The 144,179-nt window shown below is 45.3% G+C and overlaps 2 protein-coding genes across 2 annotated transcripts; one reads left to right on the top strand and one right to left on the bottom strand.

Moving 5' to 3' along the window:
* Window positions 1–57,390: 57,390 nt before the first annotated feature.
* On the top strand, window positions 57,391–127,419 carry LOC147019851 (meprin A subunit beta-like). Its single transcript, XM_085894624.1, has 14 exons — window positions 57,391–57,767; window positions 61,416–61,437; window positions 62,332–62,385; window positions 62,890–62,933; window positions 82,627–82,708; window positions 85,709–85,826; window positions 98,645–98,820; window positions 100,819–101,040; window positions 106,401–106,538; window positions 107,265–107,842; window positions 108,008–108,107; window positions 111,717–111,893; window positions 122,414–122,567; window positions 126,094–127,419. Exons 1-14 carry the CDS (start codon window positions 57,630–57,632, stop codon window positions 126,203–126,205), a joined length of 2,115 nt encoding a protein of 704 aa, XP_085750750.1. The 5' UTR covers window positions 57,391–57,629; the 3' UTR covers window positions 126,206–127,419.
* On the bottom strand, window positions 79,842–82,033 carry LOC147019852 (uncharacterized). Its single transcript, XM_085896705.1, has 4 exons — window positions 80,967–82,033; window positions 80,676–80,870; window positions 80,385–80,579; window positions 79,842–80,288 (listed from the first exon to the last, which is right to left on the bottom strand). The coding sequence occupies exons 1-4, from the start codon at window positions 81,057–81,059 to the stop codon at window positions 79,998–80,000; spliced, it is 774 nt and encodes a 257-aa protein (XP_085752831.1). The 5' UTR covers window positions 81,060–82,033; the 3' UTR covers window positions 79,842–79,997.
* Window positions 127,420–144,179: the final 16,760 nt, after the last annotated feature.

The raw sequence follows: 144,179 nt of genomic DNA, 5'->3' as shown, positions 1-144,179 counted from the left end.
GTGTTGAATCTGAGCTGATGAAGCAAATCGATTTCTCCGAAGTGAGCGCGTCGTTTTCCAACCAAAAGGCACGAAAGAAGGTGTTTCAGCAGGGTGGAAACTGAATATACATACATTCCTCCGAATTTGTTTTCTGTATCGTTTGTTTCTCAATTTCGAAGCCGAATTGGATTTTACAGGCACCTTGTATATTTGAAAGTCGGACAAATCGCCATTTACCGCAGTCTGTTCCGATTAAATTTCATGTTCAAAATCGTCGTTTTGGTCACTCTTGAATTTGGCCTACGAAATCTCAAGGGCCTTGGCCTACGAAGACCTTAATCCGGCCCTGCCAGGATGGAGAGGGTATTAGAAGACTACACCATTTGCAGAACAGTATTTCCGTTCCCACGTTTTCCAGTGGTGTGGTGTTTTGAATTATAAGCAGTAGGTATGTTTTTGCTTCATGCACGTAACCCGGGTTATTTTTTGTTTATTACCTTCACAAACTTTGTTGCGAAGGTTATGTTTTGATCGCTGTGTATTTATTTATTTATTTATTTATTTATTTGTGAATATGTGTGTTTCTTTGTTTGTTATTCGCATAACTCCAAAAGTATTGAACTGAATCGCAGCAAATTTGGTGGGATGATTGGTTATTATCCGAGAACCATCTATCTATAATTCCAGAAATCTGTGTGTGTGTGTGTGTGTGTGTGTGTGTGTGTGTGTGTGTGTGTGTGTGTCTGTGTCTGTGTCTGTGTGTGTGTGTGTGTGTGTGTGTGTGTGTGTGTGTGTGTGTGTGTGTGTGTGTGTGTGTGTGTGTGTGTGTGTGTGTGTCTGTGACCGCTGTTTCTCGACAACCACTGGTCCGATCTAATTGAAACTTGCCAGGTATATTGCATGGGACCTGAGGATGTGCCTTTTAAAGGTTTGATATTAATAGGACAAGTGCTTCCCAAGTTATGGCCATTTATTTACCAACCAATGACAGGAACCGTTGCTGCGGCTATTTTTTATCAATCAATGACAGGAAGCATTGCTGCGTATCCGTGGTCGATGGGGAAGAGAAACGCAGCCGCGTTCGCCATTACGGGTTATTTATCTTCTCTTCTCTTCTCTTCTCTTCTCTTCTCTTCTCTTCTCTTCTCTTCTCTTCTCTTCTCTTCTCTTCTCTTCTCTTCTCTTCTCTTCTCTTCGTGTTTTTCCTTGCGAAAAGGCAAAATACGTTGGCGCTAATTGAATAATTGGCCATTAAAAGCCTCCGTATTCTTGCCCTGGACGAGGAAACAAAGAAGCGCCGTTTCCTCAGCGATGTTGTTTATGAAGAGGTGCTAACGAGATAAAGGTGTGTACAATGTACATGGAGACGATTTTTATTATTATTTATTTATTGAAGAAAAATTGTTCCAAAAATAATTTATTAAAAAAAGTGCACAACTTTTTTTTGTTTTCAATTGTCAAAACGCTGTGGCCTTTGGAAGTGTTAAGGAATTCAGCTCGACTCAACATGCTTGCCAACGAAATACATCTCAATTTGGTGGTAAAAACGATTCACAACGACGGGTTTCCTTACTCATTGCTCTGCAGTCTGCATTCAACCCCTTCATTTGTCATCTCATTGACCTCATTTCATCTATCTATAATTCCAGCAATGTGTGTGTGTGTGTGTGTGTGTGTGTGTGTGTGTGTGTGTGTGTGTGTGTGTGTGTGTGTGTGTGTGTGTGTGTGTGTGTGTGTGTGTGTGTGTGTGTGTGTGTGTGTGTCTGTGGCCTGTGTGTCTGTGGCCTGTGTTTCTGTGTCTGTGACCGCTGTTTCCCGACAACCACTGGTCCGATCTAATTGAAACTTGCCAGGTATATTGCTGGGGACCTGAGTATGTGCCTTTTCAAGATTTGATATTAATCGGACAAGTGATTCCCAAGTTATGGCCATTTATTTACCAACCAATGACAGGACACGTGCTGCATAGGCGTGGCCGATGCGTCATTTAGTTACCAATCACAGGACACGTTGCTGCATGGGCGTAGTTGCGTAGGCCGGTGCACGGCTGGCCGATGATGACGTCACGTGCCGTGCTGGTTACGATGGGGATCGATCGGTGCCTCAGTTACCGTAGGGTAGGACTGCCAATGGTAAATGGCAGCAAATGTCTTGGCAAACAAAGACAGGGAGGTAAACTTGATTTTAATTAACTCTGTGTGTAAGTATCACAGCAGTTGTTACTTCAATGCAAGCGATAATTCGTGGAATGATGTGAATATTCCGTACGGGCACGAACTACTTTTGGATAGTGATGACTAACTGTATTCCAATAATTTCTCGATTTCTTATCCGCATTTATAGATAAACACAATGCCCCAATCCATTCGTCGTTTATGAGAGCGAAGGAATGGCCTGTGTGTTTGTTTGAAAGTTTTTTTTTTTTTGCATGTACGGCCACGCAATATGGGCACGCGAGAGCGAAGGAACGGCCTGTGTAGTTGTTGTTTCTGGCACGCGGTTTGAAAGTTTTTTTATTTTTTTGTTGTATGTATGGCCACGCACGTATGGGCACGCACGTACGGTCATGTACGTACGGCCATGCACGTACGGCCATGCACGTACGGCCATGCATGTACGGACACGCACGTACGGCCACGCGAGAGCGAAGGAACGGCCTGTGTGGTTGTTTCTGGCAAGCAGTTTTAAAGTATATATATATATTTTTTTATTTTTTTTTGCACGTACAGTCACGCACATACGGGCACGTGAAAGCGAAGGAACGGCTTGTGTGGTTGTTGTTTCTGGCACGCGGTTTGAGTTTTTTTGCGGGGGGGGGGGGGGAAGGGTTTGCACGTACGGCCACGCATCTACGGGCATGCACTAGGTTGATTAGATTTTGGGAGCGATCGGGTCAAAGGTCAAGGTCATGAAAAGGTCAAAATCGTCTTTTTACCATAGCGCGGTCAATTTGTATCCAATTTGCATGCAACTAATGCCAAAATGTTCAGAATTCAATGCCCCATCTTGTGATATGTGAAATGACACAATGACGTAATAATCCTTATTAGCGGTTGGGAGTCAAAGGTCAGGGGGGGTCACGACGTTGCAAAATGTGCGGTTTTAGTCATAACATGGTCAATTCTTATCCGATTTGCATTAAACCAACACCAAAATGTTGACTGTTCTGTTCCCCACACTCTAATACCAATTACAAAATTAAGAGTACAAAGGTCAAGGTCGAGGTCATGAAAAGGTCAAAATCGTCATTTTGCCATAGTTCGGTCGATTTTTATCCAATTTGCATGCAACCAATGCCAAAATGTTGTGAAGTCAATGCCCAATCTTGTGATATACGATATGACACAGGAAATTTAATGTTTTAAGCCATCATAACACATATGAGATGGCAGATGTGGTATGGGATTAAATACCCTCACAATCATCAGTTTCTGGTGGGGGGGGGGCAAAATGTAGCGTTGGCGAAGGTATGCGCTCTACTGAGTGCCCGTTCTAGTTGCCTATACAGTACATAGCTGTCAGTTACCTATATACCGCCCAAATAAAGGCATGTGTCAGAAGAATGTGTTGCTTGCTTGGAATAAGATCGCCCGTGGGGCGAATACCCTGCCAGTTTACTAGAATTAGTCCATGAGAGTAGATCATGTGTCCAAGGCAAGGCATTTTTAGGAGGCCAAATCAAATTGGCAGTGAAGATCCCTGTGAAGTGAAGTTGGGCTGACTAAGGAAAGCCTTGCATGAAGGTAAGCTGTTAATTATCTTCAAAAGAGGTGTTTAAATTAACCCAAATACCCAGTTTTCATTCATGCACTCCCTTCGAGTTCCCTTAATATTGTTGCGAATCCGCACCCGCCGGCGTGCGGATGGCCGCGTCACTCGAATCGCGGCACGTCGCCCACCGGACGGACAATTCTGTCGTGACCCTCTCGGAACAACGCCGGGAGCTAGTCACGGGTGGGGGTTTAACCCCACCACGACTGTGCCAATTGCCCACCCACGCAGGATAGAGTTGCTCGCCAAATTCGATCTACCTAAGTACCTGCGCGGATGGTCAACCGGGCGATCGTACCACGCCACAGGCCGACTCCGGACACGAACCGCTTAAGCGGTCCGTTCCGTGCTACAGTGATAACCGAGCGGTGTTATCGTCGGCCTTGACGGTTCAGATTAATTACTGGGATGTTGCACCCACTACGAACCCCTTTCCGTGATGCAAGATGGAGGGTCAATAGAGAAAAGACAAAGCGAAACGGGCACAGTTCAACAAGCAAGCATTTTATTCACACGCACACACAGACAAGCACGTAAGGCACGTATTTACAGCAATACACAATCAAAATGCACATAAAGCAATTAAAACAATAAAAAACGATGCAGAGCTACAACCGAATACGCGTACACACGGCAACACTTAAACAGTTCTACTTTACGAGACACGGCGCCGCAAGATCCATACAAAACCCCAAAGAAAAGAAAGAAAGAAGTCGCAACTTCCCTTTGGTTGGTGAGTCCCTCTCCCGCGACCGTCAGCGTGGTCACGCCCGGCGCGACCTCTCTCGCGGCTGGCGAACCCTCTCCGGCACTCCCCGTCCGGACGCACAGGTCCACCTCGCAACGGGCGCCGCCGTGTCTCCCGTCCGTGCATTCGTGCTAGGGCCGCTCGCCAAGGCGCGGGCACAGGACCTCTTCCTGAAGACCAACTCTCCACAAAAACCAACCGAACCACCAGCCAAGATGAAGAGGAAGAAAAAGCCCTCTTTGCGCCCGCCCGTGTCCGTCTTTTATCGCCCGGGGCTCCGCCCTTCACCCCGCCCCGTTCTCGGCTCCACCTTCCTTCGAGAGGATTCCCGAAAAAGGGCGTTCCCTCACGCTTTCCCTCCACCCCGCTCCGTCCGGGGGCCGAGGGAGTCAGTTTTTGGCTCAGAGCCAGAGAATTATTCCCCCAAAAAGAGGCCCCACCTTTACATGACCTCTGACCTTTGACCTACATTGCTCTTCCTCCACTCCAAAGCGCGGGGAAGTCAGACGGGAAAAACAGGCGGGAAAAGCCCACCGAGCATCCTTGTTGGTTTTTGTTTGTTCCTCCGCGGAGATCGTAACCGCACGGAGCCTGTTGAATGGCGAGTGGCGAAGATGTGGTAGCGTAGATGGCGGAGGTGGCATGGTTGCAGTGTGGTTGGCGCTGTATTGGGGATGGCGTGGTTGCTGAAATGTTGTGTGTTTGAAATAAAAGATAGAAAAAGAAAAACGCCTAACTCAAAGGATCGCAGCCCAAATGGATCACGTAAATTCCCTCTATACAACGGGTTTGGGCTAACTACACATGTACTTAGAGATATCTCACCTACCGGCCCTTTATGGTGTAATGCGAATTTCCACAGCCGTAACAATATGCATGAAAAGTTTCAGGCTGCTAGGTTTCATGGTTTTGGAGTTGTAGAGGAGATACGCACACTGACTGACTGATTGACTGACTCACATACTGACATTTATTATTATAGACTAGCAAACACCACCCATCGCTTCGCTGACGGTAATAATAAAGGGGGGAGAGAGAGGGGGAGAGTGAAGAGGTAGAGGGGAAAGGAGTTAGGAGGGAGGGGGAGCGAGGAGGGGTGTGGGAGTGAGGAGGGGTGGGGGAAGGGAAGACAGTGTGAGGTGAGAGGAAGGGAAGGCAGACTTGTGGTGGAGTGTTAATTACGATTCATACTGTCTCATCAAAATGATCCTGCATTTCTACCGGTCATACTATAAATACGGCCTGGAGATAAACACCATCTGGACATGTCCGGAGACAAACTCCCATTCGGAGACAAATTCCCATCCGGATATGTCCAGAGACAAACTCCTGTCCAGACGCATTTGGAGCCAAGCTGTCCGGAGATAAACATCGCCCAGACGCAGACGGAGACAAACACCGCCCAGACACGTCCAGAGACAAACTCCCATCTGGACATAAATATCACCTGGACACGTTTGAAGACAAATACCGCCTCGATGCGTCTGGATCCAAGCCGTCCAGGGCCAAAAACGACATAGTATTGCATTGCATGATATTTCAAAAATGTACTGGGCCCAATATGTTCTCGTGGATCAGGCATTACGTGACAGAGGAATGCGCTCTATCGAGTGCCTTTCTAGTTTATAATATACTGGGGGTTGCTGTACAAAATTGCTTGAGATAAGTTGCCACATCAAGAATCATGAGTAAATTTATAGCTGCATTGTTGACTGTGACGTGTGCACTTACTTAATTTGGGGATTCTTAGGAAAGTCATTAAGTGTTTTATTTGGAGTGTATTTTTCATTGGTGCCAACTTGTTAGTACTTTTCTGTCATGAATGTTGTTCCATTTACTTGTCCAACCAATGGCAATTGCTGTTAATGCCAGCAACATGCATGGTTTTCATCTGGTTTCTAACCAATCATTTTGCCCGACACTACAACCAGGGTTTGAGGACCTCCCTCGCAAGGGATGAGGGGAGAGGAAGGCTTTCAGGGGAGTGTGAGGACGCTTACCTGCTCTGCGGTTCGCTATTTACATCATCATCGTGGAAATGACTCCCAGACTTGAGTTTTACTGGAGTTATGCTCAAGTTCACTGGAGTTAAATCGCATTCACAGCCTTATCTTCAGCGATGCATTTCCTCTCTTCACTCACGGAGTTTCATACCACATGTTTGTTTGTGACCCTTTCCTCAGCAGCATTTTGCTCTCTACACCCACAGAGCTTCGTACCAGGTGTGGTGTTCGCGCCATTTCCTCAACAGTGCTTTCTCTCTACACTATGCAGAGCTTGGTATCAGGTGTCTTGTTTGTGGCCCTTTCCTGAGCAGCACTTTGATCTCTGCACCCGCAGAGCTTCGAACTATGTGTGGTGTTCACAGCCCTATCTTCAGTGGGTCTTTTTTTCCTTTCATCCGAGCGACTACTTTCCCAATACACAATCATCAAACCCCTTTTAGTGAGCAGCTTATTCTCATGGCACTGGTCATTTATGATACCCGAGTCACCGAGTGGATTGTATTCATATTATTTTGTGGACACGATGCCAAATTAACCACTGGTGATACACCATTTCTTACTTTTTAGGTCATCTCTTCGAGCATGACCTAATAATATTGGTGTTGAGAGGAGAGGTGACGATCCGTCCGTCCGTCCGTTCACAATGAAGTTTAAGCGGGAGATCTGGTCATTAGTGATCCTGATAGAGGTCGATGAGACGTACGCGATGGTCTGACTTTCAAGGTCACCAAAGGTCAAGGTCACGAGGCCTGTGAAGTTGCGAAAATGACGATTTTCAAATTCTATCTCCTCCGCCATTTCTCAAGCGATCTTGAATTTGATTGTGACATATGAATCTATGGGACAATATCTAAATTTTGATCGGGCCAGATTTTCGATATTCACTTTCGTTTTCGTGTCACGTGACTTCAAAGTTGGCAAAAAATGCGAAATTGACGATTTTCAAAATCTATCTCCTCCTACATTTCTCAAGCGATCTTGAATTTGATTGTGGCATATGAATCTATGGGACAATATCTAAATTTTGATCAGGCCGGATTTTCGATATTCGCTTTCGTTTTCGTGTTACGTGACTTCAAAGTTGGCAAAAAATGCGAAAATGACGATTTTCAAAATCTATCTCCTCCTACATTTCTCAAGCGATCTTGAATTTGATTGTGGCATATGAATCTATGAGACAATATTTAAATTTGGTCGGGCCAGATTTTCGATATTCGCTTTCGTTTTCGTGTCACGTGACTTCAAAGTTGGCCAAAAATGCGAAATGACGATTTTCATGCGAAAATGACGATTTTTCAAAATCTATCTCCTCCTACATTTCTCAAGCGATCTTGAATTTGATTGTGGCATATAAATCTATGGGACAATGTCTAAATTTTCTCAGGCCGGATTTTCGATATTCCCTTTCGTTTTCGCGTCACGTGACTTCAAAGTTTGCAAAAACTGCCCTACCTTCAGGAGGCTATATATTTTCTCGCAGAGATGACCGTCACTCCCGCACGGGGGTAATTTTTTATTATTATGTTTTTATCATATATATATATGTATATATATATATATATATATATATATATATATTGTTGCTGTTGGTAAGCCTGGTGTTGGCGTAGTGGTTAGGATAGTGGCTTGGGATCCAAAAGGTCCTGAGTTCAAGCCCCGTTGGCCGCTTGAATTAATACACACCAGGAGGTTGACTCAGCCTGTCATCCTTCCGAGGTCGACAAAATGAGTACCAGTGTACTGGGCCTGGTGTATGCCCCGGTTAGAATAGGTGTACCATATCCCTGTGTCGTAAGAAGCGACCAGGGTTGCGTCAGGAAGGGCATCTGGCGTAAAAACTAAGCCAAATCACTATGCGGATCATACGAATGATCCGCTGTGGCGACCCCTAACGGGAGCAGCCGAAAGAAGAAGAAGAAGATATATATTGTTGCTGTTCTCGGAACCGCATGCATACAACAGATAGATGTCCCGAGTCAGTTATTCCATTAATATACGTGTAGTTAGGTCCCTACCTTTTGTCTACTGGGAAGACAAGGGAGTGTGTTGCGATGGGCTATTAGTTAGGTTATTAAATCATTTTTCCCTTTTATTTTATTCCCTCCTTTTATTTTCTGAGGTAAATTTGCCTCGCTTGCTACCCTCGTCCCGCTTACCACAGCGTGATGATCCATGGTGCCTTGCCTCGATTGCTACCCTCGTCCCGCTTCCCACAGCGTACCACCGTCTACCCGGAGTCTCGTTTTCTGAGGCAAAATCCCGACGCGCACGTTCGGCTGCACAAACGCTTTAAGCTGCACCACCATCCATCTGCCCAAGGCCAGACATGCGCGACGTGTCACGTACGTTTTGCACCCAGGTGGGCGGGCTATACCGGCGTCTGGTCAAAACCCAGCCCAGGAAGGCGGACCACGTGAAGGGTCGGAGCCAGTCGGAATGCCCGGCTAAGACGATGACGTCGGTTTCGGCATGGCTCCTCCCCGAGCTCCGGGCTCTATAAAGATGGAGGGGTCCTCCGTGAATTGAGAATGGAGGAGAATTGAGGAAAATTATGGAAAATTGTGGAATTGCAGAAGAAGTTAGTGTTCCTCCTACTTGACTCCGCCCACACGACGTCGACCAAGCGTCCTGCCTATTGCTCCACCCTCGCCCTCTGGACTCCGCCCTTCTCCACTCAAGCTCCTCCGACAAACACGATCTCGACACGTGCGGCTGTGGCCCGAACTACGCAACTATTGTCAGGTACCGCACCACAGAGCATCCCTTCCCCCGAAATGCTCAGGTACCGAAAAACTATAACGCTCAGGTATGCTCAGGTACCGTACCGAAAAATGCTCAGGTACCGAAAAAAAAAAAAAAAAAAAAAAAAACAGATATAACTAGAAACCTCAACCCCCTCCCTCCCTGGCTGCAAGAGTCCTTTGCATTGGGGTTTCTTTCTCTGTGTGTGTCTGAGTGTGCTGGTGCCTGTCTGATAAATAAGCCTGTAGAAGATCTTTTATTGTTGTTACTGTGAATAATCTCATGTCAAGTCTGCACTGTCTGCTTTGGTAAGTTGCTTGTATAATTGTCACACCCCCCACACCCCTCTCATCTTTCCCTGCGTTATATACCCAATAAACCTTTGTTGTGCCACATGCTTTTCCTGGCTTGCTGTAAATAAATAATTGTTGTAGAAATGTTCCCAGCTCGCCTTTGTCTTTTCCCTCATTGGTCCAGCATGGTTCGGATCCAGGTTTAGCCGGGTCTTTATTCCCAACAGTCCATTCCTTCTAGCCGGTACGTCCTTGGCAGTGTCACTCGGCTGCATCTGATCCGGAAAGGTGATCCGATCCGGTAGAGTGATCCGGTTTGGAAAAGGCGTACCGAGGGCGTGATTCCCCGGTGGTTAAACCACGTGGTTAATTAGGTAACCCGACTCCATAGGCGGGAGGACCCTAGGTCGCGCGGTTGAGTTATTGGCGTCCACGGTCGGTGAAGCGACCCGCCGCGTCACGGAATTATCCATGAGCAACGGCTTACAATTCTAGGGAGTCTGGTGGGAATCGACTTAGCTTCCCCCACCTAGTGGTCTTCTCACCCGACTCTGCCGGCCCGCAACTATATATATATATATATATATATATATATATATATATATATATATATATATATATATATATATATATATATATATATATATATATATATATATATATATATATATATATATATACTGTAATGTCGAGGCTCGTATAAGAGCAAATAAAACACAGAATGTATAATAAGGGGAGCAGAAGACAAAGAGGGGCAGGAGAATGTTTTTTTATGCTTCGAGAATGTTTTGCAGAATGAAGGGTTTCACGGTGGCCAGAGTGCAAATCCTGCCACCAACCTCCTAATAAGAAGTAACCCAACTGCAGGAGGACGTCCGCAGACACAGTTGGGCACCAGATATGGATGGCAGTTGGCTCACAAGGAGCTCCTCCACCCTTTGACAGGTTTTGTTTTTAATCCTGCTGGGTGTCCATATCCAAACACCTTACTCACCAAAAAAACCTGGTGGGGGAGACGGTTTAGTCGCCGCCAACCCAACCATGGAACAGGTTAGTACATGTTTACATGATACCTGCAGCAAGTCACAGATCTGATCTGGCCTGGCCTGACAATAACATAGGCCAAATTTGATCTGAATAACCTAGGCCAAATTTCCAAAACCCTCAATTTTAATCCAATTAACTTGAAATTTGAAGAGCATTTGCACATCAGGTCGTTGAATTCAAACCACCGATTAATTTTGAGGTCAACATAGACTAAAAGGTCAACAAAGGCCAGATTTATAAAATCCTCAATTTTAATCTGATTAACTTGAAATTTGAAGAGCATTTGCATCTCAGGTCACTGAATTCAACCGCCAATTCTTTTTGAGGTCAAATTTGTTTTATGGATTTTGCAAATATTGTGCTCTGTATGACGTTGTCTTCTTGCTTATCTGTTTGTTTGTTTGTGTGCGGTATATCTATTTGCTGCTTATTCCATTTGGCTGCTCAAGGGTGACGTCAGACATGTAAGGACATCGGGTGACGTCAGTATACACATTTCCATGAATTACAAGAGCATTTGGAGATGACGATGGACAAATTATGATCTAGTTTAATCATTGGGTTTGAACGTTTCAGTTCACAGTTCCTCTGCAGGCTGTGTACAGATGACAACGTCAAGCAGGTAAACCCTGCAGCACAGTAGTGAGGGATCCTTGGGTGACGCCAGTATATATAGTTTCGGAGAAGAGAGCAAATACTTATTTTGGGGGATCAAAAAACACCCCTTAGACCACCTTAATAAGTGCAGATTTTTCTGCCGTCGATAAAATTTGATACAACAAGCGTGGTGGAGGTTGTGGTCAAGATTCGTCGAAGTTATGTGTGTAGTTTCAGAGAAGAGAGCAAATAACTATTTTTAGGGGTCAAAACTCCCCCCCCCCCCTTAGACCCCTTAAATGAGCGCAGATTTTGATGTGGTGGATATGCCTTCGTACATCACTGGTGATGAAGGTTGTGGTCAAGTTTCATCAAAATTGTTTGTGTAGTTTCGGAGAAGAGAGCAAATACATATTTTGGGAGTTAAACCACCTGTTCCACCCCCCCCCCCGTAGACCCCTTAATGGGTGCAGATTTTGATGCAGTCGATTCACTTTGGTGCATCACTGATGATGAAGTTTGTGGTAAAGTTTCATCAAAATTGTGTGTAGTTTTGGAGGAGCGAGCAAATACCTATTTTTTTTGGGTGGGGGGGAGGGTGTCAAAAAAAACCTCCCATAGACCCCCCCCCCCTTAATGAGCACAGATTTTGATGCGGACAATGCACCTTCGTTCGGCATGAGGTATGAAGCTTGTGGCCAAGTTACATCAGAATCGTGTATTTGGTTCAAGCAATAATGACTGAAGTGTTGACGAACTGACTGACTGACTGACTCACCTACGGACAATGCCTATGCTCACCTGACTAAATTCCCGGTGAGCTAAAAATAGAAATAACAATATATTGTTACGGATCCGGGGTTTGAGTTTTTCCATGAGGGGATGTGCTCGAGTTCCTCCCGAACATTTGGTCCTGAGGCCACTGAGCAAGGATAACTTTGCACGTCGCAGATTGGCACTGCCAATCTGGCAGGGTTACATTACTTTATGTGATACCTTACATGTGTACAGCTGCACCAAGGGGGGTCTCGTGCCATCGATGCATGCTCTAATTAACTCACCGGATCAGGTGCAGCCGAGTGGAGCTGCAAGTATCCACAAACTAATCAGAGCAAATGATGTGGGGCAGAACTTCCCGCTGAAACTGCGTGTGGACATTTCTGGCCCAATAGGGAAAAGACGCTATGAGCTGGGTACATTTATAACACAAACAATTTATTATAATAAATAAAGCAAAAGGACATGCAAATATTTACAAAGAACAATAAAGGACACAGTGCAGAACTATACCAATATATAGAATTTCTACAATCTTAACTTATACTAAGAGAGGCACCATGAGTAACATACCCTCAGGAAAGTTAGAGAACAAAGAAAGATGAGAACAAATGAGGTGGCTGCGAACCCTATTGTATCTGGCGCGGCTGACGGATCAACACTTCCTATATGCTTATGAGGGGGGAAGAGGAGGACAACTGTGGAAGTCTAGGTGCGTGGTCGGAGGATGTGCACATTGAGAGGTGCATTGAAGTGCAGCAAAATGCAGATGAGGTGCAGAGAAGGAAAAATGGAAAGAGGTGCATTTCTGTGGGGTCGCTCTGCAAAGAACGTTTGTTGGGACTTGCACTCGCCGATTGCACGGAAAACAAAGAATAAGAACGTAGGAGAAGATAGCCTAATAAGGAAGTCTGTAAGTGTAACTGCTAACGATCTGATAACTCTGATCGGTCTGGCGCTTGGTTCGCTCGCTTACCCAGCGCTCTGCTCCGCATGCTCTGTTCCCAGAGCTCCGTCCACCTGTTCAGCTTCACCTTCCACCCCGTACCACTGACCAAGCCAAAAGTGTGTCTCTTCCCTCCTCCTTGCATGGTGTTTTATACTTGTTTGGCGAGGGAAGAGCCTAAAGATGGATGAGCTGTGGCGTAGCCAGGCTGAGGCACACGAGGCAGTTGCCTCGTTGCTCATTTCCTGAAATATGATCTGGCCTGAGCCCTCTGGCCATCTGAGCTCCCTGGGGAGTAAACTAACAAAGCTACCCAGCAGTGCTCTGAATACTCTTATCTCCACTCCTATCACAATACCTAAATAGGACAATACCCCCCCCCCCTAATATTACACAGGAAAATAAAATTATCCCTATGTTTACTTTCTTATTGTGTTTGCAGGATATCGATCATGAACATCCTTTAACAGATTTGGCCTACCAGATATATACTGTCACAAAACTAAAATCACACTATCAGCGACCCCCCCCCCATCCCTATCACAACGTGCACCGTGACATCAACCAAGTTCACCTCTTTTCGCCTCGTCGCTTTTGGACCTCTGGCTACGCCCTTGATGAGTATGGATGGTAGGCATTTCCGAGCATCCCCATTGGTACATGGATGCTTCCCCTTGGTTTTGGGCCTACCCACGCGAGGACTCTGCTTTGGAAATGGTCTTCCTCACCTTGCCACGTGACTCATCTCTGACTTTAACATGGGGGCGAGAGTATCTGATGGTGCTTTCCGGCCACGAACATGTGCTGGACACCAAATGGGGGCCAGAATTGAGTGGAGACCTAGGGCTATCCATGCGATGTTAAACGGATTCTAGCGCTAACTTGCGCTTCAGACTACATGCCAGAACGTCCCAAGCAGAAGCATCTGCAGTGGTATGTGGAGTCCATTGTTCCCAGACATCGACACAGGGCAGTGGTGGGCATCCCTGGTGGTGACTGTGGTTGCTGCGTTTGTCGCGGTGTTATGAAGTGGCGGTTTTGGCATCATAACAGTGAGTTTATGATGGAGGTGGTCGTGGTTGTCGTGGCGGTTAATGGCAAAGGTAAGCGAGCTTGGGTTGATGTAGAGATTTTTATAAAGGCGTTGTAGTGATTATAGGAATGTTGTAGCATTGTGGTCCGAGTCTGGAGAAGGTTTGAGGTGAGTGTCTGTTTGGTAATGGTGCGAGGTTGGAACACGGAATGGCACGCGTGTGCAAATGAGCCACCTGTTTCTGTGTCCTGCATGTTTGCGTGATAGAGAAGGTCGTATGTGAAGTATAGCAAAATAAGTAAAGGACAAAGAGTAAAGAATGCTAAATAAGTCCTGCCTAAAAGCGCTCTCAACACATTTTGTCCCATAAACCCACGAGACATGAGGGAAGGGCTATCTAAACAAATACTAATGAAATAACTGTCTGGAAACCACAATATGTTGTGTGCCATACCCGAGGGGGATCGTTGGCTTTGCAGAACCGCAACAATATTTTGCAAGTAAACTTTGTTTTAGTTCCTGGGTTCATTGGACCCGTGTTATGCAAAGTTGTTTAGATTTTTGACAATGCACCCTCGGGATAAGGTAGACAGGAGGGATTCATAAATAATCCTTATGAAGTTACATTTCTGTCCCCCGTTATACTGTTACGAATCTGCGCCCGTCGGCGTGCGGACAGCCGCTTTAGCCAATGGCGGCCGTCTCGCCCACCAAACGGACAATTTAGCCGCGACTTTCCGGAACAACGCCGAAAACCAGTCACGGGTGTGCTCCAAGCACACACCACGGCCTAGTCAATATTCTAACCGCGCGCGACAGGGTCAATCGCCGAATTGTCGATATACCTAATTATTCGCGCGGGCAGCCTACCGAGAGACCGTACCTCAGCGAGGTCTGCTTGCACACGAACCGCTTAAGCGGTTCGTTCCGTTCTGGAATAACCGAGCGGGGTATTATCGCGAGACCTCGCTGGACCCGATTCTTTTATCGGTTATCAAAAAGCTCGCTATTATTCCGAAGGCAAGATAGCAGTTCAATTGGGGAAAGAAGACACAACGAACGGGTGACATTTAAACAAGAACATTTATTTTTTACACGTATACAATCAAGCAATGAATTGGTGGGAGGGGACAAGACGTGAGCAAGACAAAGCACTACAACCGTCTAATATTTATTATTCACAAGCACTTAACAACAGTTCTACTTAACGGGACACGGCACCACAACTTTCACACAAATAAACAAGGAAAGACCCCCTCAAAGACAAGGGGGTCAGACTGGACCCGTAGGCCTTTATAATGTGGAGCTTGGCAGACCGAAGGAGTTCCACAAGACCGTTGTAGGTTACCTCCACCCTCGTGGTGCTTTGATGGGGCGACCCGCGACGTCCCGTCCCCACGGCAGCAAGCGTAGCCGCGGTTGAGCCCAGGCCTTGCCAAGCGGCTGGGTGATTCGGGCCTCAGCCGGTGACGCGTTGAGAGGAACGAACGGGTCTTGATGCTCTTCCAAAGTTGATGCTCTTTGTAAGAACCTGTCCGTCCCTCAGCGATGCTCGAACTGTGCCGAAGCCCGATCACCTCAGACCGTTTGGCACTGGCTGGCGAGCTCTCTCCAGCTCTCTCCACACGAACGCGCAGGTCTGCACGGCACAGCAGGTTTGGCCACGCCCCCAGCTCACGTGTTCTCCGCTCTCCTGGACTTCTCCCCCGACTGTGTTCTCCAGGCTTCAGGCTTCCACTCCGCTCCCCGACCTCTCCAGACTGACTCTCCACCGACTCCAGACTGCGAATTGGCGCTCCGCTCGGCCTTTTATAGGGCCCGAGAGACGAGATCTAACCTCCGCTCTGCGACCTTCGACCCCCACTGGCCCCGCCCCTTTCTCTCTTTTGATCCGAATTCCGAGGCGAAGCTTCCACAGAGCGGACGTGCACGAGATCACCAAACTTGCGCGGAGAGCGGACGTGCGCGAGATCACCAAACTTGCGCCGAGAGCGGACATGCGCGAGATCACCAAACTTGCGCGGAGAGCGGATGTGCGCGAGATCACCAAACTTGCGCGGCCAGCAAACCCCCGCGTGTGCCTGCAGCGATGCCGTTCGATGCGGACTCGCCGCGGCTGGTGCAAAGATGGCGTCTCTTCGGGGATGAAGGTGAGGCGATGTTATTCGGGTTGGTGTATTGGGGGAGATGCGGTTTAGGAGATGGTGGGGAGATTCTCTGAATATTCTCTCTGTTATTATTCTCTGAATTCGCCTTCATTGCATCCATCAAGAATTGTGTTAAATCGCATCTCTGACCTAAAACTTTTAAAAACCACAGTTTGCCATGGATGTTCGCTTTCCATCAACCATTCTTTTTTTCCAACTTCAGTGCCAACTCACCCCCCTCACCCCTCACTCTCACTATCAAAGCAACCATCCCACTCTTCTCCCTCCAAGCCTCCCTCTCACCTCTCTCAAAAATTCCCCCCTCACCTTTCTCCCACCTTTCATCCCCCTCACTCATTCTTCTCAAAGTTGCCCCCCTCTCATCCACCAACCTGCCTCCCTCCACTGCCCTCTCACCTCCATCTCTTCACTCCACCTCCTCAAATCCTCAACTGCCTTCTTCCTTGTTTCTTGTCCCCCCTCTCCCCCAGCACCACAGAGCCTTTTCTTCTCCTCATTCGGCCCCTCCCCTCGCTATTCTGCAATACCCCACACTCTTTCAACAACCCTCCTTACCTCCCCCCTCATCCCTTGTCCTACCCTCCCCCTCCCCCTCCACCTCCCGCACCCTAAGCCTTCTCCCCTACCTCTTCATTAAAAGTGTGGACCTCAAATATCCGGGACCTTCGCTCAAACCTTTCAGATCTTTCCATACAGGTTGCCACTGACAAACCAGACATTATCTGCCTAACAGAAACTTTCCTCTCCCAAGACGTGTCTGACTCCCAAGTATCTCTCCCCGGTTACTCCCTCTTACGGTATGACAGACCTGAGCCTCGTCCTGGTGGAGGTGTTGCTCTCTTCATCAAAGACTCTATTCGTCACTCTCCATGCACTGCTCTCACTCCCCCACACCCCCAGGAATACCTCTGGCTTCGGCTTCCCCTCCACTCCCACCTCATGTTTATATGTGTACTGTACCGTCCACCGAACAGTGATGACTCCATCGACACCTCACTATCCGAAAACATGGACCATCTTCTATCTTCTCATCCAAACTCTCTCTTCCTCTTATGTGGTGACTTCAATTGTCATCACGCCAGTTGGCTAGGTGTGGGTACCTCTCTCACCTGCCATGGCACCTCAGCAAAAGCTTTCTGCGACTCATTAGGACTGACTCAATTGGTCAACTTCCCGACCCGGATCTCAACCAATGGTACTCCATCTCTTCTGGATCTGATTTTGACAAATTTCCCTGACAATATCTGCTGCTCTTCCTTTGCTCCAATCGGTTCTTCTGACCACGTCCTTGTCAAAGTGGACATCTCTCTGGCTGTTATCAGAGAACCACCTCACCGCCGTCGAGTCTGGCATTTCACTCAAGCCGACTGGCAGGGTCTCCGAGCAGCCATCAAACTTACAGACTGGTCTCCTATCACTACTTTCTCAAACATCAACTCATCCTGGGAATTCTTTCAAATAAACTTGCTCTCCCTCATTCACAGATTTATCCCCTCTCGTGTTCAGTTGTCTTACCCTTCTTCCCGCCCTTGGTTTACTGAAGCTTGTGGCGAGGCAGTTGTCCTGAAACAACTTGCCTTTGCCTCATGGAAAGCAAACCCAACTGAGGGCAATCTCAGTTCCTTCCACAAAGCTCGGAACAAGTGTGTATCTACCCTCAGGAAAGCCAGAAAACAACATCTTTCTCATCTCAAGTCTGAACTCTCAAACCTCTCTCCCTCCTCAAAATCATGGTGACGTTTAATCAAATCTGTTTCTGGTGTATGTTCCCCCTCCATCCCCTCCCTTACCTCAAATGGCCGCACTGCTGATTCCACACGTGATAAAGCTGAATGTCTAAACTCGGTGTTTGCAGCTAAATCTTGTGTCCTAAACCCATCACTATCTCTACCCACTTTACCCAGTCGCACCCAACTGTCCCTGGACTCTGTATCCTTTTCTCCTGACAAGGTGGAGAGCTTGCTTTCAAACCTCGAGTCAGATTCTGCAACCGGTCCAGACGGCATCAGCCCACGTGTCCTCAAAGCCTGCTCTTCTGCTCTTGCTCACCCTCTCTCTGTTCTATTCACCCTCTCATTTGCCCAAGGTCATCTGCCATCTGCTTGGAAATCTGCTAACATCACTGCCCTGCAAAAACAGATCCCTGTAACTACAGACCAATCAGCCTTCTCCCAATCATTATCAAGGTTATGGAATCCATCATCGCTTCAGACATGAAATCTTTCCTCTTCTCCAATGGCTTGATTTCCAATCATCAATTTGGTTTCAGACAAGGTCACTCTACCCTGGATATGCTGCTTCTGCTCTCCCATCAATGGATGGAGGTCCTCAATGTCAGACAGGAAATCCGAGCCGTATCCCTGGACATATCACGTGCTTTTGACACAGTCTGGCACCCTGCCCTACTCACCAAACTCTCTTCCCATGGTATTCAAGGCCTTCTCCACTCATGGCTAGCAGACTTCCTCTCCTGTCGCAGTCAACGTGTGGCCCTAAATGGAGTTCTTTCATCCCCTCTTCCTGTGCAGGCTGGAGTTCCTCAAGGTAGCATTCTGGGCCCTGTTCTTTTTCTGGTTTTCATCAATGACCTCTCGGACTCTCTGGAAAATCCTCTATTTCTCTTTGCCGATGACTCCACCCTCTGCCGTACCATCTGTCATCCCTCAGACCGGCAAACAGCAGCTTCTTCGCTCACTGCAGATCTGGATAAAATCACAAACTGGTCCAACACGTGGAACATGTCTTTCAATCCAGACAAATCTCACACTCTCACTATGTCTCTTCGAAAGGACCGTTTAGAAAACCCCCCCATCCACTTTCTCAACAATCCTCTGGAAGAAGTCTTTTCTTTCAAGCTTCTGGGTCTCACTATCTGCCATGACCTTTCCTGGGAAAGTCACATTTCCAACCTCACCTCAAAAGCCAGTCGCCGACTGGGAATCCTCCGTCGTGCAAAGTCCTTCCTCGGCCCTCTTGAGCTCCTGACCACTTACAAAGCTTTTGTCCGTAGCCTGATGGAGTACTGCTCTCCCCTCTGGGCTGGTGCTCCTGCCTCCCACCTTTCTCAGCTTCACACTGTCGAAACCAGGGCATTTAAGATCATCGGCATCTCCCGCAATGAAGCTGAGTCTTTGGGCCTCTCACTCAATCACCGCAGGTTGGTCGGTGGTCTTTCTGTCTTCTACCGACTCCTCTCCAGCCTTGCCCCCCTGCTCTCTCTGCGATTTGTCCCCACCACATTTCCACAGGGCGCTCAAGGTCCGCCAACAACCCCCTTCTAGTAAAACTACCAAAATCACGAATCACTGCTCATCTTCACTCTTTCATTCCTCTTTTTCCTGCCTTTGGAATAAACTTCCTCACTCTATTCTTTCCCATTCTTCCCTCCAGGCTTTCAAAACAGCTGTTCACCACCACCTCTTATCTTCCCCATCCAAATCCTCGATCTTTTCTACCCCCGATAATCCACCCAAGCCCACTTCCTTCAATTCCCCTGCTTTCCTTCCTGAAAGTCCCTGTAATGTCCATCTTCTCTTCGCCATGTTCCCCGTCCCATCCCCATCCCTCTCCCTTCCACAGTTCACCTAATGTGTCTGTTCCCCAATGTTTTGTCCCTCCCACTCCCGCCCCTCTTGTCTCATGCCCCCTTGCCGTGAGTTGTGTGTTTGCTCTCATACGAGCCTCGACCAAGGTATACAAAAAAAAAAGATGTCGTTGTTATGAAGGCGGTGTGGAGAGGATGGTTGGTGTTGGTTGGTGGGTGGCGTAGTGGAGAAGGTGGTTGGTGGTTGGCGTTGTGGTTGGTCCAAAATAACGATAGTAAAGAAAAACTGCTAACTCAAAGATCACAGCCCTGTCCACACGGATAAGTCCCATTAAACAACGGTGGGGAAATCTAACTGAACACGGACTTATCGGCATAACTGATCTTAGGACCTATATGGTGCTCTGCAAATTTCCACAGCCGTAACAATACGTTGGTTTCACCCTGAAAGCAACACCAAGGGCACATCAGTGTCATTATTTCTTTTCTGCCGTGAAACCTGAGTTACTGCTGCATTCACTGTGGTGTCCCGAGGTTGACATGTAATAGTTTCCTTCAACCTGTATTGATATAATATCGTTCCGGCCCTTGACAACGTGTCAAATGTATTGACATATCCAAGCTTTGACCCCAATTATTGCACAATGAAAGCAAACAAAGCACAATAACTCAACCAGATTTGTTTGTTTGTTATAAACTTCCGCGTAGGTAACTAAGCTCTGCCTCAGATGGATTCAAGTACCAGAGTGGTGCTCCTGTGTGCTCCAACACCACCACACCCCTGATTATATTGTTGCGGACCTGGCGGTTGTTATCCCCCCGACCCAAATTGTGTTGGATAGGTGGTTAACACCGGATGGCCAAGCGGTTTTCCTTAGGAGGTGGACATGTGATCCTCAGATATTATGGCACGTGTGGGAGGTGCATTCGGCACTGGTGGAGCAATGGAACAGATGGATGCACGAGGGGGTTTATACTCGAACCCCACAAAAATTACACGGACACAGCAACTTAAAATAAACGTGGGATTTAATGAAAATAAAAATATTTACAAGGGTAATAATTAAAAATGCAGTAATAATACGTCAAGTAAATTAAAGACGAAGTCGAGGGGCCTTCACATACAGACTTAGCTACAGACAAGGGGAAAACAAATGGAAAGAAAATCCTCCCTTTATTCTGGCACTAAGCTTGGTCCAGAGATGGTCTGTATGGAACTTTGGAATTGAGGCGCTTCATCCTGCACAGGTAGACGTGCCCAAAAATGGCATCAAGTCACTCTCTCGCATCGGAAAAAAACGTACGTGAGGTCATTTGTGAGCGGTACTCAACGCCAAGGCTCAGAGACTGTCGATCGTCGGCTTCTTCCATCGATCGTCCTCAATGACGCCGTGGCTTTGCAGAATGGTGCCGTCTCTTTGGTCATGTACACGAGGCTTTGAGGTCTGTCTTATACGACCAACCAAGAGTCAATGGCCAGCGTCTTGTTCACCACACGAGCTAATTCACAGCACGACACGAGAATCACGCAGCCATTTCGTCGTGCCAAGAGGAGAGCAAAGAGAGATCCTCCGTCCCAGCCACGTTTCTCACTCTCAAGTACAACTGCAAACCTCCCCCTTCTCCCACCTCTGAGTGTGGCTTGCTCACACAAAACCAGGGAAGATGAGGATTCTGCCTGCTCAGCACATTTTGCTTGCTTGTTGTTATCATTGTGGTTGTTATAAAAACGCAACTCCTTCATGGTTGGCTTGTAAATGCAAAAACGTAGGAGAAAGTCACAGAAGGCATTCACATACCGGGGGATATTAGTCCTTAATCCCTGTCTAACACCACACCATCCCGCGTGTTATCGAACACCATACCACAGTTTCCTGACTTAATTTACATTGAGATGTCTCCTACACGTCCACGGACCAAACAACTCCATTCAATCCTAACTTTCCAATGAAATTCCTCCATCTTCCCCCACAACTGTAACAATATCTTCATTACATACTGTTTGAACGTCAGTTGCACCGTGACTGTGTATATATTAATGACGTACCATTGGAACGTACCTTTTTAACCTTTGTACCCTTATATTATGAATGTTTTGGATGGACCCGTTCGACACTTTAGACAACATAGACCCTTTAGACCTGGAGACCATTTAGCCCCTGTAGAGATTCCTGAGACACTTGGAACCTTTTCGACCGTAACTCCTATTGGACCATAACCTGAGGACCCTTATAGACCCTTTGTACGTTTACACCCTTTAGACCTGGAGACCTTTCGACCACTTCAACGACACCACGCAAACATCGAAAGGAGTCTTCTTGAAAAACACAGATCACACTTTTTTCAGCAAGTTATGCGAGCAAACTCGACACACCTCTGGATGGGTTCATTCTGTGCTAGTATTATTGAAACGTACATTTCATACTTTCATTGTTCCTTCTACTTTTCATTATCATTCTTCAAGGTAAATACTCCCTCTCCTCCTGCCCCAGAATTCAAAATGCATGGCAGTAGGTCTTCAGGAAAGCAGGGCAGGCAGCTCGTCCTTCTGACCCCCCATGTATTTGTCTTTCTTTCCCTCTTCCTCGTTCTTTGTAGTCGTTGCTGACACGATAAATTCGTTTGGGGACAGTTGTCACAAGAGTACCGAGTAAAACTGAAAACGACGACCACGACAGCATTGTTTTCCATGGAGACCGCCATGTTGTTAAGCGGTGGTGAGCACTCCGTTCCGTTAGAGTGCTTGCTTAAGCACTTTCAATCTGGTTTCTTATCAGTCATGAGAGATGACCCCCAAGTTCTGATGTTCAAGAACGGGGGATTATCTCCAATGGCAGATCGCTCGCTTTGCATCCGAGAGGGAGCGGGATCGATGCCTGTATCCTCCAACCGTTTTGTCCCTCATTAAAATTATAAAATCCACTTAATCAGGAAGCAGAGGACAAGCTGTGCTTCATGGTCTGACGTCATCCGTATCCAGTCACGTCATTTATGACGTGTTTGTTCCCTCGTTTTTGACGATTTGGTGAAACAACGTTCCTCTTCTTCTTCGTCCTCACGAACACGCTTTCACCTCTCCCAACAGTCCCGACTCCGTCACGTTCATTCATGTCAGCGATTTACTTCATGTTGTAGATTTAAATTTTCAAACTACTCCATATGCGGCTCACGGTGTGATTCATCATGTTTGGAATAAGTTAACATCGAAAATTGTATTAATTTTTCAAAATACTTCTTTTTCTTCTTCTCGTTGTTGTTGATGATGATAATGAAGGTTTTTTTTTTTCAGATTTTGCCTCCAAATAAAAAAACGTGAAAATAAACTGCGATTGGTAGTTGTAGTTAAAATTATAAACAACGACGAATCACACAATATATTTACCTTTCTACCAATCACATTTAAAATAAAAACTACATTTTGCATTTTCTTGTTTTCATCTCGTGTTGATAAATTGACGCGCTGTTCATGGGCCGGAGGGCCCGATGGCCTCAATGGCTTCACCTGTGTCCAATTTCCTTGTGATCCTGATAAATCCACGGCAAAATAAAAAGTAAACAAACAACAATCATATGAACTCCTTCGTGGATAAAATAAAACAACAGATAAAGAAAAAAAAATACTTTATAAAATCCTGTCAGATAACCGGATTCGAACAACTCGTCACCATCACAGATTTTGGACAACGATGTCAGACTCTTTGGATCCGTGGATCTCAATTTGTCTCTCGGGCGGACACAACTTAGGGTGGCTTGGGCTTTGTGACAGCGCCGCCGTTTTCTCATGGAGAAATCCACAACCGAGCAACGAGTTGAACGCCATTTCTGGCTGTGGTACTGCTCATGATTTGCCTTCACATCCGGGAACTTCGTGACCCAAGGTCAGGGCGACGTGAAAGTAGAAGCTTCGTCACGTTTCGTTCGTCACGGAACTACTGATAGCGGTGTCACGTTCTGTGAAGCTCCCGCCACGCGCATGCGCACTGTGCACCTCCCCGGGGAATGAACGTGGAGCTTCGACAAGATGGCGGCGGCAGAAGATGCTGATCGTCGCTGGGCCGTTCTGCTCACAGTGTGTGGAAAAACAACATATTCCCTGATGAAGGATCTGGTTACTCCCGATAAAACCTTCGATGAACTGATCGACATTGTGGCCAGACACGACAAGCCGAAACCCGGAAAACTCGTGTCCCGGTACAAGTTCTCCACTCGTGGGAGAAGGAAGGTCAGTCGGTGTCCGAGTTTGTTCCTGACCTTCGCAGATTGGTTGAACATTGTGAATTCGGTGCCGTGTTGGATGAGATGTTGAGAGTTGTTTTCGTTGTCGGCATCAATAACTAAACGATCCTCCGGAAATTGTTGGTTGTTCCTGATCTCGATCTGACTGAAGCTGTGTCAATCACAACTGCCTGTGTCACTACGGATGAGGGGCTGCGTGTTATCGGCGGCAGAGATCGAGACTCCCAGCCGAGTTCATGCAATAATGTGAATAAACTGAGATCATCATCAGCTGTGAAACCCACCTCTCCTCAATTTCACAGAACATGACAGTATGCATCCCCAATAAATGTAAATATTTTTGTCTATTATATATTTCTGTCCCCCCTCCACGCTTCCGGCAAGGACGGAGACGGGGGACATTAAAATGAGCTCCGTACAACCGACCGATCATCAGTACACGTACTTGTGTACACGACATGAAAAAAAAACGTTGAACATTTAGCTTTCATATTCCACATATCTATTCCTCATGACATCTCAACCTGATTAGATCATGGCAGTGATTGGCTGAATTATGTTGCCATGGCAATCATCTTGGTCACTTGGTTTGTGTGTGCTGTATTTCAAAAAACGTTCAAGATTTAGCTTTCATATCACATTATCATATTACCTTTCTACCTGGTGTTATAGCCTGGTGTTTGGCGCAGTGGTTAGGGCAGCGGCTTGGGATCCAAGAGGTCCTGAGTTCAAGCCCCGTTGGGCCACTGAATTAATACACCAGGGGGTTGACTCAGCCTGTCATCCTTCCGAGGTCGGCGAAATGAGTACCGGTGTATACCCCGGTTAAAATAGGTGTACCATATCCCTGTGTCGTAAGAGGCGACCAGGGTTGCGTCAGGAAGGGCATCCGGCGTAAAACATGTGCCAAATCACTATGCGGATCATACGCATGATCCGCTGTGGCGACCCCTAACGGGAGCAGCCGAAAGAAGAAGAAGAAGAAGAAGAAGAAGAAGAAGATCACATTATGATATTACACTTTTCATCTATTCCTGTTACCATCCAAAAGGCAGGGGACCCAGAGTTACCGCTCCTTGCTTATTTTTCATGAACAAATATCACCGAGCAGCTGGGAATACCAAGGGGAGGGAGAGGGAGAGAGGGAAGAGAGGGAGAGAGAAAAAGGGTGAAGTAGGAGAGGGGATGGGGTGGGGGAGAAAGATGAAGGGGGATTGAAGAGGGAGTGCCAGAGGGGGAGCAAGGGGGAGAGAGAGAAAAGAAGATAAGAGAGAATGAAAGAGAGGGGGAGAGTGAGGATGGGGAGTGAAGAGCGGTGGAGGGTGGGGGAGAAAGATGAAGGGGGATTGAAGAGGGAGTGCCAGAGGGGGCTGCAACGGGGAGAGAGAGAAAAGAAGAGAAGAGAGAAGGAAAGGGAGGGGGGAGAGTGAGGATGGGGAGTGAAGAGCGGTGGAGGATGGAGGGAGAGTGAGGAGGGGGTGAAGAAAGGGAAGGCAGTATGAAGGGAAGGGAAGGCAGCGTGATGGGAGGGGAAGGCAAGGCGGTGTGAGGGGAGGGGAGGGGAAGGGAAGGTGGCGTGAGGGGCACGGAAGGCAGCATGACGGGAAGGAAAGGCAGCGTGAGGGGAGGCGAAGGGAAGACAGCGTGAGGGGAGGAGAAGGGATGGCAGCATGAGGGGAGGGCAAAGTTAAGGCAGGATGAGGGGAATGGAAGGTAGCATGAGGGTCCGGGAAGGGAAGGCAGCATGAGGGGAGCGGAAGGGAAAGCAACACGAAGGGACCGGAAGGGAGAGCAACACGAAGGGAGCGGAAGGGAAGGCAACACTAAGGGAGCGGAAGGGAAAGCAACACTAAGGGAGCGGAAGGGAAAGCAACACTAAGGGAGCGGAAGGGAAAGCAACACTAAGGGAGCGGAAGGGAAAGCAACACTAAGGGAGCGGAAGGGAAAGCAACACTAAGGGAGCGGAAGGGAAAGCAACACTAAGGGAGCGGAAGGGAAAGCAACACTAAGGGAGCGGAAGGGAAAGCAACACTAAGGGAGCGGAAGGGAAAGCAACACTAAGGGAGCGGAAGGGAAAGCAACACTAAGGGAGCGGAAGGGAAAGCAACACTAAGGGAGCGGAAGGGAAAGCAACACTAAGGGAGCGGAAGGGAAAGCAACACGAAGGGAGCGGAAGGGAAAGCAACACTAAGGGAGCGGAAGGGAAAGCAACATGAAGGGAGGGGAAGGAAAGGCAACACGGGAGGGGTAGGAATGGCAGTGTGAGGGGAATGGAAGACAGCGTACCGGGGTGAAAGTGCTTAAATCGACGATCGCGAAAGGTCACGTGGTGTGGCAGCTAAGTTTGAAAAAAGGAAAAACGTTGGATCTGTATCTCTGAAACCGCTTCATGGAAAAAAATCGAAACTTTGCACAAAATCGTGAAGTGCTCCTTGTGGGAAGCAAGTGTGTTTTTTTTGAAGATGTCAAAGATGGCTTCATTATGGCATCATAATTGCATATGTTGAATGCTTTATCCGATCAGTATAAAAATTTTGAGGGTCATCTGGAGCTAAATTATGCAGGGGTGGGGGGGGGGGAATTGATGATATCATTGGTTGCGTGGTTCTGCAGCTATATTGTTTTTCACATAAAAACCTTCAAAAAAATCTTCTCCAAATAAATTAAAAATCCTTCAAAATCTAAAATGCAAAATCCAAAAAGAAAAGCTGCACAGATCGAGGTCAAACATTACAGGTATGATTGCCTATCCATGAGGAAGAAAAAGTTCTTCACCTATGATATCGAAGGTCACATGGCTTTACAGCTATACAGTGGGGAGAACAAGTATTTGATATACTGCCGATTTTGCACGTTTTCCCACTTACAAAGCACGTAGAGGTCTGTAATTTTTATCATAGGTACACTTCAACTGTGAAAGACGGAATCTAAAACAAAAATTCTGAAAATCACATTGTATGATTTTAAAATAATTAATTTGCATTTTATTGCATGAAATAAGTATTTGATCACCTACCAACCAGTAAGAATTCCGGCTCTCACAGACCTGTTAGTTTTGTCTTTAAGAAGCCCTCCCATTCTCCACTCATTACCTGTATTAACTGCACCTGTTTGAACTCGTTATCTGCATAAAAGACAGCTGTCCACACTCAATCAATCAGACTCCAACCTCTCCACAATGGGCAAGACCAGAGAGCTGTCTAAGGACATCAGGGACAAAATTGTAGACTTGCACAAGGCTGGGATGGGCTACAGGACGATAGGCAAGCAGCTTGGTGAGAAGGCAACAACTGTTGGCGCAATTATTAGAAAATGGAAGAAGTTCAAGATAACAGTCAATCTCCCTCGGTCTGGGGCTCCATGCAAGACCTCACCTCGTGGAGCCTCAATGATCATGAGAAAGGTGAGGGATCAGCCCAGAACTACAAGGCAGGACCTGCCCAATGACCTGAAGAGAGCTGGGACCACAGTATCAAAGAAAACCATAAGTAACACACTATGCCGTCATGGATTAAAATCCTGCAGCGCACGCAAGGTCCCTCTGCTCAACCAGTGCATGTCCAGGCCCGTCTGAAGTTTGCCAATGACTATCTGGATGATCCAGAGGAGGAATGGGAGAAGGTCATGTGGTCTGATGAGACCAAAATAGAGCTTTTTGGTTTAAACTCCACTCGCCGTGTTTGGAGGAAGAAGAAGGATGAGTACAACCCCAAGAACACCATCCCAACCGTGAAGCATGGAGGTGGAAACATCATTCCTTGGGGATGCTTTTCTGCAAAGGGGACAGGTCTATTGCACCGTATTGAGGGGAGGATGGATGGGGCCATGTATCGCGAGATCTTTGCCAACAACCTCCTTCCCTCAACAAGAGCATTGAAGATGGGGCGTGGCTGGGTCTTCCAGCATGACAACGACCCGAAACACACAGCCAGGGCAACTAAGGAGTGGCTCCGTAAGAAGCATCTCAAGGTCCTAGAGTGGCCTAGCCAGTCTCCAGACGTGAACCCAATAGAAAATCTTTGGAGGGAGCTGAAAGTCTGTGTTACCCAGCGACAGCCCCGAAACCTGAAGGATCTGGAGAAGATCTGCATGGAGGAGTGGGCCAAAATCCCTGCTGCAGTCTGTGCAAACCTGGTTAAGAACTATCAGAAACGTCTGATCTTTGTAATTGCAAACAAAGGTTTCTGTACCAAATATTAAGTTCTGTTTTTCTGATGTATCAAATACTTATTTCATGCAATAAAATGTAAATTAATTATTTAAAAATCGTACAATGTGATTTTTTAGGATTTTTGTTTTGGATTCCGTCTTTCACAGTTGAAGTGTACCTATGATAAAAATTACAGACCTCTACGTGCTTTGTAAGTGGGAAAACGTGCAAAATCGGCAGTGTATCAAATACTTGTTCTCCCCACTGTATTTGATTTACCCTAACATTTAAAAAAAATCATCTACTCCAGAACGGCGAGACAGAGCGAGTTGAAACTTCACACACATTTTCCTCAAGTCGAGGGAATACCATGGTGTTCACGAAAAATTAATTGGTCACATGGTCTGGCAGCCATATTGCATGGAACAAAAATCTTTAAAAATATTTATCTTGAACCGCTTCATCAATCGATGTGAAACGTCACAGTTATGATCTCGTAGACATTGGGAATATATGTTTTAATTTTCAACCTAATCAAACACATTGTCTGGCAACCAAAATTATTTAATATTTTGAATCTGGGTTCAGAGATTTTATTCAAACTTGGTAAAAGATGTGGGCAGACATGTATAATGATGTAATGATGTGGGCAGAGGCTTATCTGGCGATGTCGTGATGTCGAAGTGTACCCTTCCAGTTTAAGTAATTCTTCACCATTGAGATATCGGGTCAAAACGGTGTGTGTGTGTGTGTGTGTGTGTGTGTGTGTGTGTGTGTGTGTGTGTGTGTGTGTGTGTGTGTGTGTGTGTGTGTGTGTGTGTGTGTGTGTCCTCCATAACTCTAAAACCCTAAAACCTAGCAGCCTGAAACTTTGCATGCATACGAAGGGAACTCCAAGGAAGTGCAAGAGTGAAAATGGGGTGTTCGGGTTAATTAAAACACGGCTTTTGAAGATAGTTAGTGGCCTTATTTATTTATATCCTTTATCAGGCGCATTCTCGGCCACTTCGCTCTTTGGGGTCTGAAGCCGCCATGTTTTTTGGCCTGCTCAGCCATGCTTTGACTTGGAACAGGCCACAATTATTTTTTCATGATAAAGTTTTTTTTTTTCACTTTCCTCACTCATATCGAATGCCTGTTTATCATCCCTACGAATCGCTGGGTACATCACTTTTGTAAGTGCTATAGTGTTCAAATTCAGAGTTTGGAGCGATTTCATGCATTTAATATTGTTACGGCTGTGGAAATTCGCAATACACCAGAAAGGGTCCTCAGGTGAGATATATCGATAAGTTCATGTGTGGTTAGCCCACACCTGTTGTTTAGAGGGAATATGTGTGATTCATCCGGGCTGCGACGCTTTGAGTTAGCCATTTTTCTTTATCGTTATTTTGGACCATTAAGCCGCCAACAAGTCAAACACCACCACCTTTGCCTCTTTACCTCCACAACTCCATCCCGCAAACATCGCTTCACCGCCATTCCCAAACGACGCCCGCCAACCACCAAACCACCACAGCAAACCCCCCACCACCTTCGCCTTTCTCCTTCCACAACCATCGACCCCACCACCATTCAACACCAAACGTTGTACTATCCGAAGCCGTTCGGTGATTGCTGCCGAACGCAGCAAGCCGCGAGTGCTATGGATGCCTTTACGGGAGAGAAATTCGGATCAGGGGAGGTTCACGCCCCTTTTCCTCCGACCAATAGGCGAGTGTCGGGCGGTGTGGCCCCGCCTCCAAGCGCGATGGATGTGAATTCCTCTCAGGAAGGAATTCGGATCAAAAGAGGCTCACGCCCCTTTTTGCCACACCAATGGCTGAACAGAGGGTGGCGTGGCCCCGCATCCAATCGCGTTTTGATCCTAAAATCTGCATACAGGCTCCTCCCCCGGTCTATAAAAGACGCGAGTCTGTGTGAAACTCGCTGTTGTGGTGTGGGGGTCGCTCGTCTCGTCGTTGGTGTCGTCTCGTCGCTGGGCTCGTCTCGTCGTTGGGCTCGTCTCGTCGTTGGTGCCGTCTCGTCGTTGGTGCCGTCTCGTCGCTGGAATTGAGCCACCTTCGCTTTCACAAGCGACCAAGCCAGCCAGCCATTCCCCTCGCTCGACCCTGAGCATCAACAATTCCCCCCCCCCATCCGTGCTGAGATAGTGCCGGTGGCCCCGTTCATTCCTCACCCTAACCGTGTTGCCGACCAAAACATGCTTGCGCGGAGCACGCCGGAGAGAGCTCACCGACCACGCCAGGGGCACGGAGTCGGGGCGCAGCTGCGCGGATATTGCGGCTTGCCAGCGATCGTGTCACGAGGACGCGGGTAAGACCTTTTCGGTCTCGTGGACCTGGCCGCTCCTCCAGGTTCCGCACACATTTGGTCCACGGACCCCGTCTACCTCCCTGCCTATGGGGAGGTCTTTCCTGTTTATTTTGAATGAATGATTTGGCACTGAGTCCCGACATGTATAATTGTTTAAGTGTTGTAAATAATTATAGTTGGTAGTAGTGCTTTTGCTTTTGTTGCATTTTGGATTTTGTTGCACATTGCATTACTGCCTTACGTGCGTGCGTGTGAAATAAAGGTGCTTGCTTGTTGAACTGTTTCCCGTTTCGCTTCGTCCTTTCCTTTGTTGAAAGTTCCATCTTGCATCACGTAAGGGATTGATAGTGGGTTTAAAACACCCGGTAAATAATTTGAACCGTCGAGGTCGACGATAACTCCGCTCGGTTATCCCTGCAGCACGGAACGAGCCGCTTAAGCGGTTCGTGTCTGAAGTCGACCTGCGGTGAGGTACGATTGCCCGGTCGACCACTCGCGCAAGTACTTAGGTAGGTCGACTTTGGCGAGCAACCCTATCCTGCGCAGGTGGGCAATTGGCACGATCGTGGTGAGGTTAAACCCCCACCTGTGACTGGCTCCTGGCGGTAGTTCCAGGAGCGTCACGACTGAATTGTCCGTTCCGGTGGGCGACGCGTTGCGATTCGAGTTACGTGGCCGATCGCACGCCGGACGGGCCAAAATTCGTAACAATATATATGATACAATTTTCCATGATCTACTCTCACGGACTAATTCAAGTATATCATCGAAATATTATTTCAGTTTTGATGATCGGTTTGTCGTCCGAACTAAGTAAGTGTCGAAATCTGGAGTGAAATCTGATTTTTAAAAAAATTGGTATACATTGTCAAGGCTCGCATGAAAGCGAACACACAACGCACAGCAAGGTGAGCAGTAATTCGTGATTTTGGTAGTTTTACCAGATGGGGATTGTTGGCGGACCTTGAGCGCCCTGCGGAAATATGGTGTGGACAAATCGCAGACAGGGCGGGGGTGGGGGGGGTGGGGTGAGACCGGAGAGGAGACGGTCGAAGACAGAAAGACCACTGACCTGCCTGCAGTGAGAGAGTGAGAGGCCAAAAGACTCCGCCTCTTCGCGGGAGATACCAATGATCCGAAATGCCTTGGTTTTCAGAGCGTGAAGCTGAGAAAATTGAGAGGCAGGAGCACCAGCCCGGAAGGGAGAGCAGTCATCCAACAGGCTGCAGACGAAAGCTTTGTGGTCAGGAGCTCAGGTGGGCTGAGGATAGTCTTTGCATAACGCAGGATTCCCAGTTGGCGACTCGCTTTAGAGGTCAGGTCAGGTATGGGAGCATGTGCCAGAGCAGTGTGTCGCATCCACTTTCTGCCAGTACTCCTTGGGCATCCATCTGGTCATCCCCCAGGCAGATGCCTGGCCCATCCCCATCTCCTTCAGATGCTGATAAACCTGCTGCAACCACGAGGCACGTGGTTAGCCCATTGGCCTCCTCCACTCATGAGACTTCCTCGCCGAGAGAATCTGGTGAGCAGGATCAGTGTCAGGAAAACGAGCCACATGTCCATACAACCGGTGACCGCAGCTGACACTCACGGTCTATGCAGGTAACAAATCTCATTTGCGTCTCTCTCAGCAACCACTCATTGGACACAAAGTCCGACGAGCGATAGCCAAGGATTCTCTGAAGAGACCTGGTATCAAAGGAATTAAGTCTCCGTCTCAGATCCCTGGTCAGAGTCTAAGTCCCACATCCAAAGAGCAAGACTTGAAGCTCCAAGGACCTGAAGACTCGGACTTTCATCCTCCCGCGCAGGTACCGGCAGCGCCACACCCCATGATCCAGTGAATCCATGACTCCCCAGGCTCGACCCAGACGTCTGTTGACCTCTGGCTCACAGCCAGCAGAGACATGCATATCACTACCAAGGTAAGTGAATCTCTCCACAACCTTAACATCCTCACCACAAACAGGCACAGACAGGACAGCAGCATCGAAGATGTCATTGAAAACCTGGATCTTACTTTTGACCCAGGGAACCTGTAATCCCAGCGGCTCCGACTCCTCATTCAGCTCCTCGATGGCCTCCAAAAGGATATCGAGAGTCTCCACAAAGATGACTGCATCATCTGCGAAATCAATGCCAGAGATCTTGACATTCCTAAACAATGCACCACAGCTTCATCTCTCTGATATCCTCCCCAGAATCCAGTCCATGCAAGTGCTGAAAAGTGTGGCGCCAGTACACACCCCTGATGAATTCCAGTAAAAACTGGAAATAAGTCAGAGATGCTACCACCACATCTCACAGCACTCTCAGTTCCAGAGTATAGTTCAGACATCAGATCGATCAGTTTTGGTGGCACCGCATGAAGACCAAGAATCCTTCAGAGGGCATCCCGATTCACCGAATCAAACGCTTTACAGAGATCAACATATGCTGCAAGCAGCCCCTTCCGAAACTCTCATCTGCGTTCGGTGAGGATCCGAAGAGCAAGGATACGGTCAATCATTGACCTCTTTGGTGTAAAGCCTGACTGCTCTGGATGCTGGTGCTCAAGCGGATGGTGGCGAAACCTCTCAAGAATTATCCGAGCAAAGACCTTGCCCGGCACTGAGAGCAGCGTCACCCCTCGGTAGTTGTTGCAGTCTTGGCAATCACCCTTCCCTTTCCACAGAGGGACAACAAGGCCCCTTTTCTAGTCAGTTGGGATGATGCCTGTTTTCCAGGCAGAGCACAGAACTGCATGCACCGACATGCGTGCAGCATTTCCACCAGCCTTGAGTAGTTCAGCATGGATGCCAAAGATCCCTGGAGCTTTACCCCATTTCAAACGGTTCACCGTGCCTCTGTTTCCACAAATGAAGGTGGACCACAGTTGATTGGAGGGTCAGCAACAGGGATTGTAACACCCCTGACATCCAACTCGACAGATGATGGATCAGCCTTGTACAATTGCTCAAAGTAACCGGCCCAGCGGGCCTTCACTTCGGATTCCTTTGTCAAGTGTCCATCCTTTCTGCTCTTACTGCAGAACACCAAGGGACGGGCTTGGTCAAACGCAATGTGCAAATCCCCTGGTAAGTAGGATGAGAATCACTTGACCACAGGTGATGCTCTACCCCCTCACAGATTCCTCGCACATAGGCCTCCTTGTCCACCCTTGGTGCACGTACAGTTTTACGCCTCAGCTCCCTGAGCAGCTCAGCTCTGCCATTCAGCCTGGCCCTGCGACTCTGCTCAATGCTATCCAGTGTCCCTTGAGAGACAAAAATCTTCTTCGCCCTTTGGTGAGTTCCAAGACATCTGGAAACATCAAGGATGGTGGTCTTGAAGGCACTCCACAACTCTTCAGAATCTCCCAAAGCACCCAGACCCCCCAAATCTCCACTCAGCCTGTTTGCAAACTCCTCAGCTCCCCTCTCATCCTTGAGCTCTCCAACATCCAGCCGAGGCTGGGATGGTACCATTCTCCCGGATTTAAGGTGCAACTTAAGAGTTGCGACAACAAGCCGGTGGTCAGTATTGAGGAACTAAGCACTCCAGTAGACCCTGCAGTTCTGGATCATTCTCCAGTGACCATCAACAAGCACATTGTGCAGCTGCTTTGCCACACTGCCAGCGTTGGAATACCAACGATGAATACCAACGATCCAGCGATGAACCTGTGTGCACTGAAACCATGAACCAGCCACCCGAATTCCATGACTTCTTGCAAAGTCAAGGAACTTAGTGCTATTCAGGTTGACAGTTGGAATACCAACGATGAATACCAACGATCCAGCGATGAACCTGTGTGCACTGAAACCATGAACCATCCACCCGAATTCCATGACTTCTTGCAAAGTCAAGGAACTTAATGCTATTCAGGTTGACAGTTCCAGACCCATGGGGACCAACACACATCTCATAACCATCCCTATCAGTTCCAGTCGATGCATTGAAATCCCCGAAGACTAGAAGTGTATCTCGCCTCGGGCACTGATCAACCACAGACTCGGGCGTGGCATGGAATGCACCCGTCACGTTGAGGTCACTCGCCTCAGTCAGAGCATATACAGAGACCAGGGAAATGACACCCAAGGACTGACAAATCTGTATTCTCATAATACGCTCGTTGACAAGTGTTCCCTCAATTATCATTTGAGTCAGCTTATTGGGCACAGCTACAGACACTTTGGAGGCCAGGTTGGAAATGTGGCTTTCCCAGGAAAGATCGTGGTAGATAGTGAGACCCAAAAGCTTGAGAAAAGATTGTTGAGAAAGCGGAGGTCCTTTCGGTGAGACATAGTGAGAGTGTGAGATTTGTTAGGATTGAAAGACATGTTCCACTTGTTGGACCAGTTTGTGATTTTACCCAGATCCGCTGAGAGCGAAGAAGCTGCTGCTTGCCGGTCTGAGGAATGACAGATGGTACGGCAGAGGGTGGATTCATCTGCAAAGAGATAAAGAGGATTTTCCAGTGAGTCGGAGAGATCATTGATGAAAATGATCATTGAGTTTGGTGAGCAAGGCAGGGTGCCAGACCATATCAAAAGTATGCGATATGTCTGGGGATACAGCTCTGATTTCATGTCTGGCATTGAGTACCTCCATCTATTGTTGGGAGAGTAGAAGCACCATATCCAGGGTAGAGTGACCTGGTCTGAAAGCAAAAAATATAAAGAAACAAGAAGTCTTACAACTCAGCCGATATACCTATTTACTTTACGCAAACAAGGCTATGTCCCTCCTTCTCCATATATACACAAGAAAATGTGAAATTTCCAAAGCATTAAACTTATCTTTTTCAAATGGAGAATTATATTGAGTAAACAAAATATTTTGGAATATGCCAAAATTAACCAGCTTCATTGAGCTCTCTGATTTAATACATCACTGCTTGACCTCAAGCCCTGTCCCCCAGAGGGACCACATACACATCGCGTCTGCCATATCTTTATCTATATTTTCGGAGGTTTCGCAAGGTGCTCTACAGGGAATCAAACCAAATCTGGTGAAAACAGACATTTTATAATTAAGTTATAACGTTTGTGTGGACTACGAACGATGTACCACGTGATGCGTACACAGATAAGCAGGCAACATTGCGGATTTTCTGCAATGTTTATTTCACAGGCAATTAAACTTTGTGATGTCTCCAGGGTTGTTCTGCATTAAACAGCAACTCTTCGTTCCTCCCCTCTCTTCTCCCCTCCACCTCGTCACTCTCCCCCCTCTTTTTCACTCCCTGCCCCCTCCCTTTAGTATTCCCATCAGCAAAGCGATGGGTGGTATTTGCTGGTGACACAATATCTCAAAAAGTTGTGGACGGATTCGGATGAAACTTGGTGGACAGGTTGTGTTCGAAGGAAGAATTCATTCGATTTTGTTGAAGAAGAATCCGGATCCGGCCTGGATACTTTTGAGAAATAATGTTCTATCCCCAGACTCTGTCCTTGCCAGATCTTACATTTCTTCTGATCCTCCATGTTGAATTGAATTGTTGCTGGTGTTGTTGTCGAATTGTCGGTGTTGATTTCCCATTCATTTTTACGGTTGGAAATCTATAAATATTAAAGTATGACGATTGCAGAAGTTTTACTTTAACATCTGAAAATACTGTGGGGTAACTCTCAAAAAGGCACGGTACCGAAAGTTTCACAACACTGAATTCATGAAGTGCTTAGCCTTTCAGAAGTAAAACCTTACATCCATTTTACACTTATTCTGCAGTTGGCATTTACTCTGATTTGAAATCTGGATTTGCTCGCAGCTAAATAAATGTGATCACGCCGTACTTCACTTGTATTGAGCAGTGTCACAACCAGCCCGGTTGCATCCTCCACCCCATCAGCAAAGTATTGTTGCGGATTTCGCGCCAGCCGGCGTGCGACGGCCACGTAACTCGAATCGCGGCACGTCGCCCACCGGACGGACAATCCAGTCGTGACCCTCTCGGACTAACGCCGGGAACCAGTCACGGGTGGACCTTTCGGTCTCACCGCGATCGAGCCAATCAGCCCCCGCGTGGGATAGGGTTGCTCGCCGACCCGACCTACCTAAGTACCCACGCGGAGGGTAGACCGGGCGATCGCACCTCGCCGCAGGTCGACTTTGGACACGGGCCACTTAAGCGACCCGTTCCGTACTATCAGAATAACCGAGCGGTGTTATCGTCGACCTCGACGGTTCGATTAATTATCGGGCGTACTCAGCCCACTACCAACCCTTTACGTGAAGCAAGATGAGGATTCAATGGGGGAAAAGACGAAGCGAAGCGGGAGAACAGTTCAACAATAAAGCACATTTATTCGCGGCACACGGGAAGCACACAAATACAATTCCACCAAAAGCACACAAAAAAAAGAAAACACAATTCCATTTACACAAAAAGCAAATGTAAAAGCGAAAACAATGCAGAGCTAATACCGACTACCGAGCACACGGCAACACTTATACAATTCTACTTCACAGACGGCGCCGACAACACATACCCAAAACCAAGGAAAAGAAATACCCTCAAGAATGAGGCGGGCCTGAGGCCGAGACCGGGTCGCGCCTACCCGTCTGGTGATGAGACGCGGAGCGGCGATGGCGCCCCAACCCGCGGGCCTCGTGGACGGTGCCTGGCAGGGGATGGGAAAAGGGGCCCCCTTGGTCGCACTATCTCAGCGCGGGGGGAAACAGGAGGGGGTTGTTGATGCTCGGGGTATAGAGGATCTTTATTACCCCTGGTGTGCGTCTCCACCTCGGCCAGGACGCGCTGCCGGCCTCCCTCGGGCGTGCAGCTCCTGGCACCGACGCGAGCACCCCCTCGTCCGACTCTCTTCAGCTTCTCCAGCCTCTGGACTCTCCACCCTGGACTCTTCTTTGGGCTCTCCTCGTTCGACTCTCTTCAGCTTCTCCAGCTACTGCAGGCTTCGGGCTCCAGACTTCCACACTCTTCTCTTCCGTTCCGACTCCTTCTCGTTCTGCTGACTGACGAACACCGTCCTTTTATTCCCCCCGTAGCTTCGCCTTTGACCCCCTCCCTTCGACCTTTCACCTCGCTCCCCATTGGCCCGAGAAAAAGTGGGCGTGAAGGCTTTTTGATCCACAAATTTGCATATATCGATCGTTCTGGAGGCGGGGCCAAATCGCCCCTCGCTCACCGATTGGACGGCAAAAAGTGGGCGTGTGTCGTTTTTGATCCGTTTTTGAAGCACAAAATCCGTGATTTTGTACACGCTGTTCGACGCGCGCTCTGCACGAATCCAACACCGGTACCCACAGCGGGGCAAGAACGGTGGCGATGCTACGGTTGCGAGGTGTGACGGGAAGGTCGTGGCGGTTGTGGTGAAGCGGCGTTGTGGTTGGTGGTTGATGTGGTTGTGATCATGGCGGTTGGTCCAAAATAAAGATAGTAAAAGAAAAACGGCTATCCTGAAGAGTCGCAGCTCGCATAAATGACATGTATTCCCACTAGACAACGGGTTTGGGCCTAACTACACATGCACTTACAGAGATACCTCACCTAAGGGACCTGAATGGTGGTTTGCGAATTTGGTAACCACAACACTACCCCCTTCCCTTTTTACAGACTCGTCCCGAGTCGTCAAATTTTCGTGTGCCATCATGTGTAGTTTTCCCCTAGTACATTTTACCTACGGATCCCTGAGTGCGACATTCATGGTATTCGTGTCCCCAAAATAAATAACCTGAGGGCTGCGTAACTACCTAAACAAACTCACTCACACGGACGACTTAAATAAAATTGCCGGCGCTAAGACATACATGCCGGGGGCGCACTCATATGTACAGTACATCTTAACCTTAACTTACAAATTTTACACTAAACCATGGCCCAGGATCATTGAACTCTGCAAAGAAAAGCAGTTAGCAGGGAGCCAGGCTGCCCACATGCAGTCTCTGGCTCAAACAATGCAGGTGACAGGGAACGTGGCTGGCTGCTCACACGCAGTCCAAGGCCTTCCCTTTTGAACTGAACGCAGTGAACCACAACGGTGCATGGGCTGCACAAACGCAGTCTCCGTGCCAGCTCAAGTGGCACACGCAATGAGCACAACGAATGGATGCATGGATGGATGGACGCAAACACGGTGCACGGGCCGCCACTGCAGGCCCGTGTTGTAGCTGCCAACAGGGCAGTTCTCGCAGCTTGCAAACTGTTGCCTTGATCCTGGCGCACATGGAAATGAACAGGGGGGGCAAAGCAAAAATTGAACGGGGGCTGGTGAACAGGGGCAGTGGGCATGGCATGGCAAAGGCAGCAGGCAAACACAGCCCGCAGAAGAAGGCCGCTGCAGGCAAACTCAGCCCGCAGAACCAGGCCGGCACAGGCCTCGAAGAAAAACAGCCAGCAGATGAACTGGCCGGCACAGGCCTTGCAGTAACACAGCCAGCAGATGAAGCTGGCCAGCTTTTGCCGTCAGTGGAAGTTGGTGGAGGGAGTGCGGTGGTGCTGGCCACTTGGAAGGCGGGCTCGGACCTACCTACCCGTCTCCCTCCCAACCTATCGCCTTTGCCTGTCACTGTACATACCCACTCCCTTAATTTGTCAAACCCCAATTTAGCCCCAACTTATTTTTTTGTTATTTTTATTTTTACTCCCCCACTATAAATCGTCCCCTAACCCCCTTTATCGTCCTTGTTCGGCTAACCTATTCTGTCACCGAGCCTACTCCCAACCCCTACGTTCCCTTCCCAGAGGGGAACAAGGGAGAGCTAACGTCCTGTGTCGAGGCCCAACTCAAGCCTCAGAATGGCCTCCCCAGAGTTCGGCGATCTTAACACCAAGTGGGTCCAGCGGCCCACAACGAGAGCGAGGGGATGGATGGTGCGGAGGGGTACATCTCCTAATCTACCCTAACCATTTAACTGTTAAACTACCCCGGGGCTTTCAACAAGCGCCTCTCGCTTAAACTATTGGTTCTAACAACCCAGATTCCCGTCGCCTGTGTTGGTGTCCTCACAATTTCGGGCCTCGCCCCCCAATTTTCTCTCCGTGCCCTCACACGGTCTCCTGGCTGGGACACGTGGCTCCCTCCGGCAGGCACGACCCTCTGCCGATTCTCCCGCTATGGCACCCCCGGGCACTACACTGCCTCCGAGCCTACCAGCTCCCTAACACCGGGGAGTGCCCCCATGGCACCTCCCCTGAAACGCACACGTGGCAGGCCGGCCTCCCGGGCCCCTTTCCGAGGGTCACCCGTGCCCACAACACTGCCCACGCGGCTAATGGCGCCCGGGCCCCCGCACCAAGCAGGCGCACCCGTGCCCACTACTCTATCCCGGCCCCCCATGGGCCCATGGCCTACCGCGGCCGACTAGCCTGGTGCCCGGGGTACCCACTCAGCGATACTCACCTTTCGCAGCCACGCTCCCAAGCCCGTCAACAGGGCTCCTGCACCCCTCCAAATGGGTCTCGAGCCTACTTTCCCACCAACAACAAAACGACCTCCATTTTTCAATTTGACTAACCCAGCTAACTCAATCTACACTGACCCCGGGGTCCCTTGGGCGGGAGTCACTCCTCCCCCCAATCACTCATCGCACCATGCATTCCCCATTCACTCCATTCACACAGACCCGCTGGCCTCACTCACTCAACATGCACATGCCTCATAACTCACCAACTCTTCAACACACACACCACTGAACTCTGCCATCCTTCTATCTGCATCCCCTAACTAACTCGTGCTCCCACGTCGTCCCTTAAACTACAGCACGTTCCTTTTAACACTACGTAGCTAAACTACGTCCCCTCTACACACTCACAAGTCTGTCACGGTCTCCAAATCAATCATTTTATTTCCCAACCTAAATCTGGCTACAATCCCTCTAACTAATCCATTCCACGGACTCCATGAGGACTTACCCCTGCCCCATGAAGTCGGTCTAACTAAGCTAACCCTTCCCCCTAACTAGTTTTCATCCTGTGCCCAGGTAAGGGGGTCTTTCACCCCTTGCCCAGGAATCCTGTACACCCGAAAGTGAGGCTTGCTTTTTCTTTTTTTTTTTTTCATGCGCAGCACCTGCGCGGCAACTCAGAGCTCGCGCACTTTGCACCTGCCCGTGACGTCATGCAGCTGCACGTGTTCCTCGTCCCTCCTTGGACGGGACCATCCGGCAGAGATACCCCTCCTGCCGGATTCCAACCCCACGTGCAGCCATGACGTCACCGTGCGCATAAAAAAAACAAGCCCCACGTCTCGAGGGGTTCCCCACGCGAACACATGTGCTCTGCCCGTTGGAGCTTAACACACACGATCGCGTGGAGAACCCGTCCGGTCCAAATCCATTTACCTGCCTAAACTTTGTCCGTCCGCGGGATCGGCAAATCCACCGCTGGCGTTTCCGGACCGGGACTTCACTCTCGCAAGCGAGCACGTGGTGGTCTCGTGCGTTGCACAGCACGAACCGCGTGCTCACTGCTGGGCGAACCCGGCACGGTCCTCGAAACAACCACAGCCGCTACCCGGCTTTCTTTCCTCCCATGTCGCCGTCTCCGTCTCCATTCAACACACGCATACCTGCGTGTTACGACGCACACAGTCCACTCCATCACATTCACACGGGGAGACGCGGCTGCGTGCTCCCGCATGCCAACCGACATCTCCCTTACATACCGCTCTCTCACACACACGGTCTCCCTTGCACTCGGCCGTTCACTCACGCGTGCCTCACTACTCACACAAACCATACTACTCACACACGCGGGGGCACTCAACCGCTGTGCCTCATCCACACACCGTGCCTCACTCATACACGCGGGGGCACTAACCCGCGGTGCCTCACTCACACTCCGTGCCTCATCCACACACGGCGTGCTGGGAAGCACGTACTCCGGCACCATCGCCACCACACCACTCACACACGGGGTCGCTTCCACACACGGGGACGCACTCACACCTTGCACCACACACACAGGGACAACCACACTGGGGATTTGTGTCCCCACAAGGGTCTCCGGGGCCTCTACACCCCCATGCTCTCCGTGCACCCGTCCACAGCACCCGTCCCCTCAACCTCGCAAAGCACGACCGAACTCACCTGGTCGTGACTCGCCTCAAGGGGGCATACTCCCTCCCCTTGTTCCTGGAGGAGGTCATCCAGCTGCTCGCACCGGGTCCCCACACGCTCCGCGAGCTCACCCCCATTATCCTCCACTACCTCCGTGTGTGTGTGTGCGTTACTTACCCCGTCTTCCTCGTGTAGTCTTTCCTCTATTTTTTCTATCTCCCGTGTCTCTGCCAACTCTTCACCCTTTACCTCCCTTGTCTCAACTATTATTCCCGTTGTCGTCATTTCGTGTCTCGTCTCACACGTTTTGGTCTCCCCATTTGATTTTTCCCTCTTGGTCACCGTCGATTCCTCTGTCACGACCCTTGCCCAACACGCCCCCCGAATTATTTTTTCACCCGCCTCCACCGCGGGCCTGTCAGCCGTTGCACCCCCTTCCAGCTCGCCTGCTCCCACACGTGGAGTCGCCATTCCCAGCTCCCTGGTCACGGCCTTCATGCCCGCCTGCAGGCATCGGCCCATGTTCTGCGTCTCACCCCGTAGCTCTTTCATTTCTTCCTTCATGTTTGCTTCCATTCCGTTTATTTGCTTGTTCATTTCATTTGTATTTGTATCCATCTTTTCGTTCATGCCTTTCATTTCGTTTGTATTTGTATCCATCGTCGTTTTCACTTCATTCATTTGCTTGTTCATGTTCGCAATCATCTTCGCTGTCGTTTCCGCATACATTTTTGCCAGCATGGTGTATAGCTGGGTCATGTCGGGTGCGCTTGGGTGAGCCGTTTCGGCAGGGGTCGGGGAAGGGTTTTGGTGGAGAGAGGGGGGGGAGGTGTCATACACCGCGGCCGCTGCCGCACCCACCTCAGGTTCTGGGTTCAGTTGGGCGAGTCCGTGTTCCTGCACAATCAACATTTCCTGCACGGGGATTCCATCCTGGACCATGGACTCTACATTATTACACATATACATTTCTAATACCCCCGGCTCCCGCTCGCCTTGAGACGCCATCTTGCTTCTCGTGAAGGGTTAATTTGCTCGCTCGTAATTTGGAGGGAATCGGGGGTCGCTTCTCTCACCCCTGGACCGATTCCCGTGAATTTAGCCGGAGACAGGAGAGCCCTTTTTCCTGTTCTCCGATACCAGTGCCGCGAGGAGGGCGATGAATTTGTATCGCACGACCTGACACCAGTGTTGCGGATTTCGCGCCCGCCGGCGTGCGACGGCCACGTAACTCGAATCGCGGCACGTCGCCCACCGGACGGACAATCCAGTCGTGACCCTCTCGGACTAACGCCGGGAACCAGTCACGGGTGGACCTTTCGGTCTCACCGCGATCGAGCCAATCAGCCCCCGCGTGGGATAGGGTTGCTCGCCGAATTCGACCTACCTAAGTACCCACGCGGAGGGTAGACCGGGCGATCGCACCTCGCCGCAGGTCGACTTTGGACACGGGCCACTTAAGCGACCCGTTCCGTACTATCAGAATAACCGAGCGGTGTTATCGTCGACCTCGACGGTTCGATTAATTATCGGGCGTACTCAGCCCACTACCAACCCTTTACGTGAAGCAAGATGGGGATTCAATGGGGGAAAAGACGAAGCGAAGCGGGAGAACAGTTCAACAATAAAGCACATTTATTCGCGGCACACGGGAAGCACACAAATACAATTCCACCAAAAGCACACAAAAAAAAGAAAACACAATTCCATTTACACAAAAAGCAAATGTAAAAGCGAAAACAATGCAGAGCTTATACCGACTACCGAGCACACGGCAACACTTATACAATTCTACTTCACAGATGGCGCCGACAACACATACCCAAAACCAAGGAAAAGAAATACCCTCAAGAATGAGGCGGGCCTGAGGCCGAGACCGGGTCGCGCCTACCCGTCTGGTGATGAGACGCGGAGCGGCGATGGCGCCCCAACCCGCGGGCCTCGTGGACGGTGCCTGGCAGGGGATGGGAAAAGGGGCCCCCTTGGTCGCACTATCTCAGCGCGGGGGGAAACAGGAGGGGGTTGTTGATGCTCGGGGTATAGAGGATCTTTATTACCCCTGGTGTGCTTCTCCACCTCGGCCAGGACGCGCTGCCGGCCTCCCTCGGGCGTGCAGCTCCTGGCACCGACGCGAGCACCCCCTCGTCCGACTCTCTTCAGCTTCTCCAGCCTCTGGACTCTCCACCCTGGACTCTTCTTTGGGCTCTCCTCGTTCGACTCTCTTCAGCTTCTCCAGCTACTGCAGGCTTCGGGCTCCAGACTTCCACACTCTTCTCTTCCGTTCCGACTCCTTCTCGTTCTGCTGACTGACGAACACCGTCCTTTTATTCCCCCCGTAGCTTCGCCTTTGACCCCCTCCCTTCGACCTTTCACCTCGCTCCCCATTGGCCCGAGAAAAAGTGGGCGTGAAGGCTTTTTGATCCACAAATTTGCATATATCGATCGTTCTGGAGGCGGGGCCAAATCGCCCCTCGCTCACCGATTGGACGGCAAAAAGTGGGCGTGTGTCGTTTTTGATCCGTTTTTGAAGCACAAAATCCGTGATTTTGTACACGCTGTTCGACGCGCGCTCTGCACGAATCCAACACCGGTACCCACAGCGGGGCAAGAACGGTGGCGATGCTACGGTTGCGAGGTGTGACGGGAAGGTCGTGGCGGTTGTGGTGAAGCGGCGTTGTGGTTGGTGGTTGATGTGGTTGTGATCATGGCGGTTGGTCCAAAATAAAGATAGTAAAAGAAAAACGGCTATCCTGAAGAGTCGCAGCTCGCATAAATGACATGTATTCCCACTAGACAACGGGTTTGGGCCTAACTACACATGCACTTACAGAGATACCTCACCTAAGGGACCTGAATGGTGGTTTGCGAATTTGGTAACCACAACACTACCCCTTCCTTTTTACAGACTCGTCCCGAGTCGTCAAATTTTCGTGTGCCATCATGTGTAGTTTTCCCCTAGTACATTTTACCTACGGATCCCTGAGTGCGACATTCATGGTATTCGTGTCCCCAAAATAAATAACCTGAGGGCTGCGTAACTACCTAAACAAACTCACTCACACGGACGACTTAAATAAAATTGCCGGCGCTAAGACATACATGCCGGGGCGCACTCATATGTACAGTACATCTTAACCTTAACTTACAAATTTTACACTAAACCATGGCCCAGGATCATTGAACTCTGCAAAGAAAAGCAGTTAGCAGGGAGCCAGGCTGCCCACATGCAGTCTCTGGCTCAAACAATGCAGGTGACAGGGAACGTGGCTGGCTGCTCACACGCAGTCCAAGGCCTTCCCTTTTGAACTGAACGCAGTGAACCACAACGGTGCATGGGCTGCACAAACGCAGTCTCCGTGCCAGCTCAAGTGGCACACGCAATGAGCACAACGAATGGATGCATGGATGGATGGACGCAAACACGGTGCACGGGCCGCCACTGCAGGCCCGTGTTGTAGCTGCCAACAGGGCAGTTCTCGCAGCTTGCAAACTGTTGCCTTGATCCTGGCGCACATGGAAATGAACAGGGGGGGCAAAGCAAAAATTGAACGGGGGCTGGTGAACAGGGGCAGTGGGCATGGCATGGCAAAGGCAGCAGGCAAACACAGCCCGCAGAAGAAGGCCGCTGCAGGCAAACTCAGCCCGCAGAACCAGGCCGGCACAGGCCTCGAAGAAAAACAGCCAGCAGATGAACTGGCCGGCACAGGCCTTGCAGTAACACAGCCAGCAGATGAAGCTGGCCAGCTTTTGCCGTCAGTGGAAGTTGGTGGAGGGAGTGCGGTGGTGCTGGCCACTTGGAAGGCGGGCTCGGACCTACCTACCCGTCTCCCTCCCAACCTATCGCCTTTGCCTGTCACTGTACATACCCACTCCCTTAATTTGTCAAACCCCAATTTAGCCCCAACTTATTTTTTTGTTATTTTTATTTTTACTCCCCCACTATAAATCGTCCCCTAACCCCCTTTATCGTCCTTGTTCGGCTAACCTATTCTGTCACCGAGCCTACTCCCAACCCCTACGTTCCCTTCCCAGAGGGGAACAAGGGAGAGCTAACGTCCTGTGTCGAGGCCCAACTCAAGCCTCAGAATGGCCTCCCCAGAGTTCGGCGATCTTAACACCAAGTGGGTCCAGCGGCCCACAACGAGAGCGAGGGGATGGATGGTGCGGAGGGGTACATCTCCTAATCTACCCTAACCATTTAACTGTTAAACTACCCCGGGGCTTTCAACAAGCGCCTCTCGCTTAAACTATTGGTTCTAACAACCCAGATTCCCGTCGCCTGTGTTGGTGTCCTCACAATTTCGGGCCTCGCCCCCCAATTTTCTCTCCGTGCCCTCACACGGTCTCCTGGCTGGGACACGTGGCTCCCTCCGGCAGGCACGACCCTCTGCCGATTCTCCCGCTATGGCACCCCCGGGCACTACACTGCCTCCGAGCCTACCAGCTCCCTAACACCGGGGAGTGCCCCCATGGCACCTCCCCTGAAACGCACACGTGGCAGGCCGGCCTCCCGGGCCCCTTTCCGAGGGTCACCCGTGCCCACAACACTGCCCACGCGGCTAATGGCGCCCCGGGCCCCCGCACCAAGCAGGCGCACCCGTGCCCACTACTCTATCCCGGCCCCCCATGGGCCCATGGCCTACCGCGGCCGACTAGCCTGGTGCCCGGGGTACCCACTCAGCGATACTCACCTTTCGCAGCCACGCTCCCAAGCCCGTCAACAGGGCTCCTGCACCCCTCCAAATGGGTCTCGAGCCTACTTTCCCACCAACAACAAAACGACCTCCATTTTTCAATTTGACTAACCCAGCTAACTCAATCTACACTGACCCCGGGGTCCCTTGGGCGGGAGTCACTCCTCCCCCCAATCACTCATCGCACCATGCATTCCCCATTCACTCCATTCACACAGACCCGCTGGCCTCACTCACTCAACATGCACATGCCTCATAACTCACCAACTCTTCAACACACACACCACTGAACTCTGCCATCCTTCTATCTGCATCCCCTAACTAACTCGTGCTCCCACGTCGTCCCTTAAACTACAGCACGTTCCTTTTAACACTACGTAGCTAAACTACGTCCCCTCTACACACTCACAAGTCTGTCACGGTCTCCAAATCAATCATTTTATTTCCCAACCTAAATCTGGCTACAATCCCTCTAACTAATCCATTCCACGGACTCCATGAGGACTTACCCCTGCCCCATGAAGTCGGTCTAACTAAGCTAACCCTTCCCCCTAACTAGTTTTCATCCTGTGCCCAGGTAAGGGGGTCTTTCACCCCTTGCCCAGGAATCCTGTACACCCGAAAGTGAGGCTTGCTTTTTCTTTTTTTTTTCATGCGCAGCACCTGCGCGGCAACTCAGAGCTCGCGCACTTTGCACCTGCCCGTGACGTCATGCAGCTGCACGTGTTCCTCGTCCCTCCTTGGACGGGACCATCCGGCAGAGATACCCCTCCTGCCGGATTCCAACCCCACGTGCAGCCATGACGTCACCGTGCGCATAAAAAACAAGCCCCACGTCTCGAGGGTTCCACACGCGAACACATGTGCTCTGCCCGTTGGAGCTTAACACACACGATCGCGTGGAGAACCCGTCCGGTCCAAATCCATTTACCTGCCTAAACTTTGTCCGTCCGCGGGATCGGCAAATCCACCGCTGGCGTTTCCGGACCGGGACTTCACTCTCGCAAGCGAGCACGTGGTGGTCTCGTGCGTTGCACAGCACGAACCGCGTGCTCACTGCTGGGCGAACCCGGCACGGTCCTCGAAACAACCACAGCCGCTACCCGGCTTTCTTTCCTCCCATGTCGCCGTCTCCGTCTCCATTCAACACACGCATACCTGCGTGTTACGACGCACACAGTCCACTCCATCACATTCACACGGGGAGACGCGGCTGCGTGCTCCCGCATGCCAACCGACATCTCCCTTACATACCGCTCTCTCACACACACGGTCTCCCTTGCACTCGGCCGTTCACTCACGCGTGCCTCACTACTCACACAAACCATACTACTCACACACGCGGGGGCACTCAACCGCTGTGCCTCATCCACACACCGTGCCTCACTCATACACGCGGGGGCACTAACCCGCGGTGCCTCACTCACACTCCGTGCCTCATCCACACACGGCGTGCTGGGAAGCACGTACTCCGGCACCATCGCCACCACACCACTCACACACGGGGTCGCTTCCACACACGGGGACGCACTCACACCTTGCACCACACACACAGGGACAACCACACTGGGGATTTGTGTCCCCACAAGGGTCTCCGGGGCCTCTACACCCCCCAAGCTCTCCGTGCACCCGTCCACAGCACCCGTCCCCTCAACCTCGCAAAGCACGACCGAACTCACCTGGTCGTGACTCGCCTCAAGGGGGCATACTCCCTCCCCTTGTTCCTGGAGGAGGTCATCCAGCTGCTCGCACCGGGTCCCCACACGCTCCGCGAGCTCACCCCCATTATCCTCCACTACCTCCGTGTGTGTGTGTGCGTTACTTACCCCGTCTTCCTCGTGTAGTCTTTCCTCTATTTTTTCTATCTCCCGTGTCTCTGCCAACTCTTCACCCTTTACCTCCCTTGTCTCAACTATTATTCCCGTTGTCGTCATTTCGTGTCTCGTCTCACACGTTTTGGTCTCCCCATTTGATTTTTCCCTCTTGGTCACCGTCGATTCCTCTGTCACGACCCTTGCCCAACACGCCCCCCGAATTATTTTTTCACCCGCCTCCACCGCGGGCCTGTCAGCCGTTGCACCCCCTTCCAGCTCGCCTGCTCCCACACGTGGAGTCGCCATTCCCAGCTCCCTGGTCACGGCCTTCATGCCCGCCTGCAGGCATCGGCCCATGTTCTGCGTCTCACCCCGTAGCTCTTTCATTTCTTCCTTCATGTTTGCTTCCATTCCGTTTATTTGCTTGTTCATTTCATTTGTATTTGTATCCATCTTTTCGTTCATGCCTTTCATTTCGTTTGTATTTGTATCCATCGTCGTTTTCACTTCATTCATTTGCTTGTTCATGTTCGCAATCATCTTCGCTGTCGTTTCCGCATACATTTTTGCCAGCATGGTGTATAGCTGGGTCATGTCGGGTGCGCTTGGGTGAGCCGTTTCGGCAGGGGTCGGGGAAGGGTTTTGGTGGAGAGAGGGGGGGGAGGTGTCATACACCGCGGCCGCTGCCGCACCCACCTCAGGTTCTGGGTTCAGTTGGGCGAGTCCGTGTTCCTGCACAATCAACATTTCCTGCACGGGGATTCCATCCTGGACCATGGACTCTACATTATTACACATATACATTTCTAATACCCCCGGCTCCCGCTCGCCTTGAGACGCCATCTTGCTTCTCGTGAAGGGTTAATTTGCTCGCTCGTAATTTGGAGGGAATCGGGGGTCGCTTCTCTCACCCCTGGACCGATTCCCGTGAATTTAGCCGGAGACAGGAGAGCCCTTTTTCCTGTTCTCCGATACCAGTGCCGCGAGGAGGGCGATGAATTTGTATCGCACGACCTGACACCAGTGTTGCGGATTTCGCGCCCGCCGGCGTGCGACGGCCACGTAACTCGAATCGCGGCACGTCGCCCACCGGACGGACAATCCAGTCGTGACCCTCTCGGACTAACGCCGGGAACCAGTCACGGGTGGACCTTTCGGTCTCACCGCGATCGAGCCAATCAGCCCCCGCGTGGGATAGGGTTGCTCGCCGACCCGACCTACCTAAGTACCCACGCGGAGGGTAGACCGGGCGATCGCACCTCGCCGCAGGTCGACTTTGGACACGGGCCACTTAAGCGACCCGTTCCGTACTATCAGAATAACCGAGCGGTGTTATCGTCGACCTCGACGGTTCGATTAATTATCGGGCGTACTCAGCCCACTACCAACCCTTTACGTGAAGCAAGATGGGGATTCAATGGGGGAAAAGACGAAGCGAAGCGGGAGAACAGTTCAACAATAAAGCACATTTATTCGCGGCACACGGGAAGCACACAAATACAATTCCACCAAAAGCACACAAAAAAAAGAAAACACAATTCCATTTACACAAAAAGCAAATGTAAAAGCGAAAACAATGCAGAGCTTATACCGACTACCGAGCACACGGCAACACTTATACAATTCTACTTCACAGATGGCGCCGACAACACATACCCAAAACCAAGGAAAAGAAATACCCTCAAGAATGAGGCGGGCCTGAGGCCGAGACCGGGTCGCGCCTACCCGTCTGGTGATGAGACGCGGAGCGGCGATGGCGCCCCAACCCGCGGGCCTCGTGGACGGTGCCTGGCAGGGGATGGGAAAAGGGGCCCCCTTGGTCGCACTATCTCAGCGCGGGGGGAAACAGGAGGGGGTTGTTGATGCTCGGGGTATAGAGGATCTTTATTACCCCTGGTGTGCTTCTCCACCTCGGCCAGGACGCGCTGCCGGCCTCCCTCGGGCGTGCAGCTCCTGGCACCGACGCGAGCACCCCCTCGTCCGACTCTCTTCAGCTTCTCCAGCCTCTGGACTCTTCTTTGGGCTCTCCTCGTTCGACTCTCTTCAGCTTCTCCAGCTACTGCAGGCTTCGGGCTCCAGACTTCCACACTCTTCTCTTCCGTTCCGACTCCTTCTCGTTCTGCTGACTGACGAACACCGTCCTTTTATCCCCCCCCGTAGCTTCGCCTTTGACCCCCTCCCTTCGACCTTTCACCTCGCTCCCCATTGGCCCGAGAAAAAGTGGGCGTGAAGGCTTTTTGATCCACAAATTTGCATATATCGATCGTTCTGGAGGCGGGGCCAAATCGCCCCTCGCTCACCGATTGGACGGCAAAAAGTGGGCGTGTGTCGTTTTTGATCCGTTTTTGAAGCACAAAATCCGTGATTTTGTACACGCTGTTCGACGCGCGCTCTGCACGAATCCAACACCGGTACCCACAGCGGGGCAAGAACGGTGGCGATGCTACGGTTGCGAGGTGTGACGGGAAGGTCGTGGCGGTTGTGGTGAAGCGGCGTTGTGGTTGGTGGTTGATGTTGTGGTTGTGATCATGGCGGTTGGTCCAAAATAAAGATAGTAAAAGAAAAACGGCTATCCTGAAGAGTCGCAGCTCGCATAAATGACATGTATTCCCACTAGACAACGGGTTTGGGCCTAACTACACATGCACTTACCGAGATACCTCACCTAAGGGACCTGAATGGTGGTTTGCGAATTTGGTAACCACAACAGTATTAAACACAATATTCAAGCTAAAATTTCACAAATATCCTGATTATACTTGCATGTAATCCTCAGCACACCTTATTAAGAGTAAAATCTAACAGAAAACTAGACAAGATCAAATAGAGATGAGTCTGACATGAAAAGGTTGAGAATGATGTCGACTGTATGTCGTTCAATCCAAATATGGTTTTTCGTGATCAAAGCCATGTGTTGTGCTGAACAATCTTCTAATATGATTAATATTTGCCCTGCATGAATTAACATTTGTGTAATGCCTTTTTCTCAATTCATCCAGCAGAATGATTATTTGTAGTCACCATATCGGTTGAAAACGCTGTGGTATGGAATTCTTCTGCAACACAATGGAAAGTGTGACAGGGGATTTAATTTTTTTTTTTAAACACAGGCAAAAGTGGGGTGTGTTCACACCCCATGCACCCACCCTGGTGATGGGCTAGTACACAGCTCACATAACTATGTGACTGTCATTTTTTGGTGTGCAAACTTTTTCCATTTTAGCCCGACATTTTGTCACCATCTCGGTCTGATGGCATGGTTATAAAGCCGTGTGTGCATTTTGTGGGCATATAAAAGGATCGTAATCTGTTAAATTGTGCAAATTCATTACAGTGGCATTCTCTCAAGCAAGGCTTTAATGCATGTCATTATTAAAAAATCTTTGTCCGAGGTAATTATTTACCTCTAACGATGTGTCTATATACACATCAGGAAGAAGATAATTGATTTTGAGTTGTTTATTCTCCCATATCTTTTCCTGACCTGCTCATGGTCACATATCTTTTCCTCACTTTTCATATATTTGTTAGTTGAACAGGTGTCCTGGATGGGTGGGGGTGGGGGAGGGGGGTTGAGGGCTTTAAGTGGAGAGGGGTTGATGCCTTCGGGTTGGGAGGGCGAGAATTTGGGATTGGGAGGGGGTAGGGGAGAGGAGATTGAGACCACACTCTGTGCAGAGCGTTGGTGCTGCTTAACCCTGCGTTATTCTGCTGTGTCATTCAAACATAGTTAGTCTGGTGGGGTGTTTACACACCCCAATGCTCGAATGCCACACAAAAAATGCACACAAAAAATGTGGGGTGCCAAAACACTCCATGGGACTAACGCAGGGTTAAGCAGTCTCCTTGGCTATTGGGTACAATCCTGGATGGGTCGCCACTCCGACACAGTATACCAGAATGCTGGCACTCATTTTTTCGAACTCGGAAGGATGACAGGCCGAGTTTACCCCACTTGGTATTAATTCAACAGCAAAGCGGGATTTGAACTCAGGACTCTAGGATCCAAAGCCTGCCACCCCAACCATTAAGCCAACACCAGGCATAAGTGGGGGGGGAGAGTTGAGTTGAAGTCACGTTTTACATTATGTGGGATTTCCGTGGGTCCTGCTAGTATTTAATATCTGCGACCACAAAGCAATATCACCAAAGGTAAGCTTTCCTGGGGTCCACAACCAAATGATGGCAATTTTTTTTATTATTTCAGACCACCTAAGCCTGGTGTTGGCTTAGTGGTTAGGGTGGCGGCTTGGGATCCAAGGGTCCTGAGTTCAAGCCCCGTTGGCTGCTGAATTAACACCAGGGGGTTGACTCAGCCTGTCATCCTTCCGAGGTCGGCGAAATGAGTGCCAGTGTACTGGTCCCGGTGTATGCCCGGTTAGAATAGGTGTACCATATCCCTGTGTGTCGTAAGAGGCGACCAGGGTTGGCGTCAGGAAGGGCATCCGGCCATAAAACATTGCCTCAAGAAAAAGCCAAACCCCTGCACAGCAGGGAAAAATGGCTGTAAAAACGGTCATTTTTTTATTTTATTTCAGACCACCTCATGATCTTGATCTTCAGTATTCATGGATTGAGTGTAAATTTAGAAAATGTGTCCCCATCTAAAAGCCATCAATAAAACTCAAAATCATGAAAACTGGATGAAAATTATCTAAGTTATGATCAAAAGGTGTTTTTTTTGTTAATCAGGTCACAATCTGAAAAAGTAGATCAAGGGTTCTAATCAAATATCAGGTGCACAACTTCAGTGTAGTTCCACTGTGAACATGCAAGAACATCTTAAAAAGCCGAGCAGTCTTTGAGATTTCCCATTGGCAAAATTGAGCAATGACAAAAAAGTTTTTTTTTTTTTCAGACCACCATTTGACCTTGACCTTTAACCTGGAGGGGTACATCATAAATGTGCCTTGCTCCAGGCTATCTGGAGAGGGCAATTTCATTCTGATCGGCCAAACCTTCGTCGAGTTATGGTGAAAAATATTAAAATGTCTAGAATAAGGTAATGACCATAAATTTAGGTTAAGGAAAAAATATATATATATTTCGACCCCTCATACATGTGAATCCCATTATTGATGTAACATTTAATTTCAAAAGTCCCTGCCAGCTCTGAGATGCAGATCCAAAATTGGCACAAAAAAAACATTGTAAAGTTAAAAAAAAATCCCAAGAAACTCTGGGGTACCATTAAGAATGGGGGGAACTAAATGTAGAAACCAACTCTATCTTATAGAGGATGGGCTTAATTACGTTTTTCATAAGATTGCATCACATCCATAAATATGGCGTGACACACAAAATATATTCATTAATCATCATCGTACTTTCGAAACACACCAAATTGTGAAATCAAATGCTCAGTGATGAGTCAACCTTGACCACGACCTTAATGGCATGGATAAACAAATGAAGCTCATCCATTGTATATACATTACACATTGAGAGGATTAATAATAATATTATTATTACATATAATATTATTATTATTACATTATATTATTATTACATTATAATACCGCGCTCTGCGTGACATGTTGGGGTAGGTGTGTTTGAGAAAGGAACTGATGCAGAGTATCAGTAGTAATTTTACTTTCATGCAGTAAGTGGAATACGATTTCACTGTTTCAGAACCATTTTATTTACTTTTTTTGTACCATGCACCTCATATGGTTTTTGAGATAATGTAAGCCGAATATCACGTTACTCGAGTGCAGAACAAAGTCGAAGATAGCGCGACACGAAACCACAAACTCGGAAATAATATAAAAGATGACTTGAGCAGGCAGGTATTTAGCCGAGACGCCTCGAGTTATGCGTACTTGCCTTTGAGCTGTCAAACAAAATTTGTGGAATGATAATGTTTGAGATTTTGTTCCTTTTTATCAACAACAATAGTGTTATATTCAGAGGTGGTTAAAACTTGAAATTATATGAAGGAGTTGAAAAGCCGAGTTTATTTTAAACTGCTAAAAGCTGCACTTGTTTCTATTTTTACACGATGCCATTCTCAAACATTTTTATCAATGAGGTGAAGTATTTGCAAATCAACTATTGCACACAAATGTCCTCCTCATGTAACCTGTGGATTTGCATATCAAATCTCTCTTGTGTCTCTCATACCCATTCTCTTGAACAGAGCATTGGAACTGCCAATCAGTTTTTCCTTGGCTATATGGCACAATCTTGGACAGGTTGCCACTTCGACCATTTCCTAGAGCACAGCTACGCCACTGATGCTGTGCCTCTCTACCAGTACGCTGGTACTCATTTCACCGACCTCAGAAGGATGACAGGCTGAGTTAACCCTGATGTTAATTCCTGATGTTAATTCAGCGGCAAACAGGGCTCGAACTCAGGACCCTCGGACCCCAAGCCACCACCCTAACCACAAAACCAACGCCAAGCTATGCATGTGAAATCCATCCTTCAGGACCATCCTCTGTGCAGAGCATTGTTGCTGCCTATGCAGTCTCCTTGGCTATTGGGCACAAAATGGACGGGTCGCCACTCTGACACAGGAAACTAGCAAGCTGGCACTCATTTTGCTGACCTCGGAAGGATGACAAGCAGAGTCAACCCCATCTGGTATTAATTCAACAGCTGAGTGGGATGTGAACTTCGGATCCTCGCATCCCAAGCCCACCACCCTAACCATTCAGCCAACACCAGGCATACTGTTTTGATGCCACATAAAATATAGGTTATACAGATGAAAGGAATACCATCCACTGAATACAATATTGAATGAGAGGTGGAGAGACTGACTTCAATGAATATTTCTACTCAAGAGGATGTTCCGATTGTGGGGCTGAAATGTTGGATGCCCAAGTGACGTCATCCATGCTTTGATCGAGGTACATCATTGCCGATTCTGGTTGCCCGGATGGTATTGGGGAATTTCCAGAGGTGGTTTGGGAACTTTCAAATCCTGCGTTGTCCAATTTCGTGTGATCAGGCCAAACTGATACCGGATCAGATTATTGTTCATTATTGTCGTCTGATGCAGCAGGATGTAATGTGACAGTTGTTGAACGTGATGGTGACTCTTGCTCGAGTTGACATGTCAGCGTTTCGTCTTGAGAACACGTACCTTTCGATTACGATACCCCAGCAAGTCGGGATCAAGTTATGACAATATAAGTTACGAATTAATTTTTGTGTCGATGATCATTTCGCTCGATTAACAATGGTATGGATTAAGTGGGCGTATTCATGACATCCTCATGGAGCAGTAAGCAAATGTGATGACGATACGGATGAAACTTTACTCACTTGTTTCGTCATGGTGTTTGTCCATCAGGGAAAATTATCGGAGTGCAGGAAAAGTAATCTCAAATGGAGCTCAGTACTCTGGCTCATCGGTAAGACCGACCTATGAAGAGATGTTGAACACGTCGTCACGGGTGTTATCCCTCATCACAAAAATCTGCATGACTGTTCCCACCCCGATATACAGTAGGCCTATAGAGACTGATGAGAAACTAGAAACGTAGCGATTTATTCCCTAGGAAGGTGGTAAAGTTAATAAATAAAGTTATACATGTGGCAGGAAAAGCGTAATATAAACAAAAAAGTTGGGTGACATCTGAGCGTGTGAAAATTCACACATTGCTTGCCAGTCATAGTCTTACTGAGCTGAGAACTTCTTCACAACACATTAAGATTAGAGAACGTGAGGATTCACACATTGACAAGTTATTTCCTTGCAACTCAGTTGAGGACTCCTTCTCAATAACAACACATCCAGGTCCCTCTCCTCAGTGTCCCCCTTTCATGAGAATATCAATGCTTCATTGGCTGAAATCAGTTGCGATGGCCTGTAAAGTTTGTCGGAATACTTAGATATTTGATTAGCAAGAAGGGCTTCTTAAATATTTTTGGTGGAAGTGAAATCGTTTTTACGTTGTCAATTCTGACTGGTATGGCATCGGAGGATATTGTTGTTGTTTTTCGCCCCACCGGCGTGCAAGCGGCCACTTTTAGCTAATCGCGGCCACACGCCCACCGGATGTGGCAAACCTAGTCGCAGCTTTCGGATCAACGCCGAATTCCAGCTTCGGGTGTATCTTTAATCACACCGAAATCAGCCGGCTATTCTGTTCGTGCGCGACAGGGTCCAATCGCCGAATTGTCGATTTACCTAATTATGCGCGCAGACAGAAATGCCGGGGATTTACACCTCGACAGGACCTGCTTGGAAACGAGCCGCAAAGCAGCTCGCTCTGTTTGCGATTTGCCAAGCGGTGTATATCACCAAGCCCCGCCGGATCCGATTCTCTTATCGGTTATTAACAACCAGCTATATTCCGAACGCAATACGGCAGCTCAATTAAGGGAAGAGGACACAACGAACAGGTCAACATTGAGACAGGCACATTTATTTACACATGGCACGTAAGCAGTCATGCAGTCATGTATGCAACCAATGTACGTATGCAATCATGCAGTCATGTATGCAACCAATGCACGTATGGGACAAAACACGAGCAAGATAAAGAAGTATAACCGTCTATTTATTATGTACACACATGCACTTAAACAGGTTCTACTTAACGGACTCGGCGCCACAACATTCATTCAAAGAAAACCCCGGAAAGAAAAGGGCAAGAACTGGGCCTCGTGGGCCTTTAATAGTTCACGGAGCTGTGAAGACCGCAGGAGCTCCGAGAGGCCATGCTGGTTACCTGTCGCCTTCGTGGCGTCTCTCTGGGCGCTCCTCGACGTCCTGTCCACACGGCAGCTGGCGTGACCACGGCTCGGCCAGGCCTCGTCATGCTGCCCGGTCGATCGGGCCGAGTCGACAACGCCTCAGAGGAACGAACGGGCCTTTGCTCTTTCAGAGTTGATGCTCTCTTAAGAGCCCACCCGTTCCTCAGCGTCGTTTGGACTGTCCCGGGGCCCATTCACCTCGGACCGTTATGCCGCTGGTTAGTGACTCCTCTTCGGCCTCTCCAGTGACCCACTGTTCGGCACGGCACGGCACAGCAGGCCACGCTCCTAGCTCCAGTCTCCTCCGCTCTCTCCAGCTCCTCACCGACTGTAAACTCCAGACTGATCCAGCTCCCAACGCGACTCCACACAACTGCGCACTTGGCATCTCTGCGCGCCCTTATATCGGATCCGTGAGGCGAGGTTTTGATATCCGATCTCTCACCTCTGACCCCCGCTGGCTCCACCCCTTTTTATCTTTTGATCCGAATTGTCGCGAAGCTCGGCGAGAGCGGACGTGGGTGAAATCATCGACCCTCGCCCCAACGAAGGAGTCCCCGCGTCTGGTGGCAGAGATGTTGTTCGTTCAGGACGCTGTTGCCGGTAACAAGATGGCGGCGTTCGTGAAGATGAAGGTGAGGCAATGTTGTTTGTTGTTGAGATGGCGAGGAGATGTCATTGTGGTGAAGGTGGTTGTTGTGGAGAAGGTGGTTGTGGTGGTTGAAATGCGGTTGGTCCAAAATAAAGATAGCAAAAGAAAAACACTACCTTAAAGATCACAGCCCTGTTACACGAATTATTCCACAAGACGACGGTGGGGAAATCTATCTGAACACAGACTTATTGACATAACTGATCTAAAGGACCTGTATGGTGCTCTGTGAATTTCCACAACCGTAACAATATTTTGCCTTTAATTTCATGCTTGGACTCGAAGGTCGAATTGGAATGCAAATTTGAGCTATTCTTGAACCCCTTCAGTTTATAGTGATATGTTCGTATGACATATTTTTGAACAGGATGCCAAGATATATCATGTGGTGATAATTATGTCCTTGTGTGCGAAACTCCAACTAAGACTGATTTTGGTGCCCCTTTTCAAGGCGCTAGGACCCCTTGAGAGGACCTGGGGGCACGCAAGAATCCACATTGTTCCATCAGACCATCATCATCTATCCTCAAGACAGGTCAAACCTTTTGTTTGTGAGAGTCTAATTAAAAACCTGTGTGTTCTCAGACTATCTTGGAAAACCAAGCAGTCTAATATTTCCCATTGGCAAAATGAGTGATGAAAAACACGTGTTTTGTTTTTTTCAGACCACAATTTGACCTTGACCTTTAACTTGGAGGGGTATGATTTAAATTAAGTGTAAATCTGACTTATTCTAGGCTATCTGGAGAGGGCAATTTTGTTCTGCTCAGACAAACGTCAGTTGAGTTATGGTGAACAATGTTAAAATGTCTATAATAAGGTAATGACCTTAAAATTTGGTTAAGGTCAAAAAATATTGTTGATTCCTCATACATTTTAATCCCATTATTGATGTAAGATTCAATTTCAATAGTCCCAGCCAGCACTGAGAAACATCTCAGAAATTGGCAGGAAAAAAAATGAAAGGAAAGAAAAAACCCCAAAATGGTCCTTTAGTACTCCTATGGTCTAAGAAACTCTGGGGGTACCATTTAGAATTGGGGACATTAATTGTAGAAACAATCCCCACAACAGGCAAAAGATCGTATCAGGGTAGGGGCTTAATTACATTTATCAGAAGATTGCATCACATCCCTAAATATGGCGTGACACACAATATTTTCATTAATCATCGTTGTGCTTTCGAAACACACCTCATTGTGAAATCACATGCTCAGTGATGAGTCAACCTTGACTACTGCCTTAATGGCATGGATAAACAAATTTAGCTTATCCATTGTGTATACATCATACATTGAGAGGAATTAATAAAAAATAAGACATCAGCAGGCAGGTATAACTGAGACGCCTCGTTATACATACTTGCCTTTGAGCTGTCAAACAAAATTTTGTGGAATGATAATGTTTGAGATTTGTTTTTTCATCAACAACAATCGTGTAATATATTGAGGTTGTTAAAAACTTGAAAATATTTGAAGGAGTTGAAAAGCAGAGTATATTTAAACTGCTAAAAGCTGCACTTGTTTTTATTTTTACACGATGCCATTCTCAAACATTTTAATGAATTAGTTTTTGAAGTATTTGCAAATCAACTATTGCACAAAAATGTCCTCCTGATGTAACCTGTGGGTTTGCATATCAAATATTACACCCAAATTCCTTCAGGTAACCCAAGGATTTGCATATCAACTATGATACGACACACAAACTTGTCACGCAACTATTGCCTATTTAACCATGCATGTAAATATACTTCGGTTATTAATGACCCTGTCATGGAGCGTCTACTGTTTCACCTGTGTTTGCTTTGCATCACACAAGCTTTGGTGATAAATTTTTGCTATTCAATCAGAAATGATCTTCTTTTTAAGTTTTCTTGTTCTCCATTTTCCATGTGCACCCTTCATATGTTTATGTTTAGTTTTGAGAGAGTTATGTATACCTTCACCCGACGCAGGTGTGATTTAACCCAACAAATTGTACACCCTTGCCCTGCACAGACCTGATGTGTTGTGATTATACTGTAGTTGATAAAGTTATAAATGTATAGTTTTGATGTAAGATTTTTATTTTAACCACTTCAATAAACAAGACATTAATATATACAAGTCTGAAGGCGACGATGGTTCACGAGCGGTATTTGACGATGTAGATTGTTTCAGAAGTCAAGGATAAGACATTGTGATAATATTTGACCAAGTTATAGAAATGATCAACATGATGTGGTACGAGTGGCAGGTTATTAGCTGCAAAATGTCGAAAACCCGGTTTCGTTCAACAACTTTCAAAATTTGACCTTTGCATAACCTTTAAAGGTCCCAAAACAATGTTGTGGACATTAAAATAAGGAATCAGGATACGTGCTATAGCTTAATGGAGTTAGTTCGTCGAAGAAGGTCGAAAACCCGGTTTCGTTCAACAACTTTGAAAATTTGACCTTTGTGAACTTTAAAGGTCAAAGGTCAAGGATTATGACCTTTGGTGAAAAACTTCCTCTGGAACATTCCAGGAACAATATAACGTCATATAGGCTACATGGCATTTCACACTCCTCGGATTATCCATACTTTGATGAAATCAGCGTAAAAACAAACTTGAAGGGGGCGCCATGGGCAAGGTGTTCGAGATAGAGAAAAATGGTTTGAAGACTTTAGGTGGGGAATGACCTCATGATTATGCATAAAAAATCTTGTCATCCGAGCTCTCAAAGTTTGGGCGGTCGTCTGATTTTTATGTCAAAATTCGAAATTTTCTCAGTTCATGACCTTGTGACCTTGACCTTGTGACCTTGACCTTGGGTCTAAAATGAAAAATCGAGCTCCATGGGGCTATGCAGGTGCCATTGGGCTAACCAAATACCGAAACCCCTGCCAAATCCGACAAACCCCCGAGGAGAAGATGCAAATTGAAATCGGCGACCCCCTAAAAACACGTTTTTTGGGCGTGGCTCCGCCCATAATGGGCGCACCACGCCCATTTTCAGGAAAACACTATTAGACTATGATATAAACCTCCCACCAAAATTTCATCAGGATCGGATCAAAACCCACAGAGCTATGCTCGGGACAGACAGACAGACAGACAGACAGACAGACACACAACAATAACGAATATAGTGGTCACTTATATATTTTTCGTGAAAATATTTTTTTCTTGAACCAACTTATATTTTTCGTGAAAATATTTTTTCGTGATCCAATTATATTTTTCGTGAAAATATTTTTTCATGAACCAATAATGATGGATAAACAATGAAGAGTTATAAACAAGATGTCAAAAAAGCTAAATAATTATAAAAACAATGATTTCACAGGTAATATTTTATCATAGATTGTAAAGAGGATCAGGAATCATAAGATATAGTTTCACAGCAGTGGTTGGTTTGAGAGAAAGCCCGTTCCAGTTTTTGCCTCAATCCTTGGCTGAATACAAACATGGCAATGTGCCCATTTGAGAACTTTTTCCATGAATTCTGTTCATTAGCTCTGCCACCGAAGGTGGACAGAGGTTATGTTTTCACCTCTGTCTGTCTGTTACTTCGCAAAAAATATTTTACCAAGGATGTTGGTCTGTCGTGTCTTTTCGTCTGTTTGTCACACGATTTTTGTGCACAGTTTTAAAGCTATCGTTCTGAATTTTTTTGTGTGTGTAGATGGTGACCGGCCAAGAACAACAACACGTATTTTTTGCTCAAGATCAGAATTTTTTCGATGATTCTTCACAATTGAGAGATGGGGCCAAAAGTGATATACCATACAGTGTAGTATGATATCCAAAAAGTTATTGAGTTGTGACAAAACTAGGTGGATGAGTTAGTTAGTGAACAAGAACAAGCCAATTCGATTTTGGTTCAGGTTCTGATTCAGATCAAGCCTGTCAGTGGGATACAAAACGTAAACTGTTCATCCTGGTGGAGATATCCTCTCCACTGAATGCCGTTCTAGTTTTGTCTTTGTCAACATAAGCAAACATGTTCTTGGAAACGTTTCTCCCGAAGAATAGTTACCTGTCCTGTGCACGTGAACACGCAGCCGAACTTTGTTAAGATGAACCCGAATATTTCAGCGAACAAGAATATTTACTTAGAACCATTTTTATAAGCAAGGTTGTTATGCAAGAATACAGCAGAAAAAGGAAGGAATGCGTCACTCACACTGTTTTGTGCAAATGTTTTGTTTTGCAGCCCATAGATCACTCAACAACAGGTAAAGACTGAATTTGAATTCCATACAAACGTTGATTGTTTTGTGTTATTTTGTGGTGGTGGAATCTTTTGAAGGGGTGAATTTTATATACAATTGCCATGTTATTAAACTGAATTAAACTTTTATAGGAGTAACTTTAGTTAGCATATGGCTAACAGGAAAGGTGAGAGGATGTCGACTCACCTTTGAGCTCTTTCATCTGGGCTTTATTCCAAGGATAGCTATGAACTATCATCCTCAGATACTTTGCAGGCAAGACATTGAGCATGCCTATCTTCAGAGGCAACATTTAGGCTGTTGTCCTGTCTGATATATTTCACGAAGAGAAGGAAAGGATGCCAAAGTGCCCTTTGAAAAGAGTAGGCCTTTATGTGTTGGTACCCTGTCTGAATTATTGCCAAAATCTACAGGGGCACTTCATCAGGAACTTTGCTTTGCTTCTGTTCTGTTTGATCGTCTTCCTTTGATCATAGAATATAATCATATAATATAAACTGTTCTGTTTGATCGTCGTCCTGAGATTAGGTTCAGGCTGTCTCACAACAAGGACTTCAGCAGGTGGTGTCTGTTGACTTCCCATGGGATAGTCATGCAGGTCAGACATTTGTAATTTGTTCCATTTGCCAGGGATATCTCATGGACTATTTATCAAAAACATTGAGGGATCTTTAGCTTCTACCAGAAGAACAAAACATCATAGTCAAGTACCCGGATTAATGTCTAATCTGAACCTTTGCTTCTGAAATAGCAAAATGATAGTTGGTAGTCAGGGTGGGAATATTGATGTACCTAACCATATTCACGTTTGACTGGTTTTGGAATTTCCAACATGTTTTACTCAACAGATCACCAAACTGGAAATAAAACAACAAAATGTATTTTGTGCCTTTCCAGCAGAAAGGGATGTTTTTGCCATTGAGGATCGAGACCTATTTGAAATAAACGAAGGTAAGGATGACGCCAGAACATGGGGAAACTCTCACAGGTTTTTTTATTCAGGTAATAAATTAAACATTGGGCAAAAATACTGAAGACTGCTGTTTAAACCACAAGCATGCATTTGATTGAGTATTGGAATGTGGAACATCGTTTTATCCTGCTTAATAGAAATTGTACACCTATTATTCTTTAAAAAAGACCTTTTTGGAAATGACCTGAAAATGGCATTTTTCCTGTGATTAGTTTTAAGCTGCTCCTGTGATTAGTTTTAAGCAATTCATATTTTATCAAAAATATTGCAAATATCAGAGCTCTTTGTGTTAAGAATAAATTGTTCAGGGGGTTGGAGAAGTATGAACAATCACGTTTAGGAAAATCAGGTCGGTATGTGAGCGTATCAAGAAGTAAAGTCTTACAAAGGTGTTTGAATTTGAAAGAAAGATAATGACTGAAATCTTCAGCAGATTCGATGTCATTGTTGATCTGATTTTACTTTCCATCCCTTTTGCACAGTGCTGAATCTGAATCTGTTTGAAGGAGACATTAAATATTCCAAAGTAAGTTATTCCATCGTTTTGCATAAAACAATGAAATACACAGGTCTTCATCATGAATTATGCACACTCTACTCATACATAATGTTCTCTCATAATCTGATGATAATAGTAATCATACTATGCATAATTTGGTGTGTGTGTGTGTGTGTGTGTGTTTTTGACTTGTAAGCACGAACTGCTTGACGCAATTGGTTAAAAGCTGTTGCTTGTACTTCGAGGGTGCTGAGGAAGGTTTTAGATGTTCTCTGGAAAAGTTGAAAAGTCTTCACTCATGAAGCCAATTATTCCATTTACTTGTATCGCTCAAGGACATCGAGTTGGTAAGAGAAAGAAAACTGACACCAAATGCAAAAATTTTCTTTTTAATCTTCAGAACAAAACAAGTGGTGCCAGGCACAACAAATCCCACCCATTTAAGGCATAAAGTCTTCGGACCTGACCGATCTTCACAAATATGCATTTTTCACTATATAATAGGAATGGGGATGATTATTAGTGACAAATAGAATAAGGTTCACTATAATCTTAGTTTGAAGTAAATTAGATCATTTTTGACGAAGTTATGAGCGAAAAACGATTTTGATCTTTTCGTGACCTTGACCTTGACCTTTGATCCAATTGGACCCAAAAGTTAATGGGGTCGTCCAAGGTTCATTGCCCACCTGTGGATTAAATTTGATAGTGTTTGCTAAAGCTGTTTTGCCGAAAAGTTGCTAACAGACAGACAAACAAACCGGACGATTACAATATCCCGCTCCCTCCCTCCGGTGGGGGGGGGGGGGTGGCGGTATAACGAGCACAACCAGAATGTTTTATAACTGTCTTCCTTTCCCAAATCCCCTTCGTCTTCACTACACAGTTTAAGATTCCAAATGGTGATTTTAAAATATTGGGGCAATACCCCTGGGCACTCACCTGGTAGCGGCTGGATAAGATAACCAGGGAACCACTGGTAGGCATGGATGACCCACAAAATATGTAATGGAGAAGAAAGTAAATACAGATAGTTTTTTTTTAAAATGCTGTGAACAAACTTTGGTACATCACCAGTGATAAAAGTTGTGGTCAAGATTCATTAAAATTGGGTGTGTGGTTTCAGAGAAGAAAGGAAGTTGCCCCCCCCAATACATATTTGGGGGGGGCAGCTCCCCCCCCATAGAACCTCTTGGAACCCAATTGTTTCTTAATGGTGTGAGCAATCATTGGTACATCATGGGTGATGAAGGTTTCACCAATCAGGAGTGGAGAGTCTCCCCCTCTCCATACATAATCGGTTAAACTTTGGTACTCCAATTTTTCTGCTTAATTTTAAAAATGCAGTTTTGCTAGAATTGGAACCGTATTCTGAAAGAGTATGATGGTCATTAATTTCACCAACTCATACACTTCCTTTTCTGTAGGTTATTGTGATTTTCCTTTCCTCCTTCCCCATCCCCCCCTCAACTACCCTCTCCCTCACCTATTTTTACCTCTGCTACCGAAGGTGAAAGAGGTTCTGTTTTCACCCCTTTCTGCCTGTTTGTCTGTTTGTTTGTGTACAGGATGTCTTAAAAAGTTGTGGACAGATCCGGATGAAATTTTGTCAACAGGTTCGGTGTGTGTGACAAGGATGAAATGATTAGATTTTGGTGAAGATCCGGATCCCGATCCGACTCCTAGAATTTTTAAAGTGATTCTTCACCATTGAGAGATTGGGCCAAAAATTATATATATATATATATATATATATATATATATATATATATATATATATATATATATATATATATATATATATATCACGATATCACAAAAAGTTATGGACGGATTCAGACGAAATTTGGCAGACAGGTTGAGTATGTGAGAAGGAAATATGTTAAAAATATGTTTCTGCTTTGTTTCTGTGCCAAAATGTTGCTTTCTCACACAACTGATCTTTCATGATCTTGATATAACATGCAACAAAAGTTGAAGATAGATCAAAATTAGAAATATAATTAACAAGTAAAAAATACATAAAATGTCCGCCCCTATTGCTTTAATAATTTTGCTGTGTGGAGTTAAAGGGCACGCCCATATTTATGTACAACTAACATGGCTGCCAGTGTACCAGTCAGCCATCTTTGATCAGATCACAAAATAAAGTGAGATGCACATGAGTAGGGTAAGAATACTGATTCTGGCTCACTTTTCCCCATGTAAATGAATGGGGGATTTTCAGCGATTCATATTTTTTTCCCTAAAAATAAACCCCCTTTTTATCCCAAGGTATATTTATTTGTCTCGCCTTTTAACTTGGAGGTTGAACCTCATTGAATTGAACACCTGGGGGTTGAACAGCTCACTCATTGAACCTATAAAGATTTGTTCATTCTCAAATTCCTTCAATAGTTTAATTTTCTTTGCACAATAATCCCCATCTAAAATATTGACAAACAAAACATTTGAATCTTTATATTTTTTAAGATACCCCATTTGTGCCATTACGAAATGATAAACTTCTCTTAATGCTCTCATCTGACCACCTCCTGAGCCACATATCATTTTGAGATTATAGTAAATTGTTTTTTCATTGTTCAATTGATAACCATCAAAGTTTTCAGTTCATTCAAGGATATTCATTTTTTTCTTTACATCCTCTAACTTACTAGTTTTTAAATTAATTCGCTTATTTGTTTTATTTACCTTTGTTTTAGTTATTTTTTCAATAAGACTTATTTGATATTTTTCACATTCATTATGTTTTCCATTTATATACCAAGACTGAGATTTTCTCCACTCTTTAGTTTGATTAATACTTGGTTTAACCATTTATATATTGTGAAAAAACGCGGCGGTAGCCCTTAAAAACCCTAACCCATCTTCCCATCGTTAAAACATAATCTATTTTATACACTCTATCATACAATATCCATATGGAACACAATCTATTCCATGATCTAAAATAAATCTCTTATCATCAAAGGCTCCTAATGCCTTTTTATTTACTTCTTCACTATATATGTTATGTTTATAACTTCTTATTGTATTCATTTTCCTATATTCTTCTTTCTTATTCATCAAACAATTATAATAATTTCTAAAAGTTATTGATTTCTTTATTACATATTTCTTTATTCCCTTTCACCTCTTATCAATCTGTTCACCATACTTATAAGCATATGCCTTTGCTCTCAATCCAATAAACTCACTCATTACTTTTCCACCCAACTCATCCTTAAACTTACCAATAACCTTTTCATTCTTTTTGGAAAATAACTCACTCTTCTTGCTGAAATTACTTGTATCATATACTCCAATATTTTTCTTCATATCTTCATAAACATCATCAGTTTTTATATCTAGGATAAAACTATCAGTATCCATATACAACAATGAAACATTTTCACCATACTCTTTCTTTAAGTCATTATACAAATAATCATACATCAATATCTTTGATAAATCAAGAACTGCTGTTCCAATATAAATTGGTTTATCCATTACAATACTTTCCTTTTTCATATGAATTGCAGAAAAGTTCTCTGAAAAAACCTCTTCTCTCTCAAAACTTGGTTTATTTATCAATCTCGAAGCTTCTTTCCAAGATGTTGCGAATATAATGTTTTGCCTGTTTCTAACATTTTCCATAGTCTTTCCAAATACAGCATTATTCATTAATTTATAAAAGTCCCCTTCAAATTTTACTTTTGTATTTGCTCTCATATCTGTATTGAATTGAATATACTTTTTCACCCAAGGACTTTGTTTAAATTTTAAAACTCTATGAATTTTAGCTACTCTCAATCCTTCTCTCAAAAACTGTTTTAAGCTTCTCTGATGTAAAACATATCCCTCTTTATCATAGAATGTTGTTAATAACTTTTCTGTTGATTTGCCTTTAATATTAAAACTTTTATGATATTCACTGAACCATTCTTTCTTTGGGGTTTCTTTCTCACATGCAAAAGGAAGGTCTTTATGCTTATTATGAAGAACACTCGGGTACCTCAAATCAACTTCAAAATAATAACCTTCTTCTTCGTCATTCAATTCCTCTTGAGAAGAAATAACAATATTCATCAAAGCCTTTTCATAATCCTTTTCTTCCACCCACTCTAATTTACCATAAGGTAGAGATTGAGACATTGCCCATCCATACAAATTATTAGCATCAAAATACATCAAATAATTACTATCTTTTTCACTATCATAATTTGGGAGATATTTATTATTTGCTTTCGCATATCTTTTTGAACATACTTGTGATATTCCACCTCTCTTGGACTTCTCAATCATCAAAAGCATATCAACATCACTGATTAAATCTATATCTTGTTTTGTCATTTTCAACATTGCACTCCAAGCTAAACCAGGAGCTGTGAAATAGTGGGCAGGGTCTAATCCATAACAATTTTTATTATGACAGAGTGTTCTAAAAGCCTCAAACACATCAGCTAACAATAAAACATCTGTTTTTAGATATAAATCATGATATTCTCCAAGGTTCTTTATCTTAAATATTTTCCATATTTCTTGTGCGTGTTTATATTCCTTATCACTTATCTCTTCTTCATAAAGGTTATTGTAGAAACTTTCTTTTGAAGGAAGTTGTGTTTCTTTAAATCTCATAAATGAATCCATATAATCATAAGGATAAATTCCCTTACTTGTAAGAATTTTCTCTTTACTTTGAATTTCATTCCTTGTTTGAATTTCCTCTCTCGTAAGAATTCCTTCTTTAATCAGAATTTCATCTTTAATCTGAATTTCCTCTTTAGTTCGAATTTTCTTTATAATTAGAATTTCATCTTCAGTTAGAATTTCTTCATTAATTAGAGTTTCCTCTTTACTTTGAATTCTCTCTTTAATCTGAATTTCCTCTTTAGTGAGAATTTCCTCTTTTGGAAAGAATGAATTAAGATTTGGAAAAGAGTCCGTGGAGCTTAGATTTGATGCGAGGTAGGCTAGTGGTGTTCCCATAAACTTGTAAGAATCTAGAAACCTAATACGAGTTAAAGGTTTTGTGAATATCATTTTTGAAAATGAAATATACTTTTGACTTGTGTTTGTTATGGCAGAAATATTCCCTGGTGTTTTTGAAAGTTCATTTATAAATAGATGTGTATCATAGTTGGCGCTGTTGTGAAGAAAGACTGGAATAAAAGAAGGTAATTTATAATTAAGATTACAACAGGAATGAGCGGGACCTCTATATTTACCAGTAAGATGACAATGGTCTCTAACTTTAGACTCCTTAATTTCCCCCTCACAAATATGACAGATATTGTTCATTCTAAATTCTAATTTTTCTTCTTTGGTTAATTTCATCGGTTCATTTGTTTCTTTCATTAATTTAGTGAGTCTTATGCAATCCTTTTCTAATCGTTTTACAAACTCTTGTGAAGCATTTTTTCCACGATAATGTTCAAGTTTGTTATACTTTTCTCCAACAGATGATTTGATATAATAACAGAAACCACAACGAATATGTTTTTGATATTTATTTGTATATGGTTCTTTTGGATTAGGAGAAGCAGTATTTATCTTTTTAAGGATACATTCAAAATCAGCGTATATCACAAATGGGTGCATGATAGATTTATTATAATCTTCAAAATAAATCTTTTCACCAGGTTTAGGCATTGTAATTACAGCTGATTTATGATTACTACAATATTTTGAATGTTGTTCTAATCGTTCTTTTGTATGAAATGAATTAAGACATCGCTTACAAGGATATATTTTGTTTGCTGTTCTGAATACCTGAGAAGAGATTAATCTTGATAAATTATTGATGTATGTGTAATGTGAATTCTTTCCAACACTAAAATATAAAAGGTCAATGTGTGTTTCTTCATTTTTATAGTTGTTTGAAATTTTTAATATTTGAACTTTGTTTGTATCCGTTAATCCATATACATTAATAGAAAGATTATTCTTTTTCTCAAATTTAGGAATATCTGTTAGTGGCATTGGGAATTTAAAATCTTTAATGTCCAAGGTATTTTCATATTTCATATATTGTTTTACTCTTTCTGAATTACATTTTGGTGGATGAAAGTGAGCAAGAACAGACCAGAGAAAACATTTATTATCATTGTTCTTAATATTAACAACTGCCTTCTTTCGTTTTATTTCTTTTGGTAATTCAATATAAGAAGAAGCTTTAAGAGGGTTTGATTTTAGAATGTGTATATCTATAAAGATGATTTTTTTAATATTGAATCCACTTCCTACCACTGTATTATCAACATCCTCCTCTTGTCTTGATAGTTCTTCATAAACCCCACTATTCAAAAAATCTTGAAATGATGTTATAAAATGAAGACCTGTTCTCATATAAGGAGTATGTTCTTCATTTGTCTTTTCATATTCATTTTCACTCCCATATAAAACTTTAAAGTTTTCATTTCTTTTAATGACTTTTTAATAAATTTTTCAACATCGGGTTTCACTATTTCAATTGATTCAGCTATTGATGATGGACCGGGTTCTCCAAATTGAAAAATCCTTATTTTTATATGCCCTTTAAATGCCCCATCAGTGTTTTCAATATAATAGTCTCCCTTTACTTTAAACTCATTTTTCTTGTGTTTTTGTGATTGAAGATGTTTATTATAACTACTCTTCAAAACATCCTTTGAACAGATATCACAATGTTTTCTTTCCAACTCAAGAGGAGATATTTGATGAAATAGATTAAATGTGTGTTTGTTGGTTCGGAGGTGTTTTCTATAATGTTTATATTCGTGATTACAAACATCGCAGTACGTTGTTTTCACCATATTTATTGAATAAAACTTTGCTTTAACTAAAATTTTCTTGATGAAAATTTCGTTTAATTTATAGGTGAATCTGTGCTTAAAAACATTTTATCCTCCAACTTTTTCACTTAATAAATACAATGTTTCAAGACACAAAAGACAAGTTTCAATCAATCTCTTCATCTGTTAAAGATACTGAGAAATATGTCAAGGATGTAAAATTGAACAAAGATAAATATAACAACTATTGGATAAAAACTATTATGGTAAATAATATGAGTTCTTCAATTTCCTTCAGTGGAAGGGCTTTTAGTATACCTGGTAGAACATCAATTAAAGTATCTCTAACAAAAGTTTCTCCTCTCCTTCTAGTAATATATTCAAAACTAGAAAAAGCAATGAAACAAGAAAAAGTATCAAAGAACAAAAACCTTATGGATGAAGCTTTAGAAAGAAAAGATAAGACCATCTGTAATATGCAAGGAGAAATTTGTATTTTTTTCAACAACCCTAAAGATGTAAATCCTGATGAAATAAAGGATGTTAATATATCAGGTGAAATGACATTTCGTTCAATAGTAGTTAACGATAATTTTAAAATTACCTTTAATATAAAAAATGTTGTCGTTGAATCTGATAATGAAAAAAAGTATATCGATATCGATGGTAATATACAACTGAAAGTATAGATGAATTTTAGTTTAAGTAAAGTTTTACTTTATAAATATGCTAGACTTTCCTGATTCTCCATATGACAAATTTGAGAATTGTCCTGCGTGTGAAAGACGGGGATTAAACACAGAGTCAAAAGCCTATAAACAATGTATATTCTGTGATTATCTTCTAATTAATGATAATAAAAAATATAAAAAGGAAAATAATTCTTTTAGATTTACACCAAAAATGAATTACTTTACAAGATTGATTAGAGAAATGAATGTAAAGTATGAGGGTGATAACACACCTTTCCTTACAAGGGAAGAAACTGAACGTATAAGAGAAATGTTCAAAGGATTGTTGTTGTATATTATTCATGGATGTAATTTTCAGGGAAATATCAACACAAGATATTGTATAAATAAAATAATGGATTATCTTGAAATTAAACCTGAACTTAGGATAAAATAGAGAGTTTCTAAAAAAGCCAATAATAAATTAAATAACCTGTTTTTCAAATATATAAATGAATGATTTTTTACCTATTTGGGAAAATAAGATAAAATTTAACAACCATAAAAATCTCCCAAATTCATTAAGATGTCTCATAGTTGGTTCAAGTGGATGTGGAAAAACCTGCTTACTTTTAAAAATGCTCCTCACTCCCAACTTTTTAGATTATGACAATTTAATAATTTTCACAAAGTCGAGTTTTCAACCAGAGTATCAACTACTCTCACAAGGTTTTAATGCTGGTCTTCAAAAAGAAGATATAATCGGTTTATTTAAACGTCAAAAAAACCTAAATGATTATAACATTGAAGATATAATTCAACTATTTTGTGATACACAGAGATGTAAAAAGAAATCAAATCTTATAACTTGTATTCTTAGTGATAATACGGATGATATACCGTCTCCCCAAGATTTGGATAAATCAAAAAGAACCTCGTTATCTTTGATGATTGTGTTAATGAGAGAAACCAAACGGTAATGGACAGCTACTACACAAGAGGGAGACATTCTTCTTGTAATTGTATTTATCTTAGTCAATCGTACTTTCAACTTCCTCGTCGTTCCATCAGAAACAATGCTAATACTTTTATTTTATTCAAGTTAAATTCAATAGATATCAATAATTTTTGGAGAGATAATTGTTCTACATTATGTAGTAAAAAGAAATTTGAGGATTACATGAAGCACACGACTGGAAAATATAAATATATTGTTGTGAAACAAGATGAGATATTAAGGGATATATTTTTTGTTTTATAAACAATTACATATATAAATGACAACTATTATTATAAATCTTGTGGGTAAATCTGCTTCTGGAAAAAACTTTCATAAATCAAGGTTCTTGTGTAGTACAAATGAGAATATTGTAAATTTACTTAAAAAACACCCCGTGATACGCATTGTATCAACAACAACTAGAGCAATAAGACCTGGAGAAATAAAAGGTGAAGATTATCACTATATTTCAGTGGAGGAACATATGCGATTGAGGAATGAAGGACAAATATTTGAGGAGGTTTCTCTTGGTACAACAAAATATTCACATTGTAAGAGTGAGTTAAGGAAACTAAAATCTGGTGGTGTTGGGATATTAGAAACTAATCCAGAAGGAACGAGACAAATTATTAAATATCTGAGCGGAGTGAAGATTTTATCATTCGGTTTTGATGTTGATGAAGAAACTCAACGCAAACGTATGAAAAGCAGAGATGCAAGGATTAGTGAAGAAGAAATTACAACTCGCATTAATGTTAATAAAGAATTTGATGAAATATTTAAAGAAAAGGATTTATTTGAACACATCTACTTGAATGATGAAGAAAAGGAAAATTTCCCTGTTAATCTTTACAATTCATTAAATGATATTTTACAATAAATAAATGGATACAAAAGAAAAAGCAAGAAGATTTAAGGAACATCAAGAGTTGGTTTCAAAAGTTGTAAAACAACAGGAAGACATAAAGAAGAAACGCAGACAGAAACGAACGGGCGAAGAAGCATTTGAAAGAAAACAAGAGAAATTTTTTAAACCACTTTTAAAAACTTCCCAAGAAAAAATGAAAGATGTTTCCACAGTTCCCACAGTAGAATATACTCCTAGAAAGCTTCAAATGTTAAAAGATTTCAGTCAAATGACGGAGGAAGAATTAGAGCATTTAGGAGAATTAGAATATGATGATGAAGGTTTATTTCAACAACTGGAAGAGATTAATCAACCCCCTGATTATATTGTGAATGCTGTTCAAAACAATGAATATTCAGCGGATTCAAAAACCAAAGCAGGACTCATTCCAACAGAACAACCAGCAATATTTCATCTTGTTCAAGAAAAGGTATTGATATTTAATGATGAATTAAGGTTCTTAAGTTCTGCTCAACCCCCTGTTAAACTAACTCCGAGATTAATGTTTCTTCTCACAAAAGATGGAAGACAAGGTTCAACTGTGAGGGATGAATCAAAGTATATTGATAAACCATTGGATATGGAAAATAATGATGATAGAGTATATATTGATTTGCTGAACACTCTAAATTATAAGGTTATTCTTTCTGGTAAAAGTAGGAAGAATGAGAAGGAGAAACACATTATTCAGGCTTTAAGTATCCTTGGTTCAGGTATTAGTTTTCTTCCAAATGACCCATCGCAATTAGTTAATAGACTTTTATTGTTGTTAGGCAGTAAGAAGGCTGGAAATAACAATTGTTTTAATGAAGCATCAGCCATTTTAGACCAGTTGATGAACATGAAAATAATTAATAAATCTCAATATAAAGACATTTTATCTCATATTAAATAAGATGAGAAGCACAATCCTGAGTTTTCATTTCACAACAAGCGACCACACATCTTCATTCCCATACCCACTACAACTTGACACAACAAAAGAATATGAGGCATCTTTATTGTCCATGGAAACTTATAATACCTTATTTAATATAACCGAGAAAAATGACAAGTTTAGTTATAATCCGGGAAGTGGATACAAAACGATAACAGTCTCACCCGGAGCATACGAGATTTCTCAAATATCTTCCGAAATTGCTCGTCTTATGAAAGAACAGGGTGATGAACCAAAAAATATTGTTATAAACATTCAAAAACATACTTCAAAATCAACGATTAAAGTTAAAAATAACTACAAGGTTGATTTCACAATTGATAATTCATTTAGAGAGTTATTAGGTTTCTCCTCAAAAAGATTGAAACTAATGGGACGTTTTACAGTGATAATGTCATTCAAATATCCTCAGGAATAAATTCGGTGTTAATTCACTGTGATTTGATTGATGGTGCTTATAATGATGGAAAAAAAACAAATACAATATTTTCATTCAGCGCATACTCAACCCCAATTGGTTATAAATTCAATATGGAACCTAAAAATTTGGTTTATCTACCTGTGTCAGGAAAAACCATACACAGAGTAAATTTTAGGATAACCGACCAAGATAATCGTGTGATTTCTTTTAATGGAGAAGTTATATCCATCAGAATTCACCTACGTGAAGTTTTTCAATAAATAAATACAATGGTTATTGTGAGGAAACACGAGTTGGGAAAATATAAAATAATTACAGGGGATGGGATGTTCCTTTCCCCGTACTACAAGGGTGAAGGTATGTATCTTGGTCGAGGATACTATAAACCTAAGAGACAAAGGGGTGTCGGACATCAATTTAGAGGAGATGGGATAATTGATACTCTCATGGGTATTGGTTCAACTATTCTTAAACATAAAGACCTAATTGGTTCAACTGTTTCTGCTGTGGGAAATGTAGCAGGTGCTGTAAAGAGTATTAAAGATGCTCAGAAGGAATCTCATAAATTACAAGCAATAAAAGAAATTAAGAAAGGTAAAACTCAGTTGTCCCCCCAAGAACGACAGAAAATAATTCAAATACTTGGAACAGGGTTTCAAAAGTTTTAACATCTTTTTCCTAAATAAATACAAGTATGGAAGCAATTGATAGTATCTATGATTTGGATGATACTATTATTATCTCAAACTCCACTAAAAAGAAGATTACTTCAAGGTAAATGCAATAACTGGAACAGACTGGAATACAAATGGTACAAAAAGTTTTGAAATAAATAATCAACAAACCTATTTGAATCTCTCCGAAAGTTTCTTGTTGTGTAAATTTAAATTCACTAAGGCTGGGAATAACACAAACGCTACACTTGTAAATGATTTCTTCTGGAAAATGTTTGATAGTGTGCGATTGTATATTGGAACACAAGAAGTTGAAGCGGTTGATTATGTCTCTGCTGTATCTGAAATGATGAAATTTACACTCTATACATTCAGTGATAGAATGGGAAAGGGGTCTGTCGAAGGTTTTATTCCTGATATGTCAACGGGAACAAACACAGACCCTGGATATATTCAAAGGAAAGGAATGTATAATGATGATACAAAAGCAGAAAATAGTTTTACTGTGGCAGTTCCTCTTAAAGGTATATTTGGATTTTGTGATTATGATAAAGTTCTGTATGGTCTTAAAATTAGATTTCAACTACAAAGGAATGATAATGAAAATAGATTGCTTTTTGGTGTTGGTAGTGCTTTTGGTGAACAGAATAAATTTGTAATTGAGGAGATGAGTTGGTATATCAGTGAATATACTCCTAATCTTAAAACAGAAGAGATGTTGAATCGAAGACTTAACTCAAAGAAACCACTCAGTGTATCATACCTCAAAAGAAGATGTCAACACGTTAAACTCAATCAAACTACTTACACGTGGAATTTGGGTGTTCTGGAAGGAAAGCCACGATATCTGTGGATGATTTTTAAAAAGCCAGATGGTGATACTGCGACTGATAAGAATAATGCATTGAGTGATAATGCTAAGGTGAAACAACTTCGCGTTTCTCTAGATGGAACATTTTATCCACGAGATAGATTGGAAATTAATTGGGAAAAAATGATTTTGCTGAAGCATACAAGTCTTACCAAAAGGTGTGTGAAAGTAATGGAAATAAAGAACCTATTTTGGATATGACAGCATTTAAAAGTTTGTATACAATCTATGCGTTTGACCTGAGCGCTCAAAAGGAAACTATAAAGTCTAATCGAGTGGATACTTCCCTATACATTGAAAGAGGAGAGAGTGAAGAAGTTGATACATATTGTTTGCTTTTGGAAGAAACAGAATTGCAGATTAATACAGATAATGGTGTGATGATTAGTCTCACATAATTTTTTGTTAAATAAATGAGTGGCAAAGTACCAACTGGGGTATATGTTAATCAAATCAATCTTCATAAACTATCATCTTGTGTTCAAAATCAAAAGCCTTGTACGATTAACGTTAATACAATTCAGAGAAAAGGAGCAGTAAGAATTGATGTTTTGCTCACAAGAGAACAGGTTAAAATCTTGAATGACACTGGCTCACTTAAAATTAAAATGACAAAACCAATGTTGAAAAAATATTCAATAAGAGAGACGAGTGGAGGATTTCTCCCATTTCTAATTCCTTTATTTGCTGGTTTAAGTGCGGTTGGAGCATTGACGGGTGGTATTTCAACAGCGGTGAAAACTGCCAACGAAAGGAAGGCTCAACTCCAGGCTCAAAAAGAATTGGAAAGACATAACAAAGAGTTGGAGAAACAAATTAGTGGAAGTGGTGTAATTGTAGATTTTGCTGAAAAACTTGAAGGTCTGCCTGATAAAGCGAGATTGTTAGTTGGAGATATGCTTTCTTCTATAGCACAAGCAGGTGTAAAATTAACGAAAAGAGGTAATGGATTATATCTTTCTTATAAATAAATGAGCATTGATGAGTGGTTGAAAGAATTTGGAAAGAATACAACATCAAATTTACAACTTGCCAAATATTGTAAGAAATTAAAAATTCATAATGTGGTTATTTGTATGAGAGATGAATTAACAAATGTGTCGAAACATACGAAGAATATTATTATGAACTTAGAAGATAATGATGGGAACGGTTCTCATTGGGTTTGTATTTTTAATAGTCAAGACAAATATTATTTTGATAGTTTTGGTCTTCCACCACCTGTTGAAGTCATAAAATTCTTACAGAATGGTGTTTATCAAACATTTCAAGTCCAAGAATTAAATTCCAAGTGTTGTGGTCAATTATGTCTATATGTGTTATTTCAACTCAACAAAAATAAAAAATTTTATGATATTATTTTTAATCTAATATAAATGACTTATGTTGGTAAAGATGGTTCTATCTTTGGTGTATCTCAAGAACTGGATATTGATTTATCAAATTATTATACAAAGGCACAGGCTGAACGACATAAATATAATATAAACAAAAATATTAACATGAAAAATGCTTATAAATTAAAAAATTATCCAAGCCCGACTGACGCGAATGACTTGGTGAGATTAAGCGATTTATCACAATATATATACTTAAATAAAACGGCTGTGTATTCTAAAGATACAGAAGTGTTGATATTATCTCCAGGTCATACAGAATTCACAGTTCGAATTAAAATAAATTTTTATAAAGAAGGGCGTATCGTTTGTATGAGAATAGAACAATGGGGGTATGATATGAATGATTTAGGGTATAATTGGTCATTTAAAATTAACCTCGAAGACCTGGAACAATTAAATCAGTCTCGTAAGGAAGAATATTATCCACTTGGTATCGAGAATGAGTTTTGTGGAGCCACGATTAGTAAACAACAAATAAAAGAATTTAATAAGGGTAAATATAATAATGGTTTTGCCCTTGTTTATCTCATGAAAACAGAAAAAACAGGATTATATATAATAAGTAAGGAAATACAAAATGATTTAACTATGGGAAGATGGGGAGGTGTTTCGTGCCATAATATTATTCTAACATATATTTCTAATACATAAATGACAGCAAGAAGGCTTCAAGAAAATTATCATTTCTGTGTCCAAGCATACCTTCAAGAAAAGGGTATTCGGTATTTTAATAAATATGTTCTACAACATAAGAATGAGGTATTTTCAATAAAAGATTGGCATTATGCTGATGTTGATAAACCGACAACTTTAGATTTAATTAGAATGTTAAATAATGAAAAAATTATAAGGTTAAGAAAAGGTAAGGCTCTTTTAGAAATTCAAAAGAAATTTTATTGGTTTCCTGTTGTAAAAAAAATTATTTTGGATACAGGAATAACAAGAAATCCTGATGAATATATGTATAATATTCTATGGGGTGTAAACGATTCAAGGATAGTAAGGGATGAGGAAGGAGTTGAAGAAGAGAGGGAAGAGGAGGAAAAGGAGAAGGAGGAGAGGGAGAAGAAAGAGAAGGAGGAAAGAGAGAGAATAAATAAATATTATAGTATGGAAACCAGTGAGATTCAAAAAAGAATAGAGGTATTACAGAAAATAACTCAACCCACAGAGGAGGAATACAAAGAATTAACAAGTCTATTTGCAATACTTTCGACAAAACTATTGGCATCGTCAAGCTATTCATTTTAATTCAAGTTTTTTCTTAAATAAATGGAGGAGAGAGTGAAGGCATTTCTAAGGATTCTTTATGTTTTAAAAATTAAGATTCAAATGTGCATGTTGGAAACTAAAAAGGTTTTTGCACTCTGCAGGAATTTTTCTCATAAATAAATGAGTTATTGTCTCAAATGTAAAAAGAAAACTAATACTGAAAATATTTCATATATTAAAAGTAAAAATAACAGGGTTATACAAAAAGGTATATGTTCGGTGTGTGGTTCAAAAAAAAATCTATTTATCTCCAAACACAAACTCGGAGGAGATATACAAAAGTTTTTATCAGGAAGTAAATTTACAACTACTGGAATACCAGGGGAATTACATCTTCCAGGGTATTCTTTCTGTGGTCCAGGCACAAACTTGGATAAAAGATTAGATGAGGCAGACAATCCTAAATCCTGGAGTAAACCAATCAATAGAGTTGATGAAGTGTGCATGAGACACGATATTGATTATGGGAATACCACAACGTTGGAAGAAAAGCATGAAGCCGATAGAGAAATGTTGTATAATTTGTCTCTGATACAAAATCCAACCTTGAGAGAAAAAGTTGATAGGTTCATCGTGAAGAAGATGATTAGTGCTAAATTGAAACTTGGACTTGGAAATTCAAAAAACTTATAGGCTCTAATGATGCCATTAAGACTGAAGAGCAATTAGCTGATGAATTACATAAACCAATATTCACAAAGTTTCAGAGAAGGAAAGTTTATTCCAAGGAAGTTGATTATATCTGGTCTGCTGATTTGATTGAACTCAATAATGATAAGGGGTACAAGTATGCTTTAACCGTTATTGATTTGAGGAGTAGATATGCGTGGGTTGTCCCTTTAAAAAACAAAACAGGTAATACTCTTATGTTAGCTTTTCAACAGATATTTAATAAAAGTAAGAGAAAACCTAAAAAATTGTGGACTGATGAGGGTAGAGAGTTTTATAACAAGACATTTATGAATTTTCTAAAAAATAACAGTATTACATTATACAGTACCTTTAATGAAGGGAAGGCAGTTGTTGTTGAACGTTTTAATCGTACCTTAAAAGAGAGACTATATAAAAAATTCACACAACTCGGTTCACAACAATGGTCATCTTTTATTCAGGATATTGTGGATAAGTATAATGACACGATTCACACGTCAACGAATATGAAGCCATCAGAAACATTTACAAAATTAAAATATGAAAAAGAGATTAATGTCAGAAAACCTAAGTTCAAAGTTGGTGATATCGTAAGAATATATAGGTGGAAATCTCATTTTGAAAAGGGTTTTACTGAACGATGGACGAAAGAACTTTGTAAATATCTTGACGTAATAGATACAGTTCCCTGGATTTATAAAATATATGATTCGCAACGAGCAGAGATTTTAGGTTCATTTTATTCACAGGAATTACAAAAGACAAAACTAAGCAGATAATACACCTTTGTGGACACTCGAGGGCCAAGTCCGAGGTGTATAACAGTATATAATGTGTGTCAAGGGGTGGACGTTCTTACATCTGTGAACCCCAAACACAGAATCCTCAACTGAATAGTCAAGGCTTAACTTTTGTTTGTGTGTGTGTGTGTGTGTGCAATGGGAGCAATAGGTTGGCGCTTCACTCCCTCCTACTATACACCGTTGTGGACACTCGAGGGCCAAGTCCGAGGTGTATAACAGTATATAATGTGTGTTAAGGGGTGGACGTTCTTACATCTGTGAACCCCAAACACAGAATCCTCAACTGAATAGTCAAGGCTTAACTTTTGTTTGTTGATGTGTATGTGTGTGTGTGTCCCAACCCTCACATTCAAAATCTCAACCCCAACCCTCACATTCAAAATCTCAACCCCAACTCAATCCTCACCCAACACAGTCTTTTTCAAAATGAGATTTCCACCTATATATATATATATAAATATATATATATATATATATATATATATATATATATATATATATATATATATATATATATATATATATATATATATATATATATTTTACGTTTTTTTTTTCTCTTCTTCCAATTCTGTCTTTTAAGGCTTTCAGGTTTGATGACATAGAAAGAGGGAGTAAGAACTTTCTTGATAGGTTTAAATCCCAAAGAGTGGTAGCATTTCAAGTCTTCAAAATAACCCCAACTTTCCAAGTCTCCAAGGTAGTTATTTAAACCATCAAGGCAGAACTCATTTACTGATTTTTCAAAATTTGTGAGTCTCCAAGGTAAAACTTGTATTCTGGCTCATCAACGTATAACTTGTTCAGTGGGTATTGTCTTGATAACTCACAATGAGTACTATTGCTGTAAAACTCTTTTTCAGGATTTTGCTGGTCTCCAAGGTATAACTCTTTGGTTGGGTCATCAAGGACGAACTCGTTCTGTGGGTCTTGGTCGCTCATAAGGTCTTCAACCAAGCCAACAATTTCGCCCCAAGTTGTAGCAAAAGCAGTATTTTCATTTCGTATTTCAGACACAATTTCCTGTGAGAGAAAATAATAATGTATTAATTAAGTTATTTAATTATTAAATGAGTATGCTTCAACCAAAGTTTGAAAATAGGAAAATAAAAATCTTACCTCAACAGATAAGAGGTTTGAATCCAGTTCATCAACTTGAAGGTTTAGTTCCATACAAGACAGAGAGTTCCAAGGAACACCAAAGTCATCCCACTCAAGGTCTTGGTCGCTCATAAGGTCTTCAACCAAGCCAACAATTTCCTCCCAAGTTGTAGCAAAAGCAGTATTTTCATTTTGTATTTCAGATACAATTTCCTGTGAGAGAAAATAATAATGTATTAATTAAGTTATTTAATTATTAAATGAGTATGCTTCAATCAAAGTTTGAAAATAGGAAAATAAAAATCTTACCTCAACAGATAAGAGGTTTGAATCCAGTTCATCAACTTGAAGGTTTAGTTCCATACAAGACAGAGAGTTCCAAGGAACACCAAAGTCATCCCACTCAAGGTCTTGGTCGCTCATAAGGTCTTCAACCAAGCCAACAATTTCCTCCCAAGTTGTAGCAAAAGCAGTATTTTCATTTTGTATTTCAGATACAATTTCCTGTGAGAGAAAATAATAATGTATTAATTAAGTTATTTAATTATTAAATGAGTATGCTTCAATCAAAGTTTGAAAATAGGAAAATAAAAATCTTACCTCAACAGATAAGAGGTTTGAATCCAGTTCATCAACTTGAAGGTTTAGTTCCATACAAGACAGAGAGTTCGAGACAAGCACACAGCACACCATTGCCAGCAAAAACAAATGTTTAAAATGGAGCCTGGGTTTGAAGCTTTTATAGAGAAAGACTGGTGGGTGTGGTTTCCTTTGGAAATTCCCTGGGCAAGCCTAGGCAAGCCTTCATTGGGAAATTTTTCAAAACCATAACATCCTGTAATTTTCTAGTGATTTCTTTGAGTCAGAGATGAACTGGAAATGATGTAAGAGTGGGCGGGGCTTAGAAAAAGTAGGCGGAGCTTAGGAAAAGTGGGCGTGGCTTAGAAAAAATACCTTATGAAAAGTGGGCGGAGCTTAGCAAAAGTGGGCGGGGCTTAGGAAAAGTGGGCGTGGCTTAGAAAAAATACCTTATGAAAAGTGGGCGGAGCTTAGCAAAAGTGGGCGGGGCTTAAAGAAAAGTGGGCGGGGCTTATTGAATACCTTGTGGAAAGTGGGCGGGGCTTAAAGAAAAGTGGGCGGGGCTTATTGAATACCTTGTGGAAAGTGGGCGGGGCTTAGCAAAAGTGGGCGGGGCTTATTGAATACCTTGTGGAAAGTGGGCGGGGCTTAACAAAAGTGGGCGGGCTTAAAGAAAAGTGGGCGGGGCTTAACAAAAAATAACCTGTGGCTCAGGAGGTGGTCAAACAAGAGCATTAAGAGAAGTTTATCATTTCGTAATGGTACAAATGGGGTATCTTAAAAAATATAAAGATTCAAATGTTTTGTTTGTCAATATTTTAGATGGGGATTATTGTGCAAAGAAAATTAAACTATTGAAGGAATTTGAGAATGAACAAATCTTTATAGGTTCAATGAGTGAGCTGTTCAACCCCCAGGTGTTCAATTCAATGAGGTTCAACCTCCAAGTTAAAAGGGGAGACAAATAAATATACCTTGGGATAAAAAGGGGGTTTATTTTTAGGGAAAAAAATATGAATCGCTGAAAATCCCCCATTCATTTACATGGGGAAAAGTGAGCCAGAATCAGTATTCTTACCCTACTCACATGTATGCCATCATGAACTATGCATGTGCCACGTTTGAACAAAATTGGGCCATGCATGTCTGAGAAATGGTTGGAGACGTATTTAAGTCAGAAAATGGCTGCCAGTCGGCCATCTTGGATCTGATCTCGACAAAAAAATGACGTGTATATGTAAGCCATCATTCTTTATCTGTGTGCCAAGATTGAATAACATCGGTAAATGTATGGTCAAGAACATGTTCAACATCGGGTTTTTGTTCAACTAAAATGGCTGCTAGTCGGCCATCTTGGATCTGATGTTAAAAAAAAATGACGTGCATATGTACACCATCACGTGTTGTCTTTTTGCCAAGTACAAATAAAATCGGTCCATACGTTTCAAACATCTGTTTGCGGACGCATGGTTGCACGCACGAACATGAAAATCAAAACCAAATCCATAAGCCCCCGTTTTGGACTAGTAATTTGACTGTAATATAATTTTTAGATGTTTGTTTTTGAAGAATACTTTAAATACAACATTGTAGAAGAACGTCGTGCTGCAAGAGAACAGGGTTCGAGAAGAACCTTGTTCTAAGGAGGATTTTTCCTTAATGTTCTGTGTGCTATTTCCAGGATGGGAAGCACAGAAGTGCAATCCGAAATAAAACCATGCATTGGACCAACGTCATCCCTTATCATTTGGACAGCAGTCTTGGTATGTCACCTTTTTATGTCATCGGGAAAATGTGAAAAACAAGGCTATTTTAAGACATGAATGAATTTAAAAAAAATTAAAACTGGTAAACCAGTAATCCCGGGCTTCAAGGCGTGCCTCCATTTTAACAAATTTCAACACTATCACCCTGTCACATGATATGGGTTTTCCGAGTTAGAAAGTTAGTTCAAGTCTGCAATGGGGCCCAGCTACGGGGTCCCTCATGTTATATCAATGAAGGATTGAAAAGCCCATAGCAATACATGATAGAGAAAGAAACTTCACATTGGACAAATCGAGGCTGGACAAATTTTCAAGTCCCCCAAAAAATTCAATAACTCCACAGTTGCATATTAATGTAAATGGAGAACTTGTAGAACGTTAAAATATCTTCCAGAATGTGTGGTCACTTTTTGTCTATCTTCTTTGGTTTTCATTTTACGACATGTCAAAAATGGGTGATTTTCAACTTTGGGCGGCTCTGGTGCCTCACTGGGGTAAAATACAGACATAGTGTAAACATATTTGGAATCCCCTCTTCAAGGCCTATCAGAATCTGTCATTAAATTTTTTCAACTCTCATTTGCATATTTGGCATATTTAATGAGGCGAATCGGCATCATTTTAATCATATAAATTATGCAACGATTTGGACGAAATTAACAACTTAACATTCCAATGGAACCTCGCAAATGTGTGCAAAAGTTTGAGGCTGTCGTATTACCCCTTCTGGAGAAGAAGATGTTTTTAGGTTTTGGAGAAAATCCAATATGGCCGCCATACCACGTGACCTACGTCATCAAAATTTTCAAAGTATAAACATCAAGTGGAGAGTTATTAAGGTGTTGAGTTTCATTGAATTTCATCAAAGTATTGTTTTCATTTAATGACATTTCAAAAATGGGTGATTTTAAACTTTGGGGGTCTCTGGGGCCTCACTGGGGTCAAGTCCAGACAATTTGTTGTTGTCCAGACAAGACAAATCGACCTTTAAAGACCCTTTAAGGCCCCCAAGGCCCTTTAGGCTCCCGAGACCCTTAAGACCCCAAAATATCCCGAGGACCTAAAAGAGCCCAAAGACTCAGATGACCCAAAAGACCCAGATGACCCAAAAGTCCCCGAGGAGCAAAAAGTGCCAGAAGAACCCGAAGACCAAAAAGACCCGAGAATACAAAAGACCCCACAGACCCTGAGGTTCCAAAAGACCCAGAGAATCGAAAAGACTCCAAGTATTCAAAAGACAAGGAAGAACCACAAGTCCCCAATGACCGAAAAGATCCAGAAGACCCAGATGACCCAAAAGTCCCCAAGGACCGAAAAGAGCCCAAAGATCCAAAAGTTCCCGAGGACCCAGAACATGCAAAAGTTCCTAAGGACCCAAAATAACCCAAAAGTCCCAGAGGACCTAAAAGACTCAAAAGTTCCAAAAACCCAAAAGATTCCGAAAACCAAAGACCCCGAGGACCCAAAAGACCCAGAGGAAGTAAAAGACCCTGAAGACCCTGTGGACCATTTGAAACTCTACTATGAATGGATGAGGTGTGTGTGTGTGTGTGTGTGTGTGTGTGTGTGTGTGTGTGTGTGTGTGTGTGTGTGTGTGTGTGTGTGTGTGTGTGTGTGTGTGTGTGTGTGTGTGTGTGTGTGTGTGTGTGTGTGTGAGAGTCATGTTTTTTGTGGAATTCTGCAAGAGCGTTCTGATATGGAATGTGACACACCAAAATGATCGTCATGACCTCCTGAGTTGATTAAGCTACATAACGACCAAAAATATCCGTTACAATTCCCATGTTTTAAACGCACGCCATGTTAAGGCAAATAAAGCAGCTTAACACGGCATGGCATTCTAATTGCAAAATAAATAACAAAAGCATTGACAACATTGTAACATAGTATAAACCAATTAAAACTAATTATATTTGCAACAACAATAAGAAGAGCAGTATCATATGGCAATAATAATAACGAACATATAATCCTGGCGCTGGCCGCAAGCACAAGTGGGCTTAGTGAAAGGAAAGCTAATGCTCAAGCACTACAGCAGGCGGGTATGCAACAAGGCTGTGAAGACCAATGTTAAATTTGGTTCATCGGACGAATGGGCCCACTTGTCATGTTAAAATATGAAGACACCACCAACTGGTATAGCTGACCAGCAGGTAGGTGTCAAGTCAATGTTTTTCATTTGAGACTGCACAGTCATCATGTATCAGGTGTTGCAAGCCTGGTGTTGGCTAAGTGGTTAGGGTGGCGGCTTGGGATCCTAGGGTCCTGCGTTCAAGCTCCGTTGGCCACTGAATTAAATACACCAGGAGGTTGACTCAGCCTGTCATCCTTCCGAGGTCGGCAAAGTGAGCACCAGTGTACTGGTCAGGGGACACTGCATCAGCGGCATAGCCGCGTCCCAACCAATGATGCAACCAGCAGCCACATGCTGCACGAGAGAGAGAGAGAGAGAGAGAGAGAGAGAGAGAGAGAGAGAGAGAGAGAGAGAGAGAGAGAGAGAGAGAGAGAGAGAGAGAGAGAGAGAGAGAGAGAGAGAGAGAGAGACACAGAGAGAGACAGAGAGAGACAGAGAGAGACAGAGAGAGACAGAGAGAGACAGAGAGAGACAGAGAGAGACAGAGAGAGACAGAGAGAGACAGAGAGAGACAGAGAGAGACACAGAGACACAGAGACAGACACCAGGTGTTAAATACCCTCCAAAGCAGGAAGGGGGGAGTGGTTACACCACGTGACTGTAATATGCACATTTTGTGAGATTTCAACAATGACAAATGACTCTTCCATGTATGAATGTTATAGTTTGTAATGTATTTCATTTTCATTTATCAAGTGAACTTGGTAGATCTGCATGAATTATTTTTTAAACGTTAAAATTGATAAAATCTCAACTTTGTGTGTTTCAAGTGGTGTTTATGTTCCATTGTGGTGGTGGAAATGGGGCTGGATGTTGTAACCTGGTGTACAAGCTGATGTTGAAACCATATGTTCATTTTGCAGATCACAATGCCATGGGAGTCATTCTGCAAGCATTTGACATGTTTCGTCTCAAATCTTGCATTGACTTTGTACCCTGGACAGGTGAACAGGATTACCTTTCTGTGGTGAAATACTCTGGGTATGGAATGTTATCGAAGTTATTGAGAAATTTTACAAACGCCAAGAGATATATTTATAATCTTTACCACAATAGTTGCTCCCCAGTCCATTATCCTGTTTGCAAACATTATGTTCACTGATCCATGTCAATGAAGCCATTGCTGTTACTCCCATAATCATCTTGGGGACATCACAACGTCACATATTTTATCTTCTGGCTGAGCCATTGAAACAGCTAAATGTATCCTGAGGACATCGAAATGAGGTTAGGTGAAAACACAAAAGCCTGCATGGTATCATCAGTGACAACAGGAAAGTGGGACTGCAGGACCTTTATTAAAATAATTTACAAGACAATATTTTTTTTTCCCATTTGATAAAGAAAATTCCAACACTCAATAAAGTTAAACAAATTAGGGAATGCAACAAGGAGACTTAACAAGCTCAAATGAGCTAAGATCCTCGTCCTCTTAATGATGACGTCATAAAAACGAATATGACGTCATTGTGATGTATCAGGTTTGCGATAAATTATCTGTGCTAATGCCCGGCTTGATTCCCGCAAACAAAATTCAAACAGCTTGCCTAGTTTCGGAGATAATGGTATAGGCGATTTCCATTAGCAGCGATATTATGACGTCATAACTTTTTTCTTGGAGGAATTTTCAAAATCGGAGATGGTGACTGTCTGCGCAGGGTATTTTTACATATATCTGCCAAGTTTCAGGAAGTTTCGATGAAAACTGTAGGCTGTGAAGCAAAAAAGTCCACAAGAAGAAGAACAACAACAACAACGTGAGTAAGACTTAGAGATCCTCCAAGAGGATCTAAAAATGATCCTTATGATAATTCACGGACCAGTGTTTGTGTTTGTTTGTTTGTCGCACTACTCCTCCTACAGTTCTGACCCAATTACATCCGGACTTGCTACATAGGATCAGCATGACCCCAATTAATGTATAGGGGTGTTTTTATCTTTGCCGGTGGTTTTGGGGAGAAAGGGGGGGGGGAAGGGGCGCAAATTCTCCATGTAAATGTGTATCGTATAGCACTGCCCCCAGGTGGGGGAGGGTATTACAAGTCCCCACCATTTACAGAACGTATTCCTGTCCCCACGTTTTCCAGTGCAATGAGGTGTTTTAAATTATAAGCAGTAGGTATGTTTTTGCTTCATGCATGTGACCGAGCCATTATCAGAGAACAGCTTCAGCACCGGCGAGTCTGGGAGTGCACTCAGGCAAACTGGCAGGCACTGCAAGCAGCCATTGCACTTCAGGACTGGTCTGCTATATCTCTACCACCCATGATATTAACTCAGCCTGGGAATTCTTCCACAGACACCTGCTCTCCCTTTATGCACAATATTCATCCCATCTCATCTTTAGTTATCATACCCATCCTCCCACCCATTGTACAATGAATCATGTGGTGGGGCAGTTGCTTTGAAACAACTTGCCTTCACTTCCTGGAAGGCAAATCTGACCGAAGGCAATCTCAGTTCATTCCACAAAGCCCACAACAAGTGGGTGTCCGCTCTCAGGAGAGACAGAAACAGCATCTATCCAACCTCAACACTGATCTTTCAAACCGGTGTCCCTCCTCTAAAACCTGGTGGCAAGTTGGCAAGTCTATCTTTGGAGTCTGCTTCCTCTCAACCACTTCCCTCAATTCCAATGCCTTCAAGGTCAATGGAATTTCTTGTGGTGAAGCCGAATCTCTGGGCCTATCACCTTGCCATCATGGCGAGTTTGGTGGTCTCTGTCTTCCACCGCCTCCTTTTTAGCCTTGCATGTATTTTGGAGGGAAATGAGGTACACGAAATGAGACATTCTGGTTGAGCTCGAGCAGGGTCGGCAGTGATGTCATTTGAGTTAAGGGAGCAGATGAGGGGAGCATACACAATAAATGGACTTGACAAGGTGCTACCGTGACTTGGAAGAAGGAGACTGGTTAATGAGTTTCGCCTGACGATATGTAAGGTGATGTTTTCTGACTTGCCTAAGAATGGGCACACACTTGTTGCAATCTACTATCGTGTCTTAAAGTTGCCCTCAGTCAAATTATCCATGTTAATAAAGCAAGCTGTTTGAACACAATAGCCTTGCCAACATGACTCAACATGATTCACAATAGCTTTGCCAACATTCCAACAGGCTGAGATGATAGCAAGGAGAGTGACAGATGTGATGAGATAAACGTGTGCATGAGAGAAACTAGGCTTTTGTGAAAGGACTCCCAGGACGATTCAATATCAGAAGGTCTCGAGATGGCCACCCAATCCTTTTGTGAGAGCAAATTGCTGTCGAGTAGGAATCGGAAACGTGTGATCGAATGTTGGTCATTACCATGTGTGAGAGAAACTATTGTTGTGGTTGACCAAATTCGCAAACCACCATTCAGGTCCCTTAGGTGAGATATCTCGGTAAGTATATGTGTAGTTAGGCCCAAACCCGTTGTCTGGAGGGAATAAATGTCATTCATGAGGGCTGCGACTCTTCAGGATAGCCGTTTTTCTTTTACTATCTTTATTTTGGACCAACCGCCATTATTACCACCACCAACCACGTCTCAACAGCCATCACAACAACAACCACCAACCACAACGCCGCTTCACCACAACCGCCACGACCTTTACCGTCACAACTCGCCACCATCGCATCACCGTCATCTCGCGCCACTCGTGGGCACCGATGCTGGACTCGTGTAGAGCGCGCACCGAGCAGCGTGTTCAAAAGCATCGCGGACTTTCCGCAGAAAAACGGATCAAAAACGACTCACGCCCACTTTTGTTCCGTCCAATCGGTGAGCGAGGGGCGATTTGGCCCCGCCTCCAGGGCGTTGGAGGGCGGTCGCTATATGCAAATTCATGGATCAAAAAGCATTCACGCCCACTTTTCCTCGGGCCAATGGGGAGTGAGCAAGAGAGGTGAAAGGTCGGAGGCAGAGGGTCAAAGATGAAGGAGCGAGGCCACGGGGGATATAAGGGGCCGCGTTCGTCAGTCGAGGCAGTTCAGTTCGTCAGACAAGAAGAGTTCAGTTCGCAGGAGGAAGAGTTGAGTTGGAAGCGGAGGAAGAGTTGAGTTGAAGTGGCAGTTCGCAGTTGGGAGTTCGCGGAGTCGGAGTGAAGAGGACGGAGCTGTGGAGAGGCGGCGAAGGCGGACGAGGGGGTGCTCGCGTCGGATTCGGGGAACTGCGGAGAGAAAGGCCGGCGGCGCGACCGAGGTCGTGGTGGAGACGCTCGTCGCGGGACCCGCGATTTTGTGAAATCCTCCTTTCCCCGAGCATCAGCAACCCCCTCCTGTTTCCCCCCCCCCGCGCTGAGATAGTGCGACAAAAGGGGGCCCCCTTCCCACCCCCTACCAGACACTGTCCGCGAGGCCCGCGGAATTGAGGCACCACCGCCGCTCCGCGTCTCATCATCAGACGGGTAGGCCCGACACGGTCTCGGCCCCAGGCCTGCCTACCCCCTCATCCTGGAGGGTGGTTCTCTTTTCTTTTGCTTTGGGAATGTGTGTTGTCGGCGCCGTCTGTGAAGTAAAATTGTATAAGTGTTGCCGTGTGCTCGTGTAGTCGGTATTAGATCTGCATTGTCGCATTTGCTTTTTGTCTTCTTCTTTTCCATGTGCTTTTGGTGGAATTGTATATGTGTGCTTTCCGTTCATCGCGAAATAAATGTGCTTATTATTGAACTGTTTTCCCGCTTCGCTTCGTCATTTCTTTCATTGAATCCTCATCTTGCTTCACGTAAAGGGTTGGTCGTGGGTTAAGACGCCCGATAATTAATCGAACTGTCGAGGTCGACGAATAACACCGCTCGGTTATCCCGATAGTACGGAACGGGTCGCTTAAGTGGCCCGTGTCCGAAGTCGACCTGCGGCGAGGTGCGATCGCCCGGTCTACCCTCCGTGTGGGTACTTAGGTAGGTCGAATTTGGCGAGCAACCCTATCCCACGCGGGGGCCGATTGGCACGATCGCGGTGAGACCGAAAGGTCCACCCATGACTGGTTCCCGGCGTTAGTCCGAGAGGGTCACGACTGGATTGTCCGTCCGGTGGGCGACGTGCCGCGATTCGAGTTACGTGGCCGTCAGCACGCCGGCGGGCGCGAATCGGCGACACTGGTGTCAGGTCGTGCGATACAAACTCATCGCCCTCCTCGCGGCACTGGTATCGGAGAACGGGAAAACGGGCTCTCCTGTCTCCGGCTAAATTCGCGGGAATCGGTCCAGGGGTGAGAGGAGCGACCCCCGATTCCCTCCAAATTACGAGCGAGCTAAATTAACCCTTTAAGGGAAGCAAGATGGCGTCTCAAGGCGAGCAGGAGCCGGGGGTATTAGGTATGTGTCGTCATGTAGGATCCATGGCCCAGGTCGGTTCTTTTTATAATTATAACCCCACCACTAACTGTGGTCAGTGGGAGCGGCTTGAGCACGAACTTTGCCGGCAAACGGAGTCGCACAATGGCAGCACGGAGCGGGCTGATATTAATGGCACAGCACGAGGCGTGAGCTCCCAGTCACCGGTTCAAGGCACGTGGTCACGGCATGTGCCATGGCAGGCGTGGCAGGATGACTATGCGAGCATTGGCAGGCTTCAGGCACAATTGGGGGATGTCTTGGAAAAGGTGAAGCGTTATGAAGAATATATCGAGGAGGTGCAACGTGGAGTGGACGAGTCACAACGGCACGCAGATGCGCTTCAGAAAAATTACGTGTACGGGGGGACACAGCGATTGGACGATTTACTGGAACGAATTCGGTGGCAAAAACATGACTTGGCCAATAGAGTCGACAAATTACGTGGGAAAAAGAATTTGGTAGTGTTTTATACCCGTCAGTTGGAATATGCGAAGAGCAAACTGAACAAAAGAATAGAGGAACAGCAGATTGGTATCTCCCAGGAAAGGAAACAATGGGAGGAAGAATGGAAAACCGAGCTCGAAAAGAAACAAAAGGAGCACGACTTGGAAGTAAAACAATTAATGGAAAAATTATTGGAGCAAGCAAGGCGGTTCAAAGAACTGGAGGAGAGAGTGAGGGAAATACAGTTGGAGGAGAAAAAATGTGAACACGATGGGGAGTTGGAACAATTGAAGGAAGAGATAAGAACAGGCAATCAGGAAAGAGAAAGCCTAGAATGGAAGATAAAAAGAGGAGAGAGACAGCTCGAGGAAAGGGCGGAGGAATTGCTGGAAAAGTCAGAACAGTTCGAAGAACTGCAGGGAGAATTGAGGGAGGAAGGAGAAAGGAAAACAAAGCTCGAAAAGGAAAAACGCGAACAAGATGGGGAATTGGAACTACTGAAGCGAGAGGTAAGGGCAAGCCAGTTTAAAAGAGAAATCCTGGAAGGGGAGATTAGAATGGGAAAGGAATGGCAGAAAAAACTAAATGAATACAGTAAAAAAAAGGGACGAATTGAGGAGGGAAGCAGTGGAAAGAAGAGATGAAATGAGTGAAGAAGCACGCAAATTGGGAAAGGAATTGGAAACAAAAACTTCTGAGATACTGAAACACGAAAACAAAGAAAGAGGATTACAAGACGAACTGAGGATGTTAAAAGAGGAAAGGAAGAAAACAGAGAATGAAACGTTAAGGAACCACACTGAGCAGATTGAACAATTCGAAGCCAAAGCAAAGTCGGAGTGTGCGGAGATGAGAAAGGAATTGGAAAAGAAAGCTTCTGAGTTACAGAAACACCAGAACAAAGAGAGGGAATTACAAAACGAGTTGAGGATGGTGAGAGAAGAAAGAACGACAACAGAGAATGAAACATTAAGAAACCACACAGTACAGATCGAACAGCTGGAAGCGAAGGCCAGATTAAAGAATGAGGAACAAGAAAGAGTACTGAAAGAACAAGGAATGAGACAGGAGAAGGAAATCAGCCAACTGAAGGAAACCACGAGATTGCAGAATGAGATGCAAGAAAGAGTAATGATGGAAGAACGAATCAGACAGGAGAAGGAAGTCAGCCAACTGAAAGAAATAACGAGATTGCAGAATGAGGAACAAGAAAGGGTACTGAAAGAACAAGGAATGAGACAGGAGAAGGAAATCAGCCAACTGAAGGAAACCACGAGATTGCAGAATGAGATGCAAAAAGAGTAATGAAGGAAGAACAAATCAGACAGGAGAAGGAAGTCAGCCAACTGAAAGAAATAACGAGATTGCAGAATGAGGAACAAGAGAGACAGTGGAATAAAAAACTGAAAGTGTATGAATTTGAAACTGAACGACAAAAGGAAAAAAATAGGTTGGAATACGAGGAGAAGTTGAAGGAGCAAGGAATGAAGCAGGAAGGAGAAATCAGGAGATTGAAGGACACAAGGAGATTGGAGAGAGAAGAACGAGAGGAACAATGGAATAGAAAACAAAAAGAACATGAATCTGAGGTTGACCAATTGAAAGAAAAGCTGAGGCTGGAGTACGAGGAGATAGACAAAGAACAGCGAATGAAACACAAAATGGAGATGAACCAAATGAAGAAAACCATGAAACTGGATAAGGAAAGACAGGAGAGGAAACGAGGAAGAGTAATTAGACAGCAGCAAATGAAACACAAAAAGGAGATTAACCAAATGAAGAAAACCATGAAACTGGAGAAGGAAGGACAGGAGAGGAAACGAGGAAGAGTAGTGAGAGAACAGCGAATGAAACACAGGAAGGAAATGAGCCAATTGAAAGAAACAATGAGATTGGAAAACAAAGAGCAGGAGGAACAGTGGGAGAGAAAACAATAACTATATGAGTGTGAAATTGAACAACTAAAACGGAGAGCGAAACTGGAGTCAACGGAGATTGAGGAGCTCCGGAGGGAGAACGAACAGCTAATGGGGCTCAGAGAGAAAGAACGACTCAGATGGGAAGGAACCAGGAAGAGACAGAAATAAGGAACAAGGAGAGAAAATGTATAGAGACACGGGAGACAAGAGACGAGGTGAAAGGAATTGCGAGGGAGAGAAGAGAACAATTAAGACGGAAAGCAAGGATGAGGTACGCAGAGATCGTGAAAGAGCAAGGAGTGAAAAACAGGGAAGGACGGGAGCGACTGAAGGAGAAAGCAAGGTTGACCTACATAAAGATAAGGGAAAGACGCCAGAAAGAAGCAGAGACCAATAGACAAGAGGAGACGACAGAAAGAATAAAATGTATAGAGACACGGGAGATAGAGGGTGAATTGGACAAGGTTAGTGACGCACACACACACACACACAGAGGTAGTGGAGGACCATGAGGGGGAGCTGGCTGACTGGGTGGAGGCCCAGTGCGAGCAGCTGGATGGCCTCCTCCAGGAACGAGGGGAGGGAGTATGCCCCCTTGAGGCGAGTCACGACCAGGTGAGTTCGGTCGTGCTTTGCGAGGTCGAGGGGAGGAGTGCTGCGAACGGGTGCACGGAGAGCTTGGGGGGTATAGAGGCCCCGGAGACCCTTGTGGGGACACGAATCCCCAGTGTGGTTGTCCCTGTGTGTGTGGTGCAAGGCGTGAGTGCGTCCCCGTGTGTGGAGGCGACCCCGTGTGTAAGTAGTATGGTTTGTGTGAGTAGTGAGGCACGCGTGAGTGAACGGCCGTGTGCAAGGTCGCTGTATGCAAGGGAGACCGTGTGTGTGAGAGAGCGGTATGTGAGGGAGATGTCGGTTGGCATGCGGGAGCACGCAGCCGCGTCTCCCGGGGTGAATGTGATGGAATGGAGTGTGAGTGTCGTAACACGCGGGAGTGCGTGTGTGGAATGGCGACGACGACGACATGTGAGTAAAGAAAGCCGAGTAGCGGCTGTAGTTGTTTCGGGGACCGTGCCGGGTTCACCCAGCAGTGAGCACGAGGTCCGTGCTGTGCAACGCACGAGACCACCACGTGCTCGCTTGCGAGAGTGAAGTCCCGGTCCGGAAACGCACGCGGTGGATTTGCCGATCCCGCGGACGGACAAAGTTTAGGCAGGATAATGGATTTGGACCGGACGGGTTCTCCACGCGATCGTGTGTGTTAAGCTCCAACGGGCAAAGCACATGTGTTCGCGTGGGGAACCCCTCGAGACGTGGGGCTTGTTTTTTTTTTCTGCGCACGGTGACGTCATGGCTGCACGTGGGGTTGGAATCCGGCAGGAGGGGTATCCCTGCCGGATGGTACCGTCCAAGGAGGGACGTGGAACATGTGCAGCTGCATGACGTCACGGGCAGGTGCAAAGTGCGCGAGCTCTGAGTTGCCGCGCTGGTGCTGCGCAATTCGAAAAAAAAACAAAAAAAAACAGCAAGCCTCACTTTCGGGTGCACAGGATTCCTGGGCAAGGGGTGGAAGACCCCCTTGACCCTGGGCACAGGAAGGAAACTAGTTAGGGGGAAGGGTTAGCTTAGTTAGACCGACTTCATGGGGCAGGGGTAAGTCCTCATGGAGTCCGTGGAATGGATTAGTTAGAGGGATTGTAGCCAGATTTAGGTTGGGAAATGGATTTATGGGATTGTTTGAGGACGGTGACAGACAGTGAATGTGTAGCGGGGATGTAGTTTAGCGACGTAGTGTTAAAAGGAACGTGCTATAGTTTAAGGGACGACGTGGGAGCACGAGTTAGTTAGGGGATGTAGTTAGGAGGATGGCAGAGTTCAGTGGTGTGTGTGTTGAAGAGTTGTTGGTGAGTGAAGTGGAAGCATGTGCTTGGTGAGTGAGTGAGGCCAGCGGGTCTGTGTGAGTGGAGCGAATGGGGAATGCATGGTGCGATGAGTGATTGGGGGGAGGAGTGACTCCCGCCCAAGGGACCCCCGGGGTCAGTGTAGAGTGAGTTAGCTGGGTTAGTCAAATTGACAAAAATGGAGGTCGTTTTGCTGTTGGTGGGAATGTAGGCTCGAAACCCATTTGGAGGGGTGCAGGAGCCCTGTTGACGGGCTTGGGAGCGTGGCTGCGAAAGGTGAGTATCGCTGAGTGGGTACCCCGGGCACCAGGCTAGTCGGCCGTGGTAGGCCAAGGGCCCATGGGGGGCCGGGATAGCGTAGTGGGCACGGGTGCGCCTGCTTGGTGCGGGGGCCCGGGGCGCCGTTAGCCGCGTGGGCAGTGTTGTGGGCACGGGTGACCCTCGGAAAGGGGCCTGGGAGGCCAGCCTGCCACGTGTGCGTTTCAGGGGAGGTGCCATGGGGGGCACTCCCCGGTGTTAGGGAGCTGGTAGGCTCGGAGGCAGTGTAGTGCCCGTGGGTGCCATAGCGGGAGATTCGGCAGAGGGTCGTGCCTGCCAAAGGGAGCCACGTGTCCCAGCCAGGAGACCGTGTGAGGGCACGGAGAGAAAATTGGGGGGGCGAGGCCCGAAATTGTGAGGACACCAACACAGGCGACGGGAATCTGGGTTGTTAGAACCAATAGTTTAAGCGAGAGGCGCTTGTTGAAAGCCCCGGGGTAGTTTAACAGTTAAATGGTTAGGGTAGATTAGGAGATGTACCCCTCTGCACCATCCATCCCCTCGCTGTCGTTGTGGGCCGCTGGACCCACTTTGGTTATAGATCGCCGAACTCTGGGGAGGCCATTCTGAGGCTTGGATTGGGCCTCGACACAGGACGCTAGCTCTCCCTTATTCCCCTCCGGGAAGGGAACGTAGGGGTTGGGAGTAGGCTCGGTGACAGGATAGGTTAGCCGAACAAAGACGATAAAGGGGGTTAGGGGACGATTTATAGAGGGGAAGTAAACATAAAAATAAAAAATAAAAAATAAGTTGGGGCTAAATTGGGGTTTGACAAATTAAGGGAGTGGGTATGTACAGTGACAGGCAAAGGCGATAGGTGGGAGGGAGACAGGTAGGTAGGTCCGAGCCCGCCTTCCAAGTGGCCAGCACCACCGCACTCCTTCCACCAACCTCCACTGAACGGCAAAGGCTGGCCAGCTTCATCTGTTGGCTGCGTTGCTGCAAGGCAAAGGCCGGCCCACTTCATCTGCAGCTGCTGTGCTGCAAGGCCTGTGCCGGCTGGATCGTCTGCAGCTGCTGTGCTGCAAGGCCTGTGCCGGCCAGTTCATCTGCTGGCTGTTTTTCTTCAAGGCCTGTGCCGGCCAGTTCATCTGCCGGCTGTGTTTGCCTGCAGCGGCCTTCTTCTGCGGGCTGTGTTTGCCTGCTGCCTTTGCCATGCCATGCCCACTGCCCACGTTCACCAGCCCCGCTCAATTTTGCTTTCCCCCCCCCCCCCCTGTTCATTTCCATGTGCGCCAGGATCCGCAAGGCAACAGTTTGCAAGCTGCGAGAACTGCCCTGTTGGCAGCTACAACACGGGCCTGCAGTGGCGGCCCGTGCACCGTGTTTGCGTCCATCCATTCACCCATCCATTTGTAGTGTTCATTGCGTGTGCCACTTGAGCTGGCACGGAGACTGCATTTGTGCAGCCCATGCACCGTTCACCCATGCACCGTTGTGGTTCACTGCGTTCAGTTCAAACCATTCATCCATCCATTCGTTGTGTTCATTGCGTGTGCCACTTGAGCTGGCACGGAGACTACGTTTGTGCAGCCCATGCACCGTTGTGGTTCACTGCGTTCAGTTCAAAAGGGAAGGCCTTGGACTGCGTGTGAGCAGCCAGCCACGTTCCCTGTCACCTGCATTGTTTTGAGCCAGAGACTGCATGCGAGCAGCCTGGCTCCCTGCTAACTGCTTTTCTTTTGCAGAGTTCATTGATCCTGGGCCATGGTTTAGTGTAAAATTTGTAAGTTAAGGTTAAGATGTACTGTAAATATGAGTGCGCCCCCGGCATGTTTGTCTTAGCGCCGGCAATTTTATTTAAGTCGTCCGTGTGAGTGAGTTTGTTTAGGTAGTTACTCAGCCCTTAGGTTATTTATTTTGGGGACACGAATACCATGAATGTCGCACTCAGGGATCCGTAGGTAAAATGTACTAGGGGAAAACTACACATGATGGCACACGAAAATTTGACGACTCGGGACGAGTCTGTAAAATGGGGAGGGGGTAGTGTTGTGGTTGACCAAATTCGCAAACCACCATTCAGGTCCCTTAGGTGAGATATCTCGGTAAGTATATGTGTAGTTAGGCCCAAACCCGTTGTCTCGAGGGAATAAATGTCATTCATGAGGGCTGCGACTCTTCAGGATAGCCGTTTTTCTTTTACTATCTTTATTTTGGACCAACCGCCATTATTACCACCACCAACCACGTCTCAACAGCCATCACAACAACAACCACCAACCACAACGCCGCTTCACCACAACCGCCACGACCTTTACCGTCACAACTCGCCACCATCGCATCACCGTCATCTCGCGCCACTCGTGGGCACCGATGCTGGACTCGTGTAGAGCGCGCACCGAGCAGCGTGTTCAAAAGCATCGCGGACTTTCCGCAGAAAAACGGATCAAAAACGACTCACGCCCACTTTTGTTCCGTCCAATCGGTGAGCGAGGGGCGATTTGGCCCCGCCTCCAGGGCGTTGGAGGGCGGTCGCTATATGCAAATTCATGGATCAAAAAGCATTCACGCCCACTTTTCCTCGGGCCAATGGGGAGCGAGCAAGAGAGGTGAAAGGTCGGAGGCAGAGGGTCAAAGATGAAGGAGCGAGGCCACGGGGGATATAAGGGGCCGCGTTCGTCAGTCGAGGCAGTTCAGTTCGTCAGACAAGAAGAGTTCAGTTCGCAGGAGGAAGAGTTGAGTTGGAAGCGGAGGAAGAGTTGAGTTGAAGTGGCAGTTCGCAGTTGGGAGTTCGCGGAGTCGGAGTGAAGAGGACGGAGCTGTGGAGAGGAGGCGAAGGCGAAGGCGGACGAGGGGGTGCTCGCGTCGGATTCGGGGAACTGCGGAGAGAAAGGCCGGCGGCGCGACCGAGGTCGTGGTGGAGACGCTCGTCGCGAGACCCGCGATTTTGTGAAATCCTCCTTTCCCCGAGCATCAGCAACCCCCTCCTGTTTCCCCCCGCGCTGAGATAGTGCGACAAAAGGGGGCCCCCTTCCCACCCCCTACCAGACACTGTCCGCGAGGCCCGCGGAATTGAGGCACCACCGCCGCTCCACGTCTCATCATCAGACGGGTAGGCCCGACACGGTCTCGGCCCCAGGCCCGCCTACCCCCTCATCCTGGAGGGTGGTTCTCTTTTCTTTTGCTTTGGGAATGTGTGTTGTCGGCGCCGTCTGTGAAGTAAAATTGTATAAGTGTTGCCGTGTGCTCGCGTAGTCGGTATTAGATCTGCATTGTCGCATTTGCTTTTTGTATTCTTCTTTTCCATGTGCTTTTGGTGGAATTGTATATGTGTGCTTTCCGTTCATCGCGAAATAAATGTGCTTATTATTGAACTGTTTTCCCGCTTCGCTTCGTCATTTCTTTCATTGAATCCTCATCTTGCTTCACGTAAAGGGTTGGTCGTGGGTTAAGACGCCCGATAATTAATCGAACCGTCGAGGTCAACGAATAACACCGCTCGGTTATCCCGATAGTACGGAACGGGTCGCTTAAGTGGCCCGTGTCCGAAGTCGACCTGCGGCGAGGTGCGATCGCCCGGTCTACCCTCCGTGTGGGTACTTAGGTAGGTCGAATTTGGCGAGCAACCCTATCCCACGCGGGGGCCGATTGGCACGATCGCGGTGAGACTGAAAGGTCCACCCGTGACTGGTTCCCGGCATTAGTCCGAGAGGGTCACGACTGGATTGTCCGTCCGGTGGGCGACGTGCCGCGATTCGAGTTACGTGGCCGTCAGCACGCCGGCGGGCGCGAATCCGCGACACTATCTTAGCAACTATAAAAAAGTAAGTAGATTACCTCTGCACTATCCTGACAGACATACCTCAATACAAGTAAGATTATGTCAAATTGGAATGTGACCTGAGTGTTTTACAGGATACTTCCTGGGATACTTCCTTGGAACATGTTCTGTCTCCAGGTGCTGGTCCTATGTGGGAAAGCAAGGAGGACTTCAGAAACTCTCAATTGGCTCTGGATGTGACCACATTTCCATTGTGGAGCATGAGCTACTACACGCACTTGGAATCTGGAATGAACAGTCTCGGGCTGACCGTGATGACTATGTCACCATCCAGTGGGACAACATTCGGCATGGTAAATGACAAAGCACCACTCACAGCATCTGTTGCCACATTCTGGTTTTGTTAATCTTTTTTTTTCCCCCTCACTCTCGTGTGTATCATTGGTTGTTATCTCCGTATGCGGGTTTCAGAAGGTGGAACAGAGCCCTCTCAGGTCTCAAAGTATCCACCTCCGTGTGTGTGTGTGTGTGTGTGTGTGTGTGTGTGTGTGTGTGTGTGTGTGTGTGTGTGTGTGTGTGTGTTTGTGTTTAAATGTGTGAGAGTGTGTGTGTATATGTGTGTTTGTGTTTAAATGTGTGAGTGTGTGTGTGTGTGTGTGTGTGTGTATGTGTGTTTGTGTTTAAATGTGTTTGTTTTTGTGTGTGTGTGTGTGTGTGTGTGTGTGTGTGTGTGTGTGTGTGTGTGTGTGTGTGTGTGTGTGTGTGTGTGTGTGTGTGTGTGTGTGTGTTTTTTCACACTTGTATGTTTATCTATCTATCGATAAATGAACAGTTGTCAAGGATTTCTCCTGCCTGTGGAGTGAAATTGATAAAATAAAATTGACAAAGGCAAAACAAGTTAGGAGAGAACAAGAGGGGGTAGTGGGTGTAATAGCAGTGGGAAGAGAAGAGAAAGAACCTTCAGAGGAGGTACATGTAATGTGATGGAACGGAAGGGCATATATGGAATTCTGCTAAACTGGCACACCTGTTAAATAGATAAGCACCTGCTGTTACCTGCATAACTACTGTGCAACAGGTATGTATGCCATCTTTGGCCAACCAACTCCCTTCCTTCTTCTCAAGATATGCTTTTCTGTTGCTGTCTTATGTTTTGTTATTTTTCTTACATGCAGGACCACCAACAACCACATGTCAGTCTATCCCTGTAATTCCTTACAGTCTGTCAAGCAGGATGCTCACTACCAACTATCTACATCTATGTACACATCTCTCTATCTTTATTTCATTGAGTCCTTCATTACAACACCAGACCATCTGACACTCACCCAAATAAGGCTTTATAGCTTGTGACTCTGCCATCATTGAAATGTCATAAAATATGAGGGAGCAGATTCCAGGGAATCACATTCAGTTTTGTTGCATTCATCACATTCAGATGAGACACATCCAGTATGAAATCCCATGATACGGAAATACCTTCAGTGATGTTCACTTTCTGTAAATGACAAGTTTATAATTTTTATAATTGAAGCACAGACATGAGGGAATATGACTAAACATGGCACTGCAAATTCAAAAATGGGAGAAGGAGTGGTTTGACCCATTGTGGTTCTCAAGGACTCATCTTACTTTTTCTGACATCTTCAACCTGCTCCAAGTCTCCTTGATGGTGTTCTGTCATTTTGCCTTTCATGGAGGTTGAAAAAAAACAATAATTTAAACACTTTTCAACAACCTGATCTGTCCTGACATGGCTTCTGAAAATAAACTTATTACCTCCACCACCGAAGGTCGAGAGAGTTATGTTTTCACCCCTCTCTGTTTGTTTGTTTGTTTGTTTGTTTGTTTGTCTGTTTGTCTGTCTGTGTGCTGGATATCTCAAAAAGTTGTGGACAGATCTGGATGGAATTTAGTGGGCCGGTTGGGGGGGTGTGACAAGGAAGAAACGATGAGATTTTTATGAAGATCTGAATCCGGATCCGATTACGAGAATTTTTAAGTGATTCTTCATCTTTGAGAGATGATGCTAAAAACTATGTATAGCACGATGTCTCAAAAAGTTGTGGACGGATTCAGACGAAACTTTCTGGACAGGTTGGATATGTGCCACCATGAATTGATTTGCTTTTGGTGAAGATCCGAATCCGGATCCGGATCTGGATACGAGAATTATTAAATTTTGAAAGTGATTTTTCACCATTGAGAGATTGGGCCAAAAACGATGAACGGCATGATATTTCAAAAATGTATTGGGCCTGATGTGTTATCGTGCATCAGACATTACGTGGCGGAGGTATGCCATGCGCTCTTCTGAGTGCCCTTCTAGTTTCATTATTTTTTCCGTACAGGGAAATCGCGCAACTTTCAAAAGAAAACCCTGCAGGAATCTGACTCGATGAACGTGCCGTATGACTACTCATCCGTGATGCACTATGGCTCCACCGCATTCCAGACGGCACCAGGTCTCAACACAATAATAACCAGGGACCCAATTTTCATGGACTTCATTGGACAGAGACTGGATATCAGCGAGCTGGACCGCTTACAGCTCAACCGAATGTACAACTGCAGTGAGTGTCACATAGAAAATCCTGTATGTTCATCATACTAAATCCTGCTGTCAAGGTTTGCCAATTCTTGGCCTGTTCACTTTCCAATCAATTTGTTGAAGTCATTCATTCCCTCTTCTTGTTTTATGATATTCATTTTTTTCTCAGCTGTGCTCATTTAATAATGTTTGTCCATTTTTTTAACTGCTCTTTACAAACAACGTATTTGAATGTTCTGCCCTTTTTAAATACTGACACTGAGACAACCGCAAGAGTAGAACTGTAAAAATACAAATAACATATGAAAGCAGCTTTCTTCCTTCATCAGTGTTTGAAAATGTGTTCTTATCCTTCCTCTTCATCTCCCAACTATCCTCGTCCCCTTCTTCTTTGTGCACAAACCACCCTCCTCCCCTTCCTCTTTGTCCCCTAACCACCCTCCTCCCCTTCCTCTTTGTCCCCTAACCACCCACCTCCCATTCCTCTTTGTCCCCCAACCACTCTTCTCCGCCTTCCTATTTGTCCCCCAACCACTCTCCTCCCCTTCCTCTTTGTTCCACAACCACCCTCCTCCCCCTTCCTCTTTGTCCCCCAACCACCCTCCTCCCCTTCCTCTTTGTCACCCAACCACCCTCCCCCTTCCTCTTTGTCCCACCACCACCCTCCTCCCCCTTCCTCTTTGTCCCACCACCACCCTCCTCCCCTTCCTCTTTGTCCCACAACCACCCTCCTCCCCCTTCCTCTTTGTTCCCATCCCTTATCTTCCGATCTCCCCAATCCCCATCTTCCTCTCCATCAACTCCACATCTCCTTTCCCCCAACTCCAATCTTCTTCTTCCTCTAACCCCATCCTCCCATCCCTCTTTCCCAAAACTGCTCATAATACTTTTGCTTCAAGATTAGACACATTCATTCTTATTTGTAGAAATTTTACAAGATATTGCATCATCTTAAGCAAGAATGATCTGAACAAAAGAAAACACACATTGGAAGAAACAAAAAAGGTCTATAATTTTGGATTCAGCGCATCAGATTCGTCCTAAATCAGCTTAAAAAATGCAGACAACAAATTTGTTGTTGACCAGTGTAACCTTTTAAAGAAAATGTTTTTTTCATTCTCTTGAACAATATAATGTCCATTTTTCCATTTGATCTCGGCTGGCCCATGCAATGTAATAATTCTGCTTATAGCCTGATTCAAATTGTCATTTCATTTTGAAATATCATCAAATCTCCCAGTTCCAGAAAATAATTTTATTGGCTCGTGTTTCAATATGTCACCTGACTCGGAATGGAGAAAATGCTTGTTCTTTTTTAAATCAAGAAGCATATTCAACTGAACATGATATCATTCCAAGCAGATTCTCCAACAAATTTGTTTGTAAGAAAGGACATGGACAGGAGGTGAACACATCACATCAAAACATTTTATACCATCTTAAAAATGTGAGCAGAAATTGCTTTTCAATGGTTTGATTCTGTGTTATGAAAGGTAATCAACACACTATTTTCTCCTTTGATGTAAAAAAACAAACATATACGACTTACAAGTAACTGTTAATAATTATTATTGAGAATTACAGTTTCCATTCACACAGTTTTTATCAGTCTTGGAATACAATCACATCCCCAATGTGCCAAGGACGTAAACACTTTCACCAACTTGGTACAATAGACCAGGAAACGTGGAGGGCCAAATCACATGCAGTCAATGGGACAGATCCATACCTATTCATGAATAATGAGTTTGGCACAAATACCATCATGTGCAGGTTTGAGTGATCTGCCCAGGTATTTCATTCATTTATTTCAGATACAAAACTCATGAAAGAGCAAGGTGAAAGAGGATTTAAAAAAAAACACAAGTGGACCCAGTCTGCAGTGAGTATGGACTCACGATTTTTGACCCCTTCATGTCTCCAAGCAGGGCCAGGTTAAAGAGTCCGTGGGCCTGAAGCCCACGATCCTTTCAGCCCCCTCGACCCTCTAATTACCGCACGTACCACGCACAGATATGAAAAGTATCACTCCAATCCTAAATGTAATACAACCCAGACGGAGATCGAGCCAGGAGGGAGCATTCACAGAGTGACAATAAACTACTTTATTAATTATAATACATAAATAAGTAATCAATACATAATTAATTACCGCTAATTAATCATTTCTTAACCTGTTTGATGGTCGATCACAGAAGCGTCCTGTCGTCTCTTGCTGATGGAGACTTCCTCAACAATGCCATCAAATGACGGGGATGTGATGAATGTGTTCTGAATTGCAAGAAAACGAATGGCATTCAGTCTTTTCTTGCCCATTGTTGTTCACAGATGATTATTCACATGTTTCGGAACTACAAAGGATCTTCCCCTTTCTCCTGAATGCAGGGATGCACATGTACATTGTCAGACAAATGTCAATGTTGGGGAACGAATTAGACAGGCTGAGATCCCTTGTCTTTTTTAGCATCTTCTTTCGCAGATGTTAGGCTGTCCTTGTTTTGAATAACTGACTTGAAATGGCAGAATTCATCTGCGAGGCCCCTTTCAAATTCCCATGGATAAATGTGCATCAACTCACCGGAAGCTTTGATTATCTCTGTGTGGCTTAAAGAGCTAACTTTGCATATGAATCCAAATTTTCTGTCCAGTGCTTCGTTACGTCTCTGCAATTCCTCGGTGTGATGAACACAGATTGTGGAGTGAGTTTGCATGATGATTAATGCCTCTCGTCCCCATCGTCTCACATTGGTCACCGGCTCTCCAAACATTCTCTTCTTTGTTTTTGTCCCCCTGGAATCGACCCTGTCGCTGTCTATCTCCGTTAGACGTTTAGCTTCAACCTAAAAAGTGTTAAAGTTCCCTCAGATCCCAGAAACAGTATTAATGAGTGACTTAAACAGTGTGCTAATGATGCCCAGTTCTACCTGAATGTTTTGAAGTTCTTTGCTTGTTGTGTTAATTCTTTGAAGGATTGTATCCCACAATACAACCACGACAGCCGTCTCGAAGGTGTCCATGGTTCTGCTTAACTGGCAAGCCTCAAGTTGTGCCATTTTAGGAGTTTCTCATCATGAGAAAAATCCCTTACAGTTATTGTGTGCACACCTGAACTCATGTCCACCGACAAGGCCTTCTTCCGCAGTTTAATGCATTACTGCTCTCAACTCTGGGCTGACTCCCCTGCTTCAGATCTTGGTCAACTTGATGCCTTGGAAACCAAGGCCTTTCAAAATCATGGGAATTTCCCATGATGAAGCTGAGTTCTTGGACCCATCACTATGCCACAGCAGACAAATCTATTGTCTGTCCATCTTCTACCACATCCTTCCTGGTCTTGCATCCTCTGCTCCTTCCGTGCTTTGTCCATCTCAGGTTTTATGCAAAATACACACTGTCCACCATCAACCACCTTCTGGTGAAACGCTCAAAATTCGGAACCACTGCTTACCTCCACTCATTCGTTCCTCTTTTTTTCCACCTGTGGAAATAACTTCCACATTCTTTTCAATGTCATTCTACCTTCCAGGTCGTCAAGACAGTTGGTCACCACAATCTCGATCAGATTGTCCCCAATCCAAACCATGATATTTTATATCCTCACCAACCCCCCCCCCCTCGCTCCTCAACCTCACTCGACCCAAAGCCAGTCTATATTTCCAGTTTTCCCCCTGAGAGTTTCCTTCTGTATCCATCTTGTCCGCCCTGTGAATCCTGTCCTGCCCTCCATTCCTCCCCACTCCCATTGTTTGACCAAGTTTACCTCTGTCTTTGCTTTCAACTCTGCTGTTGGTGTTTCTCCCCTCTCTGTACTCTTTGTTTTTAGATCCTTGTGGAGGATCTCTAAGTCTTACTCACGTTGTTGTTCTTCTTGTGGACTTTTTTGTTTCACAGCCTACAGTTTTCATCGAAACTTCCTGAAACTTGGCATATGCATATATATATATATATATATATATATATATATATATATATATATATATATATATATATATATATATATATGTATATATGTATATATATATATATATATATATATATATATATATATATATATATATATATATATGTATATATGTATATATGTATATATGTATATATATATATATATATATATATATATATATATATGTATATATATATATATATATGTAAAAATACCCTGCGCAGACAGTAACCATCTCCGATTTTGGAAATTCTTTCGAGAAAAAAAGTTGACGTCATATCGCCGCAAATGTAAATCGCCTATACCATTATCTCCGAAACTAGGCAAGCTGGTTAAATTTTGTTTGCGGGACTCAAGCTGGGCATGACCACAGATAATTTATCGCAAACCTGATACATCACAATGACGTCATATTCGTTTTTATGACGTCATCATTCAGAGGACGAGGATCTTAGCTCATTCGAGCTTGTTTTACTGCACACTCTGGGCCGTGGAACAGAACAAATCAGGATACAACACAACAAAGGAAACAGGAGGAGAAAGGGGAAACAGCAACAGCAGGGTGGAGGGAAAAAGTATGCGGATATGGACGAAAAATGGATGCATGTAATGACGAAGGGTAAGGGAGAACGCAAAGGGTGGACAATATGGATACATAAGAAAAATTTTGTGAGGGGTGGGGTGGTTTTAATGGGTGTAGAAAAGCTCATGATTTTGGATGGTGATGATTTGAGATGGTGGTGAACAGCTGACTTGAAGACTAAGAGGGAAGAATGAGATTGAAGAGAGGATAGAAGTTGGGTCCATAGGTGGAAAAAAAAAGAGGAATAAATGATTGGCGGTGAGCAGTGGTTCTAGATTGAGACAGTTTCACAAGGAGGGGGTTGCTGGTGGACTGTGTGCATCCTGCACATCCCTGAGGGGGGACAAAGCATGGAAAGAGCAGAGGGTGCAAGATTAGAAATGATGTGGAAAAGGACAGAGAGGCCACCAACCTGTGGGCAATTGGTGAAGCGATCGACCCATCGACTCAGCTTCATCGTGAGAAATTCCAATGACCTTGGAAGCTTTTCTTTCCACGACATCAAACTGAGCAAGATGTAAGACAGGGGAGCCAACCCAAAGGCGAGAGCAGTACTTCATTGAGCTGCAAATGAATGCCTTGGAGGTGGATCGGTGCTTGCGTATGGCAAGGAAACACTTTGCACGATGGAGGATACCCAGTCGGTGCCTGGCTTTGGAGGCCAATTTTGAAACCACTGTTCCTTTTGTCCTATTGTGTCCTGATCCGTTCAGTGTACTTGTACTCATTTTCAACGAGCCTCGACAATGCTTAACTTAATGCCAACAATGCTAACAGCTTAATTTAATTTTGTTTCATTACTTTGTCCTGACAATTATGCTCACTCACTGACAGCATACCACCCTTTTGACCACAGCTTCATCGTTGGCCTTGTTGGACCGATGTACCTTTGATGACGTCACCATCTGTGGCATGGTGCAGATCGCAGCCGATGATGCTGACTGGCATTGGGTCTCTGGAACCACTGAAGATATTTTCACCAGTGAAACAGATGGTGAGTTTAGACCTGTTATCATCCTCAGTTTCTTTTACTCCTTTAACGGCCACCAATATCCCACCTTTCTTGTGGGGTCGGCCAAGGATAGCTTGGACCAAGTCTAAACGAACCGGTTGGCCAAGCCTGACATTAAGGCAGGAATTTGGAATTTGGCCAGGGTGCTGGTGATAGCTCGCCTATTCTTCACGAAGGATACCATGGGATATTTTATATCCAAAAACGAATGCTGGCAGACGGGATACCCATTTAACATCTATCCGAGGAATGTCACACACATTGATGTATCACCATGCCTGTGAATCACTCCAGGATGGCAGTTTATAGCTGAGTCGGGATTTTCATCAAAGGTTGACACTTTAGAGGCGAGAGTGGGTATCTCTCGGGCTCAGCCATCCTGTCAGCCTTATCCTCCTCAGCTGAAATCTTTTTGAAATGATCAATTTTACATGTGGTGTTGTATATCCAGTTTTATATGAGTTAACAACAGCTTTAATGAATTGGTTAATTATAAACGAGGGCTTGAGAAATTGTGCTTGTTTTGTAATCTTGTTCAATTGCAATTATCTTTAAAAAAATGCTATATTGTACACAATTTAACCAAATCTCAATGTAACAAAGCCTGATTTAAAAATTGGTTGCAGAACAGCACAATGTCAGACGATAGATGATCAACAGTTTTCACGGTTTTGAATCTCCAAGGTATGACCTTTCTTTCCTCCACAGATGGGGGTCCATTCTTGTTGTTCAACAGCACTGCAGCAAGTCCCGGTGACCTGGCAGTAATTGAGACCCGTGTGCTGCGGCCCCAAAAGGACCAACAATGCCTGCAGATATATTACCAGCACAGAGGCAGTCCTGATGACAAGCTCCAGATTGCTGTTAGTCATCCTTCAAATTCCTCACAGTTTAAAGTGGTCTCCAACATACCAGCCACCAATATTAATCAGTGGAAACTCACGCAAGTACCGCTGTCTGAGAGCAGTCCTTTCCGGCTGGCTTTGCATGCAGTGGCTGGAGTCTCGGCAGAGGCAGGGGGTTGGGCAGTGGATGACCTCACATTGATGGAAGTATCCTGCTTCGCACATATTTGGCACATACCGAACTTTACCTCCATTCTTGACAAAACTCCAGCAGGATCAGCAATCTACAGCCAACGCTTTAACAGCACTGAGGGATACTCTTTCCAGCTAAGTATGTACCCCAATGGAATGTACCAAAACAGTGAAAGCATTAGTTTGTTTGTTCATTTGACAAGTGGAGATCAAGATGAAGACCTGCAGTGGCCTTGTCCCTGGAAACAGGTACGTAACTTTGGGATGCTGCAACTGGAGTGTTGATACTGGAGTTAAAAAAAAAAAAATTGGTGGGGGGGGCGGGGGGAGGGTGGTGGGGTGGCGGGAAGGATCAATGTATTTCTTGATCTTCATTCTGATGCAGTGTCAATTCAGATTTTCCTTTCTTCTCAGATCACGATGTCTGTGATGGACCAACACAGTGATGTACGACTCCGTATGTCCAGTACTCACAGTATCACCACAGACCCAGATTTAACAACATATTTTAATGGTTTGTTTTTGCTTCCTCTTCACATCCACATTCTACACACTCCCATTTATCCCATTATGGCTATATCTACGTTCATAATATTGTTGCGGGCCGGGTTCAGGTGAGAAGTCTACTCTGTGAGGAAAGCTATCTCGGCTCTCACCAGACTCCCCGGAATTGTAGGCCGTCGTACATGGATAATTCCGTGATGCGGCAGGTCGCTTAACCGACTGTGGACGCCAATAACTCAACCGTGTGACCTGGGGTCCTCCCGTCTATGGGTTAATCGGGTTACCTAATTAATCACGTGGTTTAATTACCGGGGAACACGCCCTCGGTACACCTTGTCCTAACCGGATCACTCTACCGGATCGGATCACTTTACCAGTTCGGATGCAGCCGAGTGACTGCCAAGGACGTACTGGCTAAAAGGAAAGGATCGTTGAGAATAAAGTCCCGGCTAGGCTCGGCTTCGGACCATGCTGGATCAATGAAATAAACAACAAAAACTAGCTGGGAACATTCCTAATGATGATTTATTTACAGGCAATTTACAAAAGAGGACACAGAGCAGACTTAACGCAAAAATTATAACAATAATAATGATAACAATAACGATCTTCTGCAGTCTTACTTAAGCAGACAGGCGCCAGGACACACACAGGACACATACACGCACACACACACAGACACATAAACCCGATGAAGAGAAAGTATTGAAACAAGAAGCGAGAGGAGTTTAGACTACGATCTCGGTTCCTTTGTACTTGATTGCATGAATGCGCCACCAATACGTTTCGGGGGGTTGGGGGAGGGGGAATGCTCCGTGGTGTGGTACCCGAAAGCTGGCACGTCATCGCTGGATTCAGCAGCGCATGTGGCGACCGTGGGCGTGAAGGAGGGGCTTGAGTGGAGAAGGGGCGGAGTCCAGAGTGCGTGGATGGAGTGGGAGGCGGGAACAGGTAGGCAGGTGGGGTCAACGTCGTGTGGGCGGAGACGAGGAGGTGGAGTCCAGACAGCAGGAGGTGGGTCGTGGCGATGTCGGGCAGAGAGTGAGAGAGAGACAAGCGGAGGGACCGCTCTGATCTTTGTAGGACTCACAGCTCAGGGCGGGGGTCACCCCGAAGCGAAGCGTCATCACCTGAATCGGGCGCTCCGATTGGCCCTGACCCCTCACGCGGCCCAATAAATTTGGTCGGAAACCGCAACACTCCGTTTCTGGAAAGTAACGTGGAAAATATTTTGCTCTGACCCCATGACATGACACGAATCGCCCACACCGAACTTGGCGCATGAATCATCCGGCAAAAACCCCCGGGCCGTGCCCTGACGACCGGCCGAGGATCCAGCATGCCCACTCGGGCGTCTGACCAGTGCTGATCAATGCGCTTGCTCCACGTTCGCCAATGTGGCCTGCACTGTACAACATTACCCTGCTTGGTCGCAGCTTCGCTGGCCATGGAGACGAGAAGACTTTCACCATCCGTGAGGAATCAGCTGCTGCCCGCGAGGGCCGAAGGTACCTTGTTATGGAGAAATCCATGTAAGTTTCACGCAGTATGCGCGGATTTGCCATGACCCACGTGGTCAGTGCTCCCGTTTGCCCGATTCTACTAGCATGTGCGCGAGGCGAACACCGATATGTGTCAGATATTGAGGAAATACGATACAAAGTCGCGAATGGTGCATTCGTAACCTGCTTTGTATGATAACAAAGTCGCGAGTGGCGTACGTATCTGCCTTCAAGCACATTCCATACAGTGTGCGGGGTTCAGCCATTACGCACGTGGCCAGCGCTCACGTCCGCACGACTCTGCTCGCGTGTGCGTGGGGCGAAAGCCAATATGTATCAGATATTTGGTTGAAAAGGAATGCGCCGCTTTTACTTCACACCCTCGCATCCCACCCAACGTGGCGTAGAGTCTCCTTTATTGGCCTCCGTATGCGTTTCGTGCATCGTGGGCATCGTGCTGGCTGTGTTTCCTGTGTTGTGAAAAACACCATTCATGCAGCCTCCTAAGAGGTATTCATTCGTATGCCTTTTTAATGCAACTGGCAATCTTCCCCAGATCATGGGAAGCTCGAGTCGATAATCCAGAACTGCCAAGGGCACTGTATGACTCGCCGCACACGTTGTGTTGAGGGCTCGCTTGGGAACGGGGGCTCTGCACTGTTAATGCTCGCGCGTCATCGTTTCCTCGCAGCGGCACCGCACGCACTGGCCTCCGAGAGGACCCATCTCACAGCGAAGGACGCATGTAGCTCAGATTTACCTCAGGAATAATCAGAAAAGAAGAGTAGGGATGAAATGAAGAAAAAAAATTGATGTAAGCAAACCTAGCGATGAGATCATCACAACGCACGCCCCTGTTGTCCCGCTAGACAAAATGGTAGGGACTATCGACACGTATAATAATGGAATAACTGTCTTGGGACCACTATCTGTTGGATGCATGCGGTTCCGAGAACCGCAACAATATTTTTCCCACTGTACACATCTATATATTAATACTGAAGGACCAATTTTGTGCTCCTCCTAGCGGTCGCGTCACGTTTTTCTCGGTAACGTGACCTGGACTGAAAGAAACTTCGTACCTGTAAGAGTGCATCGCAATAGTCAAACTTCAACTCTGAAGCAGAATAAACACTTTTCGTTTTACATTCGTTTACATGGCGATGTGTGACGTCACCACTGAGAGGCGTAAGGACGTCATGGCATCATCGGTCATTCGCTGACGTCATTACGTCTGTCGTTGACAGACCGCCACCGCTGAGAGGTGTAATTCCACTCCTCGAAAATAGCGTCTGCAATGTAAAACCCTCTTCTGCACATGCTGACTACCTCAGAATGTGAATTTGACACAAAAAAATGTCACAAGAAATATTGTATCTTCCATCACGATATTAATACTGAAGGACCAATTTTGTGCTCCTCCTCGCGGTCGCGTCACGTTTTTCTCGGTACTGTGACCTGAGAAGTTTTGACACGGTGTTTGTAAGTCAAAGTAGACACGTGCACAAATCAGGGGACTTCTTCACAAGGAGTAGTGTGCACCAAAAATGTCGTGTACAAAGACGTTTTGTAGGCCTCAAGAGGTAAGGCCATGGAGTACATCGACTGGGATCCGGCTCTTACAAGATCCGCCACTGGTTGTCATATTGGGCTCATGGAACGGAATCTGTCTGTGACGGGGTTTCGGCTAGTCTTAAATAATAGCCTGGTATTGGCTTAGTGGTTGGGGGGCTGGCTCGGCATCCTAGGGTCCTGTGTTTGAGCCCCATTTCCACTGAACTAACACCAGGGGGTTGACTCAGCCTGTCATCCTTCCGAAGTTGGCGAAATGAGTACCAGTGTACTTGTCCCGGTGTATGCCCCGGTTAGAATAGGTGTACCATATCCCTGTGTGTCGTAAGAGGCGACCAGGGTTGGCGTCAGGAAGGGCATCCGTCCATAAAACATTGCCTCAAGAAGGGAAACATGATTGCATGGAGACCGCAAAAAAAGCTAACCCCTGCTCAGCAGGGGAAAATGGCTGTTTGTTTGGTTGTTTTTTTTGTACACATCTTAAATGCACTCATCCACTGGTAAGTATCATCCTAAATTTTAATTTTGTTTATTTCTTCCTGCAGGTTCTATTGTTTTCCGGTGGGATCGGCCAGACAGAGTTGGTCACCAAGTGTATAATAATGGTAGCACCTACTACCGTGGACCAGGTTATGGGTACAGGACATTCCTCCCTCATGTTCATCTTCACAAGCGACAATACATCAGGCGCAGAGATATTGTCCTCCTGATAAATTTTGAGGGTGAGTCAAATGTCTTGTAAGATTTTAATCACAAAACCTAATTAATGAGAACGGTGCTTGGTAAGAACGCATTGTCTCACCTTGCGCGCTCATTCTGATCAATAATACTGTTACGTTTGAGGGGGGGGGTATGCATTCAAAGGGTAATTAGGATGTTTAATTAGGTATGCCATGCTGTTCGAGTGTACCAGGATCTCGATGTAATAAGTAGCAATTCAGTGCTGATAAGTTGTCTAGTAAATGTCCATTTCTTCAAGGGGGAAATGATAATTGTCACGTAATTAGATAGGGACACGGGATAGGGTAAGTGTGTCTGCGTAAACCCCTTTTAGTAGTCCCTGGAGGCTGGCCGTGACGTCACAGGACAGTGCTGCGGATGTCTCCGCCCCGTGATCACGATTGCCGGAAGGTGACTGCGCAGGGCCAATAAAACGGCTCGATTGGAAGTGACGAGGACGGGAGGATAAAAAGGTTCTGTTCGGGGTCGAAAAGGAAGAGGAAGAAGATCGGGACAGAAAGACCGTTTTTTGGGGTGGAGGTTGTTGTGCTGAGAGCGTGCTTGTTGTTGCGCTGATTCGATCCTGTTTTTCATCGTGTCTTGGAGCCTTGCTGAACCTCGTGCCTCACCTTGGTTGGCTCTGGGGTTCTGCTGACTCAGAGTATGGGGTCGAACGGCGGGCGGACCTGCCTCCCTCTCCTGCTCGCAATTTGGCGCCAGAACTGGTTCCCTGGCGGCTGTGAGTGGACTTGGGCCAAGAACAGGAGGTCGACAGCACCACGGTTTCTCCTGCCCCCCTGACGAGAGCAAGGCCAGCTCGTCCGACGCCAATCCAGGGACAGTTGCGTCCACACCACGGTCCACCCTGACCACCAGAAATAGCTACGTTTTGTGTGTGTGTGTGCGTGTACCTGGCGCCTTAGAGGGTTTGAGATTTGTATATTCATTGGAATTGTCTGTGTTTTCCCCACGCCCGATCCCGCACCATCCCGTCGAATCGCCCCGGATCCCTCTTCTTGCCGAGTCTTGTTATTTCTGGTTAATAATAAAAACAAACAAACATCATCAACTCAGTGAAAAGTGACTCGTGCCACCTTCCTCGTCCCGTTTGCGGTAGAGCGATTAGAACCGCCATGTTTGGGTTATAAATAAATAAACCGCCTCCATCGTTTCGGCTCATTCTACGTTGGCGGGACTGTTCAAGTCCCGTGGACGTCACATTGGTGTCAGGGTGTTGGATGTTCGAACCCCTCTAAATTATATTTGGTATCGGGAGAATATACCAAGATTAAAATCTCGCCACGAATTGGAATATAAAATTACTACAGAAAAGCGCGCGAGCGCGGGAAAATTTTGGCGGGATTTTTCAAATTTAAATTAATTGGCGGCAAACGGGACTTCTGCACCATGGCGGATGTGCAGATGTTTGAGGAGGAAGGCCACGTGTCTGGCAGCGAGTCGGGGGAAGAAGGGAGAGACGGGGGTAGGGTTGGAACCTCCCCTATTCCGAGCGTGGACCGTGGTTCATCGCCCGTAGCGGGGCCGGCAGCGCCGGAAACCGGCGCGATGTCGATCCAGACAATGTTGGAACGTTTAATAGGGGACATGACGGTACAAATGGCAAATCAATTCGTGACACAGAGGGCAGAAATGACGGCACAAATGGAAAATCAATTCGTGACACAGAGGGCAGAAATGACGGCACAAATGGCAAAAATGACGGCACAGGGGGCAGAAATGACAGATCAATTGGGGGTAATGGAGATACAGTTGGGTGCACAGATTGATTTAATGAGGGATGAATTGGGGGAAAAGATGGAGAAAATGAAAACTGAGATGCAGGAGTGTGTGGATGTTAAATTGGGAGAAATACAAAGTAAATTCGAGGATAGATTGGAGGAAACAAAGGTAGAAATTACATTGGAGGGGGAAAATATACGGAAAAAATTGGTAGATAAAATTGATGCAACGAACATTCGGGTTGATAAAGTGGATGAAAGCCTGGAATGTCATCGTGCCTGTGTGGATGCTCGTATGCAGCTGCAGGTTGAAGAGTGGGGAGAGTTGAGGAAGCAAGGGATGAATTTGGCGGAGGAGGTAAAAGGATTGGAGGCTCGTTTGGACGAACAAGATAAAATTATGAGCCAAGATGAAGTCTTGGATAAAGGCCTGGTAGAGCCGTCTTTTGTAAGTAGAGTGTCCGGGTTGGTTGAGGAGCAGCTACAAACTCGCGACGGAGCCTTGGAGGAGGTTGTGCGGGCCCAGAAGATCCTGCGGGAAGAGGTGAATCGGTCCATTCAACGTTTGGAACAGGAGGCAAAATTGACCCATGAGACCCTCACCACAAAACATCTTTGGCCACAGTGGGCTCCGAAATTGGATACGCAGCCACAAGGGTGTTTGATCCCTGGGCTGGATTAGGACAAGGGAGAAACTGAGAAGCGGGCCACCGTAAAGTGATCCCCCTGGTAAATTTTGACGGGTCAGGGAGCCTTGAAGCTTTTCTGACGCAATTTGAGTGTATTTCCCGACTAAACGGGTGGAATGAGCGGGAACGTACAGGGAATTTGGTGGCAACGTTGTGGGGACCAGCCGCAGATGTGTTAAACGTGATCGCGGAGGGGATGTTGACCAGCTCCCACATTTGCGAGGCGTTGCGCCGTCGGTTTGGGTTTCCAGCGAACTGTGATCTGGTGCGGGCCCAGCTCCAGCACCGCAGATTAAAGCCGGGTGAGACAGTGCAGGAGCTGGCACAGGACATTTACCAATCAGTCAGGATTGCGTATCGGGACCTAACAGTGGAGGCATGGGACAGACTGGCACTAGAGAAATTTTTAGCTGCTCTTCCTGACCCTGAGGTCCGAGCGCTAGGGGAGCTACAGGATCCACCCACCGTGCACCGAGCGGCTGAATGTGCGGCCAGGCTGGCCTCGTGGAGTCGGCCGGATCGGGTTCCAGAGAGGCCATCGGTGACGATCCGACAGGCGTAGATCCAGGATCAGGGAGGGGGGCTGGGAGAAATTGGCATTACCCAAATGTTTCAGGAAATTTCCCAGAAACTGTCAAGTTTGATAAGGGGTAATTCGGTAGTTGATGCGCCAAAGTGGCGGGGTCCAGCCCAGCCAAAAGAGCAATTCGATTATGGCCGAGGGGGTCCGGAACCGGAAGAGACATTTCACCGATACTCACAGGGGCCTTTTATGGGGAGTTGTTTCCGGTGCGGGCGAAGAGGACACATGCAACGATATTGCCGGTACCCGGCGATAGAGGGACCCTCCAATAGACTTTTAGACTCGGCGAGGGTGAATCCTCCTGCTGAACCGCCAGGTCTATCCGAGATGCCCTTTCATAGGTCGGGTCCCGAGATCACTGTCGGGGGTCGGGGAGACTAGATTGGGCTGAGCATATACGGCCATGCTCGGCTGCTGAGATTGTGGCGAAGTGCCCTCCCTTGGTGAAAATAGTGAATTGTGGGAAAATTGGCATGGGTTTGTAAGTTCTGCTGGGTTTTAGAGTGACAATCGGGACAGTGGGTAATTGATAACAAAGCGGGCACGAGTGGCTGTCCAATGGCTGGTGCGTGGATCGGGTGAGAAGTGCTGTGTGAGTTGTTTTAAGTGAAGAAGTGAAATGTATGGTGCACACGTTGATTTTTTATTGGACATGGTGTGGTAACAGGGAAGGTCATGGTCGGTGAAGTGTTAGAAATGCAGGTGTCACATGTAAGGCCGATGGGGTGGGGAAGTCATGTAGGTTTTGTGGGTGGGGATGATGTGCTTGTCCGCAGGGATTGCTGAAGCTCACGGTGAGCGGGAATTGCGACCCCCTTCAAGGAGATTCACCCCTGTTGGCTAACGGTGACAGTGTCTGGAGGCAACTGGGAGAGGGTCTGGTTGGGCGACCAAGGCAGGTAGGACCTTGGCAACCCACGAAGGCCAGAGGAGCCAGTGAGACCCCTTCCAGTGTGTTGTACGGGATGAGAGCTGATGGCTACCAGGGGGGTGTGAAGCAAAGGGAGCGGGGCGGAGAAACGTCCGGGTTGGACTAAAGCTTACCTGTGGGCATGGTTGCACCTGAGATGCCCCCATCATCTTGTGGTAACCCACCTCACGGCCATGACGGGGTTCAGCCTGCATCATTAAAATGGGGACCATGACCTAGAAATGTGATGATGACCATGGTGTGAGTGTTGTGAAGATGTATGAGTCCCACTCGATCCCGCACAACTTGACATGTGCAGCAAGGGCATGATGTCCGCATAATTTTGGTGCAAGCAAATTTGAAAATTGGCTCCCCAGGTAACGCTGGGTCTATTAGCATCCACTGGGGGATGCGGTCAAGTGTAAATATCCTGTGAATAGTGTCGTTAAGGCTTAGAGTAGGAATGTAAAGTATAAGTGTTGTGTTTTTTTTTTTGTGGAACCTTTTGTTTCCCCTCCCCAGATCACTGGAAGAGTGTTGGGCAAGAGCGATGATCCAGAGGATGGAGTGCAACTTCGCTCAGTGCTCTCAAGTGATAAAATAAAATAAAAAATAAAAAAATAAAACAAAAATGAATGATTGTTTCGGCGAGGATAAGGCCATAAGGGGGTAGTACATTAAGCAGGATAGGTAAGTTAGCTGCGACTCGCTGCCCATTGCCCCTCCTACTTTATTTCGTTAGGTTAATTAGGTGTGAGTCAGTAAGTGTTAAGGCTGGTACGGTAGCGCCTGTGATATACCTTGCAGGAGCTGCGGTACCAGAGGAGGGGGCAGTGTTACGTTTGAGGGGGGGGTATGCATTCAAAGGGTAATTAGGATGTTTAATTAGGTATGCCATGCTGTTCGAGTGTACCAGGATCTCGATGTAATAAGTAGCAATTCAGTGGTGATAAGTTGTCTAGTAAATGTCCATTTCTTCAAGGGGGAAATGATAATTGTCATGTAATTAGATAGGGACACGGGATAGGGTAAGTGTGTCTGCGTAAACCCCTTTTAGTAGTCCCTGGAGGCTGGCCGAGACGTCACAGGACAGTGCTGCAGATGTCTCCGCCCCGTGATCACGATTGGCGGAAGGCGACGGCGCAGGGCCAATAAAACGGCTCAATTGGAAGTGACGAGGACGGAGGATAAAAAGGTTCTGTTCGGGGTCGAAAAGGAAGAGGAAGAAGATCGGGACAGAAAGACCATTTTTTTGGGGTGGAGGTTGTTGTGCTGAGAGCGTGCTTGTTGTTGCGCTGATTCGATCCTGTTTTTCATCGTGTCTTGGAGCCTTGCTGAGCCTCGTGCCTCACCTTGGTTGGCTCTGGGGTTCTGCTGACTCGGAGTATGGGGTCGAACGGCGAGCGGACCTGCCTCCCTCTCCTGCTCGCAATTTGGCGCCAGAACTGGTTCCCTGGCGGCTGTGAGCGGACTTGGGTCAAGACCAGGAGGTCGACAGCACCACGGTTTCTCCTGCCCCCCTGGCGAGAGCAAGGCCAGCTCGTCCGACGCCAATCCAGGGACAGTTGCGTCCACACCACGGTCCAGCCTGACCACCAGAAATAGCGATGTTTTGTGTGTGTGTGCGTGTACCTGGCGCCTTAGAGGGTTTGAGATTTGTATATTCATTGGAATTGTCTGTGTATTCCCCACGCCCGATCCCGCACCATCCCGTCGAATCGCCCCGGATCCCTCTTCTTGCCGAGTCTTGTTATTTCTGGTTAATAATAAAAACAAATAAACATCATCAACTCAGTGAAAAGTGACTCGTGCCACCTTCCTCGTCCCGTTTGCGGTAGAGCGATTAGAACCGCCATGTTTGGGTTATAAATAAATAAACCGCCTCCATCATTTCGGCTCATTCTACGTTGGCAGGACTGTTCAAGTCCCGTGGACGTCACAATACCATCGTTAACGAAACATGCTGCAATTACTGCCCATATATCCGTATCATCCATGTCACATACATCATTCTATTATGTCACATACATTGCCATTGTCTGTAGCGTTATTGATTACTGATTGATTATTAGCATATTTAACAACCATTTTTATGCACATTGAGGCTAAATTGTGTCAATGAAGGTGAATGTGAAAAAAAATTACTAATTCTAATCCCAATGGTGTGTGTGTGCGTGCGTGTGTGTGTGTGTGTGTGTGTGTGTGTGTGTGTGTGTGTGTGTGTGTGTGTGTGTGTGTGTGTGTGTGTGTGTGTGTGTGTGTGTGTGTGTGTGTGTGTGTACGAAGTTTTGGATTGATCGATTAAGCGGTATGGAGAAGACAATTTTTAAAAACGTTTTTATTTTCATTCCAATATGGGTGCCAGACCACGTGACCAATGGCATCATAAATGTAATTCCTCACTCTCATCAGGTCTTAGATCAGATGTATCAAATTTTTTAGATACTTAGGGATTTCAATTCAACCAATTAATGGCTGGAATACCACTTCACCAATGATGTCATTGTTATTACCCTATAAACCCAATGGGGAGATGATGACATGCATCAAGTTTCAATTTTTTTCTTTCACTGGTTTTGGGGAATATATCCAAGTTTTTCTTTTAATTCAATAATGGCTGCGATACCATGTGACCTTTGATATCAGCGTTATCAATGAAATATTCTCCATGGGGAGTCTCTCTTTTGTTTAATGTTTTGCATCGATCAGACAAGCAGTTGCAGATAAAATCATTTTTAAAGCGAAAATTTATCGACGTCGACACACAAACAGAAAAACAGACAGACAGACATATACGGGCGTTACAATCGTCTCGCAAACCTTTCAGGGCGAGACTAACTGGAAAGAGCAATCAGAGATCGTAGACCCTCGACAGTACTTTTGTGGAATATTTTGCGTGGTGGTGTGTTTGTGTTTGTGTGGTGGTGTTTGTGTTTGTGTGGTGTGTAGACAATGAATTGATGATGTAAGGTTATGTTCATACAGAGGAGAAACAGACCCTTTCTGTTTTATTGTATCGACTACTGCATCACTCGGTGTGCCATCCCTTAAAAGCACACTAAGCTGGGTATCTTTTCTGCTGGGATTTGCTAGTTCACATTAAAAACACCTCAATGTCTTTCATGATAAATAGGTGGGTATTACTAGCATCCTGAACAAATTATAAATCCATTTTCTGACAAACACTGAGCGAGGCAAATGCAAAGTATCCAGTGTGAAGAGAGACAGACAGAGCAGACAGACAGAGACGGAGGGAGACAGACAGAGAGCGTGGAGGTGGAAAGGTAGGGGAAGAGATATGGAGATTGAGACAGAAAGATGTGAAGAATTTGTTCAGCTTTTTGAGTGCCTGAAATTTATTATTTTTTGTAGACTGAGTCAAGGCTCATGGAAGAGCAAATACATGAAAGGGATCAGGACTTAACAGGAGAAGAGGAACAGGAGAGAGGGTGGGGGCACCAACAGCTTCATTGAAGGACAAGACAGAGGTAGACTTGGACAATTAATGGGTGTGTGGATAAATGGGGCACAGGAAAGGATGTGGGGGGTGGACAAGATAGATACAAAAGGAAACTCTCAAGAGTGGAAACTGGGCTGGGGTTAACGAAGATAGAAAATATCAAGGTTTTGGATTGGGGATGAACTGAGATTGTGGTAAACAGCTGTCTTGATGACCAAGAGGGGAAAATGAGATTGAAGAGAATGTGGAAGTTGGTTTCACAGGCAGGAAAAAAAACAAGAACAAAGAGTGAGCAGTGATCTTGGATTTAGATAGTTTCACCATCAGGGGTTGATGCTGGATTGTGCACGCCCTACAAAAACCTGGGGAGGGGGCGACAAAGCCTGTAAAGAGCAGAGACTCTGCTTTTGCACGGGAGATTACAATAATCTTGAAGGCCTTGGTTTCCATGGCATTAAGCTGCGAAAGATGTGAGGCAGGGGAGCCGGGCCCAGGGGGAGAACAGTCCTCCATCAAGCAGTGGATGAAGGCTTTGTAGTTGGACAGGAGTTCAGGTGTGACAAGAAAGGAATTTGCATGATGGAGGATGCCCAGTTGCTGACTGGCTTTGCAGGCCAACTTTGAAATGTGGTTTCCCCAAGAGAGATAGTGGCTGGAAGTGAGTGACTGGAAGTGCATGACTGGACATCCTCAAGAGTATTGTTAAGAAAGTAGAGAGTGGGGTTTGCCAAATGGTCTTTTCGGAGAGAGAAAGAGTGAGCTTGTGAGATTTGTCAGGATTGAAAGACACATTCCAAGTGTTTGACCAGTTTGTGATGTTTTTTCAAGGTCTGAAGAGAGGGAAGAGGCTGTGGCCTGCCTGTTTGAAGGATGAGGGATGTCACGACACAGGGTGGAATTATCAGCAAATAGATAAAGAGGATTTTCCAGAGAGTCAGAGAGATTATTGATGAAGATTAGTAATAGGACTGGGGCTTACAACACTGCCTTCGAGCACTCCAGCTTTGAGAGACAGAGGGGAAGAAAGGATGCGGTTGGGAGCCACACATTGGCTTCGAGACAAGAGGAATTCAGGGAGCCATGTGTGGAGTTGGCCTTGGACATCAGAGGCAGAGAGTTTGGAGAGCAAGTTGGGATAACAAGCTTTCTCAGAAGCACGAGATATGTCAAGAGAGATAGCCCTGATTTCATGTCTGACCTCCATTGATTGTTGGCTGAGTAGAAGCAGCATGTGCAAGGCAGAGTGACCTGGTCTGAATCCAAATTGGTGATCTGATATGAGGTAGTTGGAGAAAAGGAAGGATTTCATATCACCTCCAATGATGGATTCCATGACCTTGTTGATGATTGGAAGTAAGCTCATAGGTCTGTAGTTTAGAGGATCCATTTTTGCACCTTTTTATGTTGTGCAGTGATGTTGGCTGATTTCCAAGCATATCGAAGATGACCGAGTGCAAATGACAGGATGAAAAGGGCAGAGAGAGGAAGTGCAAGAGCAGCAGAGCAGGTTTTTAGGACACTTGAGCTGATGCTGTCCAGTCCGGTGGCAGAGTTGAGGGTTGCCAGAAACTTCTCCACCTTCTCAGTTGTGAAAGATGCAGTCCAGGAGCAGTTGGGCACAACTGGTAAGGGTTGATACACAGAGTGAGGGGTTGGAAACACAAGATTTGGGAACAAACACAATTTATGTATTCGGCCTTCAAACGAGCGGAATTGGCTGTGGTGCCGTGTGCAGTGAGAGAAGCGATGGAAGGGGATGTGCAGTGAGAGAAGCGATGGAAGGGGAGCATATACCAGAGACAGGTTTAACAAGTTTCCACCAGCTTTTTCAGGAGGGAGGCAAGGTTGAAAGTTCAATCTTACTAAAGACGAGATGGGATGAATCTTATGCATAAGGAAGAGCAGGAATCTGTGGAAGAATTCCCTGGCTGAGTTCATACCTTGGGCAGTAGATATGTGAGACCAGTCTTGAAAGGACATGGCTGCTTTCAGTCTCTCCCAATCTGCTTGAGTGAACCGCCAGATACACCAGTACCGAGGCAGCACTCTGAGTCAAACCAGAGAGATGTTGACTCTCACAAGCATATGATCAGATGAACCAATTGGAGCAGAGGAAAAGCAGGAGACATTTGCAGGGAAAGGGAAGCTGAAAGGTTTGCAGGACGAGGAAGAATCTGAGAGGGGGTAGCATTGAGGGGTGGGGTGAATGTGGAAGCTTGGAGATGATGGGGTGAAGGGGAAGTTTGGAGAGGGTGGCGTGAGAAGAGATGCAGAAAGGGGGGACATCTGAAGTGGAGAGATGCTGAAGAGGTGCACACATAGAAGGAGTGGGATTGAAAGGATGCGGGCTTGGAGGAGATTTAGGGGAGGATACTGACACGGAGATGTTTGACTGTAGAATTTTGTGAAGGAGATTTGATTGTTGAGTGGTGCAGACAACCTCTGCAAACTGAAGTTCTCAAGATACCCACATTCAACATTATGAGATAAAGATCATGGGATGGTGGAAATAATTGTTGTTGAAGGCAGGGAGAAATGTCATGCTGTGGGAACTGGAGGATGGATGACAGACCAAGCACTTTTGTTGGAAACAGGTTTCCAAAATATGCTTTTTGAAGAAGAGGAAGAATAAATCCTGATGAAGAACACATGGCAAGCTGATGCCAGAGAAGTAAAGGATTTGAAGCTTTTTAAAAAATACGTTTTCAAAAGCGTGTAAAGGAAGAAGGAAGAAGTGTTTTTTTTCAATGAAGATATTGACTGACCATCGAGATCATCAGCCGGGCACCCTCCACCATCGAGGTTTTGATTTAAATCTCAGAATCTCTCCAATCAACTCGTCCATAACGCTAGTTTTGGCAATTCGTCATCAAAGGAGAGGGAGATGGAGAGATATACAAAAGAGAAAGAGAAGGCCTGACAAATGTCTGAGACTCTTTTATTCGATGTTCATCACTTTTCTTTTCTATGAAACAGCAAGGGTCATGGAAGAGCAAAAGCAACAAACAGGCCGTGGGACAACAGTTGGATACAATTAAGAAGAATATATTAAAACTTTTCACAATGATTGTGTTATGACTTATTGCCATTTCAGAGCTCAAAATGGTTAACTTACCAACATTGTTTCTCCAACAAACACAGATATTTCCCACTGGTGGAAACCACAATGGTCGTCAACTACTAATTCACCAAACACAGGAATCAGTGGTGCAACGATGTCACCAATAACAATCTCTCAAACCCAAGGAAACCCTGGTGCAAATTCACTGACAACGTTTGAGACATCTGTATGCAGGTGAGAAGTTATTTTCTTGCACTTGACATTTTTTTAACTTGAACAAGAAATAAACTCAACAGTGAGTTGACTCAGGGATCAAATTGATGTACGAGGGGTGTTTAAAGAGTTATACGAGTGAGATATAGTCATCCAAGGAATGCTAAGGTTTTTATTTCTCATTATCTCGGTATCCTTACTTGCAGGATTCATGGATCGGTGTATGTTTGTGTTTTGTCGCGCTACTCCTCCGATAATTCTGGGCCGATTACATCTAGACTTGGTAAATAGGATCAGCATGATCCCAATTAGTGCATCGGGGTGTTTTTACCTTTGCCGGTGTACTGAGGGATGGGAGAGGTGGAAATTCTCCATGTAAATGTGCATCATGTCACACCACTCCAGGTGGGATAGGGTTCCCATCCTTATTACAAGTACCCACCCTTGACAGCACAATAAATTACAGCACTATATATATATATATATATATATATATATATATATATATATATATATATATATATATATATATATATATATATGTATATATATATATATATATACATACATATATATACAAATTACAGCACCCACCTTTCCTGTCCCCACGTTTTGAATTATGCAGCAAAAGATATTTTGGAGAGGTATTTTGAACTACACATTTGAATAAGTATAATAACACAACCCCCCTCTCGTTGGGTATTACTGGCTGAAGGGAGTGGGTGCTTCTCGTATATGTAATATACTAGGCTGGACAGCATTGAAAATCATCAAGTTTTGGATGTGAGAAAATCAAGTACTCAGATCAGGGATCAAACCAAGTACATGTAGCTAACCACACCAGTTCTCTGGCAATTGAGCTATCGCAGCAATACTCAGTAAATGCTCAATTCTCCCACATATTGCCACTCTCCTCCCACCACTGTTGTGGGACACATCCTTGCCCTCTCCATATATATATATATATATATATATATATATATATATATATATATATATATATATATATATATATATATATATATATATATATATATATATATATATATATATATATATATATATATATATTTGTACTCATGAAATCTTTTTTTTGCCAAATATAGATATTTCGATTTTGGAAATTATCAGAAATTGGTATTTTTGGACTATTACCTCATTCTTACAGTGGCCTACAAAAGTATTCAGCCCCTCCAAAGTTTTCACAATTTGATGCCACCTGACTTTATTTCATGATGACTTCAAATCAAACTTAATATAGAGAGACTTCACAAACTAGTCCAAAGTGATATACTGTAATGCTAAAAAAAAATGCAGATAAAATGTGAATATGTTAGATTAACAGAGAAAATCAAGTGATTCTCAGTTATATAAGTATTCAACCCCTTTAATTAACACGAAATCACTTCAGAAGCAAATTATTTGTTTGAAAGGTTGCAAAATAAGTGTAATAGGTTTCACCTTATGTAATCAGTGTTTTAACTTAATTAAGCTCCCACACTTATCCAAGAAGTTTTAAGATGTGACTCACTTGGTCAACCAACAAGGAAAACATGAAGACAAAGGATCTTTCCAAAGAAGTCAGACATAAAGTGGTGGAGAAGCACCATTCAGGAGAGGGTTACAAGAAGATTTCAAAGTCATTCATTATCCCTTTTAGTGTGGTGAAATCCATCATTAAGAAGTGGAAGATGTATCAGACCACACAGACTCTACCCACATGAGGTTGCCCATCCAAACACAGCAGCCAAGCAAGCAGGAAACTGGTTCGTGATATCACTGTAAATCCAACAATGACTTTGAAAGATCTGCAAGGCTCTTTCCCCGAGATGGGGGTCAGTGTTCATCAATCAACAATATCCCATTCCCCTCACAAAGCTGGCCTCTGGACAGGTGGCAAGAAAAGCCATTACTGAAAAAGATCCATATAATATCTCCCAGGGAGCTTGCAAAAACATCGTCATGATACTGCAGGCATGTGGAGAAAAGTTTTGTGTTCAGACGAGACAGAAATTGAACTTTTTGTTCTAAATTTAAAGCGTTTCGTCTGGCGCAAGCCAAACACTGCACATCACCCAGTCAACACCATCCCTACTGTGAAGTATGGTGGTGTCAACATCATGTTATGCGGATGCTTTTAATCAGCAGGGACTGGCAAGCTTCTCAGGATAGAAGGAACAATGGGACAGTGCAAAGTGCAGCTGAATCCTTAATGAAAACCTGGTTGAGTCAGCCATGAATCTGAAACTGAGAAGGAGATTCACATTTCATTAGGACAATGATCGCAAGCACAAAGATGGACACACTTTCTTTCACTTGACTTTTTTTTTAAAACTTTCGCAATACGAGCACCCAGGTACATTACACTCTGGCTCTTTGGTGGGAAGAATTATTCCAGAGTTATTTCATTGCAAAATAAGCTCAACAGTGAGTTTATTCACTTGACAAAAGAAGATAATAAAAGTTCTTGAGTGGCCCAGTTAAAGTCCTGATTTGAACTCAATTGCACATTTATGGCGAGACTTGAAGATTGCAGTCCATCGACGATCCCCATCAAACTTGGCAGAATTGGAGCAAGTTTCACGTGAAGAATGGGCAAAGATTTCACCATCTCACTGCGTAAAGCTGGTGGAGACCTACCCAACAAGACTCGTAGCAGTCATTGCTTGAAACGGTGTTTCCACCAAGTACTGACCTAAAGGGCGGAATACTTTTACAACCAGTGAATTTTGATTGATACATGTTTTTTTATAGGTATTCCAAACACGTAACCTCCTTAATTGAGAACGGTGTTTAGTTTGATCTCTTCAGTTATTCATAAAAAAATTCATTTGTTTCTTTGTATGTTTCTTTGTAATTCATCTGAATGTGGAATTATTGGTTGGGGGTGTATACTTTTGCAAGCCACTGTACAATCATTCTGAACACCCGTATCTCAGATTAGTAAACTTGTGTGCTGTACTTTCTCCCAAAAGACGACAAATTTTGTCCATCTTTTGTCCGTTTATATTTTTGTGTCCAGGTAATTGCACTATGCACACCTGCACCCTCTCTAATCCTGCGTCAGTATTGGTGTGTCTTCTTGCCCCAAAATACCATATTTTTGTGTTAACACAGATTATTTCATCAGTTTATATTTAAACAGTGTTCATCAACTCGCTGCAGCATTCCTTGAAGATACTTTTCTCCATCAAATGAGGTAAAATAATGGTCAGATATAGATCTTTTAAATAATTGACATGAAATCCTTTGATACAAAACTATTATTAAAGGATATCACATTAGAATAGCTTTGCTTGGAAAAGGTGTAAATTTATGAACAAAATTATTATGTTTTAACAATGAATGAACAATGAGGTAGAGTCTGTGATTGTTGTGAGAGGGAGAGTAAAAATTGTTGATTTTAATAATTTTGGTTAATAATTTCTGGTTATTTGGAATGAAAATGTAATAATTTGACCACGTGATAAACCAGTAAAATCTTAATATCAGAAAAATCTGTGGATATGGCGTGATACCAATTCCTTTGTGAATTCTTCCTTTACAGCAACTGTACGTCTTCGTCCACTGTAGCAAATGCGGGCATTCACCATCAGCACACCATCTTGTATGCATGGATAACCATCTGGTCCATTTCGCTCATCTCTGGTTGGATTTAACCATCCAGGCACTTCCAGTTACATCATAACTTATCTCGATTCACTTGATGAAGAAAAACGAAAACACTCTATTCCCCACATTTTGCTATAATTATGCAGTTATTTATTTTACTTCTTTAAGTTCTCCCCACCCCTCATTGTTATTTATTGGTGCATTGGGAGTGGTGGAGGGGTGTTTGTGAAAGAAAGAGGAGATTCAATTATTAAATTTAATATTGTTGCTCTCTTTCAGAATACAGAGGTCACATACTCACCTTTGAAATAGTCTTGCGAATCTGGAAGCCATGAGCGCACAACAGCTAGAGTCCTTATAGATCAGTTGAATCGTAAGTACGTGTTTCTTGTTAGGGTCCCGTCCCTAGTCTAATGGGAATTAAATGTTCGTGCACTGCGGAGTTATTTTGATAGTCAGGGTTTTCTTTTACATTTTTACATCACTTACAATTACAACAACGCCGTCGTTCCATCCTGACACCATAACGCTCGCGGTGGGCGGAGTTCAAGAAGGACTTGGCATCTCTCTGGACCAATCAGAGAGATGCAAGCGAGTTTGCTGTCGGTCGGCGAATGAGAGCCCACGCAGGACAATGTTACTCCTCTTCCTGTTTGAGGGGCGGTCCGCCGTGACCCGCCACGCCCCCCCCCCCCAGTCCAATCAGCGGACTTGGCGCCCCTTTTGGCCAATCACAGGCGTGACGAGCGCATTTGCGCGCCAAAACCGTCCAGTGAGGGAGAGCGGGTCGGAGGAGGCGGCTCCTCCCCTCTGGAGAAGGAGCGAACAATTGTTTGGCGCTATCCGACTGGTAGTAGTTGGTGTTGGTCTGCCGGATCGCCTGGCCTTGCCTGCCGGCGCTCGCTGCCTCGTCCGCGCTGGTTGGTGTCCGCCCTTCATCCTCCGTCCCGGGTACTTGGAGTGGCATCGTGGTTGCGGGTTCGAGTCCTGCCAGTCCAGGACGTCGAAGACCACACGAAGTGGACAGGTCCAAGATAGCTCTGGTTTCCAGCTCATCTTCACTCGAGCTGGGAACCTTCAATAAAGACCCTACGGGGTCCATTTCTTTGGGTGTGTGTCTGTGTGCAGGCCTGTCTTGTCAAGTAGAATTGTTAAGTGCTTTCGCTTGTACATTGACTGCATTTCTTAGAGTCGGATAACTCTGCTCTTCTATGTTCCCCTCCCTGCCTATTGTAAATAAATATCCATTTTGTTGAATGTATCAGCTCATTTCTGTGTTTCTTTCATTGGCTTAGCATGGTGCGTGTTGGAAAATTGTGCACTTGGTCCGGCGGCCCTGGTAACTCCGCTCGGTTATGCCGGATCCGAGCCGTTACCGCGACTCGGATCGGACAGAGTCGGCCGAGGGTGTGGATTCCCCGGTAGTTGGACGGCGTGAGTACTTAGGTAAATTGGAGTTAGACAAGTGGACCCTACCTCAGATTAGATTACCTCATTGCGACCACGGTCCTGAAAGGGACCCGTGCCTCTCGGAGTTCTCCGAGAAGCACGATCTAGATTCCGGGTGTTCGGTGGAGCCGACTGTACTGCTCCACCTCGCGGTCGTGCTCGCCACCGACACCCGGCTCCACAACAATATTTTGTCTGGGTTTGATTCCTTTACCCAACTCTAAGTTCTTGGATTGGTGGGTGGCCGACAGGCTGTTGATTCACAAAGTGTCACCCTTGTTGATTGTAGTCAGTGATATAATATTTCTATTTCAATCTATTTACATTCTTACTTTGTTCACATAATTGTAATAAAGGTCTATGAAGCATATTTATTTCTTTGTTTAGTCATTACAAGATGGATTGTTTTGTGGTCTCATCTTGGGTGTTGTCGATAAAATGATCTGCCTTTCTGACAGTACAGAGGAAGTTGAGGAAGGAGTTCAGTTCCCATGACCCGGAAAATGTAAATCCATTCAATAGTCTGTTGTACTTGGACGAAGGTAACATTGTTACCAGCCAAGTGTGTGCACTTAATGTGACAGTGTAGGATATTCTCCCTTGGGTGATTGGCATTCCCCAATATAAATCATTGCATTTCCCGTCAATGGAGGCAGGAATATCAAAAACAAACACTTGGGAGAATGCTTGGGAAGAACCTAAACTTCTTTCCACACAATATTAATGTGAAGCAGAGATTGATAGCTGTTCATGAAAAAAAAATGCATCAAACCTGTGATAAAGAAGGCTAATTATTCCGGTCCTCACATGTAATTGTGCTGTGGTGAGGTGACATCCCTTTGACTGGAGATATCAGCAGAAAATGAGATTTTTGGCACTTGAAAGCCCACGTGAGATCTGCGAAACTGCCCTCCATCTTTCGAAGGTGATCGTCTCGTGTACTATCTCTAAAGAGAGAGTGATGGTAACCTTCTTTTTTGATGGTTACCTTAAGGGGAATGACTACTTGCAAATGCGGCAGACATTGTTCTCTATGGAATTGTGATGTCATAATTTACCATGGAGACAATAATGGTTTCAACAGAAAGGAGCATACCTGGCAACACGGATAATGTCTTGAATTACCTCCATTCCCGAATACTCAGTGGCAGGGTCACCTCTCAAACTGGTTCTCTGCACACTTTGATGAAGGTCGTTCTTGCCCATTGACATGGGGTTCATTTCATAGCAAGTCCAGAGATGCTCTCTGTCATGCACAGATTTATCCCATCTTGTCTTCAGTTGTCATACCCTTCCTCCTTCCCATGATACACTGAAGCTTGTGGTGAGGCAGTTCACCTGAAACAACTTGACTTTGCCTCATGGAAGGCAAATCCTACTGACGGCAATCTCAGTTCCTCCCACAAAGCTTGGAACAAGTGTGTGTCTACCCTCAGGAGAGCCAGGAAATGACATGTTTCTCATCTAAAGTCTGAACTCTCAAACCTGTTTCCCTCCTCCAAATCCTGGTGGAATCGAGATAAGTCTCTTTCTGGTGTATGTTTCCCCTCCATCCCCTCACTTACCTCAAAATGCTACATCGCTGACACTGCATGTGAAAAGGCTGAATGCCTAAACTCTGTGTTTGCGTCTAAATCTTGCATTTCAAACCCATTGCTCTGTGTACCCAACTTACCCAGTCACACCCAACTGTCCCTGGACTCTGTGTTCTTTTCTCCTGAGAAGGTGAAGAGCTTGCTGTCAAACCTATACTCAGATTCAGCACCGGTCCAGGTGGCATCAGCCCACGTGTTCAAAAAACGTCCTCCACTGCTCTTGCCCAAAAATCTTGTCTCTCTGTTCTCTTCACCCTCTCATTTGCTCAAGGTCATCTGCCATCTGCTTCGAAATCAGCAAATATTACCACTCAACATAAGAAATGTGCAAAAACCAATCCCTGCAACTGCAGACCAATCAGCCTGCTCCCAATCATCGGCAAGTTCATGTAATCTATCAGCACTTCCGACATCAAATCTTTCCTCTTCTCCAATGGCTTGATTTCCGACGATCAATTTGGATTTAGACTGGGTCAAACAACCCTGGACATGCTACTTCTGCTTTTCCAACAATGGATGGAGGTCCTCAGTGCCAAACATGAGATCAGGGCTATCTCTCCAAACATATCATGAGCTTTCGATATGGTCTGGCATCCCGCACTGCTTACCAAACTTTCTTCTTATGGAATCCAAGGCAATCTCCACTCATGGCTCATGGACTTACTCTCCTGTCACTGTCAATGTGTAGCTCTTAATGGAATCCTCTCATCTCTTCTTCCCATCCAGGCTGGAGCTCCTCAAGGCAGTGTTCTGGGACCTGTGCTTTTTCTTTTCAGCAATGATCTCTCACACTTTCTGGAAAATCCTCTTTATCGCTTTGCTGATGACTCCACCCTCTGCCATACCATATCTCATCCATCTGGTTGGCAGGCAGCAGCCTCTTCACTTTTTGTAGACCTGGATAAAATCACAAGCTGGTCAAACACTTGGAATATGTCTTTCAATCCTGACAAATCCCACACCCTCACCGTGTCTCTCCGAAAGGACCGTCTGGAAACCCCCTAGCCCCATCTACTTTCTCAACAATCCCCTTGATGAAGTCCTTTCATTCACGCTTTTGGGTCTCACTATCTGCCACGATCTTTCCTGGGAAAGCCACACCTCCAAGCTTGCCTCCAAAGCCAGTCGCCGACTGGGCATCCAACGTCGTGCAAAGTCCTTCCTTGGCATACTTGAGCTTTTTATCATTTTCAAAGCTTTCATCTGCAGTCTGATGGAGTACTACTCTCCCCTCTGGGCTGGTGCTCCCACCTCTCACCTTTCTCAGCTTCACGCTGTGGAAACCAAGGCTTTAAGATTATTGGTATCTCCCACGATGAAGCTGAGGCTGTGGATCTTTTACTTTCTCACAGAGGCAGGTTGGTGGTCTTTCTGTCTTCTACCATATCCTCTCTGGCTTTGCTCCCCCCCCCCCGATTGCTCTGTCTATGCTCTCTCTCCCCCCCTATATTTTTTCAGGGCACTGAAGGTCCAGGAAAAAACCCCTGGTGAAACTGTGAAAATCAAGAATCACTGCTCACCTTCACTCTTTCATTCCTCTTTTTTTTCCCACCTCTGGAACAAACTCCCACACTCTCTTCATTCCCGCTGCTCCATACAGATCTTCAAAACAGTTCTTCACCCTCAACTCAAATCTTCCCCCATCCAAAACCATGATCTTTTCTACCCCCTTTAAACCACTCCAAACCCCCCTCCTTCAAATTCCCTCTTTTCCTTCCTGAAAGTACCTGAAGTGCCATCTTGTTTACCCCATGTGCTCTGTATACCCCACCCAATCCCTCTCACTCCTCAGATCTCCTAATATCTCTGTTCTCCACTGTTTTGTACTTCCCTCTCCTGTCCCTCTTGTCTTCTGCCTTGTTGTATGTTTCTTGTGTTAGCCCTTACATGAGCCATGACTTGGTAACATGCAAAAAAATAACAAAATGCCATCCCAGTGTGTCACACAGGCAGGGTGATTCATGAATGTGCGTGCCGTCCCTCAGATAGACATTAAACTGGGAGTCCTGTCTGCTGGAATTAGTTCTTTAGTTATCCTTCACATAAGTTGGTATCTTTCTTGGAGTTGATGAAATAAGTTTAATCTTTGGGGCCAGATAAACATCCATGAGTAATGAAGGAGATGGCAGAGCAGGTAACCATGATGTTTACTTATGTAATCAAACAGAAAACTAAATACAGTACAGTACTGCATTGGCGTCATCAGAAGGAACCTGAAGAAGTAAAGGTCAAAGATGGAGTCATGAGGAAGAACCTGAAATAGTAAAGATCAAAGATCAAGTCATCAGGAGGAACCTGAAGAAGTAAAGATCAAAAATGGAGTCATCAGGAGGAACTTGGAGAGGATTCGGGCTTCAGCCGCTACTTGTCCACCCTCAAACCCTGTCCAGGCACAGCCAAATGAGCCTTACACAAAACTTTCTGCAATAATTCACTTCTTCAAGACAGACAAAGAAAAACAAAAATAAAGAGTAAAGGTTTCTCCTGATGCCTCCATCATTACTCCTTGAAGAACCCAGATAGATCGATTGTTATGCTTATCTGCTCTGTCAACATGAGTCTGTCATTGATGTGTTATCGGCCTACGTTTGCTCAACCAACATGATTCCTGATCCACCCAGACTTCCACGACTTGTCAGCATCCAAAGTTCCCCATGCCTTCACATCTTCCAGAGTGTAAATACTTTTTCTAAACATGACATAATTCATTCAATCTGGATATAAAATGGTTGGAAAGTTTGTCTTGCTTCTGGACCATACTGGTTTCGGCAATTCGTACGGTCGGTGTTCCCGACACCTACATTGTTATGATATCGTTCATGAGACAAAGTGTCTGACAAATCGACAGAGCCAAGCTTTTGGGACAAGTTTTGACCCCGATTATGTGAACATGAAAGTACACAAAGCACAATAACACAACCAATCTGAACGTGGGTGCTTTTGTTTGTTTTAAACTGTTGTGGAGGGAAGATCTACCTCGCATGGATTGAGGTGCCAGAGCGGTACACTCCGACACCACCACATCCCTGCTTTTGTCTCTTAATTATGTTGTGTTTGAACATCAGTTGTTCCGTGACTGCATCTATTCATGACGTACTACCAGAACGGACCTTTTAAACCTCGAGACTGCTTTGGACCTTCAGACGCCCAAGACCCTTTGGAACCTTGAGACCTTTAGACGTTTGAAGTCCCATGAGACCATTTCTTCTTTGGCCAATGGGTCTTAAACGTTTGAGACCCCTTACGTCCATGAGATCCCGAAGACCCTTTGAACCCTATCCCCTGTTGGAACATATCCATATCCCCTTTATGCTTTAGATATTATGAACCCTTAAGGCCCTCGTGGATCATTTACACCTTTACACCCTTCAGATTTGTCGACATTTCGAACCCTTTAAAGGCATCATTCAACCATCAAAGGAGGTGTCTGATAAAACACAGCCGACACTTTTTTTCAGCGAGTAATGCAAGCAAGCCCGACCCGCCCAGCTGAAGTTCCACGACAGCATTGTTTTTCATGGAGACCGCCATGTTGTTAAGCGGTGGTGAGCACTCCGTTCCGTTAGAGTGCTTGCTTAAGCACTTTCAATCTGGTTTCTTATCAGTCATGAGAGATGACCCCCAAGTTCTGATGTTCAAGAACGGGGGATTATCTCCAATGGTAGATCGCTCGCTTTGCATCTGAGAGGGAGCGCGATCGATGCCTGTATCCTCCAACCGTTTTGTCCCTCATTAAAATTATAAAATCCACTTAATCAGGAAGCAGAGGACAAGCTGTGCTTCTTGGTCTGACGTCATCCGTATCCAGTCACGTCATTTATGACGTGTTTGTTCCCTCGTTTTTCACGGTTTGGTGAAACAACGTTCCTCTTCTTCTTCGTCCTCACGAACACGCTTTAACCTCTCCCAACAGTCCCGACTCCGTCACGTTCATTCATGTCAGCGATTTACTTCATGTTGCAGATTTAAATTTTCAAACTACTCCAGATGCGGCTCACGGTGTGATTCCTCATGTTTGGAATAATTGGATAACACCGAAAATTGTATTAATTTTTCAAAATACTTCTTCTTCTTCTTCTAGTTGTCGTTGTTGATGATGATAATGAAGGTTTTTTTCTTCAGATTTTGCCTCCAAATAAAAAACGTGAAAATAAACTGCGATTGGGAGTTGTAGTTAAAATTATAAACAACGACGAATCACACAATATATTTACCTTTCTACCAATCACATTTAAAATAAAAACTACATTTTGCATTTTCTTGTTTTCATCTCGTGTTGATAAATTGACGCGCTGTTCATGGGCCGGAGGGCCCGATGGCCTCAATGGCTTCACCTGTGTCCAATTTCCTTGTGATCCTGATAAATCCACGGCAAAATAAAAAGTAAACAAACAACAATCATATGAACTCCTTCGTGGATAAAATAAAACAACAGAAAAAGAAAAAAAAATACTTTAAAAAATCCTGTCAGATAACCAGATTCGAACAACTCGTCACCATCACAGATTTTGGACAACGATGTCAGACTCTTTGGATCCGTGGATCTCAATTTGTCTCTCGGGCGGACACAACTTTGGGTGGCTTGGGCTTTGTGACAGCGCCGCCGTTTTCTCATGGAGAAATCCACAACCGAGCAACGAGTTGAACGCCATTTCTGGCTGTGGTACTGTTCATGATTTGCCTTCACATCCGGGAACTTCGTGACCCAAGGTCAGGGTGACGTGAAAGTAGAAGCTTCGTCAAGTTACGTTCGTAACGGAACAACTGATAGCGGTGTCACGTTCTGTGAAGCTCCCGCCACGCGCATGCGCACTGTGCACCTCCCCGGGGAATGAACGTGGAACTTCGACAAGATGGCGGCGGCAGAAGATGCTGATCGTCGCTGGGCCGTTCTGCTCACAGTGTGTGGAAAAACAACATATTCCCTGATGAAGGATCTGGTTACTCCCGATAAACCGAAGGATAAAACCTTCGATGAACTGATCGACATTGTGGCCAGACACGACAAGCCGAAACCCGGAAAACTCGTGTCTTGGTACAAGTTGTCCACTCGTGGGAGAAGGAAGGTCAGTCGGTGTCCGAGTTTGTTCCTGACCTTCGCAGATTGGCTGAACATTGTGAATTCGGTGCCGTGTTGGATGAGATGTTGAGAGATGTTTTCGTTGTCAGCATCAATAACTAAACGATCCTCCGGAAATTGTTGGTTGTTCCTGATCTCGATCTGACTGAAGCTGTGTCAATCACAACTGCCTGTGTCACTACGGATGAGGGGCTGCGTGTTATCGGCGGCAGAGATCGAGACTCCCAGCCGAGTTCATGCAATAATGTGAATAAACTGAGATCATCATCAGCTGTGAAACCCACCTCTCCTCAATTTCACAGAACATGACAGTATGCATCCCCAATAAATGTAAATATTTTTGTCTATTATATATTTCTGTCCCCCCTCCACGCTTCCGGCAAGGATGGAGACGGGGGACATTAAAATGAGCTCCGTACAACCGACCGATCATCAGTACACGTACTTGTGTACACGACATGAAAAAAAAACCGTTGAACATTTAGCTTTCATATTCCACATATCTATTCCTCATGACATCTCAACCTGATTAGATCATGGCAGTGATTGGCTGAATTATGTTGCCATGGCAATCATCTTGGTCACTTGGTTTGTGTGTGCTGTATTTCAAAAAACGTTCAAGATTTAGCTTTCATATCACATTATCATATTACCTTTCTACCTGGTGTTATAGCCTGGTGTTTGGCGCAGTGGTTAGGGCAGCGGCTTGGGATCCAAGAGGTCCTGAGTTCAAGCCCCGTTGGGCCACTGAATTAATACACCAGGGGGTTGACTCAGCCTGTCATCCTCCCGAGGTCGGCGAAATGAGTACCGGTGTATACCCCGGTTAAAATAGGTGCATCATATCCCTGTGTCGTAAGAGGCGACCAGGGTTGCGTCAGGAAGGGCATCCGGCGTAAAACATGTGCCAAATCACTATGCGGATCATACGCATGATCCGCTGTGGCGACCCCTAACGGGAGCAGCCGAAAGAAGAAGAAGAAGAAGAAGAAGAAGAAGATCACATTATGATATTACACTTTTCATCTATTCCTGTTACCATCCAAAAGGCAGGGGACCCAGAGTTACCGCTCCTTGCTTATTTTTCATGAACAAATATCACCGAGCAGCTGGGAATACCAAGGGGAGGGAGAGGGAGAGAGAAAAAGGGTGAAGTAGGAGAGGGGATGGGGTGGGGGAGAAAGATGAAGGGGGATTGAAGAGGGAGTGCCAGAGGGGGGAGCAAGGGGGAGAGAGAGAAAAGAAGAGAAGAGAGAATGAAAGAGAGGGGGAGAGTGAGGATGGGGAGTGAAGAGCGGTGGAGGGTGGGGGAGAAAGATGAAGGGGGATTGAAGAGGGAGTGCCAGAGGGGGGAGCAAGGGGGAGAGAGAGAAAAGAAGAGAAGAGAGAAGCAAAGAGAGGGGGAGAGTGAGGATGGGGAGTGAAGAGCGGTGGAGGATGGAGGGAGAGTGAGGAGGGGTGAAGAAAGGGAAGGCAGTATGAGGGGAAGGGAAGGCAGCGTGAGGGGAAGGGAAGGCAGCGTGATGGGAGGGGAAGGCAAGGCGGTGTGAGAGGAGGGGAGGGGGAGGGAAGGTGGCGTGAGGGGAATGGAAGGCAGCATGAGGGGAAGGGAAGGCAGCGTGAGGGGAGGGGAAGGGAAGACAGCGTGAGGGGAGGAGAAGGGATGGCAGCGTGAGGGGAGGGCAAAGTTAAGGCAGGATGAGGGGAATGGAAGGTAGCATGAGGGTCCGGGAAGGGAAGGCAGCATGAGGGGAGCGGAAGGGAAAGCAACACGAAGGGACCGGAAGGGAAAGCAACACTAAGGGAGCGGAAGGGAAGGCAACACTAAGGGAGCGGAAGGGAAAGCAACACTAAGGGAGCGGAAGGGAAAGCAACACTAAGGGAGCGGAAGGGAAAGCAACACTAAGGGAGCGGAAGGGAAAGCAACACTAAGGGAGCGGAAGGGAAAGCAACACTAAGGGAGCGGAAGGGAAAGCAACACTAAGGGAGCGGAAGGGAAAGCAACACTAAGGGAGCGGAAGGGAAAGCAACACGAAGGGAGCGGAAGGGAAAGCAACACTAAGGGAGCGGAAGGGAAAGCAACATGAAGGGAGGGGAAGGAAAGGCAACACGGGAGGGGTAGGAATGGCAGTGTGAGGGGAATGGAAGACAGCGTACCGGGGTGAAAGTGCTTAAATCGACGATTGCGAAAGGTCACGTGGTGTGGCAGCGAAGTTTGAAAAAAGGAAAAACGTTGGATCTGTATCTCTGAAACCGCTTCATGGAAAAAATCGAAACTTTGCACAAAATCGTGAAGTGCTCCTTGTGGGAAGCAAGTGTGTTTTTTTTGAAGATGTCAAAGATGGCTTCATTATGGCATCATAATTGCATATGTTGAATGCTTTATCCGATCAGTATAAAAATTTTGAGGGTCATCTGGAGCTAAATTATGCAGGGGTGGGGGGGGGGGGAATTGATGATATCATTGGTTGCGTGGTTCTGCAGCTATATTGTTTTTCACATAAAAACCTTCAAAAAAATCTTCTCCAAATAAATTAAAAATCCTTCAAAATCTAAAATGCAAAATCCAAAAAGAAAAGCTGCACAGATCGAGGTCAAACATTACAGGTATGATTGCCTATCCATGAGGAAGAAAAAGTTCTTCACCTATGATATCGAAGGTCACATGGCTTTACAGCTATACAGTGGGGAGAACAAGTATTTGATATACTGCCGATTTTGCACGTTTTCCCACTTACAAAGCACGTAGAGGTCTGTAATTTTTATCATAGGTACACTTCAACTGTGAAAGACGGAATCTAAAACAAAAATCCTGAAAATCACATTGTATGATTTTAAAATAATTAATTTGCATTTTATTGCATGAAATAAGTATTTGATCACCTACCAACCAGTAAGAATTCCGGCTCTCACAGACCTGTTAGTTTTGTCTTTAAGAAGCCCTCCCATTCTCCACTCATTACCTGTATTAACTGCACCTGTTTGAACTCGTTATCTGCATAAAAGACAGCTGTCCACACTCAATCAATCAGACTCCAACCTCTCCACAATGGGCAAGACCAGAGAGCTGTCTAAGGACATCAGGGACAAAATTGTAGCCTTGCACAAGGCTGGGATGGGCTACAGGACGATAGGCAAGCAGCTTGGTGAGAAGGCAACAACTGTTGGCGCAATTATTAGAAAATGGAAGAAGTTCAAGATAACAGTCAATCTCCCTCGGTCTGGGGCTCCATGCAAGACCTCACCTCGTGGAGCCTCAATGATCATGAGAAAGGTGAGGGATCAGCCCAGAACTACAAGGCAGGACCTGCCCAATGACCTGAAGAGAGCTGGGACCACAGTATCAAAGAAAACCATAAGTAACACACTATGCCGTCATGGATTAAAATCCTGCAGCGCACGCAAGGTCCCTCTGCTCAACCAGTGCATGTCCAGGCCCGTCTGAAGTTTGCCAATGACTATCTGGATGATCCAGAGGAGGAATGGGAGAAGGTCATGTGGTCTGATGAGACCAAAATAGAGCTTTTTGGTTTAAACTCCACTCGCCGTGTTTGGAGGAAGAAGAAGGATGAGTACAACCCCAAGAACACCATCCCAACCGTGAAGCATGGAGGTGGAAACATCATTCCTTGGGGATCCTTTTCTGCAAAGGGGACAGGTCTATTGCACCGTATTGAGGGGAGGATGGATGGGGCCATGTATCGCGAGATCTTTGCCAACAACCTCCTTCCCTCAACAAGAGCATTGAAGATGGGGTGTGGCTGGGTCTTCCAGCATGACAACGACCCGAAACACACAGCCAGGGCAACTAAGGAGTGGCTCCGTAAGAAGCATCTCAAGGTCCTAGAGTGGCCTAGCCAGTCTCCAGACGTGAACCCAATAGAAAATCTTTGGAGGGAGATGAAAGTCTGTGTTGCCCAGCGACAGCCCCGAAACCTGAAGGATCTGGAGAAGATCTGCATGGAGGAGTGGGCCAAAATCCCTGCTGCAGTCTGTGCAAACCTGGTTAAGAACTATCAGAAACGTCTGATCTTTGTAATTGCAAACAAAGGTTTCTGTACCAAATATTAAGTTCTGTTTTTCTGATGTATCAAATACTTATTTCATGCAATAAAATGCAAATTAATTATTTAAAAATCGTACAATGTGATTTTTCAGGATTTTTGTTTTGGATTCCGTCTTTCACGGTTGAAGTGTACCTATGATAAAAATTACAGACCTCTACGTGCTTTGTAAGTGGGAAAACGTGCAAAATCGGCAGTGTATCAAATACTTGTTCTCCCCACTGTATTTGATTTACCCTAACATTTAAAAAAAATCATCTACTCCAGAACGGCGAGACAGAGCGAGGTGAAACTTCACACACATTTTCCTCAAGTCGAGGGAATACCATGGTGTTCACGAAAAATTAATTGGTCACATGGGTCTGGCAGCCATATTGCATGGAACAAAAATCTTTAAAAATATTTATCTTGAACCGCTTCATCAATCGATGTGAAACGTCACAGTTATGATCTCGTAGACATTGGGAATATATGTTTTAATTTTCAACCTAATCAAACACATTGTCTGGCAACCAAAATTAATTAATATTTTGAATCTGGGTTCAGAGATTTTATTCAAACTTGGTAAAAGATGTGGGCAGACATGTATAATGATGTAATGATGTGGGCAGAGGCTTATCTGGCGATGTCGTGATGTCGAAGTGTACCCTTCCAGTTTAAGTAATTCTTCACCATTGAGATATCGGGTCAAAACGGTGTGTGTGTGTGTGTGTGTGTGTGTGTGTGTGTGTGTGTGTGTGTGTGTGTGTGTGTGTGTGTGTGTGTGTGTGTGTGTGTGTGTGTGTGTGTGTGTGTGTGTGTGTGTGTGTGTGTGTGTGTCCTCCATAACTCTAAAACCCTAAAACCTAGCAGCCTGAAACTTTGCATGCATACGAAGGGAACTCCAAGGAAGTGCAAGAGTGAAAATGGGGTGTTCGGGTTAATTAAAACACGGCTTTTGAAGATAGTTAGTGGCCTTATTTATTTATATCCTTTATCAGGCACATTCTCGGCCACTTCGCTCTTTGGGGTCTGAAGCCGCCATGTTTTTTGGCCTGCTCAGCCATGCTTTGACTTGGAACAGGCCACAATTATTTTTTCATGATAAAGTTTTTTTTTCACTTTCCTCACTCATATCGAATGCCTGTTTATCATCCCTACAAATCGCTGGGTACATCACTTTTGTAAGTGCTATAGTGTTCAAATTCAGAGTTTGGAGCGATTTCATGCATTTAATATTGTTACGGCTGTGGAAATTCGCAATACACCAGAAAGGGTCCTCAGGTGAGATATATCGATAAGTTCATGTGTGGTTAGCCCACACCTGTTGTTTAGAGGGAATATGTGTGATTCATCCGGGCTGCGACGCTTTGAGTTAGCCATTTTTCTTTATCGTTATTTTGGACCATTAAGCCGCCAACAAGTCAAACACCACCACCTTTGCCTCTTTACCTCCACAACTCCATCCCGCAAACATCGCTTCACCGCCATTCCCAAACGACGCCCGCCAACCACCAAACCACCACAGCAAACCCCCCACCACCTTCGCCTTTCTCCTTCAACAACCATCGACCCCACCACCAGTCAACACCAAACGTTGTACTATCCGAAGCCGTTCGGTGATTGCTGCCGAACGCAGCAAGCCGCGAGTGCTATGGATGCCTTTACGGGAGAGAAATTCGGATCAGGGGAGGTTCACGCCCCTTTTCCTCCGACCAATAGGCGAGTGTCGGGCGGTGTGGCCCCGCCTCCAAGCGCGATGGATGTGAATTCCTCTCAGGAAGGAATTCGGATCAAAAGAGGCTCACGCCCCTTTTTGCCACACCAATGGCTGAACAGAGGGTGGCGTGGCCCCGCATCCAATCGCGTTTTGATCCTAAAATCTGCATACAGGCTCCTCCCCCGGTCTATAAAAGACGCGAGTCTGTGTGAAACTCGCTGTTGTGGTGTGGGGGTCGCTCGTCTCGTCGTTGGTGTCGTCTCGTCGCTGGGCTCGTCTCGTCGTTGGTGCCGTCTCGTCGCTGGAATTGAGCCACCTTCGCTTTCACAAGCGACCAAGCCAGCCAGCCATTCCCCTCGCTCGACCCTGAGCATCAACAATTCCCCCCCCCCCATCCGTGCTGAGATAGTGCCGGTGGCCCCGTTCATTCCTCACCCTAACTGTGTTGCCGACCAAAACATGCTTGCGCGGAGCACGCCGGAGAGAGCTCACCGACCACGCCAGGGGCACGGAGTCGGGGCGCAGCTGCGTGGATATTGCGGCTTGCCAGCGATCGTGTCACCAGGACGCGGGTAAGACCTTTTCGGTCTCGTGGACCTGGCCGCTCCTCCAGGTTCCGCACACATTTGGTCCACGGACCCCGTCTACCTCCCTGCCTATGGGGAGGTCTTTCCTGTTTATTTTGAATGAATGATTTGGCACTGAGTCCCGACATGTATAATTGTTTAAGTGTTGTAAATAATTATAGTTGGTAGTAGTGCTTTTGCTTTTGTTGCATTTTGGATTTTGTTGCACATTGCATTACTGCCTTACGTGCGTGTGTTGTATGTGTGAAATAAAGGTGCTTGCTTGTTGAACTGTTTCCCGTTTCGCTTCGTCCTTTCCTTTGTTGAAAGTTCCATCTTGCATCACGTAAGGGATTGATAGTGGGTTTAAAACACCCGGTAAATAATTTGAACCGTCGAGGTCGACGATAACTCCGCTCGGTTATCCCTGCAGCACGGAACGAGCCGCTTAAGCGGTTCGTGTCTGAAGTCGACCTGCGGTGAGGTACGATTGCCCGGTCGACCACTCGCGCAGGTACTTAGGTAGGTCGACTTTGGCGAGCAACCCTATCCTGCGCAGGTGGGCAATTGGCACGATCGTGGTGAGGTTAAACCCCCACCTGTGACTGGCTCCTGGCGGTAGTTCCAGGAGCGTCACGACTGAATTGTCCGTTCCGGTGGGCGACGCGTTGCGATTCGAGTTACGTGGCCGATCGCACGCCGGACGGGCCAAAATTCGTAACAATATATATGATACAATTTTCCATGATCTACTCTCACGGACTAATTAAAGTATATCATCGAAATATTATTTCAGTTTTGATGATCGGTTTGTCGTCCGAACTAAGTAAGTGTCGAAATCTGAGGTGAAATCTGATTTTTAAAAAAATTGGTATACATTGTCAAGGCTCGCATGAAAGCGAACACACAACGCACAGCAAGGTGAGCAGTAATTCGTGATTTTGGTAGTTTTACCAGATGGGGATTGTTGGCGGACCTTGAGCGCCCTGCGGAAATATGGTGTGGACAAATCGCAGACAGGGGGGGGGGGGGGGGGGGGGGGGGGAGACCGGAGAGGAGACGGTCGAAGACAGAAAGACCACTGACCTGCCTGCAGTGAGAGAGTGAGAGGCCAAAAGACTCCGCCTCTTCGCGGGAGATACCAATGATCCGAAATGCCTTGGTTTTCAGAGCGTGAAGCTGAGAAAATTGAGAGGCAGGAGCACCAGCCCGGAAGGGAGAGCAGTCATCCAACAGGCTGCAGACGAAAGCTTTGTGGTCAGGAGCTCAGGTGGGCTGAGGATAGTCTTTGCATAACGCAGGATTCCCAGTTGGCGCTCGCTTTAGATGTCAGGTCAGGTATGGGAGCATGTGCCAGAGCAGTGTGTCGCATCCACTTTCTGCCAGTACTCCTTGGGCATCCATCTGGTCATCCCCCAGGCAGATGCCTGGCCCATCCCCATCTCCTTCAGATGCTGATAAACCTGCTGCAACCACGAGGCACGTGGTTAGCCCATTGGCCTCCTCCACTCATGAGACTTCCTCGCCGAGAGAATCTGGTGAGCAGGATCAGTGTCAGGAAAACGAGCCACATGTCCATACAACCGGTGACCGCAGCTGACACTCACGGTCTATGCAGGTAACAAATCTCATTTGCGTCTCTCTCAGCAACCACTCATTGGACACAAAGTCCGACGAGCGATAGCCAAGGATTCTCTGAAGAGACCTGGTATCAAAGGAATTAAGTCTCCGTCTCAGATCCCTGGTCAGAGTCTAAGTCCCACATCCATAGAGCAAGACTTGAAGCTCCAAGGACCTGAAGACTCGGACTTTCATCCTCCCGCGCAGGTACCGGCAGCGCCACACCCCATGATCCAGTGAATCCATGACTCCCCAGGCTCGACCCAGACGTCTGTTGACCTCTGGCTCACAGCCAGCAGAGACATGCATATCACTACCAAGGTAAGTGAATCTCTCCACAACCTTAACATCCTCACCACAAACAGGCACAGACAGGACAGCAGCATCGAAGATGTCATTGAAAACCTGGATCTTACTTTTGACCCAGGGAACCTGTAATCCCAACGGCTCCGACTCCTCATTCAGCTCCTCGATGGCCTCCAAAAGGATATCGAGAGTCTCCACAAAGATGACTGCATCATCTGCGAAATCAATGCCAGAGATCTTGACATTCCTAAACAATGCACCACAGCTTCATCTCTCTGATATCCTCCCCAGAATCCAGTCCATGCAAGTGCTGAAAAGTGTGGCGCCAGTACACACCCCTGATGAATTCCAGTAAAAACTGGAAATAAGTCAGAGATGCTACCACCACATCTCACAGCACTCTCAGTTCCAGAGTATAGTTCAGACATCAGATCGATCAGTTTTGGTGGCACCGCATGAAGACCAAGAATCCTTCAGAGGGCATCCCGATTCACCGAATCAAACGCTTTACAGAGATCAACATATGCTGCAAGCAGCCCCTTCCGAAACTCTCATCTGCGTTCGGTGAGGATTCGAAGAGCAAGGATACGGTCAATCATTGACCTCTTTGGTGTAAAGCCTGACTGCTCTGGACGCTGGTGCTCAAGCGGATGGTGGCGAAACCTCTCAAGAATTATCCGAGCAAAGACCTTGCCCGGCACTGAGAGCAGCGTCACCCCTCGGTAGTTGTTGCAGTCTTGGCAATCACCCTTCCCTTTCCACAGAAGGACAACAAGGCCCTGCAGCACGGAACGAGCCGCTTAAGCGGTTCGTGTCTGAAGTCGACCTGCGGCGAGGTACGATCGCCCGGTCGACCACTCGCGCAGGTACTTAGGTAGGTCGACTTTGGCGAGCAACCCTATCCTGCGCAGGTGGGCAATTGGCACGATCGTGGTGAGGTTAAACCCCCACCTGTGACTGGCTCCTGGCGGTAGTTCCAGGAGCGTCACGACTGAATTGTCCGTTCCGGTGGGCGACGCGTTGCGATTCGAGTTACGTGGCCGATCGCACGCCGGACGGGCCAATATTCGTAACAATATATATGATACAATTTTCCATGATCTACTCTCACGGACTAATTAAAGTATATCATCGAAATATTATTTCAGTTTTGATGATCGGTTTGTCGTCCGAACTAAGTAAGTGTCGAAATCTGGAGTGAAATCTGATTTTTAAAAAAATTGGTATACATTGTCAAGGCTCGCATGAAAGCGAACACACAACGCACAGCAAGGTGAGCAGTAATTCGTGATTTTGGTAGTTTTACCAGATGGGGATTGTTGGCGGACCTTGAGCGCCCTGCGGAAATATGGTGTGGACAAATCGCAGACAGGGCGGGGGGTGGGGGGGGGTGGGGTGAGACCGGAGAGGAGACGGTCGAAGACAGAAAGACCACTGACCTGCCTGCAGTGAGAGAGTGAGAGGCCAAAAGACTCTGCCTCTTCGCGGGAGATACCAATGATCCGAAATGCCTTGGTTTTCAGAGCGTGAAGCTGAGAAAATTGAGAGGCAGGAGCACCAGCCCGGAAGGGAGAGCAGTCATCCAACAGGCTGCAGACGAAAGATTTGTGGTCAGGAGCTCAGGTGGGCTGAGGATAGTCTT

Source organism: Eptatretus burgeri, chromosome 9, assembly GCF_056783735.1.
Source record: "Eptatretus burgeri isolate ZD-2024b chromosome 9, Ebu_testis_v1, whole genome shotgun sequence".
In the NCBI taxonomy this organism is placed as follows: domain Eukaryota; kingdom Metazoa; phylum Chordata; class Myxini; order Myxiniformes; family Myxinidae; genus Eptatretus; species Eptatretus burgeri.
Note: the sequence above shows the minus strand (reverse complement) of the source record. Positions and strands in the feature narration are given on the sequence as shown.

Coding starts and splice junctions, on each gene's coding strand:
- LOC147019851 (XM_085894624.1), top strand. CDS start 57,630: ATGTCCTTGTGTGCGAAACTCCAACTAAGACTGATTTTGGTGCCCCTT. Junction 62,934..82,626: donor GAGACATTAAATATTCCAAA/GTAAGTTATTCC, acceptor TGCTATTTCCAG/GATGGGAAGCACAGAAGTGC. Junction 122,568..126,093: donor TTTGAGACATCTGTATGCAG/GTGAGAAGTTAT, acceptor CTTCCTTTACAG/CAACTGTACGTCTTCGTCCA.
- LOC147019852 (XM_085896705.1), bottom strand. CDS start 81,059: ATGGTGTGCTGTGTGCTTGTCTCGAACTCTCTGTCTTGTATGGAACTA. Junction 80,871..80,966: donor CAAACCTCTTATCTGTTGAG/GTAAGATTTTTA, acceptor TTTCTCTCACAG/GAAATTGTATCTGAAATACA. Junction 80,580..80,675: donor CAAACCTCTTATCTGTTGAG/GTAAGATTTTTA, acceptor TTTCTCTCACAG/GAAATTGTATCTGAAATACA.